The sequence below is a fragment of the Callospermophilus lateralis genome, unplaced genomic scaffold (assembly GCF_048772815.1).
Source record: "Callospermophilus lateralis isolate mCalLat2 unplaced genomic scaffold, mCalLat2.hap1 Scaffold_741, whole genome shotgun sequence".
In the NCBI taxonomy this organism is placed as follows: Eukaryota; Metazoa; Chordata; class Mammalia; order Rodentia; family Sciuridae; genus Callospermophilus; species Callospermophilus lateralis.
Window position 1 is genome coordinate 570,282 of NW_027515428.1, and position 144,179 is coordinate 714,460.

The window sequence follows — 144,179 nt, forward strand, 5'->3', positions numbered from 1 at the left end:
TCTCCTTCCATACTTGAAGGTTGACAGGATTCCCCAAATAGTGAATGCTGTTCTAAACGGATACTATTTGAAACTCTAAAGATATGATAGCTGCACCGTCATCCTGACTCCCAGGCACTCCAGGAAACACAACAGTACCGAGCCATCATGGCTCCAAATTCATCCTTAAAACTCACAGCGTTTCTATGTTACACAGAGCTTATTTATAAAGTCTGCTTTGCAGGCAAATTCAGTGATGAGGTTGTTACCAGAACTTACATAACAAGGACATCAGTGACAACAGGCATCACCTTCTGACCCAGGCTACCTTCCATTGTGTTCAAACGCAGGGGGATTGTGTAACATGCCTGCTGGCCCCTCTGGATTCCCCGACCCTCTGCTCTCTAGCCTGCTCTGCCTGAGGCTGGTCTCCACCACTGCATGGAAAGTCCCCTGCGTCCAGCTGGAGTCAGACAAGGGGGTTCTGGTGAGTGTTGGAAGGAAACAAAAGGAGAAGAACACTGTTGTTTCCTCCCTCCCTCTCTTCAGGTGACTCCAAGGCCACTCCTGATGGGGACCCTCCTTCAAGGTCACCTTCATGCTAGTGACCAACCCCACCTCTTACCTTCAGCCTGCCAGAGGCTGACACCCACTCCCTTCTGTCTCTCACTGATTTCCTTCCCCCGTCTGTTAACTGTAGTCCACAGTGAGATTTCTCTACCCCTGGAGCACCTCTGCTCCCCCAGAGCCCCAGATCAGGAAGTGATAACTAAGTGTGAGCATCTCCAAGAATCCCTCCAGCTTTCCCCAGTCTGGAGAAAATAAAAACAAAATCAGGAGTTCTTAGATACTTAGATGTAATAGGAGGCAAAGATTTTAGGAATATGTAGAGAATTTCTTGCTTTTACATATAATTTCCATATAAAATTCATATAGTTATAAGCTTTAATACGAAAGAATATAGATGTATGTCCATCTATCCAGGAAAAAAAAACTATGCCTAATGCTGGAGGAAAAATAGTTTAAAAGATGATATCTGTGTTTACAGTTGACAAGTCGATCAAATTAATAATACTTGTCACAAAAAGTAGTCATGGAAAACTGCATACGGACATTAGGAGGCTGAGCCAAGAGGCTCACACTGCGTAATGTCGGGAGAGTAGAAGACCAGCATATGTGCACATTGAATTGTTGCACAATGGAGTGGAGACAGTTTTTCAAGTGAAAGGGAGAAACAGCTGTTGGGTAGTCACCCAAAGAGCTGATATATATAAAGGAAACAATTTTCAAGTGATGTGCAGCTCAGTACCATGCCAGTAAAATCAGCCTTTCTTATTTTCATGAACACAATTCCAGGTAAACCTGGAACAACCTTAACGAAGCTTCACAGAAAAATATCAAAGGCAACTTTCACCGTACACACAACATTGAATTTCCTTCGGCAAAACCCAAAACTACTTCTCAATTTTGCGGTATGTTGTGTCCTGTTTTATCTTTGTTTTATACTTCTAATGTCAAAATACTGTATTGTTTTTATTATCTCATTATGGGAAAACTTCAAAATATGTAGGAATTTGTAATCAAGGAGTGCATTTCCACTGGGTCCAATCCTAAAGTTTAGTTTTATTTCGTGCCCTTGGAAACTACGTAATTTTTGATAAGGTCAATACTGCTGTTTTTCCAACTTTCCTTGGATAAATAAGATTTCAACATTATTTTCTATTTAACCACAATTTCATACTTTTTTATAAAGTGGTTGAATATGTTCTTTAAAGGCTTTTCTGTTATATTAAAGTAGAGTAAAATACTGAGGTATCTAACCATTGTGATATACTAGGTCCATTATCCCCCTAAGAGTGACTTATGCAATTTTTATGTTAGATTCAGAGCAAATTATCACCTGGAATTCATAAATGAAACACCAATTTGATTCAGGTTTTATTTTAAGGCTATTGTAGTATTTAAATTTTTAAGTTACATATTTTTAAATATCCAAAGTGGACACTAAAATGTTCCATTTCATTATACCTTTCAATTTGATCCAAGTCTTTGCTTATACATAATTAATACCATAGACTCTAGTATTTCTAAAGATGTGATTTCTGTATTGTTTACAAGAATTATGAGACTGTGTTAGTTTCCATTTTTGACAGGAATATTCTTCTTCTCAATCTACTGTAAAATGCTACTTTGATAAATCTTTAAATGTATTTTAGGTTTGTTATGACCAAATATTTTCTGGCCAAAAAAGTAACTTATAGGAAGTTGTCTATAAGTTACTGCAAAAATGAAAATGATACTAAATATGTTTTAACATCTACCAATGAATAGATGCTTGGCGTATATTAAACTAAATAGGAAGCTTATCAGGAGTCAACTTTAAATTGCTTGTAAGTAAACATTTTGTTTTAAATATCTAGGGCCTTTTTTTATTAGTTCATTACAGGTGCACATGATAGCTGGGTTTATTTTGACATAATCACACATGCATGAAATTTAATTTATTGCATTTTAGTTTCTGGTGTCCCCTCCCTTTCCTTCTCCTCCTCCTTCCCTCTGTTTCCCTTCCTCTGGTCTACTAGTCTACCTTCTACTCATTATTCATTTTTAACTGGTGCTTTATAGATACACATAAGGGTGGGGTCCAGCATGGTACATTTATATATGCACTTAGCATAATCCTGTCAAATTCACTCCACACTTCCTCCCCTTCCTGGTCCCTCCACCAGCCCCAATCTTCTTCTACTCCACTGATCTTCTCTATATTTTATGATATCCACCCCCTCCCTTTTTGTTCCTCCTTCTGTTGCACTAGCTTCCTTTGAGAGGAAACATTTGACCTTGTCTTTCTGAGTTGGCTTATTTCACTCAGTCTAATGTTCTCCCCTCCTATCCATTTACTGGCAAACACCATGATTTCATTCTATATAGTCGAGTAAAACTCCATTGTTCAAATGTACCACATTTCCTTAATCCATTCCTCTATTGAGAGACACCTGGGCTGGTTCCATATTGTGACTATTGGAAGCATACATTTTCTGAATAAATCTAGATAAAATAAACAATTCTTATTCAAAATCGATAAAAGCAGATTTGAATTTGTCTTTAACTCAAAATCCAATATCAAATTTTTTCAGCCTTCTAAAAATTGTTTTTGTTTGTTTGTTAAAAAAAGGGGGACCCGTTACTTTAATCATTCCTATATAATTTCATGGTTTCAAAAGATGAAGAGAGGGAAGAACTCATGGATGGGGAGAGAGAAAAGTAGAGAAGAGAGCAGGGAAGAAGCCTGAGGAAGGTTGGAAAAAAGAACCCACCTCTCCCAGCACACACACATAAGGAAGGCATACATAGGGCCTTTAAAAACATCCTGCAATACATTTCCATTCTGAAAATCCTATTTTAATGAATCTGCTTTCTGTGGTCTTCACCTTCAACAGGAAGGGTAGTGCTACCTGAAATAAAGATGCTGTTGGGCCAGAGAGTTGAATCCCTGAGGTTTTGGTGAGTCTTAAAAAGAGCCTGGGTGCAATTTCAAAATCCCACTTTACAAAGGCCAAAGCACTTCACCTTGGACAGACATAGGGAAACTAAAGTCCGAGAGCTGTTACCCTGGCAGGGCGCTGCCCTCTTCTTCCTCTGTGTGGGAGGACAGAAAGGGTAGAAGATGATGAGCAGGATTCCAGGATTCTGCCGTCCCCCTCTCCTCGACCTGCCATGAACGTAAACCTGCAGTGCAGTGACTACAGGAAATCCCAGGTCGGGCTGGGAGGCCAGAAGCCCGAGGGATGGCTTTGAGAAGCACAGTGCTCCTGCGTGGATTTCTAGGAGACAGCTTCCCTCCGGTGGATTCCACCGTCAAAGCAACGTGAAGGCGGTCCACAGAGTATTCAGGCTGAGAAGGAACATGAGATAGTGAGTCTGTTTACCTCATCAGCCCGTGTCATGGGCAGGGACCCAAATCCCTGTGCATCTGTATCGTGCAGTGTGGACACACTGGGGTCTGCCAGAGCCACGGGGTGAGTGCCTGGCGTTCCCACAGATGTACTCAGAGTGGCAGGCCCAAGACAGAGGATGCAGGCGCAGCAGCTGAACAGGATCTTCAGTGGCGCGGAGAGGGGAGGTGGGTCTGAGCCAGCAGGGACCACCAGGCTTGAACACGAGTTGCCCCAGCTCCTGGGCTCCACGAGACAACATCACTTTGTTACTGTGCATGTGGAAATTGATTTGAGATATTTTAACCAAGTTTTGTGATTGAGCCTTTAACTAAAATAGCCTTTTAATTAGGGTTGTCAGATTTAACAAATAAACATACTAAATTACACTGGATGTATTTTTATAAAAAAAATAATGTTTGCCCGAAATTCCAATTTAACTGAATATCCTATATTATGTCTGGCTAGCCTACTTATACTTACACGGCAAGTTTGAACTTTTTCTCTTATGTTTTGGAAAAAAGATTACGTTAGTTACATAAGCTAAGCAATATGAGTATTTTCCCAACCAAGTATGCACTCAGGCGAAGAACACGCGTTTCCCTCTGACTTACACATTCAACACCACCGTGGAACAAGAGAAACGAGTGCCAATGTGTCTTTGAAGAAGTTTCAAATAGCAGAGATTCTTCAACGAGGATAAAAACAGGACACAGAGCAACGTGCGATGAACCGCCTGTGTTTCAGCTTCTTTGTTTCTATAAAGGAGATCTTGATTTGGATAATTTGTCTGCCTCTGGGCCAGACATTGTGATTGAGGACAAATAAAAGGACAAAATATGTTTCTTTGAAGAAATAATGGATCAGAGGTGTGTGCACCAGGGTGCGTGTTCACATGATTCTCTTGATGAGGAGCCGGGGATGGAGATAAAGACAACAAAGGCTCTGGAAATAGTCCTGTGGGCCTGAGAAGGCCCCAGGGATGGGCAACCTCGAAGCTGGTGGGCAGCCAGGAGGAGCCCCTGTGCTCAGGGTGACTGCTGGGCAAGCATGGGGTGAATTCCGAGGTGCATGCAGGGGGAGCCCAGCTAGGAGGGGTTTCCACAGGGACTTCAGACCTACAGGCACAAGGACTATGTGCCGCTGGGTCTTCCAACATGGCAAGCCCCTGGGTGTGCTCACTGGGGAGACCCTGGTGGGAGTGAGAGAGCTCCTCCGGGAACAAGGGAGCCTCCTCCTGTGAGCCCTGGCCCTTGCCTGGTCCCAGCACCTGAAAATGAGGGAGGGCCAACTTGTGGTGGCCTCTCTTTTACTCCAAGTGAAGGGGTATTTTCAGTGGTTTGTTTACATTGATTTCCGACATTTCCTAAGTAAGAATAGGAGGATCTGTTTCTAGGTGAGGCTAAGCTTCAGTTTTCTTATACATCAAATAGGAACATGGATGTTACCTAATAGAGTTGTTGGGAAAGGCACATGTGAAAAACTGATCACAGGGCTGGGGTTGTGGCTCTGCCTAGCACGTGTGAGGCACTAGTTCCATCCTCAGCACCACATAAAAATAGATAAATCAAGATATTGTGTCCATAAACAACTAAATTTTTTTTTTTAAAAAAATGATCATAATCCCTATTGAATAAATAAAACCAGTACAGTGATAAAACTATTAATAATTTTAATTTTTCCACAATCAACACTATAAAGTACAATTAAAATGATTAAACCAAGGCAGTCAGGGGATAAGAAACCAGATGGCTTGAAACTCAGAAAAGACAATTAAGCAAAACGAGTCCCAAGGAAAAGCACAGCAAGTGTTGTGAGCTGGTGTGAAGGTCTCTTACTGCTCAAGCAAGAACCAGTCTCCATGTGAAAAGAACAAGACATTGCCCTGCCATGTCACAAGTCACAAGAATCAGGACAGGAATTAACCTCCACATCTACCGAGAGGCGAAGGGGTAAAGGAAACTTCACACACACACACACACACACACACACACAGTGGAATACTATTGAGCCTTAGAAAAGAGTGAAATCCTGATGAAGAAAGCCAGACATAGAAAGACAGACACTACATGATCTCACTGGTATGTGGACTTTTCTTAGAAGTCAGACTCATAGAAGCAGAGAATACAATGGTGGTTGCCAGGGGTGGGGTGGGGTAGAGGGGATAGCACGATGATGGTCAAAATGCTAAGGTTCAGTTAGGATGAGTGGTTCCAGGAGGTCTACCACACAGCATGGTGATTTTAGTGAGCAAGAATATATCATGTGCCTGAAAACTTCTGAGAGGACAGATGCTGTTTTCAACCAACATGGTCACTCTGTGTGGTGGCGGAATGCCAGCCAGCCTGGTTGAGCCACCTCGCGTGTGTCTGAGCACCAGGTTCATATCATAAATGCATATCATTTTTGTCAACTCTACTTTAATAAAAAAAATTAAAGAGACATAGGTAATAGAATAACTTGTTAAAAATTCTGCTTATTTTATTTCTGTCATATCACAAAAATACAAAAAAAAAAAGGAATTCAATTTCTTTTGGATTAAATGAATATCCAGACTAATCCATTTCTCTTTTTCATTTTTATACTCTTAAGAAAATTAAAGGGCCTGAATTTCACATAGAAACCAAACATTCCACAAAAACTGACGAATTTATTTTCAGTCATATGTATATATTCGAACGATTTCCTTCCATAGTTGGATTAAAAAGTATAAACTTCAAGAACTTGAAATTGAATTAAATGAATGAGAGTTTAACTTCTGTTTTTAACAAAAGTATTTAATAACCAATTAAGTTAGGTAAAGGTATTAAAAGGAAATACGTAATTTGAAATAATAGTTAATTAGAAGTAAATCTGAAAAGCATTTACTTTAAGAAGCATGACCTGGAATTTAAAAAAAGAGGTCTTGTTTTTGTTGTTCTTCGTCTTGGAGGCTGGTCCTTCAAGTAGTCTGACTGTTGACATGACTGATGTGAGGTGCCCTGATTAATTCTATAACAGCACTATTCATCTTTAAATGCATCTAGAGTTTGCATTATTCATTAATGCAGACTGCCTTTGCTCATAATTAGCTCAAAGTGCAAACATTAGATTGGCAAATATAAGACATTTCAGCTACACAATTTTATAGATGATGTATCTACAATATTTATAGATTTTTCCCCTAAGTAATTGGTCATGCATCCCATAGGGTATCAGCTTTCTTACTCTCATAATGTAGCATAAATCCCATTAAAAGTATCACCTGCTGCCACGGGACTGTCAGCATAGCTGAAGATGAAGACAGAGAGAGCAAAAGAGCCCTTCCTTCAGGAGCAGGAAAGAGGACCTCACTCAAATTTAAAATACACGTGCCCCTCCCTCGTCAGACTCATAGAAACAGAGAACAGAAGGGTGGTTGTTCGGAGTCTCCTGAGACTAGCTTTCAACTAGGAAGGTTTTTAGAAAATGTCAATCCCATATAGGATGGTGACAAATTGCTGGAATTCACATTGATTAGATGATTTCTTTTCAGAAGTGACTCTGTCATTAGGCAAACGTGTTTATGAAAACAACTCTCTGCTGTTAGGTTATCATCCTCATCAGCTGTTAAAATTTGCAGTCACATTTGGAGGACAGGACAGACCGTGGGCTTTTAAACATTGCCACCTCTTTAAATGGTCCAGATCTTTATGATGGTAGGTCCCAAGTTTTGAAGGCTAGAAACACAGAAGGAAGCAATTTAAGTAACAAAATATTGGTGAAAGTCTATAGTAAATATTATTTTCAAACAAAAGCAGCAGTAATTACAATGATTACAGTTGAAGCTTTTTTGGGTATCACTGGGATCCTAAGCACCATCCTGAAAAAACCGACACGGTGGCTTGTCATCTAAATAAGAGAGGGGACAGCACCGAACCTAACACACACACATTCTCAACACAGACACACAAGCACAAGCAAGCACATGTACATGTACACACTGGTACACACACTCACACACACACACACACTTACAGACTTCCATGTGCATGTCACAACTCCCTTGAGACAAAGCTCAGTGAAGCAACTTGGTTGCTGCGGGTAACAACTGGAAAGAGCTCAGTGGACTTCTCAAGGGTCTTATTCAGTAGCAGGTTATCTGGTGTTTTGGTTACTTTAATGACAACACTTGGGTGTTTCAACCAACAGAAAATACTCCTAAGGGGACAATGGGCAGAGCAGTGTGGGAGAGGGCAGCAGAGAGACGCAGCAGGAGAGAGGATGCTGGGCCTTGGTGAGCCTCAACTGTGGGTCAGCAGCTCTGGCCAGGGCAGGGAGGGAGTGGGAGTGGCTCTGCCCCTGAGTCCTGTGTGGGGTCCTGATCTCCACAGAGATGACCTGGAGCTGGGTCCCTGGGGAGAAGGTCAGGTCAAGAAGGCAGAGTCCTCAGTTCAGCTGTGTCCTTGCAGTGGAGGTCCAAGAGGGACCCCACCCCAACCCCATGTGAGGACACAGCTGGGTGCTGTCAGCTGTGATCTGTGACTTCCCCGAATCCCATCTACCGGTGCCTCCACCTTGGACCCCTGACCACTGGGAGGAGTAAGTGTGGGTTGTCCAAGAGCTCCTGACTCACAGACTGTGTTGTACCAGTCCACAGGGACCGAACAGCAGCAGAACCAATCCAAAATGCCTACCCAGAGACTGGACCGCAAGAAACACTCTTTAAAGTCACTGATGAACGTGATGAAAAACAAGCCAAGCAGCCAGCCATCTCTCCTGCCTCAAGGAATTTAAAAGGGGGGACAATTCCTAATGGCTTGAGTTGCTTGGGCACAGAGTTACAATAATTGTTCAAAATCCCAAGAAAATCACCTTTTCAATGCTTAAATGTTATTAATTTGGATTTGCTGAATTCTGCACAGATTTGAGGGTTCCATAATCTTCTTGGAGAGGGATTAATCAGTAAATACCATACATGAATGCTCTATAAAAACATTTTTTAAAGCCAAACCAATCCACTGAAGCTTTTAATAAAAACAAAGACCAAAAATCTAACACAAACAGGGCAGAGACTTTCTATCATTTGCAAAAAATGTGTTGGAAAAAATATATACCTTTGTATACCCATGATATTTCAAATTTTAATAGTAAAATGGAAATAAAGAATAACATGTTCAAAATATTCATGGAAAATGATGTCTGAGGAAAATATTCTATAAATATTCTTAACTTTTATAGCCCAAGGAATTTTAAAAACACATCCAGTGAGATACACATGCTAGTCTATGTGAGAAGCCAACTAACATTTCAGGGAATTAGCAGCTAGCGACAACAAATGGTTAAAAATATGCAAAGGGTGCTTGCATTTGTGAACCTTGTGCAAGTGGGAAATATAGACAAATAAGTAGACAATTCTAATCCCCAGTGTGGAGTTAACTCACTTGGGCACGTCAGGAAAGAGCTTTCAGGAGAAGAGATGCCTGCCTAAATAGCCAATCACACAAGACAAGGGGAAGAGTGGCAGTGTCTAGAGGTGACAAAGAGCCAGGAAGACGCAGTGAAGTCACCAACATTCCATTGAGTGACTGGTGGGCCAGAGACAGGGAAGGTGGTTGGAGAGGTCCAGAGGAGAAAGATGAACCACGGCCGTTTCTATCCCGGATTCTTAGGACACACATACTTACACAAGCAGACGAGAAATCCTCTGAAAATATTTGCTCTTTGTTTGAAAAAAAGGTAAAGCTGGAGGGGAACCTGAGATTTAAGAAGTTTTAAATTTTCTTTCTTTTTTTTTTCAATTTTAGATTACCTGTAACAGAATGTGACTTTCTCACCGCTCACATACTACGAAGATGAGTGAGAAGTGGTATATGTCAAAGTCAGTACTGATGATTACTTTTTATTGATTATAAGAAACAAGATTATAAAACAATGAAACTGACTGAAACAGCCACACATTGTGGGCTTAACCTTTTTCATGTCAATGACCTTCCCAGAACAATGTCAGATCTAGTGTATTTGTAGGGGGTCAAAGTTAATAGATCATTAACTTGAAAAAGAGAAGTATCTAAAATTGTCATACAGGCAGCCCATGGCCTGAATTGCCCATCTATTTCTTATTGGTTGTTTTATTATATATAACATTAGGATTCATGGAGACACTATTATAAAAGCACAGAATATAATTGGCTCCCATTCAGTGGCCAGCACTTCCCCTTTCCTCCCCGCTTCCTCCCCTGTTCTCTTCCCTCTGTTTCCTGATCTTTCTGCTATTTTCTTGCATTTTTTTTTAATCAGTGCCGTGTGGACACACATGATGGTGAGATTTGCTATGGTGTGTTCATATAGGCACACAGGAAAGTTAGTGAGATTCTTTCCACTGCTTTGCTTTACCTAGTCCACTGCACTTCCTTCTGTTTGGATGGAATCCTCCCCATTTTCCTTTCTATCCCAGAGTTTTGAAAAGACATTCATTTAAGACAATGTCTTTAAGGAGGGTAAAAAAAAAACAATTTGAAGATTGAGGGAAGACATAACAATAGATTAAATAAGGTCCCCACAGTGAGATGTGATTCAAAGAAAAGCTGGTAGGATTTAAGCCAATTGGGGTAGGTGTGTCACTGCACTCAGGGTGAGTAAAGGCATATCCAGACACGAAGGCAATTGTCTGACATTTATTTCAGAGTCCAGCAAGTCTTGTCCCTCTAGCTACAGCCCTAGGTGGAGCAGCAGGAGAGGTTGTGGGCTCAGACTGACCAGCAAGACGGTAGACAGGAAAGCAAAAGGAGCAGAGTAGGGTTTGGAAGCAACTGGGAGCAGCTCTGGGTTCCAGATGAAGTGTGTGTGTGTGTGTGTGTGTGTGTGTGTGTGTGAACTACACGTGTTCCTCAGAACCAAAAGAGAGAATGCTTGCATCCCAACACCACTGCTACTGTTAATACTGACAGTCACCACGAGCGATGCTCCACAAACACTCAGCACCTCCCAGGAGCAGGGCTAGGAGGAAGGTGCTTTGAGAAAGGAGGTGGGCGAAGGCTTGTGATTTCCTCACACACGACACTGCTCTATCTTGTGTGTGTGTGTGCACAGGTGCATATGGGAACACACACACTCAGAAGTAAGGCAGACTGAAAGAAACACATGCGAGGTAGAAAGGGCTACTGCTCAGGGAATTCCAGTGTGAGCCTGGTCTGCCTTGGATGCAACTTCAGAACAGAGAGGGACTTCTAAAATAATGCCTATGAAATATGGAGAGAGGGCAATACACTTTTTAGGACAGAAGCCAGAATTTCAAACTAGTCATGGCCTCTCAGGGAGCTGAGGCAGGAGGATTAGGAGCCCAGGACTTGGGGAGCAGCCCAGGCAACACAGACATACCCTATCTCAGGAAAAGAGTAATACCCATGACTTAGCTGCAAAGTAATAAAAGCACTGAAGAGTCAATACAGGCTCCTCATGCTGACACGTTTACCAGGTATCAGAGTTTGCTATACCTTCCTCATTGTCATGAAAAGAAACACATGACAGTATTTAATTACTATTCCAGGTTATGTAATAGTGAGTGGAAACATTAATATGGTCATATGAAAGTTCATTGATCAAGTCCATCCAGTTTTATATAAAGTACAAATTAACTGATCCATACCTAGGTTTATTTGTATAAAACTTCATGGGGTATATATCTATATGTCAATATACTATATGTATTATATATAGTATATGATTGATATATTGGCATTCATAACTGGTGATTGCATCATGTCGGGACACAATAATCATTTGACCCATTATAAATGATATTAAGTTTGATTTAAGTTGTGGATGTCCAATTTCCAGTTTTTCACCCAATGATTGATGATACCTGAGTGATTCAACAATTACTTTAATAGTTTAATTTTTTGTCAGTCATATTGCATTCTTATCTGTAATTCCTTGGTAAAGATTAATTCTTCTCATCTTCCCTACATCTCCTTTTTGTACCAGAAACAAAGGAAGTGCTCAAAAACTGTGGGGAGATGTTGTGAGGAGACATAGAAGTCTGCCTGGAGATGCCCCCATTTAGGACAATTTAAGTATGAGAATGAACAAGGGATGCTCAGTAGTAAGCCAGGCACAGAAGACTAGTGCCGCATGATCCCACATATACATGACATCTGAAAAATTGATGTCGTGAAAGTAGAGAGCAGTGTGGTGGTCAGGAGAGGCTGGGGAGAGGGGGATGGCTGGATGGATAGAACTGGGTCAATGGTTACAAATTGCAATTAGATATCGGTATGAAGTTCCAATGGCTGCTGCACAGTAGGCAACTATGAATAATGATGATGTGCTCTGTATTTTGAAAAGATCTTAAACCTTTTTATCTTGAAAGAAATGAGCAGGATTTCAAGATGGCAAAATAGAGAAGTTAGTTTTCCTGGTTGCTCTGTGGGGTGAAACCAAGAAAGGAGATAGGCAGCTTTTGAGGAAGGTAGGCGAACAAAAAGAAAGAAAGAAAAACCAGAGGTGGACTTTATTGGAATAGAATACTGGACATTCAAAGCAGATCAGGAACTCTGGGGGTTGGATATAATAAAGAAGAAAGCCCCAGCACCTCAGCAGCTGATGCAGCTGGAGGCACCAGACAGAGCTGTCCCTCCATGAACCAAGTGGAGGGATAAGGGAATTAAAGGAGCCCACATTTTAAAGAGCTCTGTGGAATATTTGGACATGGAGAGTTTAGAGATCAAGGACACTGACCAACTAAACTGAAAAGCATGCTGCATAATATCCTTACACAGGAAAGACGCGGCAACGCTCCTGGATGTGTAAGGTGATAGAGGAAGGAACCATTTTGCATCTGAGGCACAGGGGTCTGCAGCTGGAGAAGCCAATTCCTGGCAAACTTGAGTCTGACCCCAAAAAAGTGGACTGGCAGATCGACACTGCACTACACAGAGTGTGCCTAAGTGGCCAAGAGAAAATCCAACACGGATAGGAAATTACACCTGAGAGTAACGGTAATGGAAACTCACTGGGCTCTCCTCCTTCCCTCCAATGTGGCTGCTTGCAGGACCAACTGGGAGGGAGTCTCCTGGATGCGAATTCGTGGGGGCTGGGTATTGGAGATTGAACCTGAGAATGGGAAACACCGGGTCCTCAGGTGATATAGAATTGGCTCCTCCAAAAAAGGAACCCAGGGGAGATCTCTGGAGTACAGTTTTCCAGCAAGGACTGGAAATTGCTGTATCCTGGGGGTGTGCTGATTTAAACTCTCCAGGACAATTGGCATTCATCCAAGAGCCTACAGCCTCTCTAAGAAGGAATGCCACCTCCAGTAGTTCTGCCTAGGGGATTTCCTCTCACTCCAGGACCCCACCTGACACTGCTAAAAAGGAAAGCTAAGGATCTTTTGAAATCCCACAGGTACAATTCTTTAACTTTTCATGGAGATTTTTTTTTTCTCTTTTCTCTGTTTAATTGTGACCTTTAATGGTTCATGGGCATTTATACAGTCATATTTTTTTTCTCATTTCTAGCATTTTTGAAGCCAGTCATTTTTCATGGATCAGTATGTTGAGGACTAGGATATTTGATTAGTAGATAATTTTGTTTTGTATTATTTTATTTTTATTTTTAATTTTTTCCTTTATATGTACATTTTTTTCTCTCACATATCTGTTGCCTTGATTCTCTTTCTCTTTTCTTCTGCTAACAGCAAATCTCTGTTCTTCTTTCTTTCACACTTCCTTTAATTTTTAAATTCTATTTTCTCTGCTCCTCCCTCATAATCATCACATCCCACATTATTTCTGATTTTTCTCTGTCCACCAGGCAAAATCATAAACTCATAAGCAAACTTACTGTTTTTAATGTAGGCAGTAACAGATCATATCACATCTGTTTATTATGGCAACACTGTAGATGCCATAGAAGGATTTATTTGGTTTAATGCTGTACATTGTTTCTATTAGCTGCTGTAATTATTTGTCTCCCCCTAAACAGTGAGATTCTGGAGACCTTCAGGGACACACTAATCTACAGGGTAGAAACTTGAATGCTTCATATCCATACTATTAGATGGACAGACATACAAACCACATGAAAAAAATGAGGGAACAAATCAACTGAAACAAACCAAGACATTCCAATAACAGAATCCATCTATATCACAGGGCAAGAAATGCCAGAGAGGTGCAAAGTTAAACTGTCCTGTGAGGTACAGGATGATGTAAGGAGTGAACTCAGAAAGAAAATAGAGGAAGTGAACGATCACTTCAATAAAGAGAGATTCTGGGGAAAAATAAATCAATCAGAAATCCGTGAAATGAAGGAATCTATAAACCACATTAAATATTCAATGAAAACTCTCACCAACAGACTGACCACATGGAAGACAGAGTTACAGGCAATTAAGACAAAGTATATAATCTTGAAAACAAAGTTGACCACAGAGAAAAGATGTTAAGAGACCATGAATAGAAATGGTCACCTGCAATGACCAAATTTAAGATTTATTGGGATTGACGAAGGCTCAGAGATACAGACCAAAGGAATGCACAATCTTTTCAACAAACTAATATCAGAAAATTTTCCAAATTAAAAATGAAATGGAAAACCAAATACAAGATTCCTACAGGACCCCAAACTTACAAAATTGCAACAGACCTACATCAAGACACGTTATCATGAAAAGGCATAACATACACAATAAGGATAAAATTTTAAAGGCTCTCGTGAAAAATAACAGATCTCATTTAAAGGGAAACGAATTCATTCTCTGCTGATTTCTTAACCAAAGCTAGGAGGTCTTAGAATAATATATATATTAAACTCTGAAAGAAAATGTATGCCAGCCAAAAATACTATACCCAGCAAAATTAAGCTTCAGAATAGATGATGAAATAAAAACTTTCCATGATATAAGTTAAAAGAATTCAAATCTAGAAAGAGCGCACTACAAGACATATTCAATAAAATATGTCATGAAGAAGAAATGAAAAACAAAAGTGAAAATCAGGAAAGGGTGGAACTATACTAGAAAAAAGAGTCAGATCAAAGGAGAAACTAATTCAAATAAAAAAAACAGAAGTAAATAAAAAGGAAGGGAATAAAAAAAAAATCTCAATAACAATAATGGCCTAAACTTATCCATTAAAAGGCACAGACTGGCAGACTGGATTAAAAACTAAGACCCAAGAATATTCTAAGAGACTCAACTCATAGGCAAAGGCATCTACAGACTGAAGGTAAAAAGATGGGGAAAAAAATGTCATTCACATGGATCATGTAAACAAGCAGAGGTTTCTATCCTCACATATCAGATATAATGGGCTTCAAGGCAAAATTAACCAAAAGAGACAAAAAAGGCCATTTCATACTGCTTAAGGAAATTATGAATCAATAGGACGTAACAATCTTAAATAACTATGCCTCAAACAATGCAGCATCTACGTCCATCAAACAAACTCTTCTCAATTTCAACAATCAAATAGACCATAACACAAAAATATTGGGTGACTTGAACACACCTCTCTCATCATTGGATAGGTCTTCCAAACAAAACCTAGAAAAGAAACTATAGAACTAAAAATCACAATTAATAATTTATACTTAACAGCCATATATAGAATAATTCATCCATCAATGACTAAATACAGTTTCTTCTCAGGAGCACATGAATCCTTCTCTAATGTAGACCATATCTTAGGTCACAAAGCAACTCTTAACAAATACAAAAAAAAACAAAAACAAAAACAGAGATAATCCCTTGCATTCTATCAGATCACAATGTAATGAAATTATATAACAACAATAAAATAAAAAATAAAAGCTACTCTAACATACAGAGACTAAATGATATGCTATTGAGTCACAAATGGATAGCAGAGAAATCAGGGATGAAATTAAAAAAATACTCAGGCATACAACATATCAAAATCTCTGGGATGCCATGAAGGCAGTTCTCAGAGGAAAGGTCATTGCAGTTGAGCGCATTCCTTAAAAGAATAGAAAGTCACCAAGCAAATGACCTAACATTACATCTCAAAGTCTGAGAAAAAGAACAAATCAATTCCCAAAACAGTAGAAGATAGGAAATGATTAAAATCAGAGCTCAAATCAATGAAATTGAAGCAAACAAAAAAAAGTTCAAAAAATTTCTGAAACAACAAAAAGTTGATTCTTTCAAAAAAAAAAAAAGAAATAAAATTGAGAACACTTCACCAAGCTAAAGAAGATAAGAAGAAAATTCAAAATACTAAAATTTGTGATGAGTAAGAAAATATCACAACAGACACTACCAAAGTCCACTGGACTAGACAAAAGGGAAGGAAGGGAAGGAAGGGGGAATGAAAATAGGAAGGACAGAGGAATAAATTGGACTTAACTTTTCTGTATTCATGTATGAACACATGACCAGTCTAATTCCACATGATGTACATCCATGAATGGGAAGTTACACTCCATGTATGTATGATATGTCAAAATAGACTCTACTGTCATGTATATCTAAAAAGAACAAATCAAAAAAGAAATGATTAAATGTTTGAGAGTAAATATATACCCTGAATAAAATATCACACAGTGTATACATGTATCAAAACATCACACAGACCTCCAAAATATGTCAACTGTTTGCTTTTATGTATCATCTAAAATAATTTAAAAATAAAAGTAATTAGAGAAATTAATTGTAAATAAGTCCATAACTGACATTGAAGAAATAAAAATATTCACTTTTAAATACAAATATTGTGCCAACAAAAAAGTAGGTTTCTTGAATAACTTTCACCCATGCATAAGCATCAAAATGTTAGTCTCAGTTTTTTCAATATGAACCCAACCACTATGTATAACCATAAAGACCTAAAAAAATGCAATTACATTTACAAACATTATTTAAAGCATATATTTTTAAACTATCAACACACATGTATACCAATTACCAGATATAAGTCATATATTTCTCTAACATTTCCTTTTGAGGCTTTTTCTTGAATATAAATCATGAAATACTATTCATGATGCTCAATGGCAGTAAAGCTCCATCTATAGCAGTAGAGGCTTGGTAATGGAGAATGCAGATAAAGAAACTGCTTAGTAGAATAGTGACCATCCAAGCAGTGTGTATAGCTAGTTATCCTAACCAGATGCCTCAAGGTCCCAAATAAAGAAAGAAATGAGTTCTGAACTCTTTAAAGAGCAAAATGCTAAGAACATTGACACATTTTAAGTGGTCAATAAAAATTAGCTGTTATTGGTGTTATCAGTTAGAGGACCAACGAAGAAACATAGAAAATGTATTTTAAATGAGAAAAAATATAAACCATTCAAGAAAACTGATAAACTATAGAAAGTATACAACAGGATGCTTTTAGGTGCTACTGGAACTTAATTTCTTGAATTTAGAATACAGTAAACTACAATCTTTAAAAAATCAAGTATTTAAGTGCATTTCTGGAATTAAAACAATGTTTTGATATCTGGGGAAGGACACTTTGATGTGTTAGATATGGCTCTTGACTACAATACTTGAATAATAAGTGTTTATTTTTATGTAGTAGAGACAAGTTTGAAATATTATAGTTCCTTTATTTCAAACAATTTTAAAATCCTTAATCCCTAATTAAATTCTGGTTTTTTAATTTGGAAACATTATTGTCAGTAGAAGTCTCTTTAGAGAATTGACATTTCAAACTAGCTGTTCATTCTTTTTGGGAAAAAAGATTAATGTTGTCATTATTTGTATGGACATAAAAAAGATAAATGAGTTCAAATTGCCCATAATTTAGCTCTGAATAAAAATGACAAGTCATTTGCCAATACAGCTGCAGGTAATTTTACTGAAAGAGGACTGACAATATTTTACATTTTATGCTGTGACATTTACCCCCCAAAATGTTCTGTGCTTCTATTCTTCTGTCAAATAAAAGCCAGAACCTCTGTTGGTCTTACTCCACGTCCCTATCTAAAACACACCATCACACTGATCAAATCCTTCTCAACATGCAAGTGTGACTCCTCATAGTTCTAGTGTATATGCCATATGGAATATGATATAAAAAAACAGGGGAGAGAGAGGAGAAAGAGACATACATGCAGAGTTGGACAAGGAACATATTGAGCTCTTTTACAGAATGAGTCACTCATATGTGTATATTAAACATTTCAGTCTATTTTCACATTGTATATTTAAAAACACACAAAGTGGATTTATAAACCCTCAGGGCAGCAAGTTTTGTGCCAACAATACAGGAGGTCAAGGGACTTCCAGCACAGCTAGCATAGCTTGCAGGGATGTGCTGCAATTCCAGAAACATCACAGTTGTTTATTAGAAGGACATCTGCTAATTGCTCTTTTTTCTTCCATGCTATTCTATTTCCTTACATATTAATGAATTTCAGCTTGTGTGTTTAAATGTGCTTTATTTTAATATAGCTCCTCATTACAGAAAGGACAATTCTAAATGTACTTAAAAATGTCCCAGGACTATTTTCATGCATATTTATATATTCTCTCAGAAACAAAGAAACTTTTAATATTAAATTGATGTAGTAGTTACTGAAATTTTTCTTTTTTCCAATGCAAATGAATTTCAATATGTTATAATATTAAAACAAAGTTTAAAATTTTACTGTTTTTTTTTCCATTGGTTTACAGATTATGTCAATGTTTACAAAGGAGATTAAAACCTCTCCTCCTTCCTGCATTTGGGTGGCATTGCCATAATAGCAATTAAAAGGTTTCTAATGTGATATTAGCCATAAATTTGGTTATTCTTCTATGATATCAAAAAACATGATGTATTATACCAAAAGCAGAATTTATACCCAATTTTTTTAGCAATAGCTCCTTGCACAGCTACATATGAGCAACAAAAACTGAAAATTAAAGACCAAAATGAACTAGAACCTAAGTCAAGTGTATCAATCTCCAAAGAGAGTAAAAGATACAACTAGGAACATTACACTTTCTGATTAATCCAAAAATATTCTGGTGAACTTTTCTTTTACATTTAATCTATCAAGTTTTGGATGATAAATTATTTGATCATATATATATATATATATATATATATATATATATATATATATTCGCTTTTTTCTATAATCTACTTTTTAAAAATGTGGCAATTGTTATAGGAACCACTGAGTAAATATTTGCTAAATGTACATCAAATAGATAACTTTTATTGTACCTAATATTTGATTTTAAAAATAATACTTCTGTATTATTCAGTACTAAGAAATACTTAATAATTCCTCATTAAGAGCCAAGAATAGTGCAATCTATTATGAAGAGCCAATATGGATGGCATCACAGAAATGGCAAAGAAAGGAACTCTGGACAACCTTCTGAACCTGAGCAAGAAATCTGAGTCAGCCTTTGCAGAGCCCCAAACTCACAAGAACAAGGCAAGAGCGTGGTGAAGAAGTTGGCTGCGGCTTGCTGAGAGAGCACGGTGCATTTCCAGTTGCTCCCCTCCCTCTGTCCTCCTCAGATAGGTGGTGGCCATGAAGTCAGCTGACCACACTTTTGGGGCAGGTTGCTGGTACCGAAGGGCAAGATCCGGATACTATTCATTGTCACAAAGCTCCTTCAATGAGGGGCTCTCAGCTAATTTGTCTGAATCACAGCATTCTTAGGCCTCAGGTCAGATTTGCCCCAATATTTAAAGGCCACAGAAGCTGAAGCCAAGAAAAACAATCAAGACAAGCAACAGACCAAAAATTCAGAAAAGAAAAGGTCGAAAACAGAGATACGTGGCAAAGAAGTGGGTATATTCTGAGGAATCATAAAGAGTAAGCACACTCCCAACACTGCACACCATACTCTGAAAAGAGCAGGAAATAACTTGTTGTCACACAGGCTCACCTGCAACTCCTTGCAAGTAGGAAGTGGAGGTCAAGGCAGAGCTGAGATGGCCCTGTGAAGCAGAGGGAGGGTGCAGAGCAGGATATTATGAAAATCAGAGTGGAAACGAATGACAGAACAGAAAAGCAACAGAGAGAAACAAACAAACCTAAGGCTGGTTCTATGAAATAATAAGAATGAAACTTACAAACTTTCAGATAAATTGGCCAAGAAAAAAAGAAAGAGGATTCAAATTATTAATATTAGAAATTAAAGTGAAAGTATTACTGCAGATAACATAGAAATACGGATTATAAGTGATACCATAAACAATGGCACACTAAAACATTAAAGAACCTTGATGAAACGGACAAAAATTCCCAAAGTGCACATGTTACTCAAACTAACTGAAGGAGACATAGAAAATATTAGTGAACTCAAAATAGGTTGAGAGATTAAATTGGTAAACAGTACCCTCCACCCGCAAAATGCCCAGAATCAAACGGCTTCACCAATGAGCTCTACGTATCAAAGAAGTAACTCCAACCCTTTCAAATTCTTCTAAGTAACAAAAAATGGGAGGAAATACTCCTAATGCATTCTCTCTCTGTTTTTTAAGGTGTTATTTTCTTAGCTGCACATAATGATTATACAGAATAATGGGTTTCATTGTGGCACATCATACATGCATATGATATACTTTAATTATAAAATAATCTTGATAATAATTTCTTTGACACCAAAATCAGATGACTATATCATAAGAAAAATATATCTAAAAATCCTCAAAAAACATTAGCAAACAACGCAACAACATATTAAAAAATATTCCTTGACCAAGTGAGATTTATTTTTAGCAGTGCAAGTATGATCTAATATATGAAAACCGAGCAAAGTAATACATTACAAAGAATTGAAGGAAAAATCAATGTGATTATCTCAGTTGATGCAGAAAATGCATTTGAAAAAATCCTAATGATTTTCATGCTTTAAAAAATTCAATAAATTAGGAATAGAGGGGAATTTCCTCAATATGACAGATATTATCTATGAAAAATATATTGTATTCCATGCTGACAGACTGAAAGCCTACACTCCAAGATCAGAAGCAAGAAAAGGATGAACGCTTTAGCTCCTGCTGTTCAAGACAGTGCTAATGATTCTAACCACAACTATTGGGCAAGAAAACTAAATCAAAGGCATCAAAATAGGTTAAAGGAAAATCTCTTCTATTTGCTGAATACCTACTTGTATATAGAGAAAATCTTTAAAAAAATACACACACACAATTAGAACATATAATAAACATATTCAGTGAAGTGGCAGAATATATGATCAACATACAAATCAGTTGTATTTTCCCATATCAGTAATGAATAATTTGAAAATCAAATTTAAAAAAAATTACTCCACTTATAGTAGCATCAAAAAGATTATAACACTTAGGAATAAATTTAGCCTAGGATGTTCAAGGCTTGTATACAGAAACCTCAAAATATTATTAAACCAGAACAAAGTAAATGGAAATATATATTGTGCTCATCAGTTGGGATACTTTCTAGGGTTAAGGTGGAAATACTCTGCCCATTTGGGTGATTACAAACACTCTACAATTCCTATCCAAATCTCAATGGCTTTTAGAAAAAAGGAGAAGGAGGAGGAGGAGGAGGAGGAGGAGAAAAGAAGAGGAAGAGGAAGGACACCTAATCCAGAGTACATTGAAAGTATGGAAGATCAAAGTTGGAGGATTCCCACCTTTCAATTTCAGAACTTACTACAAAGATACAATTCGATGGACTTTTCAGTGGTCAGTCTACTTTCAGTGAGGGGGCCAAGACCACTGGGTGATAAAGAGCAGTTTTCCAATAAACGGTTCTGTGACAACTGGCAGTCCAAGTGAAAAAGAATGCAGTTGGGTTCTACCTTACCCTATATGAACAGTTCAACTCAAAATCCATTGAAGACAAAAATGTGAAAGTTGAAACTGAACAGCTATTATGAAATACAGGAGTAAATATACATGAAATTGAATTTGTCAATGAATTCTTAGATACAACATCAAAAGAAAAAGTCACAGAGAGAAACATAAGTAAAAATCAAACTTCATTAAAGTTTTTTAAATTGTGCATCAAAGGATATTATTGCTATATATTATAAAAGTGAAGAAAGAGATTACCATAGAATCCAAGGACTTCGTTCAGAGGTGGCTATTCAAGAGAATTTTAAAAGGTATCACAAAAACTTGTACACGGATACTGATAGCAGCACCTACTCACAATAGCTAAAGGTTATAAGGGACTCAAATGTTCATCAAGTGATGAATGGATACACAGAGGTAGTAACACACATACGATGAGCTAGTACTCAGCTAAAATGTCCTGACCAAGCTTTAATCATAGTTACACCTTGATTGACAGGTAGGTGAAAGGGCCAGACACAAAAAGCCATATATTATATGGTTCCATTTATGTAATTGATCAGAAGCAGATGCATCCATAGAGACCAAAGGCAGGTTAGTGGTTGCCAGGGCCTGGGAGCTACAGGCCTGCAGGAGTAGAAGTGGGTGGTGCTGAGGTTTATGTGTAGGGAGTTTTTTTCTGAGATGATGAAAATATTTTGAAACTACATAGATAGACATGGCAGTTCCACAGTATTGTGAATCTAATAGTCTTAACATGGTTAAGAACAACAGTCTTAACATGGTTAATTTTATATTATGTAGATTTTTGCCTCAATTAAAAAATAAAAGTCTATAAATTTTAAAAACATTTTAAAATAATCCATATAACATTTGACACTGACAAGACAGCAATAAAAATAACAAATTCTTCCCTCTGAGGTTTTCAATCAAGCAAACCTCAGAGAATCAAGTGCAGCCTAGGCATAGCTCATGTGAGGTATCAAGTTAAGCCCTGAATCAACTGAAGGATTTGTTGTGAGTTAGGCTTTTCTATTTGTATCCTCTTTATGCCAAATTGAAGAATTTTAGTCATCTTCATTATTTGTAAGTAAATGGAGTGTAGAATAACACTCATTTTTTACTTCTTTGGGTATTTATTTATCAAATACGTATTGTGCACCTGCTATGTGTCACTTTAGTGTTATAAAAATGTACTGATAAATAAGGGAAGTGGTCCCTAACCTCATGGTATTCCAATTAGAAGACAGAGAGACAGTAGTAAAATATTCACAGAGGAGTAGAATTAAAGACTATGAAATGTGTCATGAGAGGAAAATGCAAGCTATCTTCAAGACAATAAGTGTATGCAAAAGGTAAACAAAAATAACTTACAAAGCATATTAAGAATTCTTAAAGATCTTGAAAAGTGAGAACATACAATAATTACAAAAACGTTACTATTAAACTTAAAATGAGCAAACTGACCCTCTGCTAAGGACAGAGAATAAACAAAGTCAAAACCAACATTTATGGTGTATTTAAAAACAAAACAAAACCAAAACCACACAGGTAAAAGGAAAGCTGATGAATCATGCAGGAATTATGCACAGTTGAGGGTTATCCAAATCCTCTTTCTCCTTTATTTTGTTCTTTACTCCTCTCGGCATGTTACAGGGAAAGTATTTTAATCTCCAGCTTAAATGCTATCTCATTTTTAAAGTATTTTTCTGAACTCTGCCCTCCTTCCAGCCAGGACGATATGTTCCTCTCTCTCAATATCCAGACACTTCTCTCATCTTCCCGGAGGCACCCACCACATCCTGTGCCACATTATGCACGATCGGGCTTTACCTCTGCCGCGGAGCCACCTGTTCACCTCACAGGGCTCCTGTGGTGCCGTCCGCAAGGCAACAGCTGGGGCATGAACAATCATTCTGTGCACCCCTGGCTGCTGATATCCCAGCAAGAAAAAGAATGATGCACTGTTATCTACATCTATTACTGTAGTGTTCAAAGCATGTTCCGGCAAGTCAAAGAAAATAATTATCTCATTCAGAAACACCTTGTGAATTTAAGTTATTTACACACCCATGTTTGAATGAGTCACTGTGGGTGGGTGTGGTATAGCTTTGGGAATCTTTTTTTTTAAGATATATATATATATATATATATATATATATATATATATATATATATATATATATAGAGAGAGAGAGAGAGAGAGAGAGAGAGAGAGAATTTTTTTATTTTTTATTTTTATGTGGTGCTGAGAATCGAACCTGAGTCCTGCCCGTGCTAGGAAAGCACCCTACCACTAAGCCACAATCCCAGCCCATTTGGGAATTTCTTTTCATAAGAAATTTAGTTCAAAATAAGTAATTCCCATTAAGTTGAATAATATATATTATGTATAGAGATGTCCTTTTGAGATCATATTCTCCTCTGTTCTGATATCTTCCATTGCCAAAATGTTCAAAAAGTCTGAAAGAATTGAGATCCTCAAAAGGAAGGTATCTACCAAAAATCATTTGCAGTCTTTGTGAGAATGATGATCAGAAGGAACAACCCACTTACTGAATTTGAATAACTAAGCACCACTAAAATATGTGGCATACTTTTATACTTTCATTGTATAATTTTGGCCATAACGTAGTGTATTAATAATACCTGAAATGAAATGTTACTGTGACTTCTCTTGATATTCAAGTATGGGGTATTTTTCTGTTAGCTATCAGAATTGACTTAATATGAGTAAACACACATACATACATTTTACCAAGAAGAAGGCAGTATACAGAGGTAATTTGAAAAGTTTAGTTTTAATATCTTTCTTCTGTTATAATTTTAAAAGCTTAAAGTAGGCAGCTAATTTTTAATTAGTCTATTGAGAATCAACTGTGGGATCTGAAAAGCTTCAAGAAGACGCTGAAATTCACCACCCACTTGCTCAGTTCATGTATTGAAGCTTCAAACAGACAATGTGCTGTTACTTTTCAAAGATGGAAATTCTACAGGAAGACTAACATTTGTTTGTTTGTTTTTGTTTCACGTTCGACATTTCTCATAGTCAAACAAAGTATATTTACAAAAATTAGAAATCCTAGAATAAGAAGCAACTTGTATAGAAAAAGTGGGGCAAGAGACAAAGATTCCCTGCAGATAAGGTCAATGCTAGATGATAATGGAACCATGTCTAGGGGGTCTCCAAGAGAGAGACCATACCCTGAGGAAGGCATCCAAGTTCACGTTACCCTACCACCCCAAGAACAGGAGGCAGAGGTTCCCTGGGTACAGGAAGCCAGAAGACATGCTCGTGACTGCTTATAACATCCTCTTCCCACATCTAATGGTGAATTCTAGCCAAACCCGACATGCATAAAGATAAAGAACTCAAGATGCAAAAGCGTGGTGTTGCCTAACACAGGCTTAGATCTGTACCACACAGATATATATGAACAGCACCTGTGAACTAAAAAAAAAATAAACAAATACAAATTTGAACAAAGATTTTAAAAGATGTGAGAACAGTAGTTATATTACATAATGTAATCTTCAAAACCTTAAGTTAAAATAGTATACAACAACTAAATAGAAATAGATGTACTTTATTCAGTTTTCATAGCAGAGAATAAAGAGCTATTATCTTAAATTTTCATAAATATTTGGTTCATATTTCTAAAGAAAGATGCAAATGAAACAAAGGAGTAGATACATCTCAGGGGAATGAACTGAAAAAGAGAGAACAACACGAAAAACATATCTATGGTTTACTTTATATGCAAATAATAGGCATTCTTCAAAAATAAAAGAAATAATGAGTTGGAAATATTTTAAGAAAAAAATAAGCAAATTAAGAGAGTTTAAAAATCATAAAAGTGAAAAGATAATATTTAATGCTACTGTACAATATGAACATCTTACCAATTTATCATCCATCCAAGACTTTATTGAAATAAGGTAACTTGGTGCATGACCGTGTTTTGGTCAATGAGGGACTGCGTATGTCATGATGGTCCTGTAAAACTGTGTCCTCCAGTGATGTCCCAGACATCTTCATTTGTGCAGACCTACTCTATGATGCTTACATAATGATGAAATTGCCTAGCAGCACATTTCCCCCAAATGCATCTCATTGTTAAGCAAGGCATGACTACAAAATCCTAGTTCAAGGTTCATATCCTTAAGAAATGTTTAAGGAATCCTTTTCCACTTAGAATCAGTGGTGTAATGGAAATTCCCTATTCTGTGCCCTCAAATTGAGAATTCATCTGTCATTATTGTGAGCTTTTGAAAAATTCCACAAACCTGTTAGTTTACTAGACCAATCCCTAGTTCAATGCCTTCTGTCTGGTGGAGTTCCTGCCTTTCCTGGCTCTGTATCACCAATGGGATACAGAGCTTAAATGGATATTTGATAAGTGGGTGCTCACACTGACTTTAAAATAATAGGAGGTTGAGAGAGGAGGGTGACAACCTGAGTCTAGCGGTGAGCGGATACGGATGGCAAAGACTGGCTCCTTGGCTTCAATTTGTAAGTTTTTGCAAGGGCCATCCAGCTCCAGAGTTCACTGAGGAGTTTGGGCCACAGTTGCAAACTCAATTTCACTGACTGTTCCTCAAGCAGAAACAGTAGTCAACCAGCATTATTAAATGCAGTAACCACAGATCTTCTGGAAAACTTGGATGTGTTTTATTTCATTTTAAAACTTGCTGGTGAGCTTCTCTACCAGTCTCCTTTCCTTCACTTACTTACATGTGTGCCTCCCAGAACAGTCCCAGTATACCTTCCACATACAAACCTTCACAGACGTCCTACACACAGCCATACACCTTTCCTTTTATTTTATTTGAGCCTCAACCTAGTCTGAAAGCAAAGAACTATTTTCCTTGTGAGGAAAAAAAAACACAACAAACCAAAGAGTTTAAAGAGAGAAGAGTTTAAGTAGTTTGTCCAAAATCACACAGGGAGCACCTGGTAGAAGAATTCAAGGAAAAAGCAAGCAGCGTCAGAAGTCAACAGGTACCTGGGAAATGAGTGAGTGTTTCAAACCCAGCTCTGCCTGGCTATCAACCTCTTGTCTACTCATTCTAGGACACCCAGCAGGACACGACTTTGCATAATTATGTTCAGGAAATAAGTTTTGAAATCAATAAAAAATGGTTAAAAGGCATAATAAAAAGTGGGACTGATTATCCCCACTGGAAAAATGGTAAATGAACAGAAACTCTTGCTGCAGTTGGGCTATAAAATCACAAAGTGTTATTACATTGCTCATGCTTGTGCAAAATTTTCAATAGTATGTAGAAAATCTGAAGTGAAAGAGTACATGAATATATACATATATGTAAATATACATATTCATTATATATAAATTAAAATGTGAAATTTACATTATTCTTTCCACATTTTTCTCTCTAGTGATTTTAAATGCTTTAAAAGTGACTATGTGTTAAACTAGTTCCTGAGTAGCAAAACTCCACATTTCTTTCTACACTACTCAAGTCTTTAAGGAAAAAGAATATCTGGGGTTTCTTATTTTTTTTCCCCATTCATACAGATAACATAAACAGAGCAAAGTCCCTAAAGCTGCATGCACATTGAATCTTGCTTTGTCCTACTCAGAGCAAGAAACCAGAATGGACATCCTTCCGGCAGTGTTCCCACAGCTTAACTTTTTAAATACAGCATGAGTATTGCATTATGTGTTTTATCTCTATTGGGGGTAATTATTGGCTGCTGTTTTGGCTAAAATATATTTTTATTACCTTATGATTCACTTACAAAAGTTGATGTAATAAAAATTTATGTTCATCACTTAAATGTCAGCTCTAATGTTTCTTGTCCATTCCTATTACTGTGGGCAGATGATGTTTGCAAAATATTGGAGGAAAAGCTTTTCAGAAGTCAAAACTATTATATTTTTGCCATTCATTTAAACAATAAAATATTTTAAAACACCTCAGCAAATGTCAGAAAAAAAATTCATAGGAGAACTTAAACTTGTTTTCTAAGACAATTTCACCGACTGCTCCTCAAGCAGAAACAGTAGACAACCAGCATTATTAAATGCAGTAACCACAGATCTTCTGGAAAACTTGAATGTGTTTTATTTCATTTTAAAAATTAATTCAAAAACTTTAACATCCTGACTTAAACTAGGCTCCAACCCAGGAGAGCACACAGGATTGAGCTCTTAAATTAGACTAAATAGTGCAGCGGACAGCTTCTGTCTTTAGCTGCATTATACTCTTCACAACCACCACTTCTATGACTTAGCAATACTCAGGACCATTTAAAAAAGCAAATCACTGTGCTTTGAGGTCAAGCAGACCTGTCCAGAGCCTTAAAGCCTTGACTTAGTGACTCTGAGTTTGCCAAAAATACAATGCACACTCACTTTAATTACAAAATCTTGGTGAGGCAACTCTTTATCTCAGTGAAGTCATTATATTATGTATCTCAAGCACAACACAAATGTGGGTTTCTGAATGAAATATTTGTTTAGAAGCATTAATTTATGCTTTAAGTAAAATTTCATTTTCTTCCAGTAATAATGGTTCCTTTTCTTTGAAGACCACATTTTAAATTTATCAACCTCAAACATTAACTTTTAGGCAGCGACATCACCAAATGTACTGCTGTTGCCAACAATTATTATCTAATTAGTCAAACTGTGAATGAGATGAAGTTTATGTTTTATAGCTTTATATCTGAAATGTGTATAATCTCTTCCTTCTCTTTCCTCAAAACAGAATTAGATGAAAGGATCATTCTTTTCACTCAGTTTATTGATGCTATCTTTTTACACATTTTAGAAGGATTAGAGCAATAAATTAGTTTAATAACTTTCAGAGAAAAAAAATTACCAATTTTAAACTGATGAAATGGCTTAATGTTTAATTGTAATTTCCTTTCAAATCCTTTTTCTTTTCTCTTCTTTGTTTATTATAATTTAAAACAGGTTGCCATAATTTAACAACTATCATTTTAAAGAAGTATAGTGTTTAAGTGTAGGATCCTAACTAGTAGTAGAGCTAAACCTTAAGATAGATCATTATTCTATGTTTATGTAAGATATTAACATAGGGAAAAGCTGGATGAAGGCTATGCAGAATTCTCTCTACAATTCTTGTAACTTTTACATAAGTCTAAATTTATCTGAAATTAAAAAGCTAACAAATAATAATTCTACTTATAAGACATTGCCCATGGAATGGAAGGAATCCAATGGCGGTGGGCACTTAAACAGATTATGTGATATCTACAAATCATACTCATTGAATATTAGTTACCTTTATATTTAAGATAAGAAAGTAAAAATTACCTTGGACTGCAAAAATCTTCCATTCATTGGGTTAAAATAAAGGAGAAGAAATCAGCTGCAAAGTTGGTAGAAATCACCATTTCTGTGAAGGATAACTGTTTTGTTGTTTTACTCACTAAGAAACCTTGTTTGCTGTTAGAAACTTTGATGTTTAAAATTGTTTAAATAAGAACAAAAAATTCCACTCGTGCTAGGAATTGCTCAGTCACTTTGATTAGGAGGAGCAATAATGGATTCCAGCTAAGGTACAGAGACTCAGGTGAGGGGTTTCTGCCCAACTTCCCACAACTCCTACAACTGTGTCTACTTGGTAGTTTCCAAGGGAAGGGGTTCCTGGGTTCACCTTCCAGCCCAAGCCTGATGTAGATGTCTTTAAAAAGCACTGCTTTGTGCCTGGGGAAAGCACTGATTTATTTACATTTTAACTCAATTCCAGCATGCCCTAAAATGCTGTACATCTATATTTTTCTTAGTTTGTTCAGAATCCCCAAAGTTTCTGTTTTGTGGCTTCCATCATTGCAAAGAGTCAATAAACCTGATTTTGTTAAAACCCAGTTATTTCACTGGTTTTAGATTGAGGAGTCATGAAAATGAACAATCAGAACTATTAACAATACATTTTAAGTGAAAGAAAACATAAAACAATGCACATACTTTAGCATTTTTGTAAAAATATTTATATGCTTCATTCAAGGAAAGAAAAAAATTTGTCTAGATTCATAAAAAAATGCATCATAATAATACAACTATTGAGGAAGCAGGCGATTGTGAGTGAGTCTAATATCTTTATAGTGTTCTATGTTGTGTGATTTTTATTTTCCAAAGAAAAATTCATTTCATAATCAAAGAAAATAAAAGTTTTGAAGAGAAAGAGCCACAATATCAAAAAATAATAAAACAAAAGTAGAGCTATTCTTAATCTAAATTACCCCAAATCATCAAGATCTGGACATTAACTACTGTTCCTTTCAGAATGCATATTCTTAATGAATATTTCAAACTTGGATGTTAGAAAGATAAAAGATAAAAGGTTTGGTATAGATACTCCAGACTTCTTGAACATGAGGGCTGCTTATTCTCTATTATAACCAAATCAAGGCTCTTTATCACAGGTAGAGCAGGTGGAACTTACAGTTGGAGTGTTTCTTCTTCAGACTAGAAGTTATATGACAATTAAATATTTTGGCAATTGACGGTGGAAATTGTTCAATTATCAGTTATAGATTATTTCAGAAGCATCTACATGACTTTATACACAGTTAAATAGTTTTCATGGTTCCCTTTTTCAAAAGGGATATTTCATTAAATAAAAATGGTCAAATCATCAATATTTCATAGTCAGTAAATAATCAGTGTTTCATAATTATAATTGATTGTTTAACCAATTTCTCAATAGGCACATTCAGAGAACAGAACCATGGAAAGTAACATAGTTTCTCTTTTCTTAATTTATTTTAATGTAAAATTATAATTATGAGAATAAAATATCATTGAGGGTTATAGACATTTCATTGAAAGCATGTTAGAAGAGGTGGGAGGTCAGGTATTCTACTAATAAGGAATATATACTAATAAGGGATATGTAACTCTCATGACATCTTCAGTGAACAGGAATATAACTATGCTACTGAAATGCTCTTATGACTTCCTTCTAAGAAGTCATGCAGAAAATTTTAGTGTGTATTCCAACAAAAAATTATGGCAAACATGGATAGAGCAAATAATTAAAAGATATTTCCTATGGAAACCTGATTTCTATTTCTGCAATTAATTAGTTCTACTGTGGCTTATCTAACGAGCTTTCTCTTTTCCCAGATCATCCTTGCTGAACAGTGTCGGGCCCCACTTCATGAATTCATTCATTTGTGTAAAGAAGAGGTAATATAGCTAACCTTTGATTTTTTTCAGACTTCTCTTCTACATGTTCTATGTTTCTATACAGAAACACTAGTTATAAATACAAATGATGAATCCACCATGAAACAATAATCCTAACAATTATTCATCTTTTTTATATTCATTTGGTAAAAATATACCAAACTGACACTGTGGCATTTTATTTGAGAAAATCCTTTTTGTTTTAATTTTCTAGAGTACCTGAAAGGAGAACAGAGAGGTTGTGGTAAAGCTGATTTGTTTATGGACGGGTTAGATGATCCTAGATAATTCATTTGGATTTTATTATTTCTGGTATTCTATTCAGCAATGACTTCTCAAAATCTTATTTTTCTTTTATCTGACCTGCTCTTTGACTCTATAGCCTAATGGTTTTTGCATGTGGATGTTCTAGAGTTACCAATTTAATCTTTATTGGTGTCAAAGCCCATATTTTTAAATCAATTCTTTAATATCTGTTTGAAACTCAAATTTCAGATAATAGATAAAATCTTTCATGAAAGAGCAAGAAAGATTAGTTAGGGCAAGAATTTAAATCTCTGAGCAGGATTAGACTCATACCTGACCCAAAGTAAACGTTAAATCTCTACTGTGGAATGAACGAATGGACACATAAACTATGGGATTCAAACTATGTTTCTTCCAGTTCATCAAAGTTGTGCATGATGTCAACTGCATTTAGGCACAGGGCCAGGTGGCACAGAGGGCAGAGGAGAAATAGTTCATATATTCTGTGTTCCATAATCTCTATTCTCTCTGTTTGTAAACTGTTTGCCCTATACTTCATAATCCATTCATTAATGCAATACAAACTATACTAAATTAGCATCACTAGTAATTTGAAATAAAGTGAAAATAACTTTAAAATCAAGGTGAAAACAGTAGACTGGAAGAGATCAAAAAAAGACGTAATAAGATCCAGAAAAGAGCATTAATCAGAGTTTGTTGTATTTCACATTCTGTAAAATGAAAAACATGCTATGATTGTTTGGTAAAATGATAGCATTTGATTCTTCTTTAAATAATTCATTGTTTTGATTGCATCTTTGTTTTTCATAGATTTTCCTGAGTATTCTATTTTATGATTTTGAATGGTATCAACATGATTTACAGTGTTTACCAACATAGTCCAAATTTTGTCACTTATATTTTCCCCTAAAAATTTAGATACAATATGGTTTTTATAGATGATCTGAATTTAATTTTTTGGACTCTCATTTCCATATTTATAAATTAAGAAGGTGAACATCATAATGTCTAACATTCATGCATAATTGTGTTTCAAATTTTAAGTCAATACATTTTAATCAACATTTCAACAAAATGATGCGAGTCCATAAACAGATCCTGAAATGAAAATGGCAAAGTAATGCTTAGGGAGAGTGTAGACAACTTTGGAAAGGAAGGGGAAGTTGGTAAGGAGTGGGAAGGGAAGCAAGAGGCTTTGTATACAGACAATCAGGGATGGTGGACAGAATGCAAACCCACTCCATGCAGACAGAGGCACTTGACCCATGAAGAAGCAGCAATGGACAGGAGTGGGCAAGAGTAGGCTGCTCCACCAACGGGGTGAGAAGCACAAGGGATAATAAACCTGCCATCAGTTAGCAGGAGTAATGTCAGGTAGATAGCCAACACTTGAAAATTAAAATCCCAAAACTATTAGAAGAAATACAGAGGAATATCTTTATGCTCTTAGGGCAGGGAGAAATTTCCCCAGAATTTTTTTTAAAAACACACAGATACATATCTAACTATTATATGCTACTATTAAAGTGATAGTAAAGAGTGTCTTGTTCAACTCCTTAATATATAGAAAGAAAAATAAGGTAAAGGGAGAAGGACTACCAGAAAAGAATCTATGTTTAGTAATTTGTGTGATTTCTGTAATTTTAGTGAAGTAACTTTTTTTTAGCATTTTAAATCAGAATCATGCTGATTCAGAATGGCAAATATCTTATTAGAGTTTGTTTGAAGACCACCTTTTTGTCTAAAATTATTCTGTTTAAGAATAAAAAAATTGATTGTTTTAATTATGGTGCAATAACAAAGTAGAATGCTTTATAATAAACTCAGAATTCCAGTTAATAGGTTTTGAGAAGAGCTTGCAAAGTAAATACATGATTGTGGATAATGGAGAAAAAATTAATTCTGTGAACATTGAAATAAAAGGAAAAGCAGAATAAAGCACAAAGCACTAGCCAGGCACTAGGAACAGCTGAAGGGAGGTGTGGAAGCCACTTACTGTTCAGAAAACCAGGACAAAGCTTGTACATGACATATCTTTTTAAATAGTTTTTTAAGTGACAGGTTGCACTGTACTGAGCCAAAATGGTGCGGGTAGAAGAAGTACTTATTACACATAAGTATATATAATGAGGAGACCAGAAACAGGAAAATTGTTCATCCATTCTCACCTAATCTTATAATACATAAAAGGCTCCTCATATGACAGCATGTTTCCTCTGTTTGCTGCCCAGGTGACTCTTTTTGCATTTTTTTGACCTTGCTTCTACATAGTGTCATTCACTCACAACCCTGCTCATACCAGCCTAGGGGAAAGCAGTATGGAGAATCCTCTAAAAAACTAGGAATAGAACCATCATTTGACCCGGTTATCCCACTCCTCGGCATATATCCAAAGGACTTAAAATCAACGTACTACAGTGACCCAGCCACATCAATGTTTATAGCAACATGATTCACAATAGCTAAGCTATGGAACCAACCTAGATGCCCATCAACAGGTGAATGGATAAAGAAATTGTGGTATGTATAAACAATGGAATTTTACTCAACCATAAAGAAGAATGACTTTATGATGTGTCGGTAATGGATGGATCTGGATACTGTCATGCTAAGCGAAATAAGCTAGTCCCCCAAAACAAAGGTTAAATGTTTTTACTGAGATGTAGAAGCTAAACCACATAAAAGGGTGGACAGGAGTAAGAGAAGTCCAGTAGATTAGACAAAGTGGAACAGAAGGAATGTGGGAGGATAGGAATATGAAATGCAGTAGAATGAATCAAACATCATTTCCCTGTGTGCACACATGAAAACGCCTCAGTGAATCCCACCATCACATCCATCCCAGAAGAATGGGACCCTGATTAGAATGAGATATATTCCATGCTGGTAGAATTTTAGCAAACTGGATTCTATGTCACGTATAAATAAAAAGAACTAATGAAAAGAAAACGTGACTCCACTGCCCTCTCCCAGTTCATCTAACTTAGCCTGGCACACCGCACAAGGTGGCCCTGTGGACCTTGGCTTCCCACCTCCAGCTATTCCGAGACCCCACTGTCTTTGGTCTGTTCGTGTTGCTCCATTTACCTCCCAGTCCTTCCTCCAACCCACTTCCTCAGCTCTGCCTCTTTCACCAAAACTAACTCAAAAGCCTCCTCTTCTCTGGAGACTTCCTGGTTCTCAAAAGCACAGTCTTTCTTATTGTTCCCACCTTCCCTTGTCCTGGGGACTGATGAGTCCTCAGAGCAACCCTTTGTATCTGTGGCACTTCATCAGAAGGCAAGGATCATGTTCCTTGCTTTGATTTGTCTGGGGCACCTGTTTATTACATGTGCAGAGCAAGCCCTCAGCTTGGCCAATACTCCATGAATTAGTGCCAGATAAAGTACATGCAAAAACAATACCATTCCCGGAAACTAGGAGCAACCAACTAGAAAAGCTAATTTTTCAAAACATTTCACTCACAAGGGCAAAAAAAGTAAACTATGTAAGAGTATATCTGACAAAATATAGGAAATTACATATGTGAAAACATGAAAAAAACTAGACTTGTTTAACAAGCTCATGAAGGAGAACATTAATATAGGTGAAAATGGATTATTCATATGAGAATAAGTAGATCCCAAACTCAAATTCTAAATTAAGGATTAATGATATGAATAAAGATCTCTGTGTGAAAACAATTAAATAAAATGCTGTATGAATAGAAAATGGTGATTTTATATTATAATAGGGAGTGACTTCTTAAATCACAAGATGTACAAGTCATAAAGTAAATAGATAATTGTGATTTTATTAAAACTTAAAATGTTAGTAGGATGCAGAATACCATAAGCAAGTTTAAAGGCAAGCTATGCTTGAGAGATGATGGCTGTATACTGTATATCTACAAAGAATTAGTATTTGCAGTATAAATAGAATTCCTAAGAAAAATGAGGAATGGACCTAAAGTGATAATTCACAAATTAAAAAAAATCAACTGGCCATTAAACATATGAAAATATGTTCAAAGTGCAGAGAAAGTCAACATTAAGACAACCATTTGCCAGGGAGCAAAAGTCTCATACTATCAGGTATTATATTAGTAAGGGGAGAAAAAAAAATGCAGATTTTGAGAGGCTGGTGCATTTGGAAACCCCACCCTGCAAAGCAGAAAGGGCTATTTAGTAAGGGTACTGTAGGGTACTGTGGGCTTATGTCCATGAAGTAAATCTACCTCTGAGAACTTTCATAGCAGAATTACCGCATTCAGAAATTTGCACTCAAAAATACAAATTTTGAGCATTCATACAAAACAATAGCATATAAAAGTTAAAAAAAAAGAATGAACTGGAACTCTATATACCAACACAATTGAATCTCAAAAGCATAATCTTGAGCAAAATAGGAAATCACAAACTATATGATTCCAATTATAGAAAGCTGAACTATGCAGAGCAACAGCATGTATTGTTTAAAGAAACACAAAATGTAATGCACGTAGATCAAGTGCACATAGAATCATAAAGTTTACTTCTAAAGCAACTGAATTGATGAGCTTCAATTTGATCCATTTTATTTCTTTTAAAGAATTTGAAACAAATGTAGCAAATGATGTTTAAGGAAAAACTTGATGCTCTTGGTAGGTGTGAAATATTTCACAATTTACAGAAACCTGGTAAGAGCAATTGCTATTGAAGATGTAATGAAAGAGATCTTCTCATTTCAGTGTTTCTGGGCTTCTAAAAAGGAACTATCCTTTGTGAGTGATTGGAAAACGCCTTCTAAAGTGAAAAGTGACAGTGTTTTGCAAGCCAGCAGATCTACATCTCGTCCACATTCCCTGGGGAAATGCATATACATGCAATCAAACATGATTGTAAACATGTGCTTTTTGTTTCATTTTTGCTGTGCTGGGAATGGAATTCAGGGCCTCACATGCGGGGAAGTGCTCTACCTCTGAGCTACACCCTCAGTCCAAGAAATGTTTTCTGAAGTTCAGTTTATAATAGCAAAAATACTGAAAAACTCTTAATGTCCACTAATGGAGGAATGGTGATTTGTTTATACAAATATACCTGTATATTTGCTATACACATACATATTATTTTAGTCTAGATAAATACTGAATAACACTCTTGAATGTAGTTATGACTAGAGACACAATTGGTTTATCAACTCCTAAAATGTTTCTATTTAAAAAACAAACAAAAAAATAAAGCAGGAAAGCAAATGTGGGGTAATATACATAAAATATGGGTAGTTCATACATGTAGGTTTATGGTTCTCTGTAATTTCCAGTATATTTGAAATACTGTGTTTAAAAAACTAAATACAAAAATGGTAGGTATTGTGGATAGCTTTGAATTACCAGGTTAAGTTTAATTATTACTCAAGTTAATGAGAAACCATGGGAAATTTCAAGAGGGGGAAATTATATGTTTCAAACTAAAATTTAAAAAATAATTAATGTAGCAGGAACACAAGGCTAATTGAACAGGCAGTACAAAGAGCCATTGTAAAGACCCAGCAATCCTTGAGCAAGGTAGAGAAGAAGAAATTCAACTGGAAAGAAACAGAATGTGGCAAAGATGCTCCAAGGCGGCCCCTGTCTGGTGAATGAGGGAAAGTGAGTGCCGGCTGTGTCCCTGAGGTCCAACAGGGAACAATAGTGAGAAGAGTGGCCGTGCTGCCCAACCTCTACTTACATGGGCCCCTATGTGACAGAGGCCTGGGGCAGGAGGGAGAGCAATGTGCTCTACTTATTTTCATTGTGATAGGAGCATCAGGCCAGGAAGTGTTCATAGACATTTGGACATGCAAGTCCGGAGATTGAAAGTAAGATTAAAGACTGAAAGTAAGATTAAAGCATGAAATAGCTATTTCAGAGAAGTCTTATAAGAACTGAGAATAAAACTAGGGCTTTGCACTAAAGAATTATGAGTGAGAAAATATTTTAAATTTATTCTTTTATTAGTGCATTTTAGTTACACATAAGAGTTGGGTTAATTTCAATTTAATCATATGTTTATGGAAATTAATTTACTCTATTTCAGTCCCTGGTGCCCCACTTTCCTTTCCTTCCTCCTGCCTCCTATTTCCCTTCCTCAACTCTATTGATCTTCCTCCCACTAATTTATTTATTTATATATAATTGGTGTTTTGCAGATAGACATAAAGGTGGAATTCTCTGTGATATATTTATGCATGCACATAACATAATTTTCTCAAATTCATTTGACATTTCCTCCCCTTTCCCATCCCTCCTCCCTCCCCCTTAATGTTCTACTCCACCCATGTTCCCTACATCTTTACACTATCCAGACCCCTCTTAACCCTCTTTTACTTTGCTCTAGCTTCTGAATATGACAGAAAACATTTGACCCTTGCTTTTCTAAGATTGGCTTATTTCATATGGCATGATGTCCTCCAGTGTCATCCATTTACCAGCAAATGCCATTTTTTTTCTCCTTTATAGATGAGTAAAACTTCATTGTATATATATATATATATATATATATATATACTGCATTTTCTTAATCCATTCCTCTACTGATGGAACCTGACTGGTTCCATAACTTGGATATTGGGTTGTGATGCTATAAACATTGGGTGGCTGTATCACTGTGGTGTGCTGATTTGTCCAAAGGCAGTCTTCACAGAACTAGAAGAAACAGTCCTAAAATTCATTTGGAAGAATAAGAGACCCAGAATAGCTAATGCAATTTCAAGCAAGAAGTGAAATGCTGCAGGCATCACAATACCTGATCTCAGATTATTACCGCAGAGCTGTAATAACAAAAACAGCATGGTATTGGCATCAAAACAGAAATGAAGGTTAATGGAATAGAACACAGAGATAAACCCACAAAATATATAATCATCTGATTCTTGACCATGGTGCCAAAATATACAGTGGAGAAAAGATGATGTTGGGAAAACTGAATATCCATATATAGATTAAAGAAACTAAATACCCATATCTTACACTGAACAAAAGCCAGATAAAAGTGGATCAAATACCTAGGATTTAGACCAGAAACACTGAAACTGCTGGAAGAAAACATGTGGTCCACTCCCACTAATCTCCAAGTACAGCTTAAACCAAACCCTTACAAGATGCTTTGTGCTGCTTCAAAATGTAAAATCATAGTAGATGACACAGAAGGAGATAAAGGACTTTCCCTTTCTGGTATAAATACTTATAAGGAAGGAGTAGTAATTAAGACTGTGTTGCTTTCACTCCAACATGTTGGCACAGGAACCAAATTCCTTAATGAGACTCCTAAAGCACAAGGAATAAAACCAAAAATCAATAAGTGGGATGGATGGCATGAAATTAAAAAGCTTCTGCACAGCAAAGGAAACAATTAGGAGCATGAAGAGAGAGCCTTCAGAATGGGAGAAGATCTATGCCACCTGCTCCTCAGGACATTAGTACACAGTACATATAAAAACTCAAAAAAACAAACAAACAAACAAACAAAAAACTTGAAACCAGAAAGCAAATAACCCAATTAATAAATGAACAAAAAAACTAAACACACACTTCTCAAAACAATGTTCATTCCTAGAAATCAGGGAAATGCAAATCAAAACTACATTGAGATTTCATCTCACCCCAGTCAGAATGGCAATCACCAAGAGAACAATAATAATAAATATTAGTGAGAATGTGATGAAAAAGGCACACAGGTGGCTTCCTGGCAACCCAGGCATATATGACACTCGGGTACCAGAAACAGAGGAAGTCAGAGGAAATGCACTAGGGCTGGAAGTTGATAAAGTCTGTTCAATGAAAGGTCCAGAAGTGGGGGCTTCCTAGGTGATACTGTCTTTCCAGTGCCTGCCACTCATTAAAGTGACATTCAAAAAAGTTTGTGAATGACAGAAGAGCAAGTCAGGCTGTCAGGAGGCCACCCTCCAGGCAGCCTCAAGGTAAGATCCCATCCTTGAGGGGATCTTATACCATTGCTTTGACGACCTCCACATGGGTTCACATACATCAATCAACACGCATCCTTTTTCCAGGCGCATATGTCCAAGACATATTTAACCAAGTAATTGTGTGGATTCAAATGCTGTCATGCTTTCTTATTTTGTGTCAAATATAAATCCTAGAATTTTTTCCCCAATCAAAAGAGAAGTGATACCCAAAAGAGGTGAAATTAACTACAAAATACTCCCAAGTGGTAACACTCCTTCAGTGTGCATGTCAAACCAGTACTTGCTTAGAAATACCCACAGGAACAGGTGAAAGGGCTTAGTTCCACCATGTTCCATCCGCGTGATGAGGACAGAATTCAACAGCTGACAGAATTGGCCGAAATTTCTCATTTCAAAGCTTTTTCTCTTCAATGCACTCCAGTGCTCAGAGATTCAAGTTCTTGGGCTGAAGAGAGTTGTTCCAGAAACAAAATAATGTAGTCATTGGTAGAAGAGAGAAATTAAAAACTCCATCTAAGTCATGAAATCACATGACATAAAATCACCAACAACAGCAAGACAGAAGAAAACCTATCTCAGAATGAGTTTGCATGAAGGACTAATCCTGCAAAGGTTTTTCATGTTTAAAAACAAAGACCAATGGGAAAATTTCTTCATCTTGAGCATGTTCAAAGTGATGCATGCACACAGATTTTCATGGCTGGCAAATTGAACATAAAATAAAGAAAGTGACAAAGAGATCTGAGGATTCATTGGTGACATGACCTCTAAAACACTAGGAATTGACATGCTCAAGCATTGGAACAGATCATAAGTGGTACCAAAGGATATAGAAGCAAATCTGTATTTAAAAAGTAGCTTCAATATTTATTGGCCATTAAGAAAAACATACCATATTCTAGTCAAGGGTGTCATCTTCAAAGACATGCCAGCCTCTGTCAGGGTGAAGATAGGAAACATTGACCCAAAAAGTGTGTGCAGTGGTTAGCGCAGGCATTGTGGGGATTAAGACTCAGAGGGCTGGAGAAAGGTATCTGACCTGTGCACTCTACAGAACTGCTGTGTCAAGATCAACTTTAAGCAGAAGCTTACATGAAGCTGTCAGATATTAAAGAACATGAGGTATTGTTAAGGTTCTTAAGCAGAGTTTTACTTCCAAGAATTAGTTACTTGAAGATAGATAAATATATAATATAATATATATATATATGTATATATATAGTCACATTATTTGATATATATATATATACATATATATATATATAATTTGAATTTTCACAGTAAATGTTAAAAACAAATAATTTACTACATTAAAGAGCCAAAACAGCAACTGAAGCAATGTAAGATGTACATCTGAAGACAGTGTTTCAGAACTTGTTTAAATTTGAGTAGCCTTCATATCAAAAACTGTTCCCTTGACCCATTCCTTCCAAACAGTAATGCATGTTGTGTTTTTTTTGTACATTTTGTTCTTAAGAAAGCAAATTTTAGTGCTTTCACAAGAAATTTTTCACAACCGTTTTTCATTAAAGTTATAAAATGCATTTTGTGAAAAATTAAACATTGAATAACACCCGTTAGGTAAAATATGAGACATTTTCTGGTTGGTATATTTCCAATTCCAGCCTTTGTTCAGTTCAATTGATAACGCTGAAGCTAATTACAAAGGTGGAACTGCAAAGCGTTTCTGTAAAGGCAGTGACAAGCTCACACACACATCAATCAAAAGTGTCCGACGCTATTCTGAATGCAAACTTAACAATTTAGCAAATGTTTGTTGCCTGCCTCTTATTCTTGGCTGTACCAGAGTGGCATTGGGCCTTCGTCATCACTCTATCTGCCTGTGTATCTTAAATTCTGTATTTTTTGGTATCTGTACTCTTTCATTATTAATGTATCTCACATTTAGTATATCCTTCATTGACTCCTATTTTACATCTCTTAATACATCATTCATATTTCCAACTGAAAAAATGTGCCCAATACATCTGGTACATACAAATACACAGTTTCTAACAAGAGAACGAACAATTATCACTTTCAACCCTGATTCTGAATCCTAGATAAATCACAGATAACTGATGGGATAAATGTTTTTGATGTTATTATGTTTCTTTGCAAAAGTAATTTTATTGTTTTCCCTTCACATTTTATGCAATGCTGAAACGAGCCTGTCAGCAGGAGCATAACTAAGTCATCTCCGATGCTTCCTCTGGGGTCTCCTTCACTGGGTATTCTGGCAGTTTCATTATCATTTAAAAAGGAGTTGTGACTAGGTATCACCACAAGCATCAAGACAGCAAATCATGCTTTCTGGATGGGCATGTGGCTAAGCGATCTATCTTTTGCTGGCGATATACAATGAAATTTCATCAGAATGGCACTGAATGTAATCTTCTTCTATTTAATGATGCTTCCTAACCTAGCCAGGATGGAAGCTGAGGCACAACAGCAGAGGCAGGGGAGTGCTGCATTGCTGTTTCTTTCTGCATTCAGTGGAGTGTACGAACCACTCAACTCCTGGTAATTAAGGTGCTCAATGGGCAAATGTCGCTTATGTAAACCTCACTGCAACACAGAACCCTAAATTACTACTGCTACATAATTATCATTGATATCTTCCCCAATTCAGAAAGAGAGCACGTCCCTCAAAGTTCCAGCAAATAATTGATACATATGGACTTCAGTAAGCAAAGGCTTCACCTTACTAATATCCCTTGGTTAACTATTAATTTCTTACTAAGCTTAAGAAGAAGCTATTTATTCACAAATCACAATAGTCAAATTATGGAATTAGCCCAAATGCTCATCAGCAGATGAATGAATTAATAAAATGTGGTGTATGCACAATGGAGTTCTACTCAGCCATTAAAAAAGAATGAAATTGTGGCATTTGCTGGTAAATGGATGGAAATGGAGAACATTGCTCTAAGTGAAATAAGCCAGACTCAGAAAACCAAGAGCCTGAAATGTTTCATCTCATACATGAAAGCTAGACAAAGTAAGTGTAAGAAGGATCAGAGATGATAAAGATACAGAGATCAGTAGAGTCGAAGATGGAGACCCAAAGGGAAGGTGGAGGGGCAAGAAAAAGGTGGGAAATGCAAAGAACTTTTTAAAAATTACATTATGTCCATATGTAAAATACCACCAGGGATTTCATCTTTATGTACAAGTAAAAAGAACCAATTAAAATTTTAAAAAAAATAAATGAGTGGAAGGAAGACCAACAGAGTAGAGGAAGGGGAGCAGGAGGAGGGAGGAGGAGAAAAGAAACAGGCAAGTGGGGACTGAAATCAAGTCCTTGCAGGTGCGATTTTGCCAGAATGAAGTCAGCTACTGCAATGCTCCGTGACGCCAACAACTATGATGCTTTAATTTAAAAATGCAAAAAAGAAGAAGCTCTTTCTTGACAGGAGTTAAAAAATTATCCCCATTCCATGTTTATTTGAAATACTGAAGAGTACTAAATTCAAATCCTACCATACACATCTCTGAAAACTCACTATGAAAAGCTATCATAATTCGTCACACTTAGACAAACTTGTAAAATTTACAATAAAAGAACATCCTTTTACCTTAGACATCAAATGAAAATCGTCCCCAAAGTGCACAAACAAGTGCCAAAGAGTATCTAGACACATTAAAAAGGAGGGCAGTTTGAAATAATATTCACATAACCATAATCAGCATATATTTATTGATATTTGTGCCTACTGGACAATCAGGAGATGAACATAGAATAATCGGCCTAATCCTTCATAAACCTGAACAGTTCAGGAGACCCAAGACAGACATACAGAGGATAGCATCACCGGCCTGTAATCCAGTGACTCCGGAGGCTGAGGCAGGAGGACAGCAAGTTCCCAGATTGCCTCAGTGACACAGAAAGAGCCTGAGCTATTCGGAGAGACCCTGTCTCAAGACAGAGTGTAAAACAGGCCAGGGATGAAGTGGCTTCAGTCTGTGTCAGGAGTGACCCTCAGTACTCTCCTGTGTGGTGGCCCCAGGTCACAAATACTTCAGGAGCTTAGAGAGAAGAAGGGGCTAGGTTGGGCAAGGTGGGTGAGACTTTCTAGACAGTAAGATTTGAGCATTTTTGTTAAATAGGCAAAATTTGGGAACTTAGAAACAGTTTCCTAACTTGATAAAAACTGAAACCAGTGGATTCACCTGCTTCCTGTGGTATTTCTTGGGGAAACTCAGCGGTAGAGGACGGAGAGTCTTCAGATTTTGAAGGAAAACATTATCATTGCGTTCAAAACAAGAGCCATTGTTTGGTCCCATTTTTACACGTACCAATTCAAGCAGTTATTCTATTCAATCATGATGGCTTTTTCACATGTCTATCCTGACCCTTAAATTTTATTCCAAACATAGATTTTTCTATGCCATTGTGGTTTGGGTTTCAGAATTATTGTACCATTAAGACTGCAATAAAGATGTATTCACTCGTTAGGGGGCTCTTCCTTCCTCGTTCCTTCCTTCTTCCATCTTTTTTTTTCCTTTCTTACTTGAGAAAAACAAAAATTATCTAGAGATTTGTAAGCAGAAGGAAATGGAATAACTATAGCAGAGGACACTGTGAAATGTGATTAACTATGTGTGGTTAGTTGGTAATTAAGTCTATCTGAGCCACATGATAGGCTCAGGGTATGATGAGTATATTCACCAAAAATATCCATATGAATATATAAATTCCATACCACCTCCCCTCTAAAATTCTGTAAGCCTTAATCTTTTACACATCTAGTAGCCTTGGATTTTATGCATCAGTTGCAAACATGAAGTGAATGTTTTTAACCTAATTTTTGTGACCCTCAAAATATTACTTGCATTTTTAATTTTTTTTAGATGTGATATTGTTCATTTTCCAAAGCCAGAGTTTGCCTCATGGATACATTGACCTCTAGGTGCTGAAAAGGAAAAAATGAATGTCTCCACAGTTTTTTTTTTTTTTTTTTTTTTTTTACAGAAAAACGTAAAGCATCGTACAATATTTCAATAGGGTATCTATATGAACTCACCATATCAGACTCAAAAACTGTGGTCAAATAGATATTTGGAGCCTATCCTTATGACAGCAATAATCTTTAAAAAGAAAAGGCATGGTGGCATGCCTCATTCACAGAATGGTTGCCATGCCTAACTATGCTCTTGGTGACATGTCAAAGTTGACAGTCCCCATCAAACAAAATTCAACCTCTCTTCACCCAAGTTTCATGAGAGAAGTAAGACTTTAGAAAATGTTTGATTCATCATTTCTCTCTGTTTTCCCAAGCACTGCCCAACCAATTCTACCTTTCAAGGTCATGGAACATCATAGACTGTTTCTGATAATGTAAAATAGTATTTCACTCAGTGTTAACAAAACACAATGAGGTTGGTCCTCTTACCCGCTTTTTACAATTATGCCAAGTAAAGCATAGGAGCATACATGGCTTACACATTTCAAAACTGATGGAGTTGTGGATTAAATCACATTGAGTAATCCTGAAGATGGTAGCCTTCCAGTCTTTTCTGCACTATTCCTGCTGCAATTGTGCAGCCAACAGACTGTTTATCATGCTTGGGAAGAGGGGCTACACTGTGAGGCCTCCTCTTATATCTTTTAACTAAACTTTTTATTTTGAGACAACTGTGGCCATATTGTGGTTGTAAGAAATAACGCAGAGTGACCCTGCATAGATTATACCCAATTTTCTCCTATGGTAACTTCTTGAAAAACTATAATCAACTATCACAACCAGAATAATGATATTAACACAGTCAAGATAAAGAAGACATACATCTCCATAAGGACCTCCTGCAACTCCAACATGAGCCCTCTGCCCACTCTCCTCCAGAAGTCCAGGCTATGCTTGATCCACTCTTCATTTCCATAATTTTGTCATTTCAAGAATGTTACCTGAAGGGCATCGGAGGTTTGTTCCACAATTTACCCATTGTGAATTGTGTTGCTATAAATATTGATGGGGCTGCATCACAGTAGTATGCTGTTTTTAAGTTCTTTGGGTATATACTGAGGAGTGGGATAGCTAAGTCAAATGGTGGTTCCATTCCAAGTTCTCCAAGGAATCTCCATACTGCTTTCCAGATTGTTTGCACTAATTTGCAGTCCCACCAGCAATGTATGAGTGTGCCTTTTCCCCCACATCCTCACCAATACTTATTGTTGTTTGTATTCTTAATAGCTGCCATTCTGACTGGAGTGAGATGATTTGCATTTCTCTACTTGCCAGAGATGTTGAACTTTTTTTTCATATATTTGTTGATCAATTAATTGTATATCATCTTCTGAGAAGTGTTTGTTCGGTTCGTTAGCCCACTTATTAAAAGAAAATAAAATCATGGCATTTAAAGGTAATGGTTGGAGTTGGAGAATATCATGCTAAATGAAGTTAGCCAATCCCCAAAAGCCAAAGGCTGAATGTTTTCTCTGATATGAGGATGCCGATCCATAATGATGGTGGGGGTAGAGGGGAGTGTGGGAAGAATGGAGGAGGGGGCACAGGGATAGGAAAGATGGTGGAATGAGATGGACATCATTACCCTAAGTACATGTATGAAGACATGAATGGTGTGACTCTACTTTGTGTACAACTGGAGAAATAAAAATTATGCTCTATATGTGTACTATGAATTGAAATGCATTCTGCTTTCATATATAACAAATTAAAATAAATAAATTTTTTTTAAAAAAGGAATGTTAATATGAATGAAATGACACAGTAAATAAACTTTTGGAGATTCTTTTTCACTCAACATAATTCTCACAAAAGTGATCATTGCTACATTCATCAATAGTTGGTCATTTTTATAGCTGAGTAACATCATTTAATATGGATTAATATGAGTTTGTATAACCATTCATGCAGTGATGGACACATGGCTTGCTTTTGGTTTGGGAGTATTTCAAATAAAGCAACTGAACATTCATGGACAGGTTTGTGTGCAAACAGAAGTTTTCATTTCTCTGGAATAAATTTCCAAGCAGTGGAAGTGACAGGTCATATGATCATTGTGTACTTAGGTTGAGAAAATGAAAAGTCAAGACCAAGCCAGAGCATTAGGCAAGGGAAAGAAATAAAAGGCACCCAAATTGGAAAGGAAGAAATTAAATTGTCCCAATTTGCAGATGACATGACGTTATGTATAGAAAACACTAATACTTCATGAAGAAAGTGAGAAATGATAAAGTCAGCAAAGTTGCAACATACAAAACCATCAGAAATTGATATCATTTCTATACACAAACAATAACCTATCAAACAAAAATTCAAGAGAACAACCTCATTTATAACACCTACAAAAAATAAAGTATTACTCAGGAATAAATTTGAATGAAATGAAAGATCTACATGCTGAAAACTAATTTTAAAATGCTAACAAACAAAATTTAAGAAGACACAAATAAATGAAAAGATATTCTGGGCTCATGAATGGGAATAATTAATAGTGTTACAGTGTCACAATGATGAGTAATCTTTACAATGTTACAATAATACCACAAGGAATAAGTGTTACAATGTTCCAATAATGAATAATTAATACTGTTACAATCCAGAGTGATTTATGGATTCACTGAATCCCTATCAAAATCCCAATGATATTTTGCACAAAAATAGAAAAAAGTAAACTAAAATTTGTGGGGAAACAAGAAATGCTCCAAGTAATCAAAGCTCTCTGGTGGCATCACACTGAGATACCACTGAGCTGGTGCTGCGTGGAGACACACCTCTACACCAATGGAACCGGAGGCCCAGAAGCGAGTCCACACTCACAATTCCGCTGACCTTCCACAAGGGTGCCAAGAGGACAGTGGAGAAAGAGGACTGGAGTCAGACCCTTATCTCACGCCACTTACAAAATCCATCTGAAATGGATCAAGGATTCACCATAAGACCTGGAAATGCAAAAGCCACAGAAGGAAACAGAGAAGAAGAGCTCAAGACCCCGGTGTAGACTAGGATGTTGTTGGATATGAACCTAAAGCACAGGCCATGAAAACAAAGACTGGCACCTGAGATCACTCAAGACCAAAAAGCTGCTGGAAAGCCCAGGGAGCTCTCGTTGAGTGAAGGGGTAGCCGCATGAGAGGAGAAAAAGACTGCAGACCATGGGGTCTGAGGAGGGTGGATATCCACCACAGAGGAGCTCAAACAGCACGAAAACAACCCAATTTAGCAATGGGCAAAGGACCCAAGTAAGCGTTCCTCAAAAGACAACATGCAAGTGGCCAACAAATATATGAAACATACTCAGAATCACTAATCGCAGAGAAAGGGGAACTAAAAGTACAATGAGTTAACTTCACACCTTTCAGAATGTCCCATGTCAAAAAGACAAGAGATGAGGAGTGCTGGCAAGGACATGCTGGACCAAGAACCCTGGTACACTGTTGGTGGCAATGTACAGTAGTACAGCAGCTCTGGAAAACAGTGCGCCCCTCAAAAAGTTAAAAATAGAATTACTGTATGATCCAGCAACCTCACTACTGGGTAAATACCAAAGGGAAGAACAGCACCATATGGAAGAGATATCTCTCCCATGTTCACCGCATGTCATCATGCCAAGATATAGAGCAAAGCTAAGTGTCCATCAATGGATCAATACATAACCAAAATGTGATATGTAGATAGATGATGGACAGACAGACAGACACTCAGTGGAATATTATCAGCCTTCACAAAAGAAGAAAATCTGCAAGAACATGGATGAAGCTGGAAGATATTAGAATGAGTAAAATAAAGCAGAAACAGAAAGACAAATGCTGCAGGATCTCACCCTTCTGTGGAGTGTTAAAAAGTTGAATTTTTTATAAATAGAAGAAAGGGGGTTGCCAAAGGCCAGAGAGTGAAGAAACTGGGAGATGTTGGTCATACGTACAAAGTTTCAGTTGTACAGAAAAATTAAGCTACAGAGATCTCATATGCAGCATGGGGACTGTATTTAATAATCCTGACTGTGGGGACAGGGTGTGGCTCAAATGCAGAGTCTTCACTGAGTATGCTAGAGGGCCTTTGTTTGATCTCCATCACCACAAATAATAATCATGATTATGATCATACACTTAAAATATGCTAACAGAATAGATCTTAAATGTTTCTACACACACACACACACACACACACACACACACACACAAAATGTTAAGTGTGAGGAGAGGGAACTGTTAATTAGCCTGAGAGTGATGAGCACTTCACAACATATGCATACATCCAAACATCATTTTGTTTCACCTAAGTACGTGTAAGTCTTGTCCCTTGTGGTTGAATAAAGCTAAGAAAAGAGATTTTAAACACAAAAACTTACAAATTACTTTCCAGTACAATGTCTGAATCATTTCAAATTCCTGCCTGGAAGGTGTGACCTCAGCATTTGGTGTTGTCCTTGTTCCTCACTGCAGCCTTTCCAATAGGTGTGCATGCCATGTCACCGTGCTGTCAATCTGCATCTCTCATGGTGGCTCAGGATGTCAAATATCTGTGCATGTACTTATGAGCCATTTGCATATCAACTTTGCTGAAATGTCTGTTCTTGTTCTTTGACTGTTTGCTTATGGATTTTTATTTTTCTGTAAAGTTTTTGGGTGTTTTTTTTAATGTAAGTTTCTTGCCAGAGTTAGTTTGTAAGTATTTTCTCTCCATCCATAGTTTGTCTTTTCATTATTCTAACAGGATCTTCCACAAGGCTAAAATTTCAGTTTTAATAAGATGAATTTATCAATTTTTCCTTTTCTGGATCTTGATTTTGGTATCAAGTCTAGGATTTCTTTGCTTGGTAATAATTCCCAAAGGTTTTCTTCTGTTTGTTTGGTTGGTTGGTTTTGAGGGTTGTTTTTCTGACAGTTCTATAGTTTTATATTTAAGTCTGTGATCTACTTTGAGTTGCAAGGTGTGAGGTTATGTTGAAGTTCACTTGGCTTGCTGATGGGTGATCAACTGCTCCAGCCTCATCTGCTGAAAAGGTATCTCTTCATTGTATCATTTTTGCACCTTTGTCAAAAACCCATTATATGCATTTACATGAACTCCCTTTTAAAATAATCTTTTTCTTGATGATATGCATTATGTTTTCAACAAAGCTCCTACACATATTCATGAGAAGAAGACTCTAATAATGTGTTTTAATGTCCAAGCTAGAAGTGAATACTGGAGACAATGAATTCTAGTGTCTATGTATCACTAGGACGAATGTTTAACATCTATACTTCAAAACATTAATTATGTTACTTTAAAAATTTAATTGGGTCACTTCTCTTAATGCTACTTTACCAGTTAAATGCATTAGTCACAAGCAATCGAGGCTTACTCTGGCTGATTTAGACAGAAAGGACTGATTCTGCAATCTTTGTAATGTTTTGAATAACCAATAAAAAAAAAATTGACAGACAGGAATGATCCCTGAAGTCATGCAAGGGACTCGATGGGCATACTGCTTTTGATGGCAGATGAAAAAATAGTGTATCGCTTCTTCTTTAGCATTGGTAAATGGATGCAATAGAAATGATTACTCTGTTGTCTCCTGGGAAGACCCTGACACAGAACTGCCTCTTTTGTCACTGACTCCAAGTCTGTCCCAGGTCCCTATAATTGGTAAAACCTAACTAACATTCTCATGCCCCAGCGACACAGGAGATGAGTGAAGAATGTTTTTGCCATTTCATCTTCTCTAATGCAAGGCATTGGGTGCTGACCCCACAACCACAACATGGAGTATGTGCCAATGATGGGACAGAAACTTGAATTCTAGGGGGGAAATAGAGGAGATATGAGCAACACGGCCATTCAGTGTTAAGGTGCTTAGTTACCTATGGAGACGTATTATAACCTATGTACTCTGGTTCACCAGGGTCTATGGCAGCACATGGTGCTAAGCAACTTGCTTTGAAAATCATTCTAATGAAATACTTCATGTCTTCTAGAGTTACTAGGGAAGATTAAAAGAAAATCAACAACAACAGTAACAACAACAACAACCAAAAAAACAAACATGAAAAACCACTCTCCCATGATGTGATGTGTATCTAGTTTCAAGAGCGATGATTTTAAGAGAAGAACTATTTGGGTTTATTTGCTAAAATTGATCCTATTTTATTTCTTACCTTTTTTTGTAAATTCATCAGTTTTTTTTTATCTAGAGGCAGGTTAGACCCCCATACACCTACTAGCAGCAGTTAAAATTAGATCTCCATTTTTCTTCAACTTCACCATCCTAGCCTCTAGTTCATTTGCTTTAAAAAATATTCTACATCAAAATCACCATTGGAAGAGGGTCTTAACAAGAAGGAAGAACTAGAAAGCCAGTTCTCCTGGTTCTGGGTGATTTTGGAGGATCAGGACCCTATACCCTCCAGCTCCACACAAGAAAATCAGAAAGCTCAGTCAGCTGAGTCGGAATTCACAGGGCAGAAGCAGCATGTATTTGGGGGGCAGCCATATTGCAGATTGAATCCTCAGCTTGGCACCAATGGAAAACATGATCCAGATTCAGGAAAAATCTACCTTATGATCATTACATTGCTTAACAGTGAATTTCTGTGCTCCAAAGAAATTTTTTGTGCATCTTTTGTGTTTTCGCATGCATTGGCATGCACATTCATATTAAAGCAATATAGGCTATCAGCAACTTAGTTACATGACTGACTTATATTCATAAATGCCAGTTCATAAGTCTTAGCACTAACAACAGCAGTTTTAGAATAGCTTAGCATATCACAACATTTTCTATATATGTATTTTTATATCTGTATTAACCAACAATGGTTACCAACACTGGCATCACATTTAAAACACTCGGGAATGTTTTAAAAGCCTACCCAGACTCAAATCTTCTGGACCAGTTCAACGAGAAATATCAACTAGGTTCCATAGGTGGCTGGGGTGCAGGCATGGTGGAGAATTTTGTTTGTTTGTTTGTTTTAAGTGAAGGACTAGGTCACGTAGATAATCATGCAAAGTATCAGCAACAGTATGTGTGTTAAGCTGGCTTCAGAGTTCTAAATAGTTTTGTGTCTTAATGTATAAAATAGTGCCTTTCATATTAGAGATGTCTTATACTTAACATCATAATATGGCAGGAGACATTCTCCTTTAGTTAACTAGACTTACATAGTTAATACTTACAGATTCCAAAGTGTGATGAATTTTCTAAAGTCGTCAGTTAAATGACATAGACCACTATCTATAGAATTGCTCTGAGGTTCTGAAAGCACTCAGGGAAATATATTGCCATTTGCTTGTAAGTTAAACCAAAAGGCATATTTGTCAAAGCCATTAAATTTGTAAAAAGTTGCTTCTGTTTTTATCCTTGAATAGTACATGAGAAAATTTACTGGTTTCCTCACTAGTTCCCTCTTTTAAAATCATGTATTTTCTTAAATACACCAATCACACAATTTTTGACTAACAACATTTCTATTTTTCCCAGTAAACTAGTGTAAACATGTACCCTTCATATAATAAAAATGTCCCTTGCCTGCTATTAAGACATTTTATGAATATTTTCTTTCCCAGGTGCAGGATGAAGAGAGGTGCTGTCATATAGACAGCGGGTCTGAGTCTTGACATGCCTTTGCACATCTTGTTTGACATATATATAACACATTTGCATGTATGCTTATGTATATGTGGATATAGAGATGTTCACTCATATACATGGTACTCTCATGCATAACACCAATTTTTAAAGAATAGCAAGTGGTCAAACAAAAGAAATTTTGGATTTACAAAGGAAAAAAGAAATGTTAATAAAATGCTTATACATACAGCGCATCTTGTATATAAATATATTCATATGACTAAGAGAGTAGTCTTTATACATTTTAAAAAATAATAAAAATTTTTAAATAACATCATTTGAATATGTATTCTTTAATTCCTGTCCGTTAAAATCAGCAAGAAATAAAAGGAATCAACCTCTCAGGTGAACATCATGATATAGTTCAGTGCTGCCCAGGGCAAAGCATTTAGGAAACACCATCAAACTATTTGCTGTATGAACTGGTCACCACATACCAACTTTTGGTTTTTCAGATCTCAAATAATTCTGTACTGCTTTTTGATATATTTTTCTAATGAAATTATTTTTGATTAATTTAAACATAATATTTTACATAACCACCTTAACAGATCATTTTTCATAAGTAATGGTAGTGAAAAAGTAGATTAAATTCTACCCAAATAACATTAAGTTGAATTTTGGAGTCTGTGTTTCTTTAATGAAAGGAGATTAGCTGAGTTTGGGATCAGTATCAATGAAAATGGAATTATATCTATTCAAAGTGACTTGGACTGATGTCAGTATTGCACTTATTTACTGTGACATAAATACTTTCACTTCATAGTACTTTTAGCTGTGATCTAAGTAACTGTGAGTAAAGTAACTGATCATATTAGCTTTATGCCAAATTACCAATGAACTTTGAGGAGTACATTGGACTATATTGCTACTGTCAGGAATAAATGGCTAAGAAGTAACTGTTGCGCAGAGACCATACACTGGACTTGAAGATAAAACCTAGCTTTCATCAACAGAAACCCAACTGTCCCTAGAACTCTAGTTGATACATTTTGCTTTTTCAGATTTTGTTTTAGGTATAATTTGAGAATAAAAATTAAATATACTTTGAAAAGCCTGCTGGGAGAATGGTATAGCATGTGAAAATTCTTTATAAGCTGTAAAATACATAACTGTACACAAAATACAGCATGATTAGGTTGTATTACAAAGTCTCACATTAAGCTTAGCCTTAAGCTTCAATATTTTTGCATTCTCACTAATTTTGGTGTTAAGCCAAACACAAACAAACCAACCCTTCATTTTACAATGAATTAAGTAAAATAGTGGACAAAATAGCTTGCACAATTTCAAAAATGCAACCATCACTAGTAATCTCACACATGAAAAATAATAGCTTTCCTTCTGAAATGAATTTCTATTTTCTGCTTATACAATAATACCATTTCTTATTCCATCCAACTTGACTGATGGGTGCGATATTCTCATTGAGAACACAGTGCTATAATATAAAAATGAATTACTCAGATGGTTATTTTGCTGTGCCTTAAAGCTAAAGCTCTGTCTCATTTTGTGGACTTGGTGGACAAATTTTTGTTGGCTTCAAAGAAAAATAAAAAGAAAACACTGCGAAGAAAGTGAGGCAAAAGTAACAGAATTGAAGCCAAAAAAATTGCAGTACACGCCCTTTTAATTATTTTATCTCATTTGACTGAAATGTTTTCCCCTAAAACTACCACTTCAGAAAAATGTGAAATCTAGAGGTTATCTGTAAATGGAAGGAATAACCATAATTTTTACTTCATTTGTATCGTTAATTTTTAAAAATTCTCTACTGTTTCTAAAAAGCAGTTCATGTGAATATAAAGAATCCAAAGAAACAAATACTTAATAGTTCTACTCAACAATATCCTCATGGATTATTAAGATCCAAATAGAATAACTTACTCAAAATAATATAAATGTCATCCAAAAGACAGCACCTATGTCAAATACACAGGCTTCAGATATATGGATCTAAAATATTAGGCATTATTGTACATTTCTGCAGAACATTTAGGGAAACTGGGAATGCAGATTCCATAAAGATATTGGTCCTCATTAAGATTATCCTGCTCACAATTTAGTCATTTCAGTCATTTGAATGATAGTTCTCTAAGTAATGAATGCCATCTTTATTATCTGAGACCAAAAAAAAAAAAATCATCCTTAAAGTTCACCTTGGGAGCTTTTAAAATCCAGCCCAATGTTTGCGCTTGGTTTTTATAGTTAGGCTTACTTTTATTTTCTTTTGTTTTGGCTTTAGCTTTCTAAAATTTAAAGAATATCAGGTGTTCCCACACATAGGTACAGAGACTAAAAACCTAAAAATGAATCTTATTCATGTAGAAAGTAGAGTTTCTAAGCATACACAAAAAGTTAGATACACTGACATTACATACAAGATCTCTCTACTCTAAACCTTAGGAGTCTATAATATTTGAAGTATATATACAGACATAAAATAACTAGCATGTGTGCATACAGTTATGAATATGTACATGTATATGTATAATGGTAATAAATAAAAATGTAAATAGTGCACATAAAAATAACTGGAATTTTTCCATACATTCCAAATCCATATTTAATGAGGAGACATAAAAGAAATATGGGCATCATGGATCCTGTGCTGACAGCAATGTCCAGGATACACAATGTTCTAGAAGAAGTAAAGGTTTAAACGCACCCAATGCAAATCCTGCATCTTCAATCCATAGATTGAGAATTCTAATCTGATACAATGATGCTGAAAGTTCTTTCAAGCTTTTGAACAGTCAAATCTGTGTATTATTGATGCCTTTAATCTTACTACATATTAACTGTTTCTAATTCTTGGCAAACTATAATGCATACCACATAAGATATAATCTTTCTTCACAAAATAGATTTGAGAGATTTGAGGGAATTAAAGAAAATTTAAAATACTGTAATGAATCAAAAAGCCTATACAAGTATACAGACATTCCTATTTCTTTTAATGAGTGAGTTTCTATGAAAGAATGAAGGTTCATAAACCTCTCATGAACTACTGCACTCTTCCACCAGTTATCATCAGAGGAAAGTTGTTTGTAAGAGGGAAGGAAAATTTGAAAGGTCTTGCAGAATGGAGATCACCATTGTAAGCAAGGAATGGAGATGTTTTGTGGTGTTAATCAAGGAGAGAGTGGGCAAGAATTAGATAAATCCACAATATGTTATTCATACAAATAGAAAGCGTATGAAAAAGAAAATTCTGAATAGATGTTCAGCTCCACAGGGTCTGTGCTCATCAAAAACTCCAAATACCTTCTTCCAGATTTTCCTGCCTCCTGGTAATAACAAAGTGACTGTAACTGGCCCAGTGTGCTGAGTAATGACCTAAGAGTTAACTGTAAGTAACCTGGCTGAACACAACGTGGCTCTGTAACACACACACACACACACACACACACACACACACACACACACACAAATGGACACCACTAGATAAACTGTAAAACTGTAAGTACTCCATAATCACTTGAACATCTGTTGATTATGTAAATTTAAAGACACACACCCTCTCATATCCAGAGACACTTCCTTGGCACCCCCACATACCAATACCAAGTTCTCACCTGACTTTGAGTAAGGAATAGAAAAAATATTCTACATAAGGTACTGTTCTGCCTGTGTACAGCACACCTGTGAAGAGTCACACTGATGTATTATGTTGACTAGTTCTTCGCTGAAATGCTTCAGACCAGAAATACTTGAGCATTCACATTTTTTTTCATATTTTGGAATATTTGCATATATGTGATGAGGTATCTTGGGGGTAGGAATAAAGTTTAAATTCAAACTTCATTTATTTCTTCTATGTACCTTATATACCTAGCTTGCAGGTAATTTCATACAATATTTTTTTGTGAGCCGGCATTTTGAAGGATACTCATCACATGAGGTCAGATGGGGAGTTTTCCTCGGTGCCATTGTTAGGTAGGAGTTCAAGATGTCAAGATGGTGGAGGCAGGGTATAAGAAGGGTGCCACGGGAGGAGAAGACTGGGAGATAGTCATGCCCATTACCAGCACAACTCCTGCCACTGAGGACTTACCACCATGACAACTCATGCCCACGGGTTCCGTATTTTAAAATGACCAACAGGGGTAAATTGGGTAGTACTCCAATTAGTTTTTCCATAGCAACCAATGGGGGGCAAATGGGGTAAGCCCTTCAGTCAGGTCTGTGCAGGAAGAGAAAGCCTCACGCTCAGCATATAAGGCTAGTTTCCAGACATTGGCCCTTGAGCCTCTCTCTCTCTTGCTGGGCCCCTCTGCTCTACCTTTGTTTGGGACACCGAAGACCTGGAGCCCACTTGGACATCCTGATGACAACACCAACCTGTTGGCATTCCTGACTTGGGAGTTTCAGATCAGGGATGCTCACCTTGTAGTTGTTTTTGCCTTGTTTTATTTTGTACTTCTAACCTTGTATTTGAATAAAATTCCTTGAAAACAATGAAAAGAGGCCTGATTCTACAATTAATCAAAGTATAACAGTCTGGAATTTGTTCATTGATGTTGGTGAGGATGATTGATATCACTCCATAATTCTGCAATTAGTTTTTATACATTTGTAGAGTCAATAAGCAAGATATTAGGTTATTAATGGTTTTAGTGATAGATTTCTTACTTTGGCTGCAAATCAAGAACAGATTGGATATTTTGCAATACATGCCTTGCTTATTAAGTTTAACCCATCAGTAGTTAGAAGAAAACAGGCAATCAAGGCTAGGAGAAAAACAATTTTGAACACCATACTTTTTTAAAATTTTATTTTTAAGTTTTGATTTTTTTTCTCAGTATTGGGGATTGAACCCAGCCCCTCAGCCAAGCTCCACAAGTGCTCTATCACTAACCTACATCTAAGCCCTTACTTTATTTTGTGATATTTTATTTTATTTTGAGACAGGGTCTCACTAAATTATTGAGGCTGACCTTGAAATTATGATCCTCCTGCCTCAGCCTCCCAAGTAGCTGGGAATATAGGCAGGCACCAATATGTCTGGCACTTTTGTTTTGTTTGACTTTTAATTTTTATTGGTGTTTACAAGTGTCCTTTTCTTAAAACAAATAAAACTGAGTGCCATGACACCTTGTGAATTATAATGCCAATCATGTAGCAGATGGAGGCTTAGAGAAAATAGACATTCCTAAGGGCTTTGAAATTCTGCAAAAGGAATATATATACAGTCATATAGTGAATTTTAGTGTAGACTTTAAAGAAATGACAACAAAAGCATGTCTACTTTAAAAGTTTAATGCCTAAAATTTTATCTACAAAAATTTAATTATAATATATAACACTTTTATGAAGCAATAATATAATTCAGGAAAATGATCATATTTCTCAATTTTTTTTCCTAAATGAAAGAGAATTTGATTAATGAGTGGAAGACAAATTTAAAACCTGGCAGTCAAGATTTCCTTAAAACTACTGAATCCACATTGTTGGCTAAGGAGCTGCAGTCAACAGGTGGAGGTAGGCTTTCCACTAAGGCACAGGGCGAAGGCCACTAAACACTTAAACCAGGAAGTACCTTGTAAGGTCAGCCAAGGCTCAGAGGGAAAAAGATGCCTTAGTCTTCTCATTCATCATTGCACTAAACACTACTGTGTGAGGACTAAAGAGTGAATTACAGCATTTTAGCACAAAATATGCTTTCACATCACAATTATCACTGATGTGATTGGCCTCCTGCTCAGGCCAAACCAAAATCTGATGTTTGAAAGCATGAGTCCTGTTCATACTAAATCAGATATTTATACATATTTAATTGCAATTATTTCTCTTTTGAAATTCAGTGTTGACCATATGTCATATAGCCTTAGTTAAACACATTTTATTTGGAAATGTGTGCAGTTTTGAGCCCACAAAATTAGTAATATGAATCATGTGGAATAAAAATAATATTAATTTTAGAAAAGATTCATTGCTATAATTTGAGGTATGATGATGCATTTTTAAAAGCATACATACAGTTTTGATGGGGGTTTCACTCTTTGATGGGACCCACTTAACTCGGGCTTTCCAACCCTGAGCAGGTCAAATTTTGTCATTTAAATGAGCTCTTCTGCCTACTAGAACATTCTGAAAAGTCCCTACAGTATTTTTAATAATTGATCATTTCCAAAAAAAAATATTCAATATTAAAACAAAACTATTTCAACATTAAATTTTGCCGTTCACACCTCTCAAGTTGAAATAGAAGACAAAAACAATTAATATATATATATATATATATATATATATATATATATATATATATATATATATTTATATATATATATATATATATTTATGCAAGAATGTTTTATTATTTTCTACGATGGCTGTCCTTTACAAAGGCATAACTCTAAGGTGAATTTAGAAAAAGACTCAGTAGTTGCTAACTTGTAACATGTGCAAACATGATTAGACAGAAATGGTGTTCCCAATAGACTTTTCAAAAGCCCTTAATGCCATAACTATGCAAAGAAAGATTCAGTGCTCTTTACTTGGGCCTTATTATTAGACTCCATATTCAGTTTTTACTGTATGGAAGACTGAAAGGCTTGGGTTGGGGGAAGAATTCTATGGACTTTCAGGAGGAAAATTCTTGGGGCTATTTATCTCATTTTCATCCAGGACACCTGGTTGTGGGAGATGACCTGGGATGTGCAGCTTTCTTCATGAGCATCAGTGTGGCATATTTCTTCTAAATTCATTCTTTGTTGTATTTTTGCTATTGGAAATAGCATTTTTTTTGTAATGGATGATTATATTAGAATATTACAGATTGTTTTAGATATATCATTAAAACATTATTAAAATGGGTTTAAGTTAATTCTTTTGCATTTCTTCTTCAAAAAAAATTATTTCCTAGTCAACCTTTTTTTCTAAAATATTTTCTCATTTTATTGAAGTGGATATAACTTCTGGAACAATGGTGCAAAACAGATGCTAAATAAGTCGTTTCACACTATTTTTGATAAATGAGATTTGGGAGAACCATTATATGATATGTTGACAAATAACTAAAATGTTTCCTATTGATAAAAGTAAAATAGTTACATTACTACTATTGATACATAGTTATTTTCAATGATTTTATAAAGTCCTTATTAATCAAATATTTTTTTTTAAATTTTACAAAGTGTGTCATCAGAATCTATGAAGATCATAAAACACACATGTACCTCAAGCATAATAAACTAGGTATAATAGTGTATTTATAGTATTGATCATCTTTGGTTTACTAAAATACAGTTTATTTGGTCATGTTTAACAATTAATTTATTCTAATACTGAATTTGGTGGGGTTTCCTGTTAGTGAGATTGTTTTATAGTTGTGAGCATGTCCTGTGAGACCAATCACATCAGTGATAATTGTGATGTGAAAGCATATTTTGTGCTAAAATGCTGTAATTCACTCTTTAGTCCTCACACAGTAGTGTTTAGTGCAATGATGAATGAGAAGACTAAGGCATCTTTTTCCTCTGAGCCTTGGCTGACCTTACAAGGTACTTCCTGGTTTAAGTGTTTAGTGGCCTTCGCCCTGTGCCTTAGTGGAAAGCCTACCTGATTTAATCATTCTGCACTGCAAATATATAACAAAACCTTACACAGAACCCCATAAAGATATCTATTTTTTTATTGTCCAGAACTTGGACACATGGCAACCTCTGGTTACATACAAAAATGGAAATGTGGGTGTCTTGTTCTCTAAACTGTGGAATAAATTAAGCAGAGAAAATGGGATTGAGGAAATGCTGGGGTTGCCAATGAATACATCAGCCACAGGAGGGTTCATGGCAGTGTCCTCGGGTTGATGCATCGGGCTTAAACCATTGCATTTAGAGGAAAGTGAGAGGCAATAGGTAAAATGAATGCTTTATTTAGATGTAATGGGAATGAATAAGTTGGAGACATCTATTAAATATCCATATTGCTTTAATCAGCTTTTTCACTGCTGCAACCCAAAGAATTGACAAGAAGAGTTAGAGGAGAAAAGGTTTATTTGGGGACTCCTAGTTTCAGAGGGCTCGTCTGTAAGTGGCTGGCTCCATTGCTCTTTGCACAAGGAGAGGGAGAACATCATGGCAAGAGGTGTTTCAGAGGAAATCAGCTCAGGACATGACAATGAGAAAACAGAGAGACTCTTCTGAACAGGACAGAATGTGTATCTCAAAACCATACCCCAGTGACTCATCTCCTCCAGCCACACCCTCCCTGCCTATAGTCATCGCTCTCAGGGATTGGGATTCACTGATTGGATTAAGCCTCTCACAACCCAATCCTTTAACCTCTAACCCTTCTTGCGTTCTCACAGCTGAGCTCTTGGAAGACACCTCACATCTAAACCATAACATTCTGGTTCCCCAAAGCTCATGCCCATCTCACAATGCAAAATACATTTAGCTCATTTTCAAGAACAGCCCCTAGTTACAACAGTTCCAGAAGTGTCTCAGTTTCCTCTGAGACTCAAGGCAAACTCTCAGCATGAGCTCCTGTAGAAAGGAAAAGCAAATTACATACATTTCATATTCAAGGGCACAGAGTCAACATATTCAATCTAAAAAGAATGCACAGGGGGGTAGAAAGAAGGGTTGGGGTCAAAGAAAGCAAGACAGAAACTCAGTGGGGCCAACACATCTCGTCGCTCCACATCCATGCTCCACGTGGTCTCCAGAGGGCTTGTGTAGCTCCGCCCTAGGGCTTTGCTGGTTGTAGCCCAAGTGGCCTCTCTCCCGACAGTCTCTGCTTAATCCCTGCAGCTTTCCTTGGTAGACATGTCATGTTATTGGCTTCTCTGATTCTTGGGGGGTCTCCACAGCTGCTTCAGCTTCTTTCTCTCATCTCCACACGCTGCCCTCTCAGGGGCTGCCCAAGGGACTCCTGCCCTGCTGTACTTTGCCTGGCCTCCCTGGCCTTCCTTTGAATCCTCAATGGGACCTCCATGAGCCCCTAACTCCTTCCTGCTGCAATATTGCCGAACCAGCGCTGCATGGTTGATACTAAAGTCTGCCACCATCTTAAGCCATAGCCAAGCCTCCAGAGACCATGCAGCAGCCTCTGAGTATCTGGGAGGCTGAGCATGGTGAAACAGCTTCTTAACAACCCCACCTCCATGGTCTCTTCTCAGAGGAATTTTTACTTTTATACCCTTGAGCCTGAGGTGAGTATGGTCTTGCCAATTCCTGAGATGCCCTAAAGCCATCTTTCCTATTCCTTAAATTGAAGTAATTACTGTTCCTTTAGTGGATGTCTTTAATATCCACTCCTTCTCAACCCCCTTTTATTGATGTTTATTGTGCATGTTCTACTGAGTGAAAACAATATAGAAACTTCACAAAACCCTCAACTAGTGGCTTTTTCCTCTTACAAAGTATTTAATTGCAAGTATTATTGTTTTTCATTTCCACAGAACATTTGAATTTTGAAACTCTGTATTCTTTTATGTTTTTCTATTGAAAATATGTCCTACAATAAATCATCTTGACATTGAATTTTTCCATTTCTCATTTCTTCTCATCCCAGTCCATGGTTATTTGAAATGAATAGGTGAAATAGCACTACAGCAAAAACAATTAGTAAATTCACATTGAAACTTATTTTTTTTTTACTTAGAGTAAATGCTGGGTATATTGAATCAAAATGATAAAGCAATAATTATCCAATAATTATCCAATATAAAGATCATAATATCTTTAGTGTGTTTGCAAATTCTGTATGGAAAATTTAAAAGAAATTGCCAACTTAAGTGTGAGAGAGTACATGGATTCTCTGAAATTTCTTTGTAGTAGACTGATTTCATATTCTTTTATGAAGATTCTTTTTTAACATTATGAATGTTTTAGTTTACTCAACTGTAATGTAACTCAGCGATAAGGCACTCAAACCTCAATATAACATAATTAATCAATAAAATCTTCTTTCATTCATTCATTCACATATTAGCAGTGATTAAGCATCTAGAATGCTCAAGTTATCACTGCTAGGGTGCTGGGGTCTAGGTCTGTAATTGGCATCGAGAAACTTAAATAATATTAAGTTAAGCATCCATAAATAAGCTACATTAAATATAAAAGTTAAAAGCAACAGAAGTACCAAAGGCTTAGAAGACTTCAGAAAAAAATAGTTCAATTATGAAATATGGAAATTAAAGAAGGAGGAATTTCATTTGAATACCATCCACTTTGGATAATTGAAAATATATATTCCAGGCATTTAAAAATGAAGGAATAAGCAATTAGAGAAATTCAAGCTAAATTATACTGAGATTCCATGTCACTCCAGTCAGAGTGGCAATTATCAAGAATACAAGCAACAATAAATGTTGGTGAAGATGTAGGAAAAAAGGCACACTCATACATTACTGGTGGGACTACAGATTGGTGAAAACACTTTGGAAAGCACTATGGAGATTGCTAAGAAAATTTGGAATGGAACCACTATTTGACCCAGCTATCCCACTCCTAGATTTATATCCAAAGGAGTTAAATTTGTTTAATACAATGATGCAACTGGTTCAATGTTTATAGCAACTCAATTCAGAATAGCTGATCTATGGAACCAACCTTGGTGCCCTTCAATAGATGAATTTAAAAATAAAGTGTGGTATAGATACACAATAGAGTATTACTCAGCCTTAAAGAAAAATGAAATTATGGCACTTGCTGGTAAATGGATGGCACTGGAGACTTTTATGCTAAACCAGTCCCCCAAAATCAAAGGCTGAATGCTTTCTCTGCTATGTGGATGCTAATTCACAGTAAGGAGGGTACTAGAGAAGAATATAGGTCTCTGGGTTAGACAAAGGGGAATGAAGGAAGTGGGGGGTTGGGGGTAGAAAGGATAATAGAATGAATTGGACATTATGGTTATAAAACCTTATGGTTGCATATATGGTTACACAACCAGTGTTATTCCACACCATGTACAACCAGAAGAAGGAGAAGTTCTACTCCATGTATGCATGATGTGTCAAAATGCCTTCTACTGTCATGTATAACTAATTAGAACAAATAAAAAAATGAAGAAATAGATTAAGCCAAGTTATTATTAAAAGAAAAGAAATGTATACAGTAAATTCAGAAAGTAATGCAACTGACAAGACAGGAATATAAAATAGTCATCCCTTGGTGTCCATGAGGAATCAGTTCTAGATGCCCTCACAGTGACCAAATCTGAAGGTACTCAAGTCCCTTTTATAAGTCCCTTATATAATCTATGCACATCTTCCTATATACTTCAATCATATCTAGATTACTTGTAATACCCCAAACAAGGTAAATGCTGTGCAAATAGTTACTCTATTATATTGTTTAAGGAACAATGGCAAGAAGAAGTCTGTATGTGTTCTATACAGACACAATTTAGTTTTCCAAATAGGTTCAATCCAGGGTTCATCAACTACGTGGGCAGGGAAACAGTGGATATGTAGCACCAACTGCATATTAATATGATGAAGAACAGGGATAAGGGTTTACACACGTATGTGGAAGCTTTGTAAACTATTGGGATTTTGTAGAAGTGAATAAATCTTTTTAGGTAGGTTGACACTGCCAAAGTTGGCAGCATTCATAGTGAAAAGTGTGTCACCATAGGGTCCCACATTTGTAGAATGGTCCAGACACTATTTTCTAAGTGGTGATAGTTCCTAGATGTTTCTCTGATAGTGTCACAGAACACAGCAGCCGTACTGAAGTGCAATGAAGATTTCAAATAGGCCCTCACATTCCAACAAGGAGTCTAGAGAATCAGAATTTCCCAAAGATGAGACTCCATGATTCTGAGAAGCCTTGGAGTTTAGATGGGAATTCCAGGAGTGGTTAGCGCACCATCTCTCAATGCAACTTAGATGGAGGGTGGTAAATATGCACATTTTCTGCAGTGGAACATTAGAAAATTATAGACTTACAATTTATATACTTTTAAATATTTAAGTACAACATGTATATAAGGGAAGGAAGCTAGGCTTACTGTGGGCCATGCCTGGGTGAGGTAAAAGGATGTTTATGATGGCAGGTGAAGAACATCATGGTCAGCAGGTATCTTGAACTCTAATTTAAGAGGAAACAGTTTGTGACAACGAGTGATACCTGCCCTTGCATCAGACTTTCTCTTCCACACGTCCCATACTTCTTCATCCAACTCTGACATACTCTTATTTCTCATTATGGTATGTTTTTTAGGGAAGAATAAAAGATACTGTGTCACAGAGTTATTTTTAATCCCAATCTGAGCTTGTCATGACCACTCCCCTGTTTCAGTACCATTTCACTATGCAACCTAAAATGCTGGCCTTGCTCTTAGGAAACTACGAAGTGAATAACTATGCCCAAGTGTTTGATTGTCCCTTCTGATCTTTCTGTCTTCTACAATTTTCTGTCAGCAGCGACAACAAGATCAACACTAACTGCTTTAGCTCAAATGCTTTATTGAGTTTTATTTATTTTAAATTTCCATTCTGTTATTTGCAAATCTACCATGGGGATTTTTTTTAGTCACTCCACTTTGGGGCTGTACACCGTGCATATAATTCAACATCCAGTACCGTAAAACATTAACAGACAATTTTTACCTCCTGGTTTCAAGGTAACAATGAGAAATAGCATATCATACTTTTCTTCCTCATGAGAACACAACATCTCAGATAAAACCAAAGCATTTATCAAGGAGAAATTAGCACTATTTGTGGGATTCTAGTACAGCCAAGATCCAATAAACCACAATTCCTGATACCCATGATATTACCTAATTCTTTCCATTGTTGAATTTGTAACTAACAAAAGGTGAGAGAAATGTTAGACACTCCTGGCTAGGATGCATTTCTAGCATATTCTGCCTGGGGAAGCCAGATGCATGTGAGAAATACATATTCTGAGGAAAGCCAAGTCAGCCATGTGGGAAGGTCCATGGAGAGGGAACCCGATTGGCTGAGGCAGCCCTCCCTGAAGTAAAGCTCTGTGCATGAAGAAGAGGTTGCTTCAGCTGCTGCTGGTGAAGAAGAATCAAGTGCCAGGCTCATTGCTCTTGGGTAATCAATTAGGTCCTTGCAGGTTGTTTGCCACCCCAGACCAGAGCCCAGGCAGCCAAACTGAAGAATTCCTGCTGTACCCTCTCCTAACTTCTGACCCCAGGATCATGAGTCTAATAAAAGGCTGTTTTCCATGCCATCCGATTTTAGAGTCATTAATTACACAGCAATGAATGACTGCGGGAATTCCTAAATCAATTATTTAGATCAACTTTTGAAGTATTTTGGGGAAACAATGTACAGAGAATTTTAATTAGCAAGGGAAATTTAAAAAGCATAAATAATCTAATGTCAACTTTTCTGAGTAATTTCAGTCATTAATTGCTAGGACAAAGAAAGTTTTCTGAATGTGTGTCTTGTAAAGAGTAAATATTTGGAAAAGAAAAAAAGATTGCATGTATTCATTGCCACTTCACAGCAATATTTTAAAAACTCATCTGTTGGGAGTGGCAAATGAATTATGGGTTCTTGAACTGCAAGAGACACCTTCCTTGCAAAACTTTCAGTGCAAAGGTGCCAAGAAAACTGCCAGTTGTATGGTGACACTCTGTTCAAAGGGAAATTCCATGGTTGCCATCAGTTCACAACCTAAGGTTCAGAGCCAACTGCATGGGGGTAGAGCATTGTGGGCACAAGCTGATGCCTGTAACTGGGCTGTTCAAACCTTTGACCTTGGTTCTGTTTTAAAGTATCTCTCTCACAATAAATCCCTTTGATGTAAAAACCTATGTAATATATGGGTGGGAGCCTGGTCGTGGTCAGCCTTGCTCTATCAGAGGTTGGCTGAACTACCAGTCCCACTTTCTCTATTTCCGCTATTTTTGTGTTTGTTCTTCTTTTTTCCAATCCCATCATCAGCCCAGTTTGGGGAAACTGAGTAAACGGTTGCATCAGTGGTGGTCTCATTAAAATATCTGTTTAAATACAGGATTCACCGTTCATTGGGTATATCAAAATTGATTTACTAACTTAAAATAAAGAATAATTATTAATTTATAAGTACTTTATATAAAGTTGGGGTTACAATATTTAAAAACATAAATGGATGAGACTTTTTCACATTTCTGGTAGGGCTGCTAGGGTAGGAATTAGGAGGGGCATAGTCACAGAAAGTGGAGAAACTGTTTGCCATGTGGTTCCTTTACCACTACAGGGGGGGAGTTCTGAATAAACGAACTAGAGAAATGAGACAGGCGGCCCCTTTCAGTTTGGTGTCTTTCAGGGATTGAAGATAATTAAGCACTTTCCAAAAGTCAGAGTTGCCCTAGTTCTCCTAGTAGTCTGCTATGAAAGAATGGATCTTGTGAATTTCATACAGTACCTATGAAAAGTGCCCAAAAGAAGGTGAGAAATTGAGCTGACAGCTTAAGTGGCCATCTTGGGAAGCTCTTGCCAGAACTAGGAGATCAGAGACCTCTGGATCACATGCACCATGTTGGATCAGAATCAAATGTGTCCCTACCCCTGGGTCCAGAGGCAAACCACTGTGAAGACAGGAATGGCTGAGGCCAAGGAGAGAAGTAGAGGAAGAGAATATGTGGAGGGTGGACACCAACTCTGAGCTCTCAACACTGTTTCCAAATAGCTGACCATTTCTTCTAGAAACAGAACTCGTGTGTGAGATTGGGGCAGTGTGCAGAAAGGCATGGAGAGAGAAGCTGGGATTCATCAAGTCATTCACAACTTGACCAAAACGTAACCACGAATTACACTAAGTTTACTAAAAATTATTTATATTAAGTCAATTACATGGAAACGGGCAAGGACTTCAGACTTGAAAATAATGTCAATTAAAGAATTAAATGCATCACATTTAATTAATTTTGACTGTTAAAATCTTCTAATCATTGCATATCTGTCTCATTAAACTTCATTTTTTCTGGTCAATATGTCATCTTCCTATGTGTGCTAAGCAAGATAAACTGGTGCATACTGGAGGCAGAATGGCCCCCACGAGATGTCCATATGGCAGCACCTAAAACCTGTAAATGTATTGCCTGACGAGAGGGACTTTGTTGATACAATTAAATTAAGAACCATAAAGTGGGGGAGATTAGATTGGACTGTCAGGGTTGGCCCATTCTAGTCACTTGAGCCTTTATACTTTATAAAATGGAGAACTTTCCAGGTTGGAGTCAGAGGTGAAGAATGGAGGGATGCTGCAGAGGGGACATTGCTGGGATTCATGTAGGAGAAAGCACTGCAGGATAGGAGGGCACAGAAGCTAAGCCCTCTCCTGGCGGGCAGCCACAAGGAAGTGGGGACCTCTGTCCCTCAGCTGGGTGGCACTGGATGCTTCCATCACTTGACGGAGCTTGGGAGCAGTTTTCACAGAGGGCTGGCCAGCGGAGACCTCAGTTGTGGCTTTAAAAGAGCTGGAGTAGAGAAACCAGCTGAGTCTTCCAGATTTATGGCCTACAGATGAATAAAGACAAATTTTTATTGTTTCCAGTTTCAAAAATTGTGGAAATATGTATGGTGGCAATAGAAAACTAATATCCTGAACAATCAAATAAGGTTTTTGTTCACCAAATTTTGAAATTGTAGGTAAAAATAAGCAAACAAAATGTAGTTTAGACTTTAGAGGTAGGGAGCAAAAATAAGTATGCTTATAGATTGATGTCCACTCAGGCCTAAGGTCAGGAAGTGGGTGTGCGGTAGAATAGGAAATGACTGCTAATGCGTACTGCAGTCAGTTCTCTGGATGGCCCTGGATGAACTTACTGCTCCTGTCCTCTTGCTTGTACTCTCAAGGACAATGGTGGAGTATGTGGAATATGTTGGGGAAAAAAGAGTTGGTTGAAAGCTCATTCTCTGTTCCTGTCCCTTCCAATGAATAGGATGTCCTTCAATGCTACATGTCATATAACCTCCAGGATGTAAATCCCAGAGTGGTCTGTGTTCCATAGCCCCTTAGCTCCTGTGCAAGTCAAGCCCACATAGAAAAGCCTCTACTGAGCCTGGGAAGAGCTCCGGCCTTGAGGGGCTGACTGGCAATGAATCATGGCCTTCTGTGGCCCCTTTTCGCAGGGTACCCATAAGTAATAAAGCTGCTTTGTGAAAGTTGTTGTGTGGGGTGTTCCATCCCACCAGACTCAGACAAGTTGGTAACCAGTACACAACAAGCCTATTTCACAGCCCATACCATATGCACACATACACAGTTGGCAGCCAGCCTGCAAATAACTGAGCTTTAAATTGCAGAATGAATTCTATGTTTCTATTAATAAAAAGTACCCAATGTGTAAAAAGCACTAATCATTGAGTGGAAATGTATTGCAAATACCATTTTCACCAATGGACATAGGATGATTTCATTTCTTTTTCTGACTGTGACAATTAAATGAAAGAAATTACAAATTATCCCTTGTGCCACCATTAGCCAATGATTAATCAGGCAGGACTTTGGAAAATAATAATGCCATCAGAGAACTGGAGCTTTAGGAACTGTGTATGTTTTCATCCCAGTTTTAAAACTGCTGGACTGGAAAGGAAAATTAAGTGATATATTTCTTTTCATTTCGTAGATAGTTTCACATTAATTAAATTATTTGTCATACCTTGAAAAATTGTGTATTTGTATAGGCTGAGAAAATTTCTATGTGAGATTTGCAAACGATATTCATAGAGTATTATTTTAAAGAAGTCCTGTATAGCAATACTCTTAAGTGGCCCACAATTCTATTGTGCTATTCAATGTTAATGGTGGCAGTTTTCTTTGAGACTCTTTATCTTATTATTAAAAAAGAAAGAGGGGCACTTGCCTAGCATGTGTGAGGCACTGGGTTTGATTCTCAGCACCACATATAAATAAATAAAGTTCTATCAACAACTCAAAAAAATTTTTTTTTAAAGAAAGAATACAATAATGCCTATTTTCTGAGAGGTTTTAAAGTTATGACTTGTTGTACAGAAGCATCACTAAAAAGTTATATAAACACCCCAAACTGTTACTGTTAGACTCGGGTACTTCATGTTTAGATGAATGATTAAAATCTCTATTTAATCTTGTATCTTTCATGCTAAGAAGGAAACAGAAAGTTGATAGGACATGGAATGCCATTTTAAGTCCTTAGTGTCCTTACTATTTGGATCATTGTTTCTCTTTCGAAAATATTACTACCAAGTTACATTCCTTCTAAAGAGAAATACAAAAGTTACACATGCCTTATTTCCCCTGGTGTTTAGAGTATTTTGTGCTTTTATTTGCTTGGACTTATTCTGCTTTTTCTCTCCTCACAGCATCCATAATGCAAAGCCTGTCACAACAGCAGGGGATGCGTCTCAAAACACTAACAGTCATAGCAACGTCTTTGCAGCCAAAGATAAGGTATGAGAAGCACACAACCTAATTTAGTATTTCACTCATATAAGAGCATTTTAAAATCCCAAAACTGCCATTAGGCATTCTTTACAGTTAGAGGATGTTCTGGTTTAGATATGAGATGACCCGCCGAAATGCTCCTGTGTGAGACAATGCAAGGAGAGTTATTGGTAAAATGATTGGATTATGAGAGCCTTAAGCCAATCGTGGATCAATTTCCTAATCGGGATTAACTGGACAGTAGCTATAGGCAGCTTAGGGTGTGGCTGGAGGAGATCGGCCATGGGGATGATTCATATATTATAGATACATAATTAAATATGTGGAATTAGATTCGTATATTATATCCCTGCACAGCGGGTCTCATTTCTCTGCTTTTAGGTGTCCTGTCTTGAGCTGCTTTCCTCTGCCACACCCTTCCGCCATGATGTCCTGCCTCACCTGAGCCCTGAGGAATGGAGTCACCCGTCTGTGGACTGAGACCCCCCTGAAACTGTGAGACTTTTCCATCTCTAAATTTGTTCATTTCAGTCTCTTGCTCACAGCAATGAAAAATCTGACTAAAATAGAGGACTCAAGAAGAGAAAACACCGCTGCTCACTTCTCAAATTTATTCCTCACTTTTTGAGTAAATTTGGGGGAAATTTGATTGTTCCCACTATGAATAAAGAAAGTCAAATAGGAAAAAAAGGTTTTTAGAATTGAACATATTTTGGACAAATGCTATTGTCATTTTAAGATTGAATAAAGGAAAAAGAGAAATAGTATTTTGCTAAAATTTGTATTTAATATAAATAATCAAGCTAGAAGTAAATAAAAGCAACAGTGAATATGTGCAATAACCTAAGGCCTAGAATACGTAGACAATTCTGAGCTAGTTCATGACCATGGTGGGCTTGAGATTCAGTTAAAAATAGAAATTCCTTATTTTTGCAAACAAATTTTACTATGAAGACCTCTGTGAAGAGCACCATGATGAGACTTAAAGCACCTGCTAGATTACAGTGATACGAAAACTACAATCTGCTGAATTTCCTCAAAGGTTCACCCACTTGCGATGCAACCTGGAGCATGGAGATGTTTGGACAGCAAATGTGCTAAAAATCACTCTATTTTAACTGTGACTCCAGGCTGGACAGTGCCGTCACTGAATTGGGTCTCTGTTGGCAATGAGATGAGCTGTTCATTGAAGACTGAAGCTTCTCTAGATATGGAGAAAAAAAGCCAATTGTGAGGCATTTAAAGGAGGAGAGAAAAAACTGTAGAGTACTATATTTAAAAATTTCCCAAGCAAAATCTATTCAAAATCCAGGTCTATTCAAGGAGGAAGTGAGGACTGTGATCAGTGCAAGCCTCAACAGCAAGCCACAAACTCAATGCAAATATTAAGAAAGCGTTGGCTCTTCAGGAGGCTGCTATTCAGAGCCCACTAGTATTTCACAAGGCACCTGGAAAACATTGTTGATCAAGAGAAATAGCATCCATTTTCTCAGGAACTTGCCAGTGCATGGGAAAGAACCCATCACACCAGATGGAATACCAGAAGAGAGGTACTGCTCACATCCACCTAGCTGGGGGAAGAGATTTAGCAGCACATGGGAGGAGGAGAGAGAACCATCCAGTCTGACTACTGTAAGAGTCTCGGAAGATGATTCTACCAATGCCACAGCAAAATATCCCGAAAACACTATTAACCTGGATTGTATTCCTCCTGCCTGCTTAAAAAAGGTCATTTGCAGAATCTAGAAAGGGATTAATCTACAGGTATAGATAGGTCGACAAGCCAGGTGACAAAACAAAGTTTGGAATAGCATGTTTATAAATGATAGCAATCAATCATCAACTAGTTAAAAACCTAGCAAGTAATGATTATCTACCATGTTATCCATAACGCATGGGATCCCAACAGGGACCTAAGTGATGTTAGAAGACAAACATACAAAAACAGCTAGATAATAATACAAAACAGGGTACCAAGTATGTGTTATGAGCTGAAATACAGCTATTCAGAAAGACAGAGCCCAGGGTCTTCTGGAGTATTGGGTAGGAGTTTATTGGACACCTGAAGAGTGGCAATAGGAACCTTCTCTTGTACTGGAAGCATTTGAAGAAGTTAGACTTGAATAGAGGAGTGGAGAGAAGGGATATTATAAACCAAGAACTGAAAATGCATACATGCCACTAGCAATGGTTGAGTTAGTTTCAAAGTGGCTTGGAATTCTATACAACTAAAGAAAGTTGACTGAGGGACTCCAGGGCATGGCAGGACTTGAATGATGATATGAGGCATCTAGATTTTACTGATGTGAGCTCAAAGCAAGTAGAAGTAAATTAGAGACTAGGAACAGATAACATAAAACAAAAAAGTGATTAATCTGAAATGTAAACTTATTTGGAGAAGATTTAGACAGAGAAAGAATTATGATGTGTTTATAAAATAAGTGAGAAAGATTTAGAAAAACTTAAAAATAAAATTCAAATAAAGGGTCATTATAATGGCAATATGCAGCTTCGCATAAAGTTGTGTCTGGTGTATTTTTAAATGTATACACAAATATCAATGCAGAAAGTGAAAGTGGATAGATATGAAACTGTTTAATATGAATATAAAATAATCTTTTAATTATATTTAATTAAATAGGTAATTCCATACATATTTTCACCATGGAAGAACGTGTTTGATATAAACAGTGAAATTGCATTTCATGTTGATGGAAAAATTAATTCCAATTCCAGTATCAAAATTTAATTGTTCTTGAGTACTTAAAAATTGTAACATCTTTGACATTTTTGCCAAAATTTGTTAGGCCATGTGACTAAAATTAAGTCAAGATTGGGAATTTTTGTCAATTCAAAAACCTGCACACGAATTTTACAGCAGGTTTATTCATAATTTCTGTACCTGCAAGGCAACTAATATCTTCTTCAGTTGGTGAATGGATAAATTGTGAGATAGCCACACCATAGAACATTATTCGATACTAAAAACAAATGAATTGTCATTCTGTAAAAACACACAGCCACCATAAATACATATAACTAAGTGAAAGAAACCTATCTGAAAAGCCTACATAAGTTTTTAATTCTAAGCACATGACATAGCAGGAAAACCATGGGGACAGAGAAATTTTCTGGTAGAGAGGGTTTGGATAAAATGAAGGATAAATAGGTAGAGTACAGGGGGCTTAGGGCAGTGAAATTCTTCAGTATGATACTACAAATGTAGATTCATGTGATGAAAGGCGTGTCAGAAGCCAGAGAATGTGTAACACAGTGAGTCCTAATGAAAATTGAAAACTTTGCTCAATCACGATGTGTCTATGCTCACTAATGAAGGGTTGGGGGGTATAGGGGGTATTTTCTGCTCAATTTTCCTATGAACTTAAACTATTATTAAAGAAAAATATCTATTAATAAAAAATGTTGGTGAGTTTACCAGCGTTGATTTTTAAATAATAGATGTGTTCTATTTGTTTAATAATTCAGTAAAACATAGCAATGTAAAAGATGAAAAACTCGGTGGCCGCTAAGATTCCAACACACCAGTCCAACATCCATTTGCCACTATTCCCTTGCTAACGGTGCCGAGAGTATGTTGGATGGTGTTCTTTCCAGCTGAAAGGCCACATTTCCCTATGGCCTTTGCAGTGAGGGGGTTAAGCTTTGGAAAGTGGAATTGTGGGGCGGAGATTCTGGGACAGCTCCTGTTAAGAGGGGGTCTCAACTGGAGCCTTTGTCTGTCTGACTTTGTGTCTCTGGGGTTCAGGACTCTAGCTGTCCTTTTCCTTGTGACTAGGTGATGCTGGAGGGAAGGCTGTTGATCTCCTGACCACAAAGCAATTATGAGAGAAAGGTGAGGAGCGTGGAAGCTCCCAGGCTTTGAGATCCTTTGGGAATAGAACTACCCCAGGAACCACCTGGGTCCACATCAGTTCATTTACTTTCCACGCTGCTTTGCAGGTTTCTGTTTCAGCCCTGTCACTTTACAGTTGACATACATGCACTGACTTTGGAGTGACACCATCTCCCAGGTAGAATGCCCATGCCCGGGGTCACTACATTCTTATGCAAAGAAGGTCTGTGTTTCATGAACGTGTTCCTCACAATCTGTATCCATATCCATCTTCATCTGTGCCGACATTATTTCTCTTTCTCTGTCTTTATCTTTCACTGTCTGTCTCTCTCTCTATATGCATGTATGTATTTACACACACACACACACACACACACACACACACACACACACACCCTTTTGAAGTTACTTGTATTTTCCTCTGTGAATGAAACTGCTTAACCACCAGTAATGGGCACTGCTGGATGTTCATACTATCTTTACATTGTCAGCACATTTTAAATACGTAGATAGATTGATATGAAATAATGTCCTACATATTTTACCAGGTTGCTTTTTTTCCCCTCTACATAAATTACAAGTTTAAACCACACAGAAAATTGTATTTTCTTTCCTTTAATATAACTGAGTCTATTTAAAGCTAGAATTAATTTATCCTAAACATTTTCTCTTGAAAGTAGCTGAAAACTGTACAAACCTCTGTGAGTTCAAAAGTTTCTGAGCTTTCTTTACCCAAATGGCCATTCGTCCAGGATAAAATAGTCTTCATATATTGAGTCATATAATTCCACAACTAGAAGGAATCTAGAAGACAGTTTTATCAGCTAAGCATTTAATCAATTTACTGATGCATTCATTTGTGAACAGTAGTGAGTACACAATATTAAATACCAAAGATTCAGAAATAAAAGTGTCATATATTCTATTCCTTAATGGTTTTGATTTTAGGACATAAATTTAAAAAAAAAATTACAATATATGGTGATGATTCCAGCAGAACTTTAGCTGGCATTCGATTTATTCAGGCATATTCCATGTGCTTGCCCTGTAATTTCAATTGACTTTGTGAAATTGTAACTCTTATTATCATCATTTATCAGTTAAGGAATGTTATTTAGAAAAGTAAATGAATTTTCTAATAGACACACAGCTTCTCAGTGACAGCAAGGCCTGGACTTTAGAGTTCTGTCTGGTTGCCGTGTCAGAGATGATGGCTGCTCTGAAACTCCTGGGAGGGAAAGGGGCCACAGGAGCAGAATTCAAACATGGCTGCTGTGCACTCTGAACCACACGCCTGGAAGGAAATGGAGGAAGGAACAGGAATCGATGACATTCCTCGGGAAGGGAAGCTTGTGATACAAGAGGAGGGAGGACGGGTCCCCGGGTTGTGAGTGAGGGAACTTCGGATGTGAAGGCACGTCATTTACATGGCAGACTCCTCAGCTTTGCTGTAGACAAACGCTTTGCAGAGACGTTGACTTTTAAAACTGATTGTACAAGACCTGTAGCTCTCTTACCGCTAGGAAACTTTTTATCCTCACTTCTCTTTGTTTTGTCAGGCTACAAGCCACACAGTACCCCTAGGTAGTCACTATTCTATTAACCTTTTGTTAGGCTCTGAGCAAAGAACAGCTCAGAGAGGAGCTTGGAGACAGGAGGGAGGCCCTATGTGTCGGTTCCACCCCACACCCCGGTCCCACAGCCGCCTCAGGTGCTGGACTTGGCCTGCCCCATCTCTTGATAACTGAAAGCACCATGGGTTAGTGCAATCCGAGGTGTTTTCTTCTATGGTTTTAACTCCATTTGCAAATCTTATCACTCAATTTTTAAGTCTCCCCAACATTCAGCCCTCATTTTTAGGTTATCTTTGATCCCATCCATTAACTTAAGTATTTTTACATATATTAATCTTTTTATTGTTGGGGTTTTTTTTAATTTAAAATTTGAACTGATAAAAACTTGAAAGTTGTACATAAGAACGAGGTACCATGCAACATTTTGATTCAAGCATTCATTGTGTAATGTCGAAGTCAGTCTACATATATTATCATTTTTATTGGTTCTTTTCAGTTATAAACCACGTTAGGATTCATTTGCCACAATTATAAAAGCACGGAATGTAATTTACTCGAATTCAGTCCCCATTACTTCCTCTTTTCCTCCTCACCCCTCCTCTTTCCATCCCTGAACCTACTGATCTTTCTGCTATTTATTTAGTTTTTTTTTTTTTTTTTTAAATCAGGGTCTTGTGGATATACATTATGGTCAGATTCACTGTGCTACATTCCTCTATGTACATAGGAAGTTTAGGTTCTTCCAACTGTTCTTCCATTATCCAATCCCTCCTCTTTATTTTCAAAATTGTATTTCCTTTTAAAGTACTTTAATAATCTGTTATTTTAAACAAATGTCTCCTATTGCAAAATAATTTTTATAATGCAATGAATCATTCATATGAACACAGTAAATCTAAGCTCTCTTATATGTTGTGATACTGTTCATAAATTATAAAATATGGCCATAGATTCTTAACCCTTAATTACTCAATTCAACTTTTATAGGAGAGTAACAAGGCTGTTACCTAAAAAGGCCAAATTCTTCTTGCTTCAGAAATGTGGGCATTTCAATATGTAAATATCTACAGAGGAGGAGGTCTTTACGTTTTCATTTTTTTTTCTGTTCTCTCATAGAATTCTATCACTGTAATGTATTTCTAAGGTATATGAAGTGCAAGACAGTGTTATACTTTCTCTAGTTTAAAATACCTTATTATTTCCTTTGACTTTTTTGAGAGGTTCACTTGAACTCATGTCCTTTAATGTTTTTCAATAAAGCAGAGACTTGGTTCCCTTTGGATGCTCCAACTGTGGACACTCCATTCCATGGGGACAATTCGTAGACACATTTGACAGACTCTGTTAACCTTGGAAATACCCTGCCTTCTGGTCCTAGGGCATGCTGTAGGCTCCCTGAGGACAGAGAGAACTCTGGATCCACAAGGAGCTCTGGATCTGTCGGTGGGAAATGGGGTTTGGCCTTAGGATGGCCTTGTTTCTAGGCACTTCAGGGGACAGAAGGACCACGCATGAGAACTGTATATTGTCTTTTGAAGATAGAGTTCATACTGAGATTTTCCACTTCTGCTTAATATTATCATATTCCTTTAAAAATATTTGGCTTCTCTAAGTGAACTCCATTTTCTTTCATGTTAATGATTGTTTCCTAAAATATTTGAAAATCATATTAATATGAGAAAATAATCTATTTAATGGACTTGTGACTTCCTCTGAAGTATTTCTGTCCTTAGAACACCAAGGAATGAGCAATCAATCACTTTTTTTCTGCTGACAGCCAATGATGCTCAATCATGATGGACAGTTTTGTTCAATATTGTCTTTTCTTCTTTAATGTGAGGTAAATGATACTATGAAGAGTTCAGTCATAAATTCTTTTGATACTCTTTGGGTGCTTGTTCTTTCTATTCTTTTGTGTCCATGACTTTATTAAACTGTTGGAGGAGGGGGGCAAGGCTTTCTGCCTGTCATCCCTGAGACAACTGGAAAGAAAAAACACAAATCTTTCATTTTGCCACTAAAACCCAACTGTAGTTTGGTAAAAATGGATAGTTCAGAATGTTCATGTCTTGAAGTTCCCACTGAGCAAGCCCTTTCTGGTGGCAATTCTCGACTTTCTAGCATTAGTAGATTTTCTGTTTTTGCATATTAAATTAAATTTTAACTTAGCCAAACTTTCTTTGTAGAAAAACTTGTCAGAGCCACAGCTGGTCTGTATATTATGATAGGAAATGTCTCCACATTTAAAGCGCCATGCGATTTACTATTCTATTGTTCATACTGTTCCAATGCTTGCCATGTATCACTCCAAGTGATTCGCTCAGGGAGTGTTATTTGCACCAGTCTTAGGCTTCCTGTAGGGAAATCCAGGGTTGAGGTTTCTCTCGGAATTTCTCATGGCAAGTAGGGAACATAGGCAGAAACAAGTTGAAGAGGCTCAGTCAGTATCTTTTTTGAATAATGTAACAAAATCCAACTTTATTCTGCATGTCCTTATATTTCAAACATTTTAATTTAAAAAAGAAGAATTCATAGCATGAAATTCAAAATGTCAAAGAGTATTGAAGATATATATATATCCATTTCAGTGATGAAGCTCAACTCCCAAACACAAAATAATAATTTTTGAAAGGTTTATAAAGTACCTGCAAACACTAAATAAAATTAAATATTAGTTTATAAATCCTATGGATTTTGTTTATAAAGTCACATTTTCGAGTATTAGGTTTATAAAATTCTAACTCACTTAAACCCTAAAACGTTGTAATGACAATCCTAAATTCCTGTCTCATTTACATAATACTTCATCTACATTGTTTTAGTGAAGAAAGCAAATATTTGCAGGAAATTAGACTATGCATTGTCCCTGATTCCATGTTTACTAATAGCAGTGCTCATTTCTTGAAAAAAATTTATCCAAGACAAGGTAAAACAATAAACATTATTACATAATATGCATTTTAAAGTCACATGTTAATTTAAAATGGAATTTGATATTCAACATCAAAATTAGAAAACATTTTTTAAAACCAGAAATTCATAAATACTTCTTCAACCATTGGCAGATGTCGGCAAAGATGTTCTTCGTTCCCACCTTTCTAAACTCTCGATTTTGCTGCTGGAAAATTCAAAATTAAATCCTGAGAAAATAAAGATTTTAGCTTTCACTTAGTCCTTTTATCTCTTCCTTGGCTTACAGCCTGATCTTATCATCCCATTAGTTATATTTATTTGTGAATACAGGTAGTCTTAAAAAGAAGAAGAATTTTTAGTGCAACAGGTTCCATTCTTATAAATTTTAACTTCATCAAAATTATTCACAGTCATTCTTTTATTTACTAAAAACACAAACATTTAAGCAAAGAACATAAATAGAAGGCTTCATATTTTTGTCAACAGAATGTCTGGTTTTCCATTTTCTGGAAACCTAGTGTGGGGAGGCAGCTGGGCTGGCCATCCTCAGCTGGGCTTTCCACATCCTCCGCCTTCTTCACCTGGCGTCTGACTTACTGCTGCCTCCACAGGGTCTCCCTCTCCCTTCCATTGGGCCACTGGAACCCCAGCAGATGGTCAAACAAAGAAAGTAGAGGGAGAGCATGGGTTAACTGCCAGAGTCCCTTGGGAGTGTCCTGGACTAGAGGGGTCTTCAGGACCTCTGCTAGGGCACCCCCTCCTGGGACCACAACTTCCTGGCTGCCAGCTAGGGCTTCAGCACCCTGCTGTGCTTCTCATGCTCCCCACCCCATCCCTAACCCTCTCTGAAGGAGACTAATTTGTGATATCAAATCCTGTGGTCTCTGAATGCTTCAGGAAACTTTTCAAAAATTCCTTCCTAAAATCTGAGCTTTCCTGAAAAAACAATGTTCAATTTGATTAAACTTATGTTTACGTGAATCACAACACTTCAAAGTTATGTTTGGAGGCCACAAATCCTTAGCCTGGGAAACTAAAAGGCTCTTCAGATATTAAGACACACTTATGATCCTGCGTTCTTCCTTGGGTCTTCGCTCAGTGTTTCTTGATTAGGTTGTGCTGTTTCAAATGCAGAAAACAAAGTCCTCATCAATATGGACTATTTAAGGGGAAAATTTCTCCATTTTTGCTCTTTTCAAGTTCTCAAAGTTAAGACTTAATGTCTTAAGAAGATGATCTTAAAAAGTGGCCTTCTTCCTAGGAGGAATTTTTAGTCTGTTTAATGGGGGCTCAGTGGCCTTCTTTGGATTACAATACTCCTTTTATTTGTTGAGTCTCTAAGAATGTAAGTGTTTTCTCTTCTCTGGCATATCTCCTACTGGTAGAGAACTTTCATTAAAATGCCTCCAAGGCTGAATTTTCTACAGTATAATCTTATAGAAGGATTCTTGGCATCCAGAGAAGAGAAATCAATTGAGAGAGGTTATTTCAGGTTATCTTTGGGGCGAAGTCTGAGTCAGGAGACAATTGGTTTTGCCGGTGTTGGGGGAAGCTGCATACTGCCAGTCTTATTTTATGTCTAGAAGTAACACATGGGGCTTTGGGAACTTTGTGAGTTTTGTTTCAATTTTAATTTTAAGAATGATTATCTGTTCCATTAGTGTTGATATCTTGCAGTTTGGGCTGGGGAGCCTGTACTTCTAAGGTGTGGAGTTCTATCACTTTGCTTTTGCAAATTATTTTATTCCATTAGGTAAGAAAGCATCTCCCTGATGACCTTCCCCCCTTCATATTGGTGCACTTTTGAGATCTTTCTTAGCTGTCTGTGAGAAGAAATAAAGGACTTTCTGTGTACTTCTGTAAAATTTACTTTCTATTGCAACCATGGAATGATAATTATGAAGGGGACAGCATTCTGAGGTATCATTTTACATTTTAACACCATTCCTGATACATCCAACCCTTGTTGTAGCCCTACAAGGCAGCTACTGCTATTTTCTTCCTTTTTACAGGTGAAGCAGAAGGAGCCTGTTCATGGTTTGAGTGTTGGCTGGGGATCTGCTGTGTATTATGCTATTTGGTCTCTCCTAGATATTCCAGGATATCATACTCTCGAATATATCAAGGGTAGACTGAAATTTCAGGTCACTCTTTGCATTCTGGTTCTTGATTTTTGGAGTGTGAACCATAATGCGATCTAAGAGGACTTGGATTCCCTCCTTGGCACAGGACTGGGCACCATCCACCATTTGTCAGACCAGTGAGGGACCTTAGGTAAAGTCTGTGAGATTTAGGAAAGGGTAGTATACAGACGGACAATTAGAGTACATTCTCTGTAACCTCTACCCAAAGCTGGCTGGTCTCTGGGTATAAAATAGTATTCCAATAGAGATTTCTTTTCCTTCTTTTCATAAGTCCTCCCCAAATCCACTTTGCTTGATGGAGGAAGAAGTGTGAGCTCCTCAGGGGAGGAGGTGCTTAAGTAGGATAGGAAAGGTGGGGGACTCTGCACTCATCAGAAAGTTCACAAGACTGTATGAAGGCAAAAGCATACATTTGGAGAGTTAAGATACTTAAAAATCTCTAGCTTTGTGGTGACTTCAACTTCCTATGTTCAAACAGCAGGTTTTATGACTAGTGAGTCCCTGTGTTGGAGAGCCCTGTTCCTCATCTTAGCACTGAGGCAGGAAGAGTGGCCTCTCATTTGCTCTGGAAGGCTCTGGAGTCCTACCTGCAGAACCGAGGCTGAGATGAGCCCTGAAGGAAGCTCTGCTGATGTAAGCCGGGCAACGAAGATGATCAGACATCTGGATGCCCCAAGACTGCGGCTTCCTCAGCCTTTAATTGTCTTCAAATCAGCTTCTTGGCAGCAGATGTTATCTTTGAGGATGATGTTCATGTTGCCCTTGTAAAACATGATGTTAAAAATGAAATGGAGACATGTTTTGTTAAGTTAAATTATTAACAATAATTTTTTTGAAAAGGAGACTGTAACTATCAGAGTTGTTTCTGGTTGTCATCTCCAAAGTGTGTCAGTAACAGAGACCACAACTGTACAGGCTTGAGGAGGATTTTGAAAATGCAGGAATTGCTCAAAACTACAGATTTATGGGTTAACAAAAACACAGTTGAGGGCTGGGGCTGGGGCTCAGTGGCAGAGCACTCACCTAGCATGTGTGAGGCACTGGGTTGGATTCTCAGCAACACATATAAATAAATGAATAAAATAAACATTCATCAACATAAAAAAGAATTAAAAAAACACAATTGATATAAACTCAGATTGTAATCAGCTCATAGTCTGACTTGAAGGAAAGAATGGAAAAGTCCATATAACAAGAGAAAACAAAGGAGGCACCTATTAATTAAAATATGACCTCTTTTTCTTACCAGCAAACCCACATCCCCACACAGATCTTGGGCTTTCTACCTCAAAGTTGCAATGTGAACTTTCTAGGAGTTGGCATGCTCAAAAATAAAATAAATCCCTATAGATCTAAAGGGCTAAAGAAATTGTTTTTATTATGATACATAAGTACATAAAACTCTGTGGATATAATTTATATAAAACAAAAGCATGGAAATGTAATTTCAAAATAAATAGAAGTCAAATTATAAATCAATTAAAATTGAAAGTGGCATTTGCATTTGATGAGTGATGTTTTTCTGAATGTAAATCACTTCCGCCAGGTTTGTGCTTTACTGGTGTCTGCTGTACTCTGGAATTCATATTCACTGCCACGTGGGAGGGATTCATGTAATTCTCTTCCAGATTGTCTAGTTTTATTGGAATTTCTATGATACTTTCACTTGTACCTTACCATATGATCTTCACTTACTGCAAATATATTATTTTTGCTTGGTTTTCTGTGTATTCTATTTTCCCTATAGTTTGTGGCAATTAACGGCATATTCCTTGGTGATGTCTGTCATTTTAATCACCCTCCCCAACGCAGCTGCTGAAATTACGTGGCAGTGCTTGGGAATCGGGCAGTCATCAAAATGATCCCAAATACACAATCAAAATGAAAGCTGCGAATTACATCTTTGAAACTCCCAAGGATCCCTGATTATACATATCCTTGGATCCTGTCTTGATAAATGTTTGCTAGATCATTCCACTTGCCCCCACCTTTCCAACATTCTGTCTTGTTCCCTGGAATTCATTCTCTGTCCCAAAGCAGAACCTCTCCATGCCCATGTCCCAGCCACTGATGACTTTGACTTTCATGTTTTATGTCAATGCCGATTTGCTCCCAGCGCTTCACTCACAGTAGGCTTTGTGATTCCTCCAGGTCTTCAATCTTGACGCACCATCTGTTTGGATGTTTTCCTCACGTTTATGAACCTGATGGTCTTCATTTTTTTTCCCTTTAAGAGTCAGATTAGATGTTATACTTCTCTCTCCAGATTTCATCACTAGGCCAGACTTTTTCTTCCCTACACCCTTTTCTGTATTAGGTAGATCCTGAGTGTGTTCATCTCCCCAGTGGTCAGTAGCCCAAAGGTGGAGACATTACTTTTCTAATCTTTGGCCCAGAGCCTAGCGAAGGCTGGGGGTAGGTGCTCCTGCCTCCTCCTGGAGAGGGCATCAGTCTTCCTGAGCCCAGGGCAAGGGAGACGCTGCGGATCCCTGATATGGACCCATGAAAGGCTTATTAGTGATGAAACCTAAGTCAGGTGTCCAGGGAGAGTAGCACCTGAAAAAGTATTCCAGGAAGAAGAATCAGAACAGACAAAGGTAGCGAAGGAGAACAACCAGGAGAATTGGAATACGTGGCGCAGAGGCAGCATGGTGCAGGTGGCGGGCGGTCCCTGCAGGAAGCTCAGCCTGGAAGAGACGCAGTGAGGTGGAAGGTTTGGAAATACCATGTGACATCAGTGAGGGGACTGATGTGGAAGCAAGCCTGGAGGCTGTGGACCATGCAGTGTTAAAGTTCCCCTCAGCCGGGCTGAACTCGACAGGTTCTTCCCAGGTCTTCTTGCTCCTGGCCTCCCTTTCCCTGGAGCACTAACTACAGAAATCTTCCTCTGCAGTTTTGAGGTCTAAGTCCTTTTCAAGGCTTCTTGCCAGTTTTACCACCTGGGATTTTCCTTGTGAAAGTCTGATCATCAAGCTCCCCAGAGAGCGAGACGTGCCTCAGCAGTTCCTTGGAATTGCAGGAGCTTAAGCTCAGTGGGAGTCCTGCTCTGAGAGTAAAACTGTGTGCTTTCAAGAAGAAGATGAGAGGAAACCAATTAGCAAACAGGTGGTCCTTGATCTCCCAACCCCAGGTCTTAGCACCCCACCTTGGCTCAAGGCCACATCTGGCATCTCCTTATCACAATGCCCCAAGTGAGAGTGAAGTCTCCTTTGGTGCAATTTTTCTTTGACATCCTATAGAAGAACGTTGGACTGATACTTAGAGAAATGCTCTCCAGCTTAGCAGACTCTCCATGGTGAAGAGAGAAATGTGTTTTAGACGATTTGCTGAATCACTTCGCATGATTTAGATAAGGTGCAGATAAAACTGATGAAAAAGATAAAGAAATTGATTAGGGTAATCCTAGTTTTTCTGTTCTTGTTAAGGAACAGATGGTGCTGTCTTCTGAAAGGGCTCCTGAAGAAAAGGTTCACCTGCACACTAAGGAGGCCAGGACATGACACGAATGTCAAGTGCAGGTGGAATAGAGGGTTGCTGATGTCACATGGAGATGGGTGCTGAAGAGGCTCATGTTCTCAGCACCCTGTGGGGGAGTCCAGAACCTGAGTGTGGGCGTGTTTGTCCAGAGGCAATGGGAAGTAGGGGGGTCTTACGAACATCAGTATGCAGAAGGAAAATCCCTTATGCATCAGTGTACACAAGGGAAGAATTTAAGAAGCCATAAGAAGAAATCATAGAAGATTATAGGGGAGAAGAGGTTAGTGTCAGAGGATGTAAAGACAAGATGGTGTCACAATAGCACTGGATGCAGGCGGGACATCCAGCAAGAGAGAGGTTGCGAGGGGCCTCACACATCCTGCAGCTCACCCTGAGTAGGGAGTGTTAGGAGAGGGGTTTCCAAACATCGCAGAACATAGGCACAGAAACTGAGAACATAAGGCAGAAATCAGAGCTGGAGCCACCAGCCACCACAGGGCAGAATGTCCTCAGGGTCCCCTCTCTTACCACCAGCTTTATGAGCCCTGTATTCAGCTCAGGCCTGATTATTTTGCCACTTGGAATTAAAGATCAATCTGTATTCCTTCAAACCTGGGGCCTGAGTCACTGACGACTCCTTTCTTAACCTCTCTCTCCTCCAGCTAAAGAAATGATTCCCTGGGTTGGTTCTTTCTTTTCAATCCTGCATTTCTCCCTTTTCATGATGTTGATGCAGACTGTGGTCATTGTGTGCAGCCACTTGCCATTGTCCCAAATTCCTGTGATGATTTGTTTTCTGTCTAGACAAGGAGTCTCACCTTTGAAAGAGGAAAGCTTTGCCTTTTTTTCAGATCACAAATTATAGTGGTTTATTGACAAAATTTCCCCCTAAGAATTTTGAAAGCCCACCTTTTTCTGCCTGAACTTCTTGCATTAAAATTCAATGTGTGCTATTTCAACTGAGAAGGACATCTTCAAAATCATGTGTGAACTGGTTTACTTACCACGGGCATGGCTGAGGGAGTGTGGAAGCTTCTAGAAAGAGGAGACACTGTTAATCACGACACCACTGATGATTTCACAGAGAGAGACATCCTAAAGCTTTCTGCCCAATTTCTAGAGAAATGTAAATCCTCTATTGATCAACACTAAAACCCCAATACTAAATCACTCATCCTGTAAAACAGTAGAATATTTTCTGTCAGAGTTCCAAGACAACACAATGAGGAAAGAATAGCTTCTTCAAAGTAAAAGACAGGGGAAACTGGAATCCACAAATAGAAAATGAAGTTAGACCCTTGTTTTGCACCATATATAGAAATCAACTCAGAGAATAGACAACAATTTTAGAGGTGAAACCTGAAACTGTGAAACTCTCTCAGGAAAGCAGAATGGGAGAGTCTCACGACAGAGGTCTTGGAAGTGATGTCTTGCATGTGAAATCAAGAGCACCAACAAGTAAAACAAACAGACAAGTGGAACTGCACCAGACCCAAACCTTCTACACAAGGACCGGAGTGACCCACAGTGAATAGGAGAACTATGAAATGGGAGGAAGTTTTGGAAGCCATACATCTCATCTGAAGCTAATATCACTGTATGTGAGGACCTGCTGCAGATAGAGGGCAAAGGCATCAACAACAGAAGCAGTGACAAAAAAAAAAAAAAAAAAAAAAAACTCAGTAGGCAACGGGCAGAGGATTCCAATAGAGCAAGGGATGGAAATGTCTGAAGGTTCTATGAAAAGAGGCTCATCATCACCAAGTCTTCAGAGAAATGTGAGTCAAAACTGCAATGAGATATCACTTCACATCTATTAGGATGACTTTATCAAACAAACAAATAAAAAAAGTAAAAGTAAAAACAAAAAAATAGAACTATTGGAAAAGATGTGGAAAAATTAGAACCCTAATACATGGGTGGTGGGAATATAAAATCCCACAGTTGCTATAGATAACCTGCATGGAAGTTCCTTGAAAAATTGAAAATAGAAAAGAGCTCTATGATCTGGTATCCCACTTCTGGGTGTATATTCAGAATAACAGACAACAGAATTGTACTCAAGGGCTGGGGATATAGCTTAGTTGGTGGAGGGCTTGCCTCCTGGATTTTTTTCACAAGATATGGACGTCCAGTTTAGAAAGTGAGAGGACAAGCACCTAACTCTGTGATGCTTTCACCAGTACAGTCTATTATTATTTTTAACTATTCAATGTTGCCATCTTGGCGAAGGGAGGCTTTTGAGTCATCTGTGTATTGATATCCAGCTCTTTGATTTGCTTTGGCTTCTATGATGTGAATGTGTTCTGTTTTAATGACAAACGGGGCAATCAGCCAGTTACGCCGTGTCTCTGCTCTTTCTCCCACAAGATCAATAGACTCCAGAAGGCAGGTGCTCCTTCAGGGTTAGCATTGGAATAAAGGGATCTTGGAAAGTCTCACGGCCAAACCAAAATGGACTCACTGCTAAGGGTTTGTTCTCATTTGTTTGTTTCTGTTGGTGTCGCATATGTTAGGCTAATTATTCAACAGCTACCTGACCAGAGGTTTTTAAGAATGATATAAGGGCTTTCTACAACCTAATAATAAAAATAAATAAATAAATAAATAAGTAAATGAATAGTCAAAAGTCACAGGTGCCATTTCAAGGAAGAGGACTAAAACAGACACGGTAACTCACAAATAACCTGGCAAATGCAAATTAATATTTCACATGCATCATCAGAGTGGCAGTACTCAAGAAGTTAACACCAATATAGTGAGTGAGTGAATTAATCGAGTTTCATGAAATATTTATATTGGGATTTCAAGTTGATGCATCATTTAGAAAAGGAACATTTGAGGTGGTACCAGTTGGATTTTCCTCACACGCAGCAAACAGGCAATTCTGCTAAGTGATGCACATTCACAGAACAAGGAGTGAATAACCTGTGACACTTCAATACACTGCAGTATAGTGAGTGCCCTACAGGTGCCCCTAGCAGAAAGAGTGGTGCAATGCAAAATAAAAAAGCAACCTTCCAGAGATAAGACTGCATATTAACTCCTTAGGTATAGTTATGAAATAATAAAAAGTTAAATATCTACTCTTTGGAATATAAATGCACTATGAAACTTTAAAAAATTGAACTAGAATGCAAAAATTGAAAGAAATTAGTGGATTGGAGGAGAAAACTAGGCCAGTAGGACAGGGTAAGTGACTACACAGTTTTGGGTTGGGTTTGGGCAGCAGATTCACAGAGATTTTATATCTCATTTAATATAGAGATAGTTTTATTGAACAGCTTGAATTTGAAAGCATATAGAAGGTAATTAAGATGATTTTATTCAGGCTCCTGCAATAGGAAGAGGTTACTAGTGAGGAACGTCTCCTAAGAGGAGGGGAGCCCAGAGGCAGCTGAGCAAGGGTAAGGAGGAGGCCTGGGCAGCGAGGTCCTGTGGGAGGGTTGTCTGTCTCCAAGTGATAAAAGGATGGATGTATCTTCATCATCGCTGTTTCCTGGGAGCTCAGGGCTCTGGTAAAATTCCAAGCTGTTGCTCCTGTCCTTATTCAAGATAACAATATGCATCTCTGAGCAGCTCTGAGGTGACCATCCAGGCTACAGAGGGCTAGTCTCTGAAGATTCTCCTTGGTGTTATTCCTGCGTCATCCCTGAAACTAGATGTTGAAAGGAGGTAGTAAAGGTCAGGTTTAAGGTCCTGGAGATGAACCATCTTTGAACAGGAATGACAAAAATAAAACAGCAAATTTTCATATGAAAGTTTGTATTAGAGGGGCTGGGGCTGCAGCTCTGTAAATTGCTCCCAAATTAACAGAGAACTTGCCTAGCATGTGTGAGGCACTGGGTTTGATCCTTGGCACCACATTAAAAAAATTAAAGAACAAAATAAAGGCATTCTGTCCATCTACAACTACAAAAAAAATAGTAATGATAATAAAAAAGTTTGTATTAGAAGATAGGAGATGAACCTCGAGAGTAAAGGAACCAGTCCAATGGAGTCCAGGCAGTTGGCAAAGGAAAATCTTCAGTTATGGAGAATGTTGAGAATCTTTGTTTGCTTATTTTTAATTGAAACATAATAACCATGCATGTATATGGGATACAACATGATTTTTTGACAGATGCACATGACAATGTATAATGACAAAAGTTAAGTAATTAGCATATCCATCCCCAGATCGTAGGAGTTTTTGGTGACCTCTTGGTGATGTTGACGATGGCCTTGTTATCACTAGTAAAAAGGCAGACCAATTATTTGCTAGAAATCCTTTGTGGTCCAGGCTGTGGATTGCCCAGAGAGAAACCCAACCATGCTTGGTCTATTGCAGTAAAGAGTCCTCTGATGTTTATGCTAAGCTTTTGGGCTTCAGCTCCCAGGTATTTTTTTTTTTTCATATGTTAAGGAAAAAAGTCTGGATAAAAAATCAGCTAAAGTGCCCATAAGAATCTGGACAGTCAGGATTTTATTCTTGGTGACATGCATCCAGACAGGAGGGAGAAAAAGTGAAAATGTTAGCTTGGAGGACAGAAATGATATATTGAATGAAACTAGAAACAGTCAAAATTTGGTTTAAAAAACTTGAGTAAGAAAGCAGAATACAGTCCACTTCACAGATACTTTATTAGTTTTCTATAGATGCTACAACAATATTCTGAAAATACATAATATTTGCTTTCTAGGCAGGTTACTAAAGCGATAGAGTGCAGTACTTTACAACATTTTACTCATAATGAACCAATAACAGAAGAACATTTTGTAACATTATCAGAAAAAAAAAGCCAAATTCCAGCTTTGCATCCATATTCTCCCCAATTTACAATGGGATTACAACCTGATAAGCCCCACATAAACTGAAAATATGGTACATTTATAATGCATTCAGTGCCCTGTCCTACAGAGTATTGTGGTTAATGATGCAGTACGCTCAAGAGCAAGGGGAGTTTACCCTGGTGATGAGTGCCCAACTAGATATGTGGTTACCCCAGGGCCTGGCATCCCGGGAGTGGGAAACCATGTAAACTTGGCCAGAGAAATGATCAAAATTCAAAGTACAGTGTCTACTGAATGCACATTGCTTGAGCACCTCTATTCTAAGTTCAAAAAATAATACGTTGAACCATCGTAAGTTGGGGACCCATCTGCATTTTATACTAAAGTTAGTGTATTCAAGTATAACTAAAAAGAACAAATAAAAATAATAATTAACTAAAAAATAAAGTTAATACAAAGTTGGTAATCTTATAAATACCTTATAATCAAATACATTACACCTTAGGCAGCTTTCAATATAACAAATAAAATTTCATTTCTCAGAATTTTCTACTATTTTCTATATTCATCTATGTTTTATTCAGTGGGTGGAAAACTTACCTCTTTCTAATTTTGGAATAATAATAATTTTACTTCAGGATACAACTGTAGCCTTTTTCTGTAAAAAAAAAAAAAAAATCACCCTGCCTAACTGATATGCAATATTCTGTCTCACTGCAACTAAGAACCAGGGTAGGCCTCAGTTATTGATTATAAGTTCTACCCCAATAGCCTCTGTTCTGCAGAGAGCACAAAAAGTGGATCATGGTGGACTCTTCATATACCAGCATTTTGGCACTGTCTGGAAGAGTTTATAAATGTACTTGAAAAGTCTACTAAATGAGGATAAAAATTGAACACACCTAATGGAATGGCTGTGAAGATTTAGAAATAGAAAATTGGAAGCTTTTCAGAATGTCTTGAATATAGTCAACACTCCAGTGTGTGTTCAGAGGGAGGGCTTGGAGCTGCAGCCCCTTCGTCACTTACATCTTCATCTTGAGAGCAGATTCTCATATTTGCCGATGTATTTGGGGTGACAAAAGGCAAGTCTCAACATTCATCATAATTGGGAAAGACTTTCTTTCAGCAAATGATTTGGATACTGTTCTGGTTCACAAAATATGTTTGCTATTGGGCTACTGGAAAGATCTGTTTGTGATAAAAGTGGACCCATTAGGAAACAGTCACCTTCCTACCTGCTTTTGGATTAGCCTTTGGAGGCCATGGTGGCCAATTTTGTTTTTTAATCCTCTGGGAACAAATTTCAGGATAAAAGTTAGGGTCCCGGTGCCGCAGTCCGGCTGCAGCAAAATAACCGGGGGGTGATGAACAACTTGTGTAGATTGATACAGCAGGAGTGGGAGCCGTTTATTGTAAGACAACAGAGGTATATATACATTCCACACAGCTTATATTAATTAGCATAAACTAGATACAGCAGTCAACCAATAAGGAATCTCCACACTTAATGGCTCGCTGGTGTTACTTCACAAACCATTCCCTCTGGCATTTTGCCAGGCGCCATCCAGACTTGTTTACAGACTCTAACATTTTCCAGGCGCCATCCTGACTTGTTTACAGACTCTAACATCCCGGAGTTTGAAGCAAGGTGGAAACTCCTCTGTAAATAACGACCTTGTAAAAATCTGTACTCGAAGCACCAGTGGGAATTTTAGGTGACATATTAAGTATTCTTATTGTTTAAATCAGTCTTAATTAAGCATTTTGTTAGGTGGGACAAATGCGATCCAGCTGAATGCGGTGAATGTTATGCTAACCAGTGGTTGAATTAGTACACAGTTTTGGAGGCTGAAGTCCAAATAGCATGGGACCAACTATTGGAAGGGCCCCTGGTGGCATCATATTCCTGTGGAAGGCATTAAGAGGGGGAGAGATTACATGGCAAGACAGGAAGCCAGAGTCTGGGGAGAGTCCAGGGTAGTGTTTTACAACTTTCTCTCATGAGACCTAAGTCGTGGTCCCATAAGAACTACCTTAATCTCTTCTGATAACAGTGTCCTCAGTGACCCAGTGACCTCCCCCTAGACTCTGTGTGTTACACTGTCATGATGGGACAAGCTTCCAACACTCAGGCTCTTGGAGAACACATTCAAAATGCCCAAAGCAGAGCAGTCGCCACAATCAAAAAAAATCATCAAAATGTTCGAGTGACCATACTATTCAGGAAATTTCATCCAAGTCCTTCAAAGGAAAGTTAATCCTGTGGAGCTTGAAGATGTCTACAGTAGACATGAAAGAAAGATAAAAGAAAGGGGAAAAAAATGTTTGACAGTGACTCTCAGTCCCACCTGCTAAGGCAAAGTGAATATATGATTTAAGAAGTAATTACAGGTTGACATTTATTTCTTCCTCTTAACATGATTATTAAGCAATTCCTCATGTTTGTTCTCTGTTATGTCTATAAGTTAACCTTAGTGCAAAATAATTAAAATTTTGTAGTGCAGCCATATCTTGGTTTGCCCCAGATAATACTGGTTTTGTTGAAACTGGATAACTAATATAAACATCAATTCCATTGTCAACAGTGCCTTAGCTGTAACCTTTTCCTATCTCCTGTGATAAAGAAAAAAAGAAAAGATCTAGTCAAATTCTCCTGTGCATATGTTAATGGAACTTTCTGATGAATGCATTAATGTGTTCACTGCTAAAGAAAACTAGAGTTCTCAATTATAAAATAGATTTAGTCATGTAACCTCATTTATCTGGGAGGCCTAATGTGAACAAAATGAAATTTATTAATTTACCAGGGCATGGTGTCCTGGAAAATGTCATCTTTGCCTTCTAATTAAGGGAGCTATAAATTGGAGATGTTTTATAACCAAAAGGATTTCTTTTATGCAAACAATGTTTTGCATGCATAGTTTAGAACCTCAAATACTCAACCTGAGTCACAGTGTGTTCTAATGTGACACAAGGGGCCTCAAAAGGTACAGTGACGACCCTGAACTTCTGAAAATTCATTGTTTGCCAGACTCCACTGTATGCACATAGATACACTGTAAAATAATGTAAAAAGAACTCAATATAATTTATATGCATTATTTTTGTCAAGTCTACTATCAAAATGATATTAATCAGCCATATATTGACCAATAAAGGAAATAAATATTTGACACCTTTTACTCAACTGATTGTCAAATTGAACAAGGAATGAAATTTTTTTAGAGCCTGTTAAATTCTACAAAACTTCAAGCTGATCCAGAAGGAGTGAGCAGATAAGGCAGGCTATGACAATTGAAGGACCACCAACATTTATTGAAGTTTCACCTTTGGGAATTAATCATTGGTATCTTGAAGACTTTTCCTGTTTTCAAGTTCCCCTTACAAATGCTTAGCTCTGAAGGGAACAATAATTTAGAGCACTTGGGAAAGCACACCAGTGACTCTGTGAGAACAAGATATGTTCTGTGAATGTACAGGAAACAATCTGACAGGCAACTGAGAGCGAGAGTTACCTTTGACACCTTCTTTAAATTTTACCTGAGTTCTCATCCTTTTGTTAGAAAAAGGGGATGCTGACCTGATTGCAGAGTCATAGAATCATGGCATTTTAATTCTGGAAGGGAACTTAAATATGAGCTAGTTCAACTCGATTTTAAAAAATGAAGAAGCTGCTCCATAAATTCACATGCATTGCAATCTAATCTATAAGAAAGACTTTCTGTTTATTACCATGCAAACATAGCCAAAACGGCTCCTTAGAAAGCAAATCTGTGATCTAAGTCGTGATCCAAATTGCTTTTTTACAGAGATACAACTGGGGACCAGGATAAAACTGAAAATCTGTCTTTTTAGTAAAATGGTATTTCACTCATTAGGATAGGATTTTCGACAGTATAGAGGGAGTGGATTTGGTAGGTTCATGGGACATAAATGTTAGCTCTATTACATGCCTACTTTAGGATTTAATTATTAAATCAACTTTCTTTAAAAGGAATAATGCATCACTATGACTTTGGGAATTGAGCTTGAGATAAAAGAGAAAAATAAAGAACTTTAGTTCTTATAATTTAGTGGTATTCATGCTACTTACTTATTCCATGTTCAGCTTCTTGGCTTCCTGCATATTGAGAGATGGAGGCAGCGTTGTCAGAACTTCAAGGGCCATCTGAGGACATAATGTCGATTGTCAACTAGTCAGAATGACAGCGAAGACATGGAGCACTGGGCTCAACTTCTACCCCCTGAGTGACCTAAAATCCTACAAAATAAGCTTGGAGCTTAGTAGCAAGTGGAAGCTGCGAATTCATTAGCAACTCTTACAGCTGGGCAACCTCATGATGGCATTTAGCAACCATCAAGAGTGTGTTAAAACAGGTAAACAAAGTCAAAAAGAATACACACAGATCTACCAAAGTTACAGAATTTTTTAAAGTGATAGGTTAAAAAATATAGAAGATTAAATTTAACTTAGAACATAGATGATTGCAAACCCTAGACCGTTTTCCACATTTAGCTAACAAATACTTAAGTGATAAAGTAAAATACACTGCATCTAGTACAAGTTGCCTTCCCTTGTTGGTTTACCTTCATTCGTGATCCCTTACCTGAACTGCCAGGATGCACCAACAGGACTTCTCTGTATGGAACACCAGTGCATTCCTAATTCTCAGGCATCATTAGTGACTTCTAGTGATTACTTAGAGCAATGTAATGACAATCTCAGGACTTGGAATTTGAAAAATGGAAAAGCTGTCTACTTATTGTTGGCCCAATGAATCTTATTTATATTACAAGAAGTGGTTGGTATAGAAAAACCATGGAGTAGACAAGCAAAAAGAAGCAGGACCGTCCCGCAAGAGGGAGGGCTGTTGATCCTTTGAGAGCACAGGGCTCCTTCCAGATTCCAATGAAGAGATTCAGATAGATGAGAGGTAGGATTCCAATTCTTAAAAATTCTTTTATCCATTTCTCTTCTTCACTTGAATCCTTCACTTGGATTCTTGAAATCTCAGAAGAAGATTGAGGTAATTGAATAAAACTCTATGTTTTAAATTCAAGAGTCTGTGGGAAGTTCAATTGCAAAGGGAATCCACACCATAAAAGGAAAGAGACTAAGCACCTGACTTGGTTCCTCCACACTTATTGCTGAGGGCTTTCCCGTTTATTGGATGATGGCTTCATCATCCAATACTTACCTGTTGTCATTGTTTTTTTAAACAAACATTTCATGTTTTTCTGATGTGCATTTTAGTCATGGATTTTAAAATAAGTACTAGCATCAAATACACAACACTGGTGAAAAAGTTGCTTTAGAATATGCAATGGAAGTAATAGAGAGGCACAGTAAGCCTTTGAAAGTAAAAAAAGAGAAGTAGCCATCTTCCTAAAAGCAACCTGTTCTCAACAATTTACTCAACCCTCTATAACAAACACAGTAAATCAAGGTGGATATTCCAGCACCAAGAGGAAGCTCTCCATCACACCGCCTCTGCAGCTCCGCACCCAGAAACTGTGATGTGACACTACCTAGGAAGAGGATTGGGCTTTTGCCTGTTGTGGACAGGTCTACTGGATGTCTACTCATAAAACTTGCTGAGATGGGGTTTGAGCTGAGGAGAAGGTTAGAACTTAACAGGACTTCAGACTACGAGTCACATGCTTCAATCCAGCTGGAAAGGTGGTCATGGGCTCCATTTTCTTTCTTACAAACCTTGATGTGGAGAGTTACAAGAGTGTTTAGTTAAACCAGATTCAGATATCTTTGGTTTCCTAGCCAAGTGCCACTAACACTGACCCTAGACCCACCATAACCTCAACATCCACCGGATTAGTTCAATTAGGACTTTCTTATTGAATACAGTAGTGTGACAAGAGAATCCATAGGTGATTCCAAGAGTCATGACTGTGTAAATATTTCCCTTAAAAATCCCTTAGGATACCTCAACATTGGAGACCATTATGATTTGAATGTGAGGGGTCCCCCAAAGGCTCATGTGTGAGACAATGCAAGAAGGTTCAGAGGAGAAGTGATTGGGTTGTGAGAGTCTTAAGCCAGTCCGTGAATTAATTCCCTAATACAAATTAACTGAGTGGTAACTGAAGTGATAGGGTGTGGCTGAAGGAGGTGGGAATTGAGGGAATGGATTTGGGATATAAATTTGTATGTGGAAAGTGAAGACATCTCTCTCTGTTTCTTGATCATCACGTGAGCTGCTTCTCTCTGCCACACCTTTCCACCGTGATGTTCTGCATCACCTTGAGCCCTGAGGAGTGGAGCTGGCCTTCTATGGACTAAGACCTCTGAAACCTTGAGTTCTTAAATAAATTTTTCTTCCTCTACAATTGTTCTGGTTGGGTCTTTTAGTCACAGGAGTATAATAGCTGACTAAAATAGAGACTTAAGTTGAAGTCTATTTTCTCCCCAGCATTGGAAGAGACCACAGTTTTTTAGTTGAGCACTCAATGAATTCATCGCCTTTCATTTAGGAGATACTTTTTAAAGAAAGCTATGCACTTTTGAGTCCCTGGAATTACATTCAAAGCCCAAGATGCTCATGTTGTGAACAGCTAGAGGAGTGAGCTTGGTGGAGGTATCACTGGTTCAGTTACCCACCTCATTTACTCTAGAGTAATACTCATACTGAAGACTGGGCAAACACCTTCATTCTTTAGATTTTTCCCTCCTTTCTCTCTCACACGTGTGACTGCATTTTGCCCAAGTTGACCATGTGACTGATATCGAATCACCGTATAGGTACCATGGGTAACGCTATTTTAGAATTCGAGAAGAAAAATAAGAAAATTTAAGATGCAGTCTTTGCCCTCTGGAGAGTAAATATATACAACATAAAATAAGTAACCAAGGTTACAGAAATCTTATTTCTGCCTTACTTCATCTGCATACTTCATCTTGAGTTAGGATCTTGATTGTAGAATAGTATATTTTGGTGAGAAAATCTGAAGATAGATGACCTAAGTTTGAATCTTACCTCTAATACATATTAGATAGGTAACTTTACCTTTATTTTGAAATTAATATGAGATTCAACGAGGCAATATTTGTAAAACACTGTTAAATAAATAACTTTGGTCTTGTTCTTAAATACTGATTCTGATTTCTACTCTTCTCTAAGTAACCGGAAAATTGGCCACTAATGAGAAATAGTAAATATCTGCTAATGGTGGATGATTCAGAGATATTTTATATATTGAAAGGGTTATCTGTCATTTATTTGTTTCATTGAGCATTCCTTGCTAAAGGGAATGCTGATCTATTTGTTGATTTATTTTACCTTCATATTTGACATTGCTCTCAATAAGACCATTGTCTTTAATGTGCACAATCTGCATTTCTGAAGCACATGAACCAGGTATCCAGCATCCTCTCCTTCAAATGGCCTTCCCAAACATTCCTGAGTCTTGATGAGTTCCTATTCTTCTCCCCTACTTGCTTGGGTAAGGTTGTTAATGGCATTCTCCATATTACACTGAAATGATCTAGAATCTTCTGGGAAAAGTAGTCTTGGTTTCTTATCCTCAAACACCTTTTATAGCACATAGCATGTAGAAGACTATTGCCCCTGTTTGTTTTGTTTTTTTTGCCTTTCCCTTGCTGTTGGGAATTGAATCCAGGGACTCACTCTTTTTTTAAAAAAAATGTATATTTATTTTAGCTGTTGATAGACTTTTATTTTATTTATTTAAATGAGGTGCTGAGAATCAAATCCAGTGCCTCACACATACCAGGCAAGTGCACTACTGCTAAGCCCCAGCCCCAGGCCCCAGGGACTCACTCTTGCTAGGCAAGCCCTCTACCACTGAGCTGCACCTATTTGCCCAACCAAACTTAAATTACAACTATTATGAGGGCTTATAAGATCAAAGTCTGCACATACAATGGCATGTTTGTGACCATGAAGAATACTGTCCAAGGAAATCCAGCAAGAGAGTGCAGGAAGTTTGTAAACATTTCTTACCATAAAATTACATTCCATCGAAAATGAGGGGCATGTTTTCTCTAAATTTCCTTATGGAATATTCATCCCTCCTTTACATATTTTTCTTCAAAGAGCTTATATAGTTTCAGGAATCCTGGTTTATGACTTCTTCTCACCCCTGTGTTAATCGTGATATAAAATAACTCCTCCGACAACCACACCATCAAATGCAAGTAATTATTTATGCTAATCATAGTCAAGATCAAGATTTATGAAAAAAAAGAAATAACATCTGAACATTTTAATAGTATGTAATAAATATTGCATAAAGGTAATAAGAGCATAAAAAGATGTGTTTAACAATGTAATTAGATAACAAAGAGATTTCAATTATTTTATAGAAAATACAGTTTTTTTAAAAAATACTAGCTTGGAGTACATGTCAGAAGGTAGAAAAGGGTAATAATTTAGAGAAAGAACTATAAATAATCAATTAAAAGAATTATACAAAGCTTCCAGTGGTCATTAAGTATGAAATTGAAGATGAAATTTATTATACAAATATTTTCACAGGAGCAGAGTAACTCAAAGCCAAAAGTAAAAAAAAAAAAAAAAAATCAGGCAGGCTCACTGATAAATAGGATTGTTTATATTATAAGTTTCATATATGACATACAGTTTCATGTTGACTTTTAGGATTTCTTAAAGATCTTTCTTTCAGGTCAATCAAATAGTTGTATACTACATACTGTCAGAATTCCTTAAAATCAGTAAGAATGTTAAATTTTACAATTACATTTGAGAAGGTAACTACTTTATAAAAAGAATATGGTTATAATTGAATTTGCTTTTTATATTTTGGTTGGTTTTTGACTTTACCAAAGTTGATATCTTCTTGCTCAATTTCCATAACAGTTTCAAGAACTGCAGTGTGCCACTGTTCTTGAGGTAAAATCAAGGGGACCTACAAATTAAGAACCCTTTATACTTTCTTTCCTATTTAGAAGTCAGACTAAACTGACCTCTATTAAGTGTAGGGATTCTGATTACAGAGAACTGGATTTATTGCATCTGTCATTTGCTTGATGTGTTAGTCTGTTAAGTTGTCCCATGTTCCTCTATCAGAACTATGTGGTGGTATTTGGTTTTCTGACTCTTCAGAGAGATGAAGATGTTCTGGGGAACTGTCAAGCACAAGTCCAGGAATATCTAGACTGACAATGGAGCCCAATTCCAGTGTTCTGTTCAATTCTGGGGTCGGGGGTGTAAGTGGCTAGTTGGGGCTCTAATTTAGCCAGGATTCCACAGAATTCCAAATGATAGTTCTTCCTAATTGCCACACCATGGGGGTTATTCATAGATGCCCACCGTCCTTGGGTGAGAATAGCTCTGTCGTGAACATCTGTAATGATCAGATGTTGAAAGAACCTAGTGGCATAGAGAAAAACAGACTAGAACTCAAATGCTGAATGCCAAATGTAATTGAGTTTACCTCATTTAGCCCCACCTTCTTCAGCACCCACCCTGGCTAAGAGCGAGCTTTCCACATGATACATGGGGCCATGGCAGGAATATGAGCAGTCTTTTTTTCTCCTTCCTGCTATTGACTTTCTCATCTGTCATGCAACCATTTGGGAGGCTGCAGACTAATATAACATTCATTATAGTCAGTGAAATAGAAGTAGAAAGAAGGATTTTGTTCTGCTGGCCAAAGAAATGTCTCCGAGAGAGCAACCTGTCTATTTCTTTCTTCTTCAGTCAAATTTAGAGCCAGATGTCACAGTAAGTATTTTATAACTTGCTGACTCAATGAGTGTCCTAGAAAACCCACATGCATCTAAAACTTTTGAAAACTTTTCACATGCAAAGTTTGAATTTCTTTGTAGTGTGGCCATGTTGAGAATTCAACCATAGAATTATGGACAGTAAAGCATCTGAGCTTTCTATGTGGCATGTAGATGTGGCCCATGGAAGGGACATTGGATTAGGCAGAGGGATTGCTGTGTCCCACACAGCTATCTCCTAGCTCTGTTCTCCTCATCAGCACATACTGGAAATAAGTGGCCTCCAGAAATCAAAGGATATGTGGTCCTAATGTGTAAGGAGTCCCTAAGCTTTTGCACATGGTGTAGAATATAGGCATCCTTCTGTAGCAGACTAAAATCAGTGGTGAGGGGCAGGGGATTGCAGTTAGAAATACCTTCTTTCTGTGTTTCCTTCTGGTGTTATCCCCTGCAGCTGGGCCCAATCCTGGGTTCCATCAGTTTGAGATAAAAAATACATTTTTTTTTCCAAAAGAAGTTGATGATTTGCATGGTGTAATCTTATATTAAAAGGTTGCATATGCTCATGTTCAAATGTTGATGGAGAGTCTTAGCATGAACTTAAATAAGTCAAAATTCATAAAATGAATATTATGGATTCCTGGAAATGAGACTTGCATTTGAGTATCTGTAGGCACAGATCTTGTAAGAGAGCTATTAAAAACAAAATTGAAAAAGAAAGGAGAAGAGAAAAAGAAATTAAATTAAAGTCTTAATGAGAAGGTTAAAGGTGAAAAAGGTGAGAGGAGAGACTTTTGGTTATACACCACTAAGAGCAAAAGAACATAGGACTTAAAATCAGCATACTACAGTAATGCAGTCATGTCAATGTCTACAGCAGCTCAATATATTATAGCTAAATTATGGGATCAACCTAGGTGTTCTTCAGTAGATGAATGGATAAAGAAAATGTGGTATATATATATATATATATATATATATATATATATATATATATATATATTTTTTTTTCAAGAGAGAGTGAAAGAGAGGGACAGAGAGAGAGAATTTTTTAATACTTATTTTTTAGTATTTTGCGGACGCAACATCTTTGTTTGTATGTGGTGCTGAGGATAGAATCCGGGCCGCACACATGCCAGGCGAGCACCCTACCGCTTGAGCCACATCCCCAGCCAGGTATATATATATTCAATGAAATATTACTCAGCTTTAAAGAAGAATTCAATTTTGGAATTTGCCAGTAAATGGATGGAGAGGGAGACAATCAGGTTAAGCAAAATAAGCCAATTCCTCAAAACCAAAATCCAATTGTTTTCTCTAATATGTGGATGCTAATTCACAATAAGTGGGATTGGGCACTAGGGAAGAATAGAGATACCTTAGATTAGGTAGAAGGAAGTGAAGAGAGCGGAAGGGAGTGGATGTGGAAATAGGAAGGATAGTAGAATGGAACAGACATTATTACTATATGTGTATATGTGAATGCATGACCAATGTGATTCTACAACATGCACACTCAGAAAAATGAGAAATTATATCCCATCTATGTATGATATACCAAAGTGCATAAATGCATTCTACTGCCATGTATAACTAATTAAAACAAATTTAAAAGATTTTTTTAAAAAGGAATGTAATATGAAAGGGGAGAGAAATCTGGCCAAGAAACAGTCAAAACTGAAACAAGTTGGCTGTTTACATCAGAGGCCAGAAAGAACATTTATTACTATAGCAAGAAAATTAAATTATATCAATTCAAGAACTGAAATGAGAACTAAAAATAGTTCAATGCAGAGGCAAACTGTGGAATTGCGGTGGAGGCTTAGAAGGAACACACATTTAGATATTTCCCAACTGCTAGACAAGAGGGTAGTTCAGTCCTAAAATGATCTGCTCCTGTGGCACATGGCAGAACGTGAGTGCAGTGATTGATGTGAACTGAATGACCTCTGAGCTGCTGCACAGGGTGGGCAGGCAGTGTGGGAAAGCCGTGACACAGAAGCATGGAACTGGTCACGTTTCTCTGTAATGAGGGAATCTGTTTTTAGAAGGCATTGTACATTAGAAGCTTCCCTTCCCCCAGTGTAATTCCACCCCATTCTGCCGAAGGAGCAGAATTTAAATCTCTCTACATCTACAGCTAAGCACAGAGCCAGCTAAGTATTTATAAATAGAAAGCTACAGGTTCAACCCAAAGAAAGTGGAGCCATTTCCCAGTAATAAATATAGAAGGAAGCCTGCAAGAATATAGCTCACTTAAAGGAGAGCATGCTTAGCAGTCCTGTGATCAGATTTACACTGTGGGTCAAGTAAAAAAGAACTAAAAAATGACAGCACCAAGAGAATCAGGTGTCAGCTTATTGGGAGGCCAGAAAGCAGATCAGTCAAACTGACCAAAAGACCTGAAAAAGAATAATTAGAGGAGAAAAAGTTTATTTTGAGGCTCACAGTTTCAGAGGTCAGCCCATAGACAGCCAGCTCCATTCTTCAGGCTGAAGGTGAGGCAGAACATCATGGTGGAAGAGTCTGGCAGGAGGGAAGAGCTCCAGACATCACATCAGGAAGGAGGCTTGCCCCCAATGACCCACCTCCTTCAGCCACACCCTACCCAGCTGCAGTTACCACTCAGTAAGGCTCTCATAACCCAGTCATTTCATCTCTAAGCCTTCTTGAATTGTCTCATACATGAGCCTTTTGGGGGCACCTAATATCTAAACCATAACAAAAGCAAATCTGGACTCCATCAGAAGAGACTTGTTAAGGCTCAGAATGTTCCTTGATGAGGAAGGGCTGGGTGTTCTATGAGACCTCCACTCTGCAGCCCACATCTGTGAGAAGCCAACTCGACTAGCCCAACAACTGTGCTGATGGTTGAGCTATCTACTGCCTGGTAAATAGCTGCTGTCCTGAGCCTCCCAGTGCTGCCCACTTCCCCTGCTGGCCCAGTCCTTTCTTCTGTGGTACCTCCTAGCTGACTACTGTTTTGACTGCTCCTGGTCTGTGTCAGTAGAACCCATAGAAATCTCCTGACCCAGGCACGTCACTGTTGGCTCTCCCTGAGGTCTTTGGAGGGACATCTGCCTGACTTGCTCAGCCCCAACAGGTCCTAGTGGACACTGTCAGGGTCCACTTAAGACTTACCAAGCTCCTCCCTGGGCTCCTGTTGCTGTGGAACATTCCCATCCCTGACACTCACAGGATCCTGCTTGTCCCATAAGGACTCCACTAGGGAAGAAAGGTCCCTGGCAGGAACAGTGGGATGTTGCGGGACAAAAAGCCATTCTCACTTCTTGTTAACAATGTTGAATAAAATTTGTGCTCTAACTGCAGTAACAGAATTTTTTAAATATACCTTTCTCAATCAGCTCATGAAGAACCATGTATGGGCAATGACTTAAAGTGTGTGTTTTGAGTCAAGGTTCAGCAATTTTAGTTTTGTAAATTGTAGCTGTCTTTCACCTCATTACTTAGCCAGCTAATTCTTGCTCTCTTCACTCATAATATGGAAATAATCTTTATATATTAAGTCAGGATTGTTGGGAGGAGTGAAGATGAAAATTATGTGAAGTCATGAGCAGAGTAGCTACAGCATGCTTAAGCCACTGCTCTGCTGATCTTCAGCATGACATGACCACTGCCACCACAGCTGAGGACCTTGCCTGCCATGCAGGGGAGCCCAGGCTCCACCTTCCATGGCTACAGTTTTGGCACAGCTATATGACGGTGGCAAGACCAGGCAGACTTCACCAACACAGTACGGTGACAAGCCTCCCTGTATATAAAACAGCCTGCTAAGTGGGATTCCTCAGAGAGTTTATAGGCTGCGTCTTTACACCATTTACACCCCTCTAAGTCACTGTTCCTGTACACGGCAACAATGATGCCCAGTATTTGTAGTCTTTCTTGGGAACTAACCTTTTCATTATGTTAGACTTCAAGCAAAGTCTTTCAGAAGTGTTCTCTATTAGGGAAGACAGGTTGCAGAAGCACTCTCTGGGCACTGTCCTCTCCTGTCAAGATGTCATCCACTCTGCTGAGTGGTTGTGCTGAGAAGCTAGAGGCTATCCACTCTCCAGGGCCTGTCCTGGACTGTTGAGGTACTATAGGTTATCCATGGTACAACAGGCACCATAGGTTGACATTTCCAGAGGTGGACAGTGTTCCTATCTGCATCAAGATGCCTGTTTCCTCTCTCCTCCAACTTCTGTTCTGCATCTGACTGTCATCACAAACCACAGAGCCAGGACAACAGATGACTCAATAGATCCTGGTGCCTTGCCAGTCTCCATGGCTTTACTGAAATGAAATAGAAGACCACATAACTACAGAATTATTTACTGAGGATATGGTTAGAAATTTAAGTCATGAAAGACACACTCTCAGCTCTTTCAAACCCACAGAGCTTTACAAAATGTTTTTGAGATAGAACAGTACAGGAGACATGATGAAGTAATAAAGTCTCACTGCTTTATGATCAGTACCTCCCTCAGTGCCTGTGCAATGATGTCATTGGGCCTCTTTTACAAAACATCAAATGATATGTATGTCACTATATGAATTTATATATACACATACATATATTTCTATATGTCTCCTAATATCAGAATTTTTCTGACATTGGAGTCTACCTTTCAGTCATTTATACTTTTACAACAGAAATATCTCAGCTGAGCTTCTGTCGCATATCATTTCTACAACATGGCCAGTCTTTGACAAGAGAGTCTCCTTCTGTTCCTCTAAGTTGATTTGAATTCTTGTAGATGCTGTAAACCAGATAACCCTGGAGCACACCCGATACCCATGGTAGAGTCTCTGTCCTCTAGGGGTTTCTCTTCCCCTCTGAGATGGAGAGATGCCTGAGCCAGCCAAGCCGACCACAACCTGGGAGGACCATAAGTGAAGGGACGCTGTGTAGTGACCGCACAGGACAGGGACACCTCTCAGCCTGGAGTCATCGTGGGGGGCTTTAGAAGTGAAGCCTCTGGAGAGTCATGAATAAGTCAAAATGAACTGATGAGGAGAGGGCTGTACAGGGTGAGATGTTTTGACAACACAACACGAGCAAAAGCACAGACAGAAGGAAGCGCGGATCCTTCCATTCAGACGAGGCACTTGGGAGTCGCAGCAGCAGGGGCAGAGCCCAGCAGGTGCAGAAGCGGGCCTTCTCTGCCTCCCAGCCCCTGGGTCTTCATATAGCGCTGCACACCCCACGTTCCCTGCCACCCTGAAGTCGTCAGCACCCCGGCTGCTCTCTCTCCCATTTCAAGCACACTTTCTCCCACCTCTGCCCCCCTCAACGCTTGCTTCCTTGGAGTGACCAGCTTAGCTGCAGCTCTGACTGGGGACAACCTGCTTACATCACGTCCAGGGCTTGCCATTCAATGGAGTGGCACCCCCAGGTCACAGCGCAAAAGGTCTTTCATGACTTCTCCACTCAGCCCCTCCTGCCTTCCAGCCTTGCCTCCTGACAGTCTGTGTTTTGCTTTATACCTCATGTTTCCAAATCCTCATGGTACTTACCAACGTGCTGCTCCTTCCTGTCTCCAGACCCGCCCAGCCTGGGGTGGTAGGGTGGCCTCCATTCACTTCACACCATCACTCCTAGCCATCCAGAGACTTGGAATTGGTTTTTCTCCAAACCATTTGCAGTTTTCTTTCTTTAAATCCTGGTGCATCTGCTGTTAAGTCTCTCTCCTGCTGTGTTCTAGAGGCAACTGTTACAGCTTTGGTCACACTGTTACAGTCTCCATTTCAGCAAATAGTCCCTTTTCTAATTTAGTCATCTGCCTCTTATTGAATAAATATTATCCTCTTTAACACTTTTTCTATAATTCCAGTGTGTCTATCAGGCATCTCTTGAATATAGACATTACAGCATCCTTCAGACCATTCCTCTTAGGCAGAATCGTACTTTTCATTGTCTTAATTCTATCACTTTCAGTAAGTCATTGATATTATTGGTTTTATACATTATATATTTACATGTCCTGCTTTCCTGCTAAAATTGGAAGTTTTTCAAAAACTGTTATATTTTCATCACTGTGACCAAAATACAAGACAAAAATAATTTAGAGGAGGAAAGACTTATTTTGGTTCATGGTTCAGAGGTTCAGTCCATGGTTGGCTGGCTCCATTGTCTGTGCCTGAGATGAGGCTAAAGAGCATCCTGGCAGAAGGTGGTGGTGGAGGAAGCTGATGGCAGCTAGGAAACAGAGAGCAGATGCGGGGGTGGCTGGGAGCAGATGATCTCTTCCAGGGGGTGCTGTAAAGACTACTCCCTTCTCCTAGTAGCCACCCCCAGTCGTCCTCTCAGCTGTCAATTGAGCTCTCATGATCCAGTCATTGCCTAAGAGCCCACCTCTGAATGTGCAGGGGAACTTGCTTTCAGCACATGAGCTTGAGGGGGCCATTCCACATTCAAAGCATAACAAGGACAGTGGCCCTTTTGCTCATTTTAATCTCTTTAACTCTTATCATATGCCCAAATGAATCAACATCAGTTGAAGTAAAAATTAGTATAAGGATAATAAGGAATCAGAGGTAAGCATTTGCATGTACGGCTTCATTTACTAAGTACCTGAGTCAGAAATGAGCTTCACTCACACTTTCCAAGTCAATATGACAATTGCAAGCATGATGGAGCCAGCTTTGTATCCAGATGAACTACAAATGGGCAAGCTGTCTACTGAAAACTGCCTTTTCTTTAAATCTAGCCTGCAATCTCTGTGCTTAAATCTAAGGTATGCAAAATGTCACTACCATGAGATAAGTGTTCTATTATCTTTAAACTGTGCTTAAAAACCTGGGTGAAGGAATGCTGAGTATCAACTAAAAATACATAATTAAAAGTTCTGCTCAGCAAATAGAAAATCTAATTCAAGGAAGTCGCTATCATTTTTCCCCCAGAAATCATTCCCTTGGTTTAACAAGCGATTCTTTTCAGCTCTCACTAAAGTAAATGTATTATCGAACTATCTTACATGATTTAGCACTAAACAACCCATCAGGACATCCAGCAAAGAGAGCTGGATGGAATTCTATGGGAAGTAATTTCTGCCTAGGTGTTATGGGTTGGGTAAAATAGACAACCTGCCCTGAGTCTTTGAAGCACTAGAGGAGTCTGACTCAACACCTATGCCTCCCACTGGCTTCCCGGACCCCTCAGTCCTCACATCTGTCTATTGCCAACAATAGGTGATGGCTAATGTGGGTGTGTTATGGGGGGATGCATAAGGGATTTAAGGTTCTTTTTCCTTTAAGCTTATTAAAAATGGCTTTCTTCTTTCTCCAAGGAGGAGGTTGGGCTTTTTTTTTTTTTTTAAAGGGTACAGCTCTCATGAGCTTTTCTTTTTTAATTGTGAGTGTTCGGTCCTTTCACTGTGTCATTCCCAAGCATGCATATGTTATGCTTGGATCCCATATTTAAGGATTTACAAACTGCCTCTGCCACCTTGACCCTCCCGTTAGAAATTAGAAATTAGAACATTGACTCCATCTGATGAAGTTCAGTTCCCTTGGAAACTCCTGATTTTATCCTATCACCAAACTGTTTTTGTCTTGTTTCTCCAAGGTTTTTTTGTAGATGGTAGCAATAAATAGTTGGATAAACCTATCTCAGCTAATTTGATGAAAAATTCATTATCCTTTTAAACTTAAATACTGTCGAAAGAGCACTTAAGGGCACCAAAGGGGCTAATGAGGCTGGAATCTGTGAAGACAAAACAGGACTTTGATGGCTGTTTTGGGGCCAAGAGGACCTTTTGGACCCCTTCACTGTGCACCTTGTTGACAGTGGCTGTCTTCTGCTATTCATAACAAGGCCGGGGAAAAGAAGTCAGCAAGTGCCCCTCTCAATTATCCCTGAATAATGTCTGCTCTCTGGCCCTGCCTGGTTCCTCCTCCAGGTCTGCGAGGCAGGAATAACCCAGAGGTTAAATGGTTTCTGGACAGAATGTTCTGAAAGTTGGTGCCTTTAATGGAGTGGATTTTCCTTCCTCTCATAAATCAGAGAGGTGCCCCGATGATTGTATAATAGTCCATTTCACCTCTCTGTGAGAGAGGTGTTTGCTTCATCAATCTTTGCCTATCTAAAATAATTAAAAGATAAACGAAGTACAAGGGTCCCACACAAGTCCCACATTTTCAGGTAAATGCAGGAAGATGGAATTTGGAATTATATACTTAGTCTTAATGTCAGATGCCGTTAACATGCTATGGACATAGCTATATATTAATATTTCATTTCATTAAAAAAAAAAGAGGAAAGAGGAGAAAAACATGTACACTTGAGAGATGCTGCCAGGCACAAGGAAGAGGGCAGAGAAATGGCAGGCCCCTGCTCTCGGGGGACTTTCTCCTGAGTGCAGAGCAATGGAAATGTCATCAGATGTTTGAGGCTGTTAGGAAACCCAGCTGTTGGAAAAGAAGATGAGATGATGAAAACAATGGAGCAGTGGAGATACCTTTAAAATCATACCTGTAAATCATTAAGCCCTACATGAAAGCTTAGGGTGTTAGGAAACCTTTTATTTAACAATCTCAAATTAATAAAGTAAAAATAAAATGTGGTCACATGACCTACACAGATTGGAAATAGTGGTACAAGATCATGAAGACAAAATTGTGACTTTTATATAGCTCTAAGGCAAATTTAAACATATTAGAAGTTAATCTCCTAGTTCTCCCTGAATAATTTTAAAAAATATAAAAAATATTCATAAACATGTATGTACATAAAACAAAAAATCTATTTTAAATTTTAATTAAAAGTTTTCTTTTTCAGTGACTTTCATTCAAATTAGACAGAAGAAACTAAATATGTTTGTATGTATGGAGGTGGAGAGTTTTATGAAGATAAATCTATTTACAAAAACTCACCTTATTTTACATGTAAGCATAAAATTGTTTTATACACTGAGATACATATTCCATTCCTTTAGCTAAGATGTTTTGATTTCAAATTTGTTGAAAAAAAAATCATCACTTTAATCACCAAAAACCTTTATTTTTTGTTCTCTTGAGGTTAGTGAATTTAAGCAGTCTTGAATTTTGCCTTGTCAACTCTGATAGAAAAAAATCTCATGCTATCTTAAACATGAACTGACCCATTCTTGTGTGATCCATAGATATTTTTTCTTACAAGTTTTACTCCTTCCCTGCCTTTCAGCAGTTCATGGACCATCCAAGTGAGCGTTCCATTTATCCGCAGACTGTCAGCAAGGAAGAAGGGCTTCGCCATCTGCTTAGCTGACAGGAGATTTGGTTGGGTGTCTTGAAGGGCACCTCTCACTTTGATAACAGCAGCTGCCAGTCCAGGAAAAGGAGACTCATGTCCACCTGTCTGATCTCTACATCCCCAATATGAGGGAATCAACCAGACCTGTCATTCAAACCTGTGATGTGTTTGCTGTTAAGATGTAGCAACTCAGGTTTCATTTCCTCACCAAATCCTATTTTACAGATTTGTGGATGGGATGGGGCTGTGACCTTAGATTTAACAGGATTTTCACTTTATGTTTTCCATTTATATAGATAAAACTTGGACAATCAAAATAAAAAGGTCAGGCAAAAGTACCTCTTTCACTTCAAGTGGTAGTGTCATCCTCTAAACCCACTTTGACTTCATTTATTCCACATCTAGCTTTTTAATTTGCTGTATGATTTTTATGTAACTGCTTTAACACATCAAGTTAAATCACCCACCATCACCTACCCAAACATCTAACTAACGTTGTAATTAGTAGGTGATTGGTAAACATAATAATCTGATATGAAATAACAGAAGTCATTGTTACTAGAATAAGAAAAGGACAGTGCATAATAAGAAGAAATATCATTTGAAAAAAAGCCAAGAATAGGTATCAGGTTAGAACAAATCAAACATGTTTGCATGTATGTGTGGGGTTGGGGACTTTTGTGAAGATAAATCTATTTCCAAAAGAAAATTGCCTTATTTTATATGTAAATTTAAAAAGCTTTTATATATTCAAATATAAGATATATTTTATATATATAAAAATATATATACCACTTCTATACATTTTATTTTTTATAAAAGATATGAATATTGATTATCAAATGCTCCAGCTAGAAACATGGATGAGTATGCTTAGGTTATCCTAGATATAAATAAAATACATTATTAAGATTCAGATCTCGGAATGTTCCCTGAAAAGATCATGTGTTAGTCAATGCAGGAAGGTTCAGGAATGAAAAAATTAAATTATGAGAGTGTAACCTCACCAGTGGATTTGATGGATTAATAATTTGAATGAACTGCACTACTGTGTGGTATCAGTAGGCATGGCAGTGGGTCACTGGGTGAATGGCCTCTCCAGGCTGCCCTCCTCTCTCTCCTTCCTACCTACCTATCATGAGCTGAGCACCTTCCCTCTGCCCCACCCTCCTGCCATAATCTTCTGTCTCACCTAAGATCCAGATCAATGGAATCCGTCTACCATGGGCTGAGACCACTGAAACCATTTGCCCAAAATAACCTTTTCCTTCTCGAAGTTGTTTGGTCACAATGACAAAAAGATGATTAGTAGGAGTTTATATAGTTTTTTGGATTTTGTTACATCAGATTGGAGGAATAAAGTAGACAGTCTGTATTTTATATCATTGCACTACATTAATTTAAACTCCTCAATGTAGGTCACAAGTAATCTCCCAAGATTTTGTTGTTAGAAGAGCAAATTATTGTTTTTTTGTTTTGTTTTGTTTTGTTTTTTTTTTTTGGATCGTCTTATTCCTTTTAGATTGTCACTTAGATTTCTTTGCTATAGCATCTCAGCATGCAAGTAGTGGCTGAGAAGGGTGGAGGGACCACAGCTGTTCTCCTTGACCCTCCTCCAGTCCTGGGGAACCACGCCTCCGGCCCTCTCCCACTGAAGTGTGGTGTCAGATGCCTCTGCTCATTTTTGTTTTCTTCATATCACTCTTACTTTAAAAACATAAGTGTTTTTTTTTGTCTTTCTTGTAAACAATACTGAGGGATGGACTCCCAAAGACAAATTTCAGTATTTTTCTTGCCTTTGTCCCTGTTGCTGATGGGAGTGCCCATACTTAACAGATAGTGGCCTTACTCCATAATCCCAAGACTACTTGATTTTACTCATTCTATGTAAAATTTTGGTATGCTAAATCTGCCTGAAATGCAATTTGTTTAGAATCATAATTTACAGAAGATAAAAATGGGCATATCAAATTAAAAACAGACATAAGGTAAGGAAGAATTATATAGTGTACTGTATTAGTCATATTTAAAACTGGAGGTGCAAGTCAATGTATTCGTTCTCAAAATTTAGTGTAAATTGTCATCACAGTTTCAACTAGTTTGACGTGTGTTACAAACCAAGCCCAGAGCTGAGGATTGAACAACTTCAGTCTTCAATTCAACTGTGCCACGTGGTTTCTCTTCCATACTTGGGATGAGGAGACTAAGGTTCATACTGTTTATTGAACTTAAGCAGCAAAGTTGCAATTAGAAATGAAGACTTATCTTCTCTGAGCTGGGATTGCTTCCTGAGACCTCTCAGACTTAATCATGTGTATATAGTGATTTGTTGGAAGAAGATGGATGTGAACGGTTGGAGTCTCATTTTTATTTCACAGCACATTGTTCCCATCATACTAGCAATATCAGTATTCTCTCTAACTTAAACTTCAGAAAAGAGATATGTAGTATCTAATGATAAACTCTTTTCATAGTGTATAAGATTTTTATACTGACCAATATTTTATATTCTTATAGTTTAAAATATTAGGTTGTATTCTGGTAAGGCTATTTATTTATTTATTGGTTCAGTTTAAGATATTTTCAGGAGCAAAGTTTCATAAGATTCAGAAAAGGAAAAAAAGTTTTCTGAAAATTATTCTTACACCCCACCAAATTAGTTTTGTTTTTCTGCCTAAGCTCATCCCCCACCTATAATGTGGGTGGGGGAGGGAATAAAATATGTACTAGCAATATGTCTCAATTTAACAGATGACCTGCTTACAGAATTAATTTCTTTTAGAAATTGGTTATGAAAAATAAGGTGAAAGATTCCTTGGAGGTTTCCCGGGAATGTTAACAGGGTGCACTGTTCCTGAGGACAACCCATTAGCATTGCATTCTCAGGAAACATGAAAAAATTTACCTGAAAAGGACCCTGAAACCAGGTAGGTAAACACACACTTTGGTATAATTGGAATAGTAAATCTTATCACCCAAATTTACAAAGAGCAACTAAGGAATTTACTGCATAAATTCTTATGTTAGTAGAAGTGGAAAACAGAAGACAATGTTCGATATGGTTTCTCGGTTCCAGGAATTGTGATCTGGTAAGTAAGATCCATCTCAAACAATAAGAGAGCAAAAGAAATTCCCAAATGAATGGTAAGGACAAGGAACGAGTTTGAGAGAAAAGAGAGATTCTTGAAAGTGAACCCAATGGCATGAAATGCTTTAAGAAAAAGACAAATGGTTTGTAATAGTTTGGAAGCACAAACTAGAGGGGAAAAGAAGAACATTTTAGATCTAAACCAAGAGGAGATAGGGAAGCAGAAAGAAAAGGAAAAAAATGGCCAGTGGCCCAGGTGGGTTAGAACAGAGACTAGGAGGTTGAATGATTGCAAGATGCTGCAGAGCTGTTAAGCCCAGGGCACAGCCTGGGTCTCTCCACTGGCTAACACACAACAGTGCTTTTGGCAAACTGGAGTATTTGTTGTTGTTTGTCTCAAGAGTCTAGGCAATTAAATTAAATAAAATAGAGTGAGAAACTTCAGAAATACAATTCTAAGATGGCCAAATGAGCATTTTTCTCTTAAGGTGAAATTGCAAAGACTTTCCAGTAAATTAAAGTGTGCAATTCCAGATTTTAAAAAGATGGACAATAGCCCAGTTAAAGACTCTGTGATTGATTCACTTCAAATGAGTAATCCAAGATTATGAAAATATAATATTGCCTTTATAAAGTAAACATTTTCATGTTCCATTAAAACATATCCACTTATTTTACAAATGCTGTTCATGGTCTTTTTCTTGAATATAAGTGAATTATGCATGACTTTAGTGTATAAAAGTATTTTTCTTCCTATAGTGAAAAGATATTAAGGATCCAGAGTTCTTTTAAAATGTAATATTGTGAAAGAATGTTTTTAAATATTAAAGAGATAAAACAAAGATAATCATTCATGTTGTTGTTAATCAATACCATCTCTCCCCTTGGCCAAAAGTAATTTTTAAAGAAACTCATAAAAGCATAGAATGTGGGAGTCAAATGCTGAATTTTGCAAGTTTTAAGAAGTGGGACATAATACCATACTGAAAAGAACAATATCTACAAAGAAAGGACTGGAGAACAGAGGTACATCTATCAAAAAATAGTGTTTTCAACCAGAATTTAGCTGTGCTTTGGAAACACTGTGTAGAATATGCATTAATAGGATAAAAATTCTATTTCATATACTGCACTTATTTAGCCACATATTGTGAAATGGATCTTTGTTGTTTTCATTGAATGAATGTTATGTTTTTACATTGTTATGACATCTGTTAGAATGTGGAATTTCCTTTCTATTCTTGTATCATATGCCTAGATAGTCCCCCAAGAAGATTATTTTATGTCATCATCCACATAAAAACTACACTGATTTACTGAATAGAACAAAATATATTAAGTGAAGTAAATGATACTTTATTAAAAACTAATATTATTAAAAACAAAGAAGCATGAGAATGAGAATAATAAAACTTGCAAGTTCAATATCATGGAGCTTAAGAAGGATAAAGATATTTAAGTTTTGGCAAGTATTGTAATATTTAGATGAACATTTTTATATGATTATATTATGAAATAAAGCCAGCTAGCTTTGTAAAGTTTTAAATACTATGTGAGCATACAAGCATGTGCTCTTTTGACTATGTCAACAGATTTCAATATAAGTAATATATTTAAATGTTTCTGATGGTTAAGAACTTTGGAAGAAGTTTTTCATTGGCTAAAAATTATTTCTAATACAAATGAATACTTTTGCTGCCTATGTGCATTAGTGAGGCGTCTGTCACTGTGACAAAATACCTGACAGAATTCAGCTTTGAGGAAAGATTTATCATGTCTTATGGCTTGGGATATCTCAATCCATAGTCAGCTGGCTCTGTTGCTTTTAGGCCTGTGGTAAAGCTGAGGAGCATGCCAGGCAGCATGTGGTGGAGCAAAGGTGCTCAGCTTATGGTGGCCAGAGAAAGAGGGAGAGAGGGGAGAAGCGTCAGGGTCCCAGTGTACTCTTCAGCAGCAAGTCCACAATGACTTCCTCCAACTAGCTGCCCTCCCATAAAGGTTTCCCCACCTCCTAGTAGTGCCACAGGCTGGTGACCAAGCCGTTAGCACATGACCTTTGCAAGATATTTCGGACCCAAACCAAAACATGATGCCCATCACTGAGCAACCTCTGTATGTTTCACATGTGACAAAACTTCCACTTGTATATTTCAGTGTTTCATTTAACAAATTCAGAGCCACCATTTGTTTTAGACTTTTTGAATGGTTAAAAATAAGGAAATAAAATTCATTCAGAAACCCCAGACTTGCCATGGATGTTTTTGTAGTTTAAAATGCATGTTCCAACAAATCTGATTTAGCTTTATCACTAATACTGCTCGAAGCTATTATACATTTTTTTTTCTTTTCTTTCTCAACAGTTACAAATTCCTTAGTTTTCATGAACATGTATTTGCTAATCCCCTCAAAGATTTGTCCTCTACAAATTAATCAATAAGTGAATAAATTTATTACTTATAAATGTTATTACTTAATAATGAAGGGTTTATTTCCACATTAAGCTGTACCTATTCTCTTAAATTGAGGAATCATAAATGTTAATTTAAATATATTTTTAGTGTTTACTGAAATAAGTCATATCCACTTTCCCAATATCTTGAATAGAATTGGGTAATTATATTGTGCATAAATTATATGCATACTTTTTGCATATTAGTTTTACATTTGAAAAGAAACTCAGTTGAAGTTTGCCATTCAACTTCATGTGAGTAGTACTGGTTTATACCAACACCCTTGTAGTCCAAGACTATGAGTGGAATCATACATTTCCTTCATCTTTTCTATTATTCTCAATATAAAGAATGTAGACTGCCGAAGTCTGGCTGCAACAAAATAACTGGGGGGGGTGAGGAGGAACTTGTGAAGGTTGAAGCAGCAGGAGTGGGAGCCATTTATTGTAGGACAGGAGGGGTATATATACATAACTGAATACACAACTTAACTTAATTAACATAAACTAGATACAGCAGTCAACCAATAAGGAATCATCATCTTAATGATTACTCACAGCTTAACTTAATTGACATAATCTAGACACAGCAGTCAGTCATTAAGGAATCTGTATCATCTTAATGGCTCGCTGGCTTTACTTCACAAACCACTCCTCCTAGCAAAGTGCCAGGCGCCATCTTGACTTGTTTATGGACCCTAACAGTAGACACATTTTCAAAAAAAAAATAATAATTGAAAACCATGTAATCACTTATCATTTAAATTCCCTACTACATACCTGCTCATGAACAAAACCTGTATTCTAGTCTTCTCTCCATTTCAACACATTTTATACTCTGATGCTTGATAATTCTTCAGGTACCTTCAATTCTGCTTAAAAAAAAAAACGACATACAAACTTTTGTACATGTCTATGAGTATATCAATGAATGTTCACCTTCCTCTTTACGGATCATCTGTTTAAGTCAGATTGTGCTCTCTCTCTTCCATACCCCTCCCTTGTTCTCACCTCTGGGATATGAGCTCCTCTGGGTGCAGAGACCTCTCCCATCTTTGCACTCCTATTGCGTCAGGCAGGGTAATGATCCAGTACAGCCCGCCATAATTTCAGCCCCTCTGTAGGCCTTCTCTGCCCTCTGGTAATAGCATTTTCTGTGCTCCCTGTATTTCTGCTTTGTACCCATTTCAAGCCGGTTCACTTTTATTGGGTTAGAACTTTCTTGACAATTCTCCATGAACCTATCTTTTCTTTTACCTTTCTTTCTCTTTCTTTTCTTTTCCTTTCTCTCCCTCTTTCTTTTTTTTTCTTTTAATTTTGGTACTGAAGATTTAACCCAGGGGTGCTTTACCACTGAGCTACATCCCCAGCCCTTCTTGTTTTTATTTTGAGTCTCCTTGCTTTTTTCTGATCTCTTTGGAAATATTTGCCACCCAATATTATTTGAGAAATAATTTTCCTCTTTTCACTTTCCAGGTCTAACTTCTACCAATGCCCACAAGCAAGAGAGACCAGACCTTTGGTGTATGTTTGTATGTTTTGGTAATATTTGAGAATAATAAACAACTACTCTGTTACTGTTGATATCTATAAATAAGATAAGCACACATTTATTTCCTAATTATGGGAAAGATTATAATTTAAGGTTTAAAACTATTTTCTTTTGATTTTTTAAACCAGTAAACACAGAGGATGTTAATATTTCTAATGAATAACCTGTAACTTTCCTAGCTTGTTTTGCATTTGTGATTCTGAATAAACTTGAAATTTTCATTTTGACTATATATTGGGTATTTGCTTTTTTATTAACATGTTTGCATGTTGCATGTTTCAGTATTAATTCCCAGTTTCATATAGCTATCTTATCACTCAGTTATCTATTCTCTTATCAGCGGATATTAATATGAAGTTGAAGATGTAAAATAAACATTGCACCTTTTCCAATATTGAATATAGAAGTCCCCCAAATTGCTATTTGTAAAAAATTGGTAAAAAATATAAAATTTCCACATAGCAATTCCTTTAAGTTATTTAACCTATTTTAGTGGGGGTGCACGTTTTTATTAAAACCCAAGTAAAATCATTTTAGTCTCTTAGAAAAAGATATGATAAATAGAAAGAAGATAATCTTATTTTAAGAACAGTAAATTACTTTAGAGGACTTTTGTTAACCTCTTTCACACCCCAGACACAAACACCATCAGATTTAGACACAACAGAGCTTCTAGAGAAAAGGATTAAAAATAAAATGACAGGTGAGCTTTTTAATTAATTTAAAGGCGTCAGACAACATTTGCCAATGTAATATAACAATGGTTGCAATTATAAATACAAAGAAATGAGCTCAAGTTGTACAGGTCAACAAGTAAATAAAAATGTTGTTAAAGAATAAAATAACAAAATTCAATAATAAATTCAAAGAAAACTACTTTTTTTTTTATTTTCTGCATGGGCTGAACTTTGGAAATACCCACCATGACCCAATTCTTTGGTATATTCAGAGAGAACAAATGAGAAGAGCTGATTCTTTGGGCAAATAGAAGATGAAGGAATTGGATACAGAAGCTCTCCTCCCTAGTGGTCAATATTAGCACACAGGGAAAATCCCAACAGCAGAGTTTCATTATGTATAAAAAATTAGTGGAGGAAGAATGAACATGTGGAATATTTCATGAGTATTAGAGTGAAAATTTTTATAAATAATGTTAGAAATATTAGTACATGAGTCAAAAGAGGAATTTAATTCTTTCATTGAATTCATACTATAAGGTATATGTTCACATTTTCCACATGTAGTATGCAGTTTAATCCTTTCATTCAAAATTTTGGTTTTCCCACAATAAATGAAGACTTCTTTTATTTTCCTGAAAAGTCATCAAAATATATAGATGATAATATTTCACAAGTATTTCTATAGAGCAATGCTTCATTGCTACTAGACGGTAAGTGTGCCGGTTTGGGTGGTCTATATTGCTGTGTCCTTGGGGTTTGGGGCAGTGCATGGCTCCTAGTGACCTCCAACATGAAGAAAGGAGCTGTCATACAAAGGTGGAAATGCGGAATCTTAGTGCACACAACCCTGGCTTTCCAGTCACTGTCAATGCAGTGAGGGCAAGACTATTCCTGTGGAGCAAACAAATCCTATCCATGCTTGCTGTCATTGTTGGAAGAGCAAGCACTGCTGAGCATCCCAGAAAGACTCAACAGAGAGATCTCAGGTACATTCTAATGCCCCTTTCCCAGGTGTTGGGAAAACCAACAGTGGACATTTGGCAGAGTGCCTTTAGGGAAAGGAAAGCCTTCTGCAGAAGTCAAAAGACACAGCACTAAATGGCAACTCTGAAAAAGTCTATCACCAAACAAAACATCAGTAGGTGACAAATAAAGGACTTGAAGCAAGAATTCATGCTTCAGTGCAGAATATATCAGGGGAAGCCGACTGAGAAAAATTGCACAGTCCAGCTAGGACCATAAAATAACAGTCTTAGATCACAATAAGTATTAGCAACACCAGTTATGTAGGGAAGGTTAGTGGAAAGTGATTATCAGAATTCTTCCATTAAACTATTTATAACATTTATTTATATTTAGACCTAATATAGTATAAATTAAGTGATAAAGAGAATTCGCCCAAAATTCAGATTCAGGTATTAGAAAATCATTTTATTGTGATCATCACATGGTAGCAGATAACATGAACATATGCATAAAAGCGTGGTGGTAGAAGCATTTATTTTGACTTTAGAACCAAGTTTACCATGACTAGTGTGGATAAGAATGGGCAAAGGAGTGTTCTATTCAGAATCCTGTCTACAGAGAAATAAATTCTGGGTAAGTGTGTGTGTAGTTTGTTACACTTCTTTTACCCAGTCTTCAACTCATTATGCTACTGTGATAAAATGCAAATTTGGCATACTGATTGGAATAACATCTTATATAATTTAAATTCAAATGTTATGAAATCATGTTAACTTTTTTTTTAAATATTTTTTTTTATTGGTTGTTCAAAACATTACAAAGCTCATGGCATATCATCTTCCATACATTTGATTCAAATGGGTTATCAACTCCCATTTTTACCCCAAATACAAGTTGCAGAATCACATCGGTTACACATCCACATTTTTACATAATACCATATTAATGACTGTTGTATTCTGCTACCTTTCCTATCCCCTACTATCCCCCCTCCCCTTCCCTCTCCTCTTCCCTCTCCATCCCATCTGCTGTGGTTTAATTCTCTCCCTTTTTTTCCCTTTCCCCTCACAAACTCTTATATGTAGTTTTATGTAACACTGAGGGTCTCCTTCCATTTCCATACAGTTTCCCTTCTCTCTCCCTCTCTCCCACCCCCATCGTCTCTGTTAAATGTTAATCTTTTCCTCATGCTCTTCTTCCCTGTTCTGATCTTGGTTGCTCTCTTTATATCAAAGGAGACATTTGGCATTTGTTTTTTAAGGATTGGCTAGCTTCACTTAGCATTACCTGCTCTAATACCATCCATTTCCCTGCAAAATCCATGATTTTGTCATTTTTTAGTGCTGTGTAATACTCCATTGTGTATAGATGCCACAGTTTTTTAATCCATTCATCTATTGAAGGGCATCTAGGTTGATTCCAAAGTCTAGCTATTGTGAATTGTGCTGCTATGATCATTGAAGTGGCAGTATACCTATAGTATGCTCTTTTGAGGTCCTCAGGGAATAGACCGAGAAGGGCAATAGCTGGGTCAAATGGTGGTTCCATTCCCAGCTTTCCTAGGTATCTCCATACTGCTTTCCATATTGGCCGCACCATTTTGCAGTCCCACCAGCAATGTACAAGTGTACCCTTTTCCCCACATCCTCGCCAGCACTTATTGTTACTTGACTTCCTAATGGCTGCCAATCTTACTGGAGTGAGATGGTATCTTAGGGTGGTTTTGATTTGCATTTCTCTGACTGCTAGAGATGGTGAGAATTTTTTCATATACTTATTGATTGACTGTATGTCTTCCTCTGAGAAGTGTCTGTTCAGGTCCTGGGCCCATTTGTTGATAGGGTTGTTTGTTATCTTATTGTTTAATTTTTTAAGTTCTTTGTATATTCTGGATATTAGGGCTCTATCTGAAGTGTGAGGAGTAAAAATTTGTTCCCAGGATGTAGGTTAACTGTTTACCTCTCTTATTGTTTCTCTTGCTGAGAAAAAACTTTTTAGTTTCAGTAAGTCCCATTTGTTGATTCTAGTTATTAACTGTTGTGCTATGGGTGTCCTATTGAGGAATTTGGAGCCCGACCCCACAATATGTAGATCGGAGCCAACTTTTTCTTCTATCAGGTGCAGAGTCTCTGGTTTGATATCTAGCTCCTTGATCCATTTTGAATTAACTTTTGTGCATGGCGAGAGAAAGGGATTCAGCTTCATTTTGTTGCATATGGATTTCCAGTTTTCCCAGCACCATTTATTGAAGATGCTATCCTTTCTCCATTGCATGCTTTTAGCGCCTTTATCAAATATAAGAAAGTTGTGATTTTGAGGATTGGTCTCTGTGTCCTCTATTCTGTACCATTGGTCCACCTGCCTGTTTTGGTACCAGTACCATGCTGTTTTTGTTACTATTGCTCTGTAATATAGTTTGAAATCTGGTATCGCTATACCGCCTGATTCACACTTCCTGCTTAGAATAGCTTTTGCTATTCTGGGTCTTTTGTTTTTCCATATGAATTTCATGATAGCTTTATCTATTTCTACAAGAAATGCCCTTGGGATTTTGATTGGCATTGCGTTGAAACTGTAGAGAACTTTGGGTAATATTGCCATTTTGATGATGTTAGTTCTGCCTATCCATGAACAGGGTACATTTTTCCATTTTCTAAGATCTTCTTCTATCTCTCTCTTTAGGGTTCTGTAGTTTTCTTTGTATAAGTCTTTCACCTCTTTTGTTAGGTTGATCCCCAAGTATTTTATTTTTTTTGAGGATATTGTGAATGGGGTAGTTTTCCTCATTTCCATTTCAGAAGTTTTATTGTTGATGTACAGAAATGCCTTTGATTTATGTGTGTTGATTTTATATCCTGCCACTTTGCTGAATTCATTTATTAGTTCTAGTAGTTTCTTTGTAGACCCTTTTGGGTCTTCTAGGTATAGGATCATATCGTCCGCAAATAGTGATATTTTAAGTTCCTCTTTTCCTATTTTTATGCCTTTAATTTCTTTTGTCTGTCTAATTGCTCTGGCTAGTATTTCAAGGACTAAATTAAATAGAAGTGGTGAGAGAGGGCATCCCTGTCTAGTTCCAGATTTTAGAGGGAATGCCTTCAGTTTTTCTCCATTTAGAATGATGCTAGCCTGAGGCTTAGCATATATAGCTTTTACAATGTTGAGGTAAGTTCCTGTTATCCCCAGTTTTTCTAGTGTTTTGAACATAAAAGGATGCTGTACTTTGTCGAATGCTTTTTCTGCATCTATCGAGACGATCATATGGTTCTTATCTTTAAGTCTATTGATGTGGTGAATAATATTTATTGATTTCCGTATATTGAACCAACCTTGCATCCCAGGGATGAATCCTACTTGATCATGGTGTACAATTTTTTTGATATGCTTTTGTATTCGATTTGCCAGGATTTTATTGAGGATTTTTGCATCTATGTTCATTAGAGATATTGGTCTGTAGTTTTCTTTCTTTGAAGTGTCTTTGTCTGGTTTTGGGATCAGGGTGATGTTGGCCTCATAGAATGAATTTGGAAGAGCTCCTTCTTTTTCTATTTCTTGAAATAGCTTGAAAAGCATTGGTATTAATTCTTCTTTGAAGGTTTTGTAAAACTCCGCTGTATAGCCATCCGGTCCAGGGCTTTTCTTGGTTGGTAATCTTTTGATGGCTTCTTCTATTTCTTCCTTTGTTATTGGTCTGTTTAGATTGTGTGTGTCTTCCTGACTCAATCTGGGCAGCTCATATGACTTAAGAAATTTATCGATGTCTTCACTGTCTTCTATTTTATTAGAATATAAGGTTTCAAAATACTTTCTAATTATCTTCTGTATTTCTGTAGTGTCTGTTGTGATATTGCCTTTTTCATCCCGTATGTTAGTAATTTGAGTTTTCTCTCTTCTGCTCTTCGTTAGCTTGGCTAAGGGTCTTTCGATCTTATTTATTCTTTCAAAAAACCAACTTTTAGTTTTATCAATTTTTTTGATGGTTTTTTTTGTTTCAATTTCGTTGATTTCTGCTCTGATTTTAATTATTTCTTGTCTTCTGCTATGTTTGCTGTTTTTTTGCTCTTCCTTTTCTAGGGTTTTGAGATGTAGTGTGAGTTCGTTTATTTGTTGGTTTTTTCTTTTTTTGAGGAATGAACTCCAGGAAATGAATTTCCCTCTTAAAACTGCTTTCATTGTGTCCCATAGATTCTGGTATGTTGTGTCTGAATTGTCGTTTAACTCTAAGAATTTTTTGATTTCCTCCTTTATGTCTTCTGTAACCCATTGATCATTCAGTAACATATTGTTTATTTTCCATGTGATGCAGGATTTTTCCTTCCTTCTTTTATCATTGATTTCCAGTTTCACTCCATTATGATCAGATATGGTGCATGGTATCATCTCCACACCTTTATATTTACTTAGAGTTGCCCTATGGCATAATATATGATCTATCTTTGAGTAAGATCCATGAGCTGCTGAGAAGAACATGTATCCACTTGATGATGGTTGATATATTCTATATATGTCAGTTAAGTCTAGGTTATTGATTGTGTCATTGAGCTCTATAGTTTCTTTATTCAGCTTTTGTCTGGAGGATCTGTCTAATGGTGAGAGTGGTGTGTTGAAATCACCCATAATTATTGTGTTGTGGTCAATTTGACTCTTGAACTTGAGGAGCGTTTGTTTTATGAACGTTGCTGCACCATTATTTGGTGCATATAAATTGATAATTGTTATGTCTTGTTGGTGAATAGTTCCTTTTAGCAGGATATAGTGTCCTTCTTTATCCCTTTTGATTAGCTTAGGTTTGAAGTTGATTTTATTCGATACGAGTATGGCCACTCCTGCTTGCTTCCGAAGGCCATGTGAGTGGTATGCTTTTTCCCAACCTTTCACCTTCAGCCTGTGTATGTCTTTTCCTATCATATGAGTCTCCTGTAGGCAGCATATTGTTGGGTTTGTTTTTTTGATCCAGGTTACTAGCTTGTGTCTCTTGATTGGTGAGTTTAGACCATTAACGTTTAAGGTTACAATTGAGATATGATTTGTACTTCCAGTCATGTTTATTTATTTATTTATTTTAGTTTGGCTAGTTTTTACTTTTTGGTTGTTTTCCTCCCCCTTTACTGAGATACCTCCCTCTGTTGGTTTTGGGCACTATTTTTCATTTCCTCTTCTTGTAGAATTTTGCCCAAAATGCTCTGCAGTGCTGGTTTTCTGGCAGCGAATTCTTTTAGCTTTTGTTTATCGTGAAAGATTTTAATTTCATTGTCAAATCTGATGCTTAATTTTGCTGGATACAGTATTCTTGGTTGGAGACCATTATTCTTCAGCATTTGAAATACATTGTTCCATGATCTTCTCGCTTTCAAAGTCTGTGATGAAAAATCAGCTGTTAACCTAATTGGTTTACCCCTGTATGTAATCTGCCTCCTTTCTCTCGTAGCTTTTAATATTCTCTCCTTGTTCTGTATGTTGGCTATCTTCATAATTATATGTCTTGGGGTTGGTCTATTACAGTTTTGGATGTTTGGGGTCCTGTAAGCTTCCAGGATTTGGCAATCCATTCCATCTTTCATCTCTGGGAAGTTTTCTAGGATTATTTCATTTAATAGGTTGTCCATTCCTTTGGTTTGAAGCTCTGTGCCTTCTTCTATCCCAATGACTCTCAAATTTGGTTTTTTGATGAGATCCCACATCTCTTGAATAGATTGCTCGTGAGATTTAAGCATCTTTTCAGTGTTGACTATGCTCTTTTCAAGTTGATAGACTTTGTCTTCATTATCTGATGTTCTGACTTCTACTTGATCTAGTCTATTTGTGATATTCTCGTTTGCATTTTTAATCTGTTTAAGGTTTCTTGCATTTCTAAAATTACTGTTTGTTTTTTTTTTTAAGATCCCTACCTCCTGGTAAAGCTCGTTCTTTGCAGTTTGAATTTGTTTGTTTAGTTCAATTTCGAAATATACTTTCAATTCTTGGACTTGCTGTCTCATGTCTTCTCTAAGATTCCGTTCCATCTGAGTTAGGTATGCCTTGATTTCTTTCCCTGTCCATGTTTCTGATGCTTCTAGGTCCTCCTGTAGATTTAAATTGTCCTGCATTATCTGTAATCCTTTTTTCCCTTGTTTTTTCATGTTGTTCACGTTACTTTCTTGCTCTGTTTGACTGCTTTGTAACTGCTTTCTCCTATACATTTGCTTTGGCTTTGTTTATCACTGTTGTCTCTCCTTTGTGGTGGGAGATTATGCCTGTAAATGTTGGGCTTTATTGTTCTTTAGAGATGATTCATTCAATTTATAAAGGGCTTCTGGATTTTGTATGCATATAATGGTTTGTTTTTTGTTCTTAGGACTTTAGGTTAGGTGCTATGCAGGTATAAGGGTTATTATGTCTAGGCTACTTTAGAAGATTGTTCTACTGAAGGGGGGTACTAACCGTCGATTGGATCAGGGTGTTGGTAGTAGCTAGGCGTTTAGGAGCACTATATACGTCCTCGAAACATTCACCTATTTGCATTTAGACAGTTACACGAAATAGAGGACGTAATGCTTGGGATGAAAGTTGGGGGGAAGGGGAAGGAAGGTGCTCTTGAAAAGAATGGAGAGGGAGATAGATAGCATAGAGGAGAATGGCAGGAAGAATAAAACTTGGAAGGGGAGAGAAAGCGGGAAAAAGGGAGAGAAAAAAAAATGAAATAAGAAATAAAATTAGGTCTTAGAGATCCATTTTCTTCTCTCCCCGTAGGCAAAGCTGCGCCCTCCGGGCTGAGATTTGCCCTCAGTGTGTCAACAGCAATCCCTGTAAGGCGGCTTCTGGGAGTCTCTCAATCCTGTTGGTCCAGAGCCGTTTCACTTCTACGGCCCCTCCTCCCCTTCCTCCTGCCAGCCAGCCAGGTCCTGGTCACTGGAGGCAGTTCCCCAGGGATTTGGTTACACTTTCAGCCCCACCAAGTGCTCTATTTCCCTAATGACTGAGCACTCTCTCTGCCATTCATCTAAGCCCCAGTGCTGTGGAGCTGTGGTCTGGGAATCAATAGTTTAATTTTTCCAGACCCCTTTGGTGAGCACTCCTTCGGAATCTGGCGGCTAAGACCATTGGTGTCGCCGCTGGTGGTAATGGGAGTTGGGGGTTGAGGATCCCCTCTGCTTCCCTCAGCCCCTACAATCAAGACCGCTCCACTGGCGGTAGGAGGAGTTGGGGGTCTGGGGTGTCCTCCGTTTCCCTCCTCTCCTACTGTCAAGCCCTCTCAGTTGGCAGTTGGGGGAGTTGGGGGTGGAGAGTACTTTGGCCCTTACTGTCACGCCCACAAAAAGATTATGAAGTTTCCCGGTTGTTTGTATCTGATGTGAGTGGGAACCACACACCTGCTAATGTAGAATCCGCTGGGAAGGAATCTCTTTGGCCGATCTTTGGTGACTTCCCCTCTCTGCTACGGCGGGCCCCTGGCTCCTTGCAGGAGTGACCGAAGGGAGAGGTGGAACTGGCTTGTCTCTGGTCTGACACAATCTCTGGTTTTAGATCCCAGTTTGCTAATTCATAGAGGCTTGGTTAGATTTCCTTCCCCTCCTCTCAAGCGGGGGAGCCCTTTCCCGGGTGGGCAGGGCCGTTAGCAGAGCCGGAAGGGCATGGGCCTTCTGTCGGGCCAGGCGGGGACCCTTCTGGCTGCGCTGGGCCGCCAGGGGCGCCCGCAGAGCCGGGCAGACGGCGCCCGCATGGCTAAGAGCCGGGCGGGGTGACCCTTTGCAGAGCGGGCGGGCCGCCAGGAGTGCCGGTATGGCGGGAGCTGTCTGTCGGCCTGGCAGGGACCCTTCTCCCCTAGCAGGGCCGCCGGGGGCGCTTGTAAAGCCGGGCGGCTGCAGCCTCGTGGCTAAGAACCAGGCGGGCGGGGTGGGGTGGCTGTTTGCAGAGCAAGAGCGGGGCCACCAGGGTAGCCGGGATGGCGGAAGCTGTCTGTCGGCCGGGCAGGGACCCTTCTCGCCGAGCAGGGCCGCTGGGGGCGCTTGTAAAGCTGGGCGGCTGCAGCCTCGTGGCTAAGAACCAGGCGGGCGGGGTGGCTGTTTGCAGAACAAGAGCGGAGTGGCGGGAGCTGTCTGCCGACAGGGCGGGGACCCTTCTCGCCGAGCAGGGCCTCCGGGGGCGCTTATAAAGCCGGGTGGCTGCAGCCGCGTGGATAAGAACCAGGCGGGCGGGGTGGCTGTTTGCAGGGCAAGAGCGGAATGGCGGGAGCTGTCTGCCGGCCGGGCGGGGACCCTTCTCGCCGAGCAGGGCCGCCGGGGGCCGCTAGTAAAGCCGGGCGGCTGCAGCCGTGTGGCTAAGAACCAGGCGGGCGGGGTGGCTGTTTGCAGGGCAAGAGCGGGGCCACCAGGGTAGCCGGGATGGCGGAAGCTGTCTGTTGGCCGGGCAGGGACCCTTCTCGCCGAGCAGGGCCGCCGGGGGCGCTTGTAAAGCCGGGCGGCTGCAGCCTCGTGGCTAAGAACCAGGCGGGTGGGGTGGCTGTTTGCAGAGCAAGAGCGGAATGGCAGGAGCTGTCTGCCGGCCAGGCGGGGACCCTTCTGCCGCGCTGCTCTGGGCCGCCTGCTGCTTGCAGAAGCGGCCGGTGGCTGCGGGATTGGACTCTGCGCCCGCGCTGCCGGTCAAGTTTCACTTTTCTGGGGCAAACTGTCACATCTAATAAACTTACTAATTCTCGGCAGGTCTCCTTTCAACGGAATTTTGCTAGAAGATCCTCAGTAGGTAGAATGTAGCTGTTTTAATGGGTGTTTCTGATCCCGTTAATGTGGAGATATTGAAAGTGCTGCTTCCTCGCCGGCCGCCATGTTGGATCACCCCAATGTTAACTTTTTATTACCTAATTTTTTTAAAGAATGGTTTAAAGACTCCCACGATGTAGAATATGTGAATGTAAATTCATTTGCAAGGGCATTAACCTCAATATACAAAGCATCCTGATAGAGTCTCTGTAGGGTATATTGTTATTGCTAAATTAATACAGCCAGAATTCTAGTGCTGACAAAGCAGATGTTTTACATGCAAATATTTATCTTTTGTTGTTTTTATGCTTATTGCTTACCCCAAATCCAGATTTGATGAATATCCTTGTGAGATTTCTAATAAGTTCACCAGTAGAAATAGGAAAGAATTTCAGGTAATGACACTATAAACCAACTTCAATCCCCTTATGAGCATATATATGTATATTTAATTGCTAGTTTGTTTGGAATCATTGCTGAAAATATTTTGGAATAATGAATAATACCCCTGCTTCCACAATCACCTAAGGATAAATATTCAAATTTGGTTGAGTTGGAATTTAATGATTGCTAAATAAATCTTTTATGTTATAGTTTCAATGCACGTTTAATTTGATTAATAAATATTTATATATGATAGGAAGCATTATTCTTTTAACAGCTTTCTTAAGCCCACCAAACATGCTTTTAAAACTTCTAAAACCCAAGGAAAGACACTTGTTTTTCACAGAATCTCCTGGGTTATGTCTCTCCATGAAAGAGAAACTTCTCCCACCCCCATTTGCCAAGCACACTAGACATGAAAAAATAATATAAAAAAGAAAGTTTCAGTGGCTACATCAGAAAAGAAAAATGGAGCAGTGAAATACAGAACAGATTCCAGAATGAAAATGCCCTCCACATCTTATGAAAAAAAATGGACAATTCCTTAAGATTGGATGAATTGAATGTGAAAGTAAAATGTGGTAAATTTAGAGCCCTGCCCCGTAGCACACATTTAAAATCAAAGCAAGTGATGCAGGAAATGGGCATGAAAACCAAGTCCCCAAGCAGCAGGAAGAGAATTTAGGGACAGCCTACTATTTTAGGCACCCAGTGGGTGCTACCTCAAACTGCAGTGTGGGAAACACAGGGAAAGACAGGGGAGATCTCTCTTGCCCTTGGTGAACTGTTCTGCAGAACAATGATGGTGGTGAAGAAGTAAGGTGCTCTGGACTAGGCAGGTCACGCTGCCCAGGGAGAGAAACAGGAGACTTGGGACCTGTTAGGAGGCGAAGCTGAGAAGACCTGGCCACGGATTGGTCAGGAGAAGTGAGGGAGAGGAAGAACCACCCAGGAAGCTCAGTGTTCAGGCTTATGAACTCTTGAGTATGTCTTAGTCATGTTACTTACTTTCATATTTTTACACAGTTTACACACAGATAATCATCCTTGGGTACCATGTTTCTTTATTACAACACACTGTTGGACAATCGCTAAGACTGTATTTAGGACGTCTGCTTATCTATAGACAAATGAACATGGCCTGCATTTATGTTGAAGGTAAGTTATCTTTGATTTCTACGTTGGGGTCTTGTTTACCTCATAGGATGAACTGGAAATATTTTTGTTGGAGTTGATGATGTTTTATTTTTTAAAAAGAAAACTTCAGTAATGTTGGAAGTGCTAATTCTCTAGCTGTTTATTTAGTCTCTCTGGAGGTAGAGAGATCTCTTTTTTGGAGAAAGGAAGGGCTCTCTGGATTGACTTTCCCATGTCTTCTGGTTGTTGGTCTTGATGGCATTTCTACTTTGTGAAATGATTTTGGTAGTGGATTCTTTTGCACACACAATTGTGAGCACTGTGGTCTTTTACTGTTTAGATTCTGCTCCATGACATTTTCACATTCCAGTTTTACCACTGCTGTGCTTATCAGTCTTCCCTTCTTCCCCGGGATCACAGACTTGCTGAAGACTTCACTCGTCTTTTATAGACACCAGTTTTCAAATATTCACCTGTTTTCTGCTTCAATCATGTCTCCTGTCCACATTAAGCCTGGGAATTTATAAAAGATATTATTTAATTATACTTTAGATTCTTGAGTTGTAATCACCCCTCATTTATTTTACATATGCATTATGTTCTAATAAAGCTATTAATCCCAAGAGATTTGCCTTCCTTTCATTTTTTAAATATTGCACGGGTTTTAATTTCACCCCCAGGTTTGTCATTCCTTTCTAAGCAACTGCAAGTTTGTTTTTGATTTCCTTTATTGATAAATAAAGGTGTTCCAAGGCGGCTAGCAGGATGTGGTTTCAAATGAAGGAAGAGGCAGGACAATAAAGGCTGGGGAGAGGCCAGGCAAGGAGGGAAACACAAGGCTTCTGTGGTTGGCACGTATGCCATGGCACGTAGGGGTGAGAGGGACACGTGTGACACCAACCTTGTGTAATTAATTATTTGGCTTTTCTCTGTGGGCTATTATATAATATGTTTTTGGAAATATTTTATGAACACTTTCATGAGCACTTGAAATAATGAATATGTTTTCATGACAGATTCCTTATTATCTTTGTTATTCAAATCTTCCTAAATATTATTAGTTTTCTTTGTCTATATCTGAGGGAAAGTTCATGAATCCTAAGAGCAGTATTGGCTTAATAACATGTCCTTAATTTTTAACATGCTGGATACATGACATTTCCTTCATATATAAAATTTCTTTTTATGTAAGTAAAGGTGCATAATGTTTGTATTTCCATCTGTGCTATGTATATAAAAAAGGTTCATTAATTTTCTATCTTTTCACATTAAGATTTTTCTCATTGCTCTATAAAATAAAAAATAATTTTCCTTTGACCTTTAAAATGATAAGAGAATCCATCCCTTTGTCACATAAAATGTTCCACTTTACACTTTTTTTAACTTTAGATTTTGTATTATCTGATATTTATAATAGTGCCCTCTTTCTTTACTTTTTTCTTTATTTTTATTATAGTGCTATATATATTTTTGTTCATTTCTTATATTCAAACTTTATTAGAAATAACTTTATCATAATCAATATTAAAAGGATGAAATTACACTTGGTTTTAAAAATAATCTTTAAATGTCTATTCTTTAATAAAGCATGAACTCAACCACACTTTATAACTTACATTTTAAATTTTATTCCACTGTTGCTTGTACTTTTTTATTTACCGTAATCTCTGCTCTTAATTCATTGGCCATTCTTTATTTTATTAAATTATCTGAGAGGTTAACCTGTGTCAGGACATACTAGTAATTTGGAGAATCTGTTATACATTTTGTGTTGCTGACATATTTGAGCATTCTGCCTTAATGAATGATTCCTGTCAGTGTCACAGTCACACCTTACCTATTGGATACCTTTCATCTGCCACAAGCAGAGCCAAGGATGCTACATGTCAGTATTTTCAAAACAGGGGCTTCTGAGGACCTGTGTGAATTCTCTAAACAGGACACCAGCAGGCTGATCCAGAACTGGGCAGCCCATGTAACACATAGCCTATGTGTGAAGGCTGCTGTTGGGACTTCCTGGGCTAAACGCTGCCCCTCAGCAGCTCTGGCGGACGACCCCCAGGTGCATCCTGATTGCCACCTGTATGATCAGTGCTGTCTTCTTGCGAGACTGAGGACTTTCTCTTCCACAGCGGAGCTGCAGTTCAGTAGTCCATGTTAATACCTGGCTATATCCTCCAACACACGGGGTGAGGCATTTGAGGGAAATCTTGCAGATCCTTACACTCCAGTAGGGAATTCAGAGACCCACTTTAGACCATTTTCCTGAGGACCCCAGTGGAGTTGAACTCTGATCTCACCCAGGAGCCCCTTATTCCCATGCACTCTTGTTGGTGGTTCTGCCTTTCCTGGGTCATCTTATCTGCTACTTCACTCCTGCTTTCTGCATGTAGACTTGTGTCACCATTATAGGGTTCTACATCAGGTTGCTGTGACATCAGTTGGGGACATCCTCCTTGAAATCACCACCTGATAAAGACATCTTCTCTGCCCTCTGTGTTGCAGCATTATTTATCACAGGAACTAGGTGGAAACAACAGAGGTGTCCACCCACAGACACTGGATAAAAGAACTGAGGATACCATACAGTATTGCATTGATAATGGACTATACCTGGCCTTAAAAAAGAAGTGCCCCTGCCATTTGCAACACAGATGAACCTGAAGAGCACTATTCTAAGTGAACAAAAATAGATATACTTAAAGGCAAATACTGAATGATACCACTTATATGTAGAATTTTTTTAAAAATTGAGTATCTAGAGAGTGAAAATAGAAGTGGCTGCCGGAGTCGGAGGTGGTGGTGGAAACGGGAACATGTGGACCAAGGGAGCAAAGCTAAATTTACAGACGATGCACAGGTCTAGAGACCCAGTGGGCCATATGAGGACTGAGGTTACAGCACTGAACCTCATGCTGGCCATTGCCTAAGAGATAGAATCAAGAAGAAGAAGGACAAGGAGGAGGAGGAGGAGAGGAAGGAATAAAGGAAATACACATATGAGATGATGGGTTTGTTAATTTGCTTGACTCAATTATTTATTTTATAGCAAAATATGTGTATCTCAAATATACACAGTAAAGTTTAGAACTGTTTTAAAACAAAATACTGCATTATAGCAATTTTTAATACTTAGTAAATTAAAACATATCAAAGTTATTGTCAACTAATAGTCAAAACTGTGTTCCCATTATAATTTTCCCCTGTTTTAACCAAATTTTTAAAAATGTTATAAAAATTGCTCAGGAAATTTATTAGTCTAGTCAGAACATATTTATTTGGTAGCTTTTATGTTCAAGTTCCTATAACTACAACAGTAAAACCTGTATTCTTGACTTCATGAAACCTACACTCCAAAGGGATCATGCACTTCTGCTTATTAGGAAACACATTTATTTAAAATGACATCAATGATGAAATCAAGATGAATACAAGTGAAGTCAGGTGGAGGGATACTACAGAGAGCCAGGTTAAGTGGGGAAATTATGAAATTATGGCTGAGGAGCTGATACTTAACTAGAGCTATGAAATTATTCAAAAAGTTTTTAAGTTATTTAAAAGTAATTCTTTATAGCTAACAATTATGTTTTTATTAAAGTGAGTGGATGGATTAGATGCTTTGACTCTCACTGTGCTATATCAGTAAGCTTGATAGAGGATGGACAGACTTGAGCCATGGGAACATGAGGTTAAAAAAAAAAATAGTTCTATAAACGGGGGCACTGTGCTGATCCCCACATGCTTTCTCTTGCAAAAAGTAATTTCCCTGCAACCTTGCCTGGCATAAGTTCACAGGACATGACCGTTTTTCAGCCAAGTGGCTGTTTTCTTCAGAAGAAATGAAGGTCCAATAAAGTTACCTTGAAGTGTGCGTGTGTGTTGCAGGGAGCTTTGTGACTCTGGAACTCAGGGAGATAGGGATAATTCCCCCTAACCATAATATCTGGAAGGATGGGTCCCAATTAGAACCCATCAACATGGGTCAAAGTGACCTAGTGTTGTCATGGCAGTGGGGACTTTAAAGACTGATGTCATCCTGCTGACAGTCAAGCATCAAGAGCTCCCTCCCTGGAAACTTCCCTGGGCCCCCAATAAAACTGAAGGCACAGCCATCCCTCTCCACTCTGAGAGGACCCACTATCCTCCTATCCCATCAATAAACTCATGTCTGTAACTCGGAGTAACTTGATCACAAAATCACAGTGGGATTCTGAGGGGAACTTTCATGCTGTCTCAGCTTTCTGGATGACCCCAGCCTTGTTACAAGCTTACCTGTCCCAGGTGACAGAATATCTGCATCCTTGGAGGAGACTCAGACATACGCTCCTCAGAGCTCTTTGCCTCCACATTCCTTAGAGATAAAGTAGGACCATTTCTCTCTCATTTATTTTCACATGGTCAGTATACTTAACTAGGTCCATTTGCCCTAAATGAATAGATTGAGGATGGGAAACTAAAGTATCACAAGTGGTAGATGTTTGAATTGAATGTCACAAAGAGAAAGCTGTAGGATTAAAATTATGTAAGATATACTGACCTGTGGGACAAATAACAACGCTCATGCACACACACACACACACACACACACACACACACACACACAATCAGAAAACACCCCTGTAAAATAACACTAGTTAACTTCTTTCTGGGTCTTGATTATCTGCATCTCTGAGGAGTCACAGCTCACTCACTGCTGTGACAGATTCACAAAACATCTTAAAGGTTGCTAGCTGTCATTGTGTTATATTTCAGTCTTTTCTACTAGTGTTGTTTGCTTAGAATGTAAAATATTGGTAATAAAACTCCCCATGGAACTTCATTTATATTAATTTTTAAAGATATCAATAACACTCAAGGTATATTTAAATAAGGTTAGATTTTCTAACTATAAAAAAGCATTCATGTTTTATATTGTTATTGAACACTGTGAGCAACAAACTCAGAAGAAAGGGAACAAGAGCTGCAGCTAGTCTGTTAATCAGTGAGTCACTATAACAACCATCACTACTGAGAAAATGAGGCCTACGTTTTATAAAACCTCAATAATCTCACTTAGTTTTAAAAAGAAATTGCATTCCTTGCATGGATTGCTGATATGTTTCACTTTTCCTCTTCGACTTTTAAAATCAAATGAATAAATATCAAAATAAGCAACTTCAAATAATACATATGGCATTCTCATTGTTTTAAAACTTTTAACAATACAAATCTTCAAAATAATATTTTAAAACTAAAGTATAGCAAATGAGATACACTACTTTATATTGGGAATTTCTTATGCAGTTTTGGGTGGGAACAGCTAATAAATACTCTCCATAATAATAGTTGACCTAGTTTTTCATTAGATAAGCCAATTTTACATACAAATGGACACTATCAACTTGACGACAGTAAAGAAGATAAAGTGACACAATTCATGTTATAAAACATAAATACCCTAAATAATTTCCAAATTTCTACTTTGCATTGTCAGAAACAAACATTTATAAAGTGGAATTGCAGTTTTTAGAGGAGAGAAGAAAGTGTAGATCTCTGCTTCTGGTTAGGCACTCTTCCCCAGTTGGCAGAAGAAAAAGAATCGGGTGAATTTAAAAAAAAAATTCTTTAATGACATCAGAGATCTTCTTAGGTAAATGGAGATCTGTATCTATCTTCCTCTTTGGGGCAATTTGCCACAGCTGGGCACAGGTGGAGGGTCATCTCCCCGTGGTTACCAGGCTCAAGTGGAGAAGGCCATCATCGCAGTCTTTGACAGCTTTGATTTATTGGACTCTGTGAAGACCAAGGATGACAGCTCTCGGTACTGGCCAGGATGGGAGTCTGGAGATCTGGGCTGGCAAAAAAAAGGTAGAACTCATCCCTGCCTCGAAGGATTTGAAGACAACCATCTTCTTAGAATAAACCCACACATCTTTCCCGCCAGATATTAGACACAGAGATGAACGAGTTCTAGTAGAAGCTACAGCCCATTTCTGACTCATCTCAATTCCCAGGGAAATGAAGGCAACCAATTACCAATTCTATCTTTCTGACAGATGAAAGGGAAGGCTCTCACTGAGAGAAAATAGCATTCACTTAAATATCTGTGGCTCTTCTATTAACAGTATCCATCACAGATTCACTGGAATTGACTTTCATTTTTGTTCCATTGTGCCATAGAACTTATTTTTATGATTTGAATACTTTTAACCTTATTGGTACCTGTTTTATGGTCCAAAATATATGTTGTAGCTTGGTGAATCTTCCATGTGCATTTAAAAATGATGACTATTTTGCCATTTTATGGCAAATTTTTCTATCATTAGATCAACTTGGTCAGATAGTGTTATTTCAATCGGCTACACCCATTTTCTGTCTACAATTTACTGACAGAAATATATTGAAATATCTGACTATAACTGGAATAGACTATTTCTCCTTACAGAATCAGGGAAAACTTCTTACAAAAATGGAGTTAATCTGGTACCTTTGGATTAAAATAAGAACATAAGTACAGATATGATATAGGCAGTATTTATTCTGAAAATGATATTTTTAAATCTTCTAAAATAATTTTTATGTTAAATATTTTACTGATTAATTTTTGCATGCTAGGAAAATGTGTTACTATGTTCAACATTACAGTTGCTTTACAGTTTTTAGTTCAATTCCAAATTCAGATTTGGAATTTCATAGCAGTTGTAGCTCCTGGCTGCAGTATTCAGAACAATTGGCCAAAAGAGAGGCTTGAGGATTCTTGGCATTTTGTTACCTATTTCATTTATTGTTGACAATTCTGAAATAAGATTTTAACCTTTTATTTAGATTACAAAATACAATGTTATTGGTTGTGTCTACCAAAAAGACACATTGAATATTAATCCCTAACACTTGTAAAGCTTATTTTGTTTGGAAATGAGATACTCAAAGATTAGTTAGCTTTTCATTGCTATTATCGAAATACCTGACAAAACAACCGAAAGTTTATCTTGGCTCACAGCTTCAGAAATTCAGCCCATAATCAGCGGATTCCATGGCTCTCGACCCAACACAAGGCAGAAGGTCATGGTGAAGGGCATAAGGAGAAGTGCTGCCCCACTAGAGGTGACCAGGAAGCAGAGAGAGAGGAGAATCAACCACAGGGAAGGTACCCCCTTCCAGGGCATGCCCCAGCGACCCACCTCCTCATAATCTGATCAATTCACCTCTGAATTTCCTGCATTAACACAGGAGCTTTTGGGGGAAATCTCATTATCTAAACCATATCAAAGATGTAATTAGATGAGGTCATACTGAATTAGGTGGGTTCTAAGTCTGGTGCCTTTGTAAGGACGGGAGATATGACACAGACACAGACAAAAGGTGGCTATGTGACTGCAGAAGCAGAAATTGGAGTGATGTCACAAGACAAGGAACACTTGGAGTCACCAGGTGACTGGAAGAGACAAGGAAGGATGCTCTGCAAGAGACTCCAAAAGGAGGGTGGTCACGCTGCCATCATGAATTCAGATTCCAGAACCATGAGAGGATCCATTTCCATTCTTTCAAGCCAATAAGATTACGGCACTTCTTTAAGGCAGATCTAGGAAGAAATATACACAAAGAATCCAAAATGTGTCCTTGGCTAAGTGCATGACAGGATGACCTTGAACACAGAGACTCACACTTGCTTTCACTGGTATGTACCTAGAATCCACATCTTTATTCTAATGTGCTCAGTTTCCTTAAAAATTCTTCTCTGCCAAAGATTTGTTGAAATGGCATTTGCTTTTTTTTCCTCTTGTTCCTATATTTAGTAAGAACTAAATGAATGTTAACGAATAAAATTTGTATCACTTTTTCTATTTTTCCATAGGTTGGAAATCAATGGATCATTTATAGGCAAAACTCCACACATCCTTACAGTGAATCCTGACTATGCAGAAACCCTTCTTCAGAGAAGCATAGAACAAGTGAAATTGAGAACAATATACAGGGTAGTTTTCTGAACTTGGGACTAGAAGCTGCACATTTTCTCTTGTGTTACATTCAAATAAAAACATCATGGGCTTTGTAATAGATGGTCATTGTGATGCATATCTGCGTATTTTTAGTGGTAGGTTAGTTGCAGACTCCTGTGTGGTGAAATTTATAGCATAAGCAATAAATAAAGTGTCAGAGGTCAGGCAATGTCTTGCAGACTGAATTACATGTCCTTTACAGATCAGTGAACACCATTCCCCCATTTATCAACTCTCTGGATGATGCTGTCTTTCCATACACTCCACACGGCCATCAGGGATGACCCTTTCAACTGCAGTGAAAATTGCCTTACTCCTTACACCAAACTGGGTCAGGTGGGCCGCTTAGTAAAAGTGGCAGAGAATGACTAACAACACTTGTAGAATTTCAAAGTGCATGGAACAGAAGTGGAATGGATGAACCCACACGTTGGGAACCATCTTTTCTCCTGCTTCTGCATTTCCATGGATTTCTGACTGTAACCCTCCACAGTCTTAGGAAAATTTTCTTTAATTTTCCAATTTTTTTTCTATACCTTTATTTCTAATTTTTGCAGTGCCAAGTACCTCTGCAATCTTATACTCACACACGTATTCAATGGTATGATTTTTTAAAGAGTGAAATCACATTATGTGTACATTTAAAATATGAAGATAAAACCAGACCTTGAGAAGAATTGAGAAAGACAAGATGGGAAGAGATAAGGGAGGTTAAGGAAGAGAGTGGGGGAGAAGGTGTGCTGCGTAAATCTATAAATAGAACCTGATGTTCTTTACCCTAGCTTCTCTGTTAAAAAAAAATCTGGCACATTAGTCAGAGTCCCATCACTGTGACAAAATGACTTAAAAAATCAACACTTAAGGAATATGTATTTTGGGGAGAACATTGTTGCAGAAGTTTCAGTCAATGGTTGTTTGGCCCATTGCTTCTGAGCCTGTGATGGGGCAGAACATCATGTGGGAACACTTGGAGAAGAAAGCTGCTCTTGTCATGGTAACTACGAAATGAAAGAGACAGGAAGTGGCCAGGGTGCCCATGTCTTCTTCAAGGTCACTGCCCAGTAATGTTACAGGCTGGGAACCAACTCTTTGATACATGGCCTCTTAGGGACACTTCAGAACAAGTGAGAGCACCTGGGAATGTTTTGTTTTTCCTTTTTGCTTTGCTTTATTGTAAAGATTATTTTTTAATAACAGCAATTTTAGATGCACAACAAAATTGGGCAGAGTTCTCACATAGCTCTGCTTCCATATATAGACAGCCTCCTCATTATCAAAATTCTCCCAAACATGTTATATTTGTTAGCTCTGATAAACCTGCAATGATAATCATAATGGACAAAATCCATATTACCTTAGGATTCACTCCTAAGGATTCACTCCTAAGAATGTTGCACATTCTTAAGGATATAATGACAGGTATCTACCATTACAGTATTGGGCAGAGTATCTTGCCCTAAAATCCTTGTTGTTTTCCCTATTTGTCACTTCTCTCACTCCAAACTCTGCATGGCTACTGACATTTTTACTGTCTCCACAGCTTTCCCTTTTCCAAAGTGGCATATTATTGAAATCATGCAGAATATGTAGACTTTTCATAATGGCTTCTTTTAAATGTAGTAGTATGCATTTAAGTTTTCTCTATGTCTATTAAGAAATTTAAAATTCAGCTATTCCACTGTTTGGATTCACCCCTTTGTCCATTCATAACTGAAGGACACCCTGGTTACTTACAAGTTCTGGAAACTATAAACAAAGCTATTATAAACGTTTATATACAGACCATTTTGATCAGCTTTTTTATTGTTGTGACCAAAAGACTTGACAAGAACAATTAGAAGAGGAAATGTTTAATTGGGGGCTCATGGTTCCAGAGGTCTCAGTCCATAGAAGGCTGGCTTCATTCACTGGGTCTCCAGATGAGGCAGAACATCATGACAAAGAATGTGGTGGAGGAATTGCTCAGGACATTGCACGAGAGGCAAAGAGAGAGTTGCCCTCAACGAGGACAGAATATCTCCCTCAGCGGCACGCTCCCTTGGACATACCTCCTCCAGCCTCATCCTGCCTGCTTATAGTTACCATCCACTTAATCCACGTCAGGGTATCAATTTGGTGATTAAGTTAAAGATCTCATAACCCAGTTATTTCATTTCTAAACTTTCTTGCATTGTCTCTCACATGAGCAGGATGAATTCTCACCTGAGCATGTCTCCCACTGAACAGGATGCATACACATGAAGCCAGCGCAGTGGGAAGAAAGAGGATTTTAGGGCAAGATACTCTGCCTGATACTGTAATGGTAGATACCTGTCATTGTATCCTTAAGAATGTGCAACATCAAGAGTGAATCCTAAGGTAATATGGATTTTGTCGATTATGATTATCATTGCAGGTTTATCAGAGCGCAGGGAGCAGGAGGGATAAGTTCTGAAGACTCACGTCTAGATTGCATGTAGTGGAATTCTCTGCTGTTATCACAAGCTCCTTGAGTGGCTTTCACAACTTTTGGGTAAATCATCACTTTTTGAATAAATAGTTTATTGATGATCCCAGAGTGAAGTTTTGGGCATATATTCCCCATGGTTTATTCTGTTAGATAAACAGATATGCTCTTAGTATAATCTTACCATATGAGAAAGGAAAAGATTTAGTGTATTGCTATTCTTCAGTTATTGTGATTTGGCAAAGAGAGATGGGTATCATAATGAAAAATCAGTTACAGTTTGTTTTTTTTTAAAAAACAAACAATAAATCACAGATTTATCCTCATTGTCAAGACCTGTGAGGTTAAAGTCTCTTGTTTTGTTTTGCTTTAATGTGAGTCTGCCAAGCAAATGATCCACTTCACGGCCTCCTTTCTTCTCCAGAGGTTTCAAGAGTAGCCCATCCAAAGCAAGTTTGCTCACACTTGCTAAAGGTAAGAATGTCTTGAGAGAGGAATGGCAAGAAGCAGTCCCTGTCCCCAAAATGAGAGAATTTCTGCAGTGACCATGGTGATAAAGCAGCAGTGCGGAGATTTTGAGAAAGAGAACAGCCAGAGGTGCAGCAGTCAGGTCACAGGAATTGTGGACCATCAGGGGTGGACTTTTGGAACTGCCTCTGGTGCTGCCCAGAGGTCAGAGGATCCTATTCACGACATCTGTCATAAGCCATGTCCCCTACTAGGGAAGACCTGCATCTTATTTAGTGGGAAAAAAAAACAGGTCATCTGGGTTTGCTTTTGGGGGTCTGACACTAAAATCTAGGACTATTTTAAACAGCCTGATATATCATTGGCTTGCTTTGCTTAGAAGACATAGAACAAATGAAGAGACTCCCTGTCAATTAATGGAATTCAGCAATTATTGACCTTTCTATAGTGATTTTGAAGTCTGAGATAGTGTTCTACTGCATAAAAGGTATAATAGCATACAGAAAACTCATTACATATAAAAGAATTATCAACAAATGAGAAACCTATGATGGAGTATTAGATGTTAATATATTAATTTTCATGTATATTAATATATGTATTAATATTTAAATTACATAGTACATAGTACATGTATTGATATATAATCATATAATATTCAACCCCTGAACATAATTTAATTCTGATTTGATTATGTATCATAATTTTGAAGTAGGAATGAATGTCAAAAGTATTTGGAAACAACCTCCTTTCAGGGCCCAACAGAAGCCTTCACTTCTCACACCATGAGGTTTTTCACTCTTCTGCCTGCCTTGGAGTCTTTGCCAAAACACAAGTGGTGGTGGCGGACCTCCTTGCTCCAGAAAGCTCTGTATAAATAGTGGTGGCTTATCCTAAAACAGAAACAAAAACAAAACCAGAATGTCTGAGACCACTATGGCAATGTGAAGGTTCCTGTATATCTAATCATTAGGATGACACAAGTACTGCTAATGATATAGGACCACTGAAGGGTTTTGAACTTCATGAAAACACAGTTTACGTATCAACAAGAAACATAGTCTTAACCACGAACACTTACATTTTATTGAAATTATGTCTTTTTTTTATCCTTTCTCCCAAAATATTTTCAAAACAATCTCTATTTATCTCATTATAAAATTTGCAAAGATTATGGGTTTGAAGCTTGAAGAACTTTCCATGCGAAATTAAATGTAGCAGGGTTGAAAGTACATGCTTAGCAAGAAAGAGGTACTGGATTCAATACCCAGCACTAAAAAATAAACCAACCATTCTCATTCAATCAAGGCATTTTTTTTTTCAAGGAAATAAAAAAACTGAGAACATTACTAGAGCCCTTGAGGCCTTCATTTGTGCCGGGTCTGGTTATCAACACACTAGTGGTAAATTCCTGACTTAGTGCTTTAGATAACTTTGACTGTCTTTGTACTGTACATAAATGGATTGTAATATATACTCTTTCTACCTAACATTTGTTTACAATTATGGCTAGAAGACAATGTTGATTATAGGTGTATTTTTAAAAGTTATTACTGTGTAGTATTCCATTACATAAGATATCATGTATTTATTTATCCATTTTTATGCTGGTGAACATTGGATTCATATGTCACTTTTAGTAGACATGGTTCCTATTTGTTTGATCATATATCTAGTAGTCAATTTATAGAGCATAGGAACTAATATATTTAGATTTAGAAAATGACTCATGAATTCTAACCACTTTTTCATGCTATCAAAAATTTGTCATCTTCTTTGATAAAATGTGGGGTTGTTACTTATTGGCCTCCTTGGCATTTACTTATTAACTTCTAGCAGTTCTTCATGACGCTTTCTTGGGACATCTGTAATCAGGGTATCAAGCTCCTCAGCTGAGGCAGCTTTTCCTTTGACTCTTTTAATGATGTTTTTGACATGAAGTTACTGTTCATGCAGCCCCATTTACTGATTTTCCCTATGGTGAGAAGTGTGTGCATCTTGTTTATGAAGTCTTACAGTCTCACTCCCAAGATTTCTGTGCTCACAGGCAATGCCACACGAAAGCTTTAGCAAGTGGAAGGGATTCCTTCCCTAAGAACTGCTGCTCCACACTCCCCATCCCCTGATGTGATACGATTCGAAACCTTCCAAAATAAATGATCATGAGACTTAATTCATCCTGCCCTTTACTTTTAGTCTACATTTATCCTTTACATTCCCTCTTTTTGGAAAGGTGATGATTATAATTAATATGGGAAAATGTTGGGAAGAATTGAGAAAAGGGACTACAAGAAAAGTTTGGCATTACTGACAGATTCAAAATCAATCTCCAGCAGGGCAGATTGGTGGCCAATTTCTTTGTTTCTAAAGACCCAAAATCTCTAAAACAAATTGAGAAGATGAAAAGAATTTTTACAAGATAGAAGATTGTAGCACAAAATCTTCCCGTTTTATAAAACATACCTTAAGTATGCCTTATATGAAGTTATGATTTGAATGGCAGTGGCCCTTTCAAAATTTGTATATTGAAATTTAATCATCAGTGTAATAGGATTATAGGGCAGAATTTGGGAGGTATCGGGAGGGCTTTGCCCTCATGGATGGGATTATGGCTTTTAGGTGTGGGTGGAGGCCATAGTTTATCCTCCACCTCTCTTTTGCACTGTGAGGACACAGGCCCATCTCCCTCTGTCCTTCCATCCCTTCCACCATGTGAGGACACATTGTTCCTCTCCTCTGGAGTTGCAGCAATAAGGGACCCCCTCGCCAGCAGAGAGAGCAGGCTTCATGGATACCAGTGCTACTGCCCCCTAGCTGTTGGACTTATAGCCTCCAGAACTATGAGAAATAAATTATAGTTACTCTCAGATATTACCCAGTCTAAGATATTTGTTGTAGCAGCACAAAATGGAAAAACAGGAGTACTGGATAAAATTATTTGAATCATTTCTTCCTTTTAATGGAAATTTCTTAGAGCTATTGTAAATATATGTTGGTATCAGCATTCATTGCATTCTGGTGTTTTTTTTTTTTTTGCTCCTTTATTTCTTAAATGTAACTGTAGTCATTTAAGTGGAAGTTATTTCCCCATTTTCCTTAATGCTATTTCTGTATAACTCAATGCAAAGCATGAGTTACTCTGTATGTGTATAAATAGGAATGTGATTCTTCTTGCAAGTGTGTGTGTAGGTGTGTGTTTGTGTGTGTGTGTGTGAGTGTGTGTGTGTGTGTTGCTAAGAGAACAGATTCCCAAGATAAGTCTATTCCCAGATAGATAATGATGTGAGTCTAATGAATGTCAGTCTCACAATTTCAGAAAGTATCATAGAGAAAAGTAAGGATCACTTCAATTGAAGTAATTTAGTAATAACAATTTTAAGAGAGATTAATGACCTGAAAAGAGGTAAAATTAATAAATGCAGTGAAAAGAAGATATAGAATTTAATATAATTTTCGGTTGGACAGCCTGCATTAATGTCAACAGAAAAATTCACAGGTTAGAGGAGGGCTTATCAGAAAAATCTAAGAGGATATTTGACTAACTTCCATCCATTTTCACTCACTGCATCAAGATACTAAGCCAAGAAGGTTAAATTAGAAGCTTCTGCTTTTTTAAAGGAGGGGGCCAAGATAAATAAATAGGATAGGGGAAGATTAAAATGAATTATGTTTCATTATGTTCTTTCTTATGAAATTGATTAATTATGACCAGCTTTGTGGTTATAAGATTTTTAGGATTATTATGTGTAAAATTGAACAAAGCAAAATAAGCTTGTTATTTTTCAATATTAATTTTGTGTTTTCCAATCCTTATTCATATAATGATCACAATACTTTGGATAGCTTTCTATTTAAAGAGTATAGAAACACAAAATCTAAGTATGGTATATGTCTAAGCAAATTTTTTATATTTATTTTTATACATTTTCTCTGTAATATATTTTTCTTAATTATAAATGAAAGAACATATCATGGTTTGGGTCTGGAACATCCCCCAAATTCTCATTTTGAAGCACTGTCTCCAGTGCAACCAGGTTCAAAGATGATGCTTTTAGGTAATGATTGGGTCATATGGCTCTAATGTCATCAGTGGATTAATCCATTGATGGTGAAATGTTCTACTGAGAGCTGGGACATAGTTGTAAGAAGCAGGTTACTGGGAGTATGCCCTAGAGGGGCGTATATTCTCTCCATCCCCTCCTCTTGTCTGTGTTTCCTGGCTCATGTTCCTTTGCCACACTCTTCTGCCATGATGTCTCTGTCTAGGGCCAGCCAACCATGGACTGAATCTTCTGAAAATGAGAGCCAAAATAAATCTTTCCTCGTATAAATGCTCTTGTCAGAGCCAAAATAAATCTTTGCTTGTTTAAATGCTCTTGTCAGAGCATTGTATTTTGGTTACAAAAATGAAAAGCTGAGTAACAGAACACTAATTCATTTTAAACACAAATCTTAAACTTGCATTTGAAATTCATTTGAAATGAAAAGATTACATTAAACACATAAGAAAAAGTGAAAAACATCAGGATGCATTGCTTGAAATATGTCATAGGCAAGTGTTCCCTTCTTACAAGTTGATCTTCAGAGTAAACATTGCTGGCTGAGCCAATTCAGGGATGACCTCAGATCTGCACCTCTTTCTACAGCACCACGACCATCTTCCTAAACATGAAATGCCGATGGCTCCTCCACAGGATTGTTCGCTATCTTGCACATATCTTATGGACTGGTTGATTTGCTGCCTCTTGTTCAACTGAATGGAGACAATACATATGGTTAAAGAGTCAACACCTCAGAACATTCTCCATGAGTTTGCTTGGGTTGTTTCCATGGAAACCTGAAATTATGGTAAAACTGCATGTTTATTTCACTGTTATCAAAATGTGAGCCCATGAACTGACAGACACTATCATATCCTTAACATTTCAGTGGGCTATTTACATTCCCTTAAGATTCAATTTTCTCTGATACTCTATCTTCCAACTTTTCCCCTTGGATTTTTGGAATATCTCTTTCATGTTAAAACAACTGTGGTTTCCCTCTACTCTGCTTTCTTCTGTGAACACTGCTGCAGATTTCCAGTGTTTATTGAAGACATTGCTTCCCCTTGATGTACTTTCAAGGGGAGCATAATTATTGTGCCATATTCCAGAAACTTTGATGTTTAAAGTAAAGTATATCTAGATCATATAGCAGATGAATAAATAGCTAGAATTTGCTTCAAGCACAATGAAGTTCATTTTTACAGTTTGGTAAGTGATATAAAGCTAACTACCTTCACAATCTCTTCTTAAAGGACTCAATTTTCATGTAACCCTTAAATTTTTAAGTAGCTTTGAGATAATCAAAATAAACAAAACCCATATTATAAGGCAAATAACATGTATTTTTCTTTTTCCTACTCCTAAATAATAAATGTATATCTCTATTGACAAACTGGCATACAAGATATTTCCCAGGAAATATATTTAGAAATACTAGGGCAAATTAAAAACAGCCTCACTATAACCTAATAGAAACTATCCAAGAGGCCTCTGAGTTCCCTGTGGAATTAAAATGGTCATTTTTCAATGCTGATACCATGTATGGGGATATAAATAAGCAATTTAGGCAAGAGATTACCTTTTGTGTGTTTGTAAATAACCTATAGTGCTTTTTAAAATATGAACTCCTGGGGTGATAGGTCTAGTTGAGAACCCAGGTGTCTTCAAAGTTTTTTTTTTTTTCTGGGGACCCTCAGGCCTTAGTCAGCCTTCCACATTGAGAATCATTAGCCTAAGCTTTACACAGCAGCATTGGTAACTACCACTCTACAGCTGGTCCCATGTTATGAAAGCAGCTCAGGATCATTGCAATTGATGGATGATGGAGAATGTACCACCTACATACTCTTGCTATGCATTTTATATTTAAAAATCCATTAAATACAAGCTGATTTATGCAGACAAGATCCACTTTACAAACTTCAATGCACTACACTTGAGCTGCTGAGGAACTTAAAGGGAGGTGGTATACTGTCATAGTTGAATGCATACATTTTAGCATCATCCAACCTTGACTTTCCCTCCCAGCTCCATTACTTATCAGCTTCATGATTTGGGGGAAATCACCTAACTTCCTTAAGCAACATTATCTTCACATTTTATTAGGGGATGATAATAGACTCTGACTTAAATATTTCTTGTAATGATTGTATGAGACACAGTCAGAAGTTGTTTCACACGATGACAGGTGCATGGTGGCCTTCCACTCATACTAGCTGTTTACTCAAAGGTGAGCATTAGAAAGCAGAGTTGACGATATCAACAAGACTCATTTCACTACTCTGTAACTGCCATCTCCCAAGCTGCATCGTCCCAATCTGTATTGATGGTTAAGTCCTGCTTCCAGGTTATAAGGCTGTAAGGTAGAAAAGAAGGACCCAGCTCCCAGGTTATCATGATCTGCGCTTTTTGTTTACAAGTGCCATCAAATCTGCTTTTTTCTGATTTCAGTTAGTACCCCCCTGACAATTAAGAATATCTATGTTTTAAGTAATTTCTCTTGCTTATGAGGTAGTTAATTTTTGTCAATTCATATTCACCAAACAGACTTGTGGGTCAGATTGTGGCCTCTGCACAGGCATACAAACCTAATGGCTCCCACTCCCCACTGCCTCCCCAGGTCCCTTCTCTCCCTGATGCTCTCCCTTCTACTTTCATTATGTCTCTTTTTTCCACTGTTCTTTTCCCTCTGTTTCCACATGTGAGATAAAACATATGCTATTGTTCTCTCTGAATCTGATTTATTGTGCTCAAATTATTGTCTCCAGTTCTACCCATTTGTCTGTAAGTGACATAATTTAATTATTCTTTATGGCTGAATAATTCCCTGATCTCTTTCTCTCTGTCTCTCGGTGTGTGTGTGTGTGTGTGTGTGTGTTTGTATAATTTTCTTTATCCATTCATCTGATTACACACAGTCTAATTCCACAACTTAGCTATTATGAATTGTGTTGCAACAAACACAGGCATGCATGCATCTATAACTGACTTTATTTCTTTTGGATAAATGCCAAGGTGTGGTGTAGTGGGATCATGTTCTATTATGAGCTTTTTGAGGAAACTCTAGGTTGATTTTCACAGTGGCCTATAATTGATATTCTCACCAACAGTGTGTAAGAGTTCCTCTTTCCCCTGTATCTTTGGCAGTATTTACTGTTAAATTGTGTTCTTGATTATTGTCATTCCAACTGGAGTGAGATGGAGTTTCAGGTAGTTTTAATTTGCATTTCCCTAATGGTGAAAGATGTTGGACATTTTTTCATCTATTTGTTGGCCATTTGTTTTTCTTTTGAGGGTTCATTTGACTGTATATCGATTTTGGTTATTTGCCTGATTTAATGTTGAGGGTGTTTTTTAGCTCTCTATATGTTCTGGATACTAATCCTCTGTCAAAAGAGTAGTGTGTGAAGTTTTCCTCTCATTCTGTAAGCTGTCTCTTCCCTGGTCCTTCTTTCCTTTGCCATATAAAAGCTTTTTGAATTCATGCTGTACCATTTACTGACTTCCTATTATTTCCTGATCTATTGGATTCTAATCAGCAAGTCTTTGCCTACACCTATATGTTGATGAGTTTCCAGTAGTTTTTCTTCAAACAGCAGAAAAGTTTCTGATGATTATATTTC